The 112,117-nt window shown below is 37.7% G+C and overlaps 3 protein-coding genes across 21 annotated transcripts; 1 reads left to right on the forward strand and 2 right to left on the reverse strand.

Annotated features, from left to right (window-relative positions):
• Positions 1 to 9,256: 9,256 nt before the first annotated feature.
• Positions 9,257 to 80,313, forward strand: LOC111012217 (Cysteine proteinases superfamily protein). 11 transcript variants are annotated; one of them, XM_088122576.1, is made up of 19 exons: positions 9,257 to 9,487; positions 10,628 to 10,693; positions 10,954 to 11,025; positions 19,876 to 19,938; positions 20,209 to 20,271; positions 28,811 to 28,879; positions 29,060 to 29,142; positions 30,070 to 30,261; positions 30,337 to 30,412; positions 38,909 to 39,017; positions 39,568 to 39,642; positions 58,758 to 58,889; positions 59,653 to 59,853; positions 59,947 to 60,002; positions 60,086 to 60,179; positions 72,052 to 72,142; positions 72,968 to 73,087; positions 77,633 to 77,826; positions 79,414 to 79,552. In XM_088122576.1, exons 1-18 carry the CDS (start codon positions 9,298 to 9,300, stop codon positions 77,789 to 77,791), a joined length of 1,911 nt encoding a protein of 636 aa, XP_087978702.1. In that variant the 5' UTR covers positions 9,257 to 9,297; the 3' UTR covers positions 77,792 to 77,826; positions 79,414 to 79,552. The 11 variants fall into 11 exon arrangements, with proteins under 11 accessions (XP_087978702.1, XP_022141973.1, XP_087978693.1 ...); XM_022286281.2 differs by having other exon boundaries at positions 9,259 to 9,487; positions 77,452 to 77,826; positions 79,414 to 80,313; XM_088122567.1 differs by having other exon boundaries at positions 9,259 to 9,487; positions 59,710 to 59,853; positions 77,452 to 77,826; positions 79,414 to 80,313.
• A 3,461-nt stretch (positions 80,314 to 83,774) lies between these two features.
• On the reverse strand, positions 83,775 to 91,450 carry LOC111012194 (guanosine nucleotide diphosphate dissociation inhibitor At5g09550). Of its 3 annotated transcripts, none has more exons than XM_022286248.2 (14): positions 91,325 to 91,450; positions 88,008 to 88,096; positions 87,053 to 87,115; positions 86,864 to 86,947; positions 86,496 to 86,603; positions 86,146 to 86,318; positions 85,914 to 86,025; positions 85,689 to 85,769; positions 85,553 to 85,615; positions 84,947 to 85,048; positions 84,737 to 84,861; positions 84,434 to 84,644; positions 84,183 to 84,257; positions 83,775 to 83,992 (listed from the first exon to the last, which is right to left on the reverse strand). In XM_022286248.2, the coding sequence occupies exons 2-14, from the start codon at positions 88,092 to 88,094 to the stop codon at positions 83,939 to 83,941; spliced, it is 1,338 nt and encodes a 445-aa protein (XP_022141940.1). In that variant the 5' UTR covers positions 88,095 to 88,096; positions 91,325 to 91,450; the 3' UTR covers positions 83,775 to 83,938. The 3 variants fall into 3 exon arrangements, with proteins under 3 accessions (XP_022141940.1, XP_022141937.1, XP_087978792.1); XM_022286245.2 differs by lacking the exon at positions 91,325 to 91,450 and adding an exon at positions 89,009 to 89,235; XM_088122666.1 differs by lacking the exons at positions 88,008 to 88,096; positions 91,325 to 91,450 and adding an exon at positions 87,739 to 87,812.
• Positions 89,425 to 95,030, reverse strand: EIP9 (Chaperone DnaJ-domain superfamily protein). 7 transcript variants are annotated; one of them, XR_015790254.1, is made up of 4 exons: positions 93,191 to 95,030; positions 91,592 to 91,680; positions 91,325 to 91,450; positions 89,425 to 91,246 (listed from the first exon to the last, which is right to left on the reverse strand). XR_015790254.1 is itself a non-coding variant. In XM_022286250.2 (2 exons), the coding sequence occupies exon 1, from the start codon at positions 94,942 to 94,944 to the stop codon at positions 93,217 to 93,219; it is 1,728 nt and encodes a 575-aa protein (XP_022141942.2). In that variant the 5' UTR covers positions 94,945 to 95,030; the 3' UTR covers positions 91,278 to 91,680; positions 93,191 to 93,216. The 7 variants fall into 7 exon arrangements, 1 of the variants encoding a protein (XP_022141942.2); XR_015790256.1 differs by having other exon boundaries at positions 91,588 to 91,680; XR_015790253.1 differs by lacking the exon at positions 89,425 to 91,246 and having other exon boundaries at positions 91,278 to 91,450; positions 91,592 to 91,675.
• Positions 95,031 to 112,117: the final 17,087 nt, after the last annotated feature.

A 112,117-nucleotide genomic window follows, 5' to 3' on the forward strand; every position in this document is an offset into this window, starting at 1 on the left:
GGACCTCGGCCAGGTTCACCTCGGCCCTCATACTTAGCATCTGTCAACACTAGTGGTAGTGATCTCGGCCGTCCGAGCTGGGCATGACTCATGAGTCATTTTGGAGCACCAATAGGGGTCCTCCACGTGTCGAGGGTATTCTTTTCCCCAAACATTGGCCCTCTCTCTGTCTGGTCGGATCTCGACCTGGCAAAGAAGTTCATTCGACTTGTTTTGGACGCGTGGCGACTCCCTATTCGTGGGAAAACACAACCGTTGTCGGAATATTCAAATATTCCGACGCTTCGGATCTTCGGGAGGATCCTAGCCGCTCGTTGATTACACGTGTACGGTGGGGAAATTTTTCCGACAAGCTATAAGTACCCCCAATCCTTCAGGTCATACCTCACGTTTCCTGAATTCTTGGAGTTCGATCTGAAGGCAGCTCGAACCCTTGGTAGGTCGGTCTCTTCCCTCACTTTCTCTTTCGAACGTAGTTGCCATGTCGTCCTCTTTTAGCAGCGACTTAGGGTCCAATGAGGTTTTATCTCGTAGGTTAGAGTCCGAGCTTGAGGAGATAGAAAACTTTAGGTTCTCCGATGACGGGGAGGATAGTGATGCCTCCACCTCGGGTCAGGGTTTGGAATACCCTTCCAGGATACCTGAGCACTACCTCGGATCCCTTCGTAGGGGGTTCGCTATCCCTGAGAACATCCTCCTTAGGATTCCGGAGGAGGGGGAGAGAGCCGACAATCCTCCAGAGAGATGGGTCACTCTCTACTTCAAAATGTTTGAGTACGGCCTCAGACTTCCCCTTCACCCTTTTGTCCAAGAATTTCTCTTCCGAACTGGGTTGGCTCCGGCTCAAGTGGCCCCCAATGGGTGGGGTGTCATTTTCGCTTTGGCCATCCTTTTTTGGCTACGAGCTCGGGATAGTGAAGAGGCCGAGCTGTTGGACGTAGACCAGCTCCTCGCGTGCTTCGAAGCGAAAAGGATAGCTAAGAAGCCTGGTCGGTTCTATATGTGCGCAAGGAAAGGCGCAGGCGGTATAGTTAAGGGGCCGACCTCCATCAAGGGATGGATGGGGAAGTGGTTCTATGCTTCTGGGGAATGACTTGCAAAGGACGAGTCAGGTCGTTCCTTCTTTGATGTTCCCACTAGGTTTGAGAACCTAGGTACGGAGTAGTTCTTACTTTTTGTGATTTTCTTTCCTGTCATTCAGGTCTAACTCGGACTTCGTCTTTGTGCAGTATCAATCCGACCAGTCCCCGAGCTTACGCAAGCCTCCTTCGACACGTTGAAATATTACAAGGAGCATTTTCCGAGGGGTAGGAAGGTCGGAACCTTGGTGACCGACAAGCTGCTGCTTGAGTCCGGGCTGCTAGATTACAACCCTGCAGTTCGTCCTATTGAATCCTCAAGGCCGAACTCCGAACTTGGTATGCCGAGCTTGCTCCCCCCCTTTTTCCTCTAACTTTGTGTTGACTCCTGTTTTTGTTTTGCAGCCATGGTTTGCGGATTTGCAAGCAACGTGAAGCGCAAGTCCAAGGGCCGAGCCCATGCTCTTGAGGCCGCCCAGAGTTCGAAACCTGCCACTCCTGCTGTGGTAGGGCCAGCCTCGGAAGATCCAGCCCCAGTGATCGAGCTGGAGTCTTCTGGGGGTCCTTCGAGGGAGAAGCGCCCCAGGGATCAGACCGAGGCGGTGGACGTCTCGTCTTTGGTCGAGGAGGTGAGGGAGGAAGTCCCTCTGAAGCGAAGGAGGAAGAAGAAGAAGACCACCTCCCCCTTGGAGGTCGGAGCTCGTGGGGCCCTGCCTACGAGCTTCGCAGATCGGGTGGACGATCCTGAGGCCAGGATGGACGAGACGTCCGACGTGACAGCATGGTTCAGAGTCGAGCCGTCAAGTTCCGGGGTGAGGGAACAGGTGTCCCACATCTCGGCTGCAAGTTTGGACTGCTGCCTCAGAAGAGCGTCCAAATTTGTAAGTGACCCGGGGTCCGTCCTGCAGAGGACCATCGACTACGCCGCTGAGGTAAGATTGGTGTTTTTGCTCAATTTACCTAACAGGTAGCTCGGTCTAACTTTCTTCTTTGTACCTTTTCTCAAGCGTTTGTTGCTTCCATTCAATCGGCTCTTGCCGTGAAGGCCGAGCTGGATGGGAGGGAAGCTCTGGCAGCGAGGGAGAAAGAGGAGCTCTCTGCTGCCTTGGAGGCTGTTTCTTCCACCATGAAGGATGAGCTGCTGAAAGCTCACTCTGAGGTGGAAATTTTGAAGGCCGAGCTGCTGAAGAAAGAAGAGGACAGACGCAAGGTCCAACTTCGAGCTGCCCATGCTATCACCAAGGGCTTGGAGAAGGAGAAGTTTCAACTCCTCAAGGAGAAGGACGACATGCTCCAGGCGCTTGAAGCGAAGGAGGAGGAGCTGAAGCATGTGACTGCCGAGCTGGAGACGGTGAAGGAGCGTCTCAGCAATGGAGTCCTATTGGAGGAATCGTTTAGGCAACATCCTGACTTCGATGGATTTGCCAAAGACTTCTCTGACGCGGGCTTCAAGTTTCTCATGAAGGGCATTGCTTCCGACATGCCTGACCTTCAGATCGATCTCGGTGGTCTGAAGAAGAAGTATGCCGAGCAGTGGGCGTCTGGGCCTAGCGGCACCCCTGGCCTCCAAGCGTTGGTGGATAAGTATGTCAGAGATCTGGACTCTGACTACTCCGATCTCGAAGAGGACCAAGTCGGCACCACTCAGGAGGGCGCTCCTCAAGCAGGCTCTTAGGCGACCACCCTTCAAGAGGCTTTTCGCTGTCTTTCTTCTCTTCTCTTTTTTTGTTTGTAAGTGTCAGGCAGAGCTGCAAGGTCTATAAGCCTTGGCTCTACTCTCCATTTAATGAAGAAGCTTTGTTCGTTTTTACTTTGGTGTTGGCAACATCTTTCCTTTCTTTGCTTTTTTCTTTGAACCGTAGCCAATGTCACCTCGCACCTCTTACTTTTGAGGTCGCGCCTTCAATTAAAATAATTGAAAGTTTGAATTTGAATCTCTGTCTAGTGTTCAATGCATTGCACAAACTCTGGATTTTTAATATCGCACCCTTAACTTGAAAACGTTAAAAGGCTAAAATCCTAAGTCCGTAGCTGTTCTTCATATCGTACATCGTACCCTCAGGTTCAGAGGCTTGATCATTTTGAACTTTTCACATCGTCCCTTTACCTTGAAGGTTTGAATTTTAAGTTCGTCAGTGGTTTTGGCATCGCACCTCGTACCTTTAGGTTTTGGAGGATTGAATTTTAACCGACTGCTGGAATGTGATCGTGTGGGAGTCCGTGGCCCCCATTTAATTTCTGGTCGAACTCGGAATCATGAAATTAAATCATCACATTTATTCCCATCACAATCTCATTGAAACAGTTTTTACAGATCCATTGAAAACCATTTTGGCATTTCAAGGATAGCAACGCTTCAGGTGCTCCGCGTTTCATGGGTGCGCGAGGACGTCTCCTTTCAGATCGGCCAATATGTACGTCCCAGGTCGGACTATTCCCTTGACCTCAAACAGCCCCTCCCAGGTCGGGTCAAGGGCACCCACATGGGTTTGGACCTTCCTTAAGACCAGATGTCCGACTTGGAAGGTCAAAGGTCGAACGCGGGCGTTGTAGTGTCTGGCCATTCTGCCTTGATATTCTGCCAGGCGTAGCTGGACCATTGCTCTTCTTTCTTCCAACAAGTCGAGGTTGAGGAGCAGCTCTTCCTCATTTGTTGTAGGCTCGTAATGCTCTACTCTATCAGATGGCATTTCGATCTCAACCGGGACTACAGCTTCGGAGCCGAAGGCCATGGAGAACGGGGTTTCACCCGTCAATTCTCTTTGGGTGGTCCGGTACGACCATAGAACCTCTGGTAACTCCTCGACCCACCTGCCTTTCTTGGAGTCCAGTCTAAGTTTGATGCCTCGCTTGATGATCTTGTTGACTGCCTCCACCTGCCCGTTTACTTGCGGATGTGCGGGGGACGAGCTAAGGTGACTTATGCCAAGCTTGCTGCAAAAGTCTTTGAACTTGGCGTTGTCAAACTGCTTCCCATTGTCTGTCACAATGGCCTGCGGTATACCAAAGCGACATATGATATTTGTCCATATTAAGGATGTGACTCTGGATACCGTTATGTGGGAGAGCGCCTCGGCCTCGGTCCACTTTGTGAAGTAATCCACAGCCACTACAGCGAACTATGTCTGGCCTTTGCCCAGAGGGAAAGGACCAATAATATCTACCCCCCACTGCGCGAATGGCCATGGGGCCGTGATGGGGGTAAGCAGCTCGAGAGGTTGGTGGATTACGTTTCCGTAGCGTTGGCAATTGTCGCAAGTTCTAACGAACTTCTTGGTGTCCTGGCTGAGGGTCGGTCAATAGTATCCTTGTCGGATCACTTTGGCTGACAGCGACCGGGCGCCTGAGTGATTGCCGCACACTCCTTCGTGGATTTCTCTGAGGACGTATAGGCCCTCTTCAGGGGTTAGGCATCTCAATAGAGGCAGGGAAAAGCGGCGTCGGTACAATGCTCCACCTCGGACGACGAACCGAGCTGCTTGCCTTGCCAACTTTCTGCGCTTCTTGGGGTCTTGTGGTGAATTGCCCCTAATGAAGTCCACAATCGGGTCCATCCATGAGGGCTCTGGAGCGTCGACCTCCATCAGATCTGGCTCCGAGATCGAGGGATTACCTAAGATCTCGACGGGGACCGACCTGGCCAGGTCGGTCTTGTACGTTGATGCTAACTTGGCCAAGGCGTCGGCATTAGAATTTTCTGCTCGGGGAACCCGGCTTACATCGTAACTTCGAAACTGGGCGAGGTACGATCTGACCTTGCCCAAATACTTCTCCATTCGGGAGTCTTTGGCTTGGTACTCTTCCTTGATCTAGCTCACAACCAGCTGAGAGTCGCTGAAGACCTTAACACAAGAGGCCCCCAATGCTCTAGCGATTCGCAGACCGGCAATAAATGCTTCATACTCAGCCTCGTTGTTAGAAGTCCGGAAGCCGAACCGCAAGGCATACTCAAATCGCTCGCCTCCTGGTCCGAGCAAGAGGACCCCGACCCCGCACCCTTTCTCATTGGAGGATCCGTCGACATAGATTGTCCACGGTAGGTCGGACTCGCTCGGCTCGGAAGGTGGTGTGAGCTCGGCTATGAAATCTGCCGCTGCTTGTCCTTTCAACGCAGTTCTGGGTTCGAACTGGATGTCGTACTCACTTAGCTCCATTGCCCACTTCATCAGGCGTCCAGAAGCTTCTGGCTTATGGAAGATGTTTTTTAGGGGCAAGTTAGTGAGCACCACCACAGTATGGGCTTGGAAGTATGGTCTAAGCCGTCGGGCCGAGGTGACTAAAGCGAGAGCCAACTTTTCCATTTGAGGGTATCTGGTCTCGGCTTCGGTCATAGCCTTGCTTGTGTAGTAGACCGGGTTTTGCCGCGCTTCCTCTTGCCTGATTAGGGCCGAGCTGACGGCACTGTCAGACACTGCTAAGTACAACTGGAGCTTGTCCCCTAGCAGGGGCTTGGCGAGCAAAGGTGCCGAGCAGAGGTAGCTCTTCAATTGCTGAAATGCTTGCTCACACTCCGCTGTCCATTCAAACGGCCTTTTCTTTCGTACGACTTTGAAGAAAGGGAGGCACTTATCTGTCGATCTTGAAACAAACCGGTTCAGGGCTGCAATCCTGCCATTGAGGCACTAAAGCTGTCTCAGCGTTTTGGGTGCCTCCATCTCGAGCACGGCTTTAATCTTTTCGGGGTTGGCCTCGATCCCCCGGTGGTTCACCATGAAGCCAAGGAATTTTCCCGAAGAGACTCCAAAGGCACATTTAGCTGGGTTGAGCTTCATTTGATATGTCCTTAGAACCTCGAAGGCTTCGGTCAGATCGGAAAGATGCGACTTAGACTGCTTGCTCTTGACGAGCATGTCGTCCACATACACTTCCATATTCCGGCCGATCTGTTTGGCGAACATTTTGTTCACCATTCTCTGGTAGGTCGCTCCTGCGTTCTTTAAACCGAAGGGCATGACCTTGTAACAGTACAGACCTTGGTCTGTTATGAATGCGGTATGATCTTGATCCGGGACATGCATCTTGATTTGGTTGTACCCAGAGTAGGCATCCATGAAAGTGAGCAGTTCGTGCCCGGCTGTGGCGTCCACAAGCTGATCAATCCTCGGCAGTGGAAAGCAATCTTTCGGGCATGCCTTATTTAAGTTCGTAAAGTCTACGCACATTCTCCACTTTCCGTTAGATTTTTTAACTAATACAACATTGGAGAGCCACTCGGGATACAAAATTTCTCTTATGTATTCAGCTTTCAACAGTTTGCTAACTTCCTCAACAATTACATCACTCCTCTCCTTGTTTATAGGTCTTCTTTTTTGTTTTACAGGTCGGAATGACGGATCTATGCTGAGGCGATGCGTCATAATTTGCGGGTCAATGCCAGGCATGTCCTCATGGGACCACGCAAAGACGTCCGAGTTGGATCTAAGGAAGTGGATTAGCTCCTCTCTGTCGGTGGCCCCCAGCTTGGTTCCTATGCTTACTTGCTTCTCGGGACTAAGTAGAGGAACAAGCTTGAGCTCCTCAGTGGGTGCGGCAAACTCTCTCATCGGCAGGTCGGCCTCGAACTCGAGCGTCCCATCCCCACTGGCGAGAGTTTCGATGGCGGAGACCGATGAGCCTTTGAGCGCGGAGGCATAGCACTCCCTCGAAGCGGTCTGTTCTCCTCGGACCGTGCCCTCGCCATTGGGGGTGGAATACTTCAAAACTTGATGAAGTGTTGAGGGAATGGCCCGAAATGAGTGGATGATGGGTCTCCCAAAGATGGCGTTATAGGCCGATCTACCGTCAATTACCACGAACTCGGCCATTTGGGTGACCTGAGTTTGGTCCTGCCCAAGCGTGACCGGCAAGTCGATGCACCCCTCTGGGATGACCGATTCTCCAGAGAACCCAACCAGCGGTGTCGGGCTTTTCTTCAATTGCGACCTCGTCCATCCCAGGACGAGGTAGGTCGTTAAAGACAGGATGTTAGCAGATGCGCCTCCGTCTACCAGCACCCTCCTGACCACCACATGATCAATCAAGGGAGCGATCACAAGTGCGTCATTGTGGGGCAGGTGGACCTCCTCCAAGTATGCACTGTCGAAGGTGATTGGGCAGGTCGGCCTCTGCTCCCTGATGATGCACACCTCGTGCCTAGCTACACGAGCTAACTCCTTTCTTTTGTGTCCGGACTGACCCCCGCTTGGCCCTCCGAAAATGGTATTGATGACCGCAGGTCGGTCAGTGCGCCGGGGCGGCGTCCTCGAACGCTTACGCTCCTCTTTTTTCTCTGCCGAGCTGGTCCTGGGCTTTCCCATAAATTTCTTGAAGTAGCCATCTTGAATTAGATCCTCAATTTGGCGTTTCAACTCCCAGCAGTCTGACGTGTTGTGGCCGTGCTCCCGATGGAAGCGGCAATACTTGTCCTTACTGCGCCTTTCTGGGGCTCCCCGAAGCTTCTCAGGACGTTTGAGTAGTTTTTCCATTCCGGACTCCTCGATGTTCGTTAGGATCTCGGAAATTGGAATTGTGGTCGGGGTGAAGCGTTCGTAAGGTCGGCTCCTGGTGGGTCTGTTCACCGCCCTTCGAAACTCAGCTCGTCCACTGGAGAAAGATCCCTTGTCCTTGTACTTGGGATCCGCCTTTTCACCTTTTCCGCTTCTGTCTAGGCCGATCCTTCGTTCTGGTCGGCCGGTTTTGGTTCGGAGGAGCTCCTGCCCATCGATGACTTTCTTCGCCTTCTGCAGCACTTCGGCGAAGGTGGCCGGGGCCTCCTCTCCAAGCTTCACCGTGAGGGCTTCGTCGGCTAGGCCGGTGAGAAAGTAGCACATGGCCGAGTCATCAGAGCAGTGTGCGACCTTCAATTGTTCCTCCTGGAATCTGGTGACATATTCCCGCAGCGTCTCACCTTCTTTTTGTCTGATGGTGGCGAGATGGGTTGCTGTCTTTTTGTCATAGTGCCGAGAAGAGAACTGGGCAAGGAACTCCCTTCTCAGCTGAGCGTAGGTCGAGATCGACCTGGCTGGCAGTCTCCGATACCACAAATGCGCGCTGCCAGTAAGCGCGATCTGAAAGGCGTGACATTTGATTGCGTCTGATGTCGCTTGAAAATCCATGAGGCCCTCAAGGACCTCAACATAATCCTTAGGGTCCTTTGACCCATCATAAGGTTTCACAGTAGGAGCTTTGAACTTCGGAGGGATCGGTGCTTCCAAAACGTCCGAGGTGAATGACGATTCTCCCAGGTCGCCATCGTTCAGTGGACCTTCTTTCTGCTCACACTTGGCCTTTAAGGCCTTAACCTGAGCATCGTGCTTGCCCCTCAGCTGGTCGAACTCCGCCCTTGTGATCACCCCTGCGGGAGTTGTTGGGTTGTGAGAGGATTCAGCCTGCTGGTTGGAGCTCCGGTGTGAGCGGGATGGTGACTGTCCTTTTCGGAGAGATGAGCCTCTCTTTCTGTTGAGGTGTTCACGGAGGTCTCCTCTCTGGCGAGTGTGTCCCTCGCTCTCGTTGTCTTCGGGATGTTCCTCGTCGACTGGGCCGAGGTGGGAACGCCCTTGCTCGCGTATGCCAACGCGCGTCACTCGGTTCTCAGATCGGGACCCTGCACCGGCAGCTAATATCATTTCGTTATAGATTTCCTCCATGGACCGCATTTTCGTGCGCATTGCCTCCATTTCTCTCTGGAGTGCGTCCAAGTTCTCACTTGTCGGGGCCGGGTCTGGACCCCGGGCACCCTTCTTAGAGGTTCCACCTCGGCCACGGGTTGCCTTAGATGTCCTTGGGGGGTGCGCAGGTGGTAGAACAGGCGCGGTGATTCGTGCCGACCTGCGGAGGGGTTCTGTTGCTAGGCCATCGTGACCTTGCCCCTCTACCACTGCTGCTCTGACCTCCCTCTGGTGGGCATCGCTGGCAGCTAGGGTCCTTCGATCTGCCGTATTGGTCGAGTTTGCGGGTTGAACCATTTTCGCTTGCGTGTTGGTTTAAATGTAATGTGGCCACGTGTCATCTCCGGGAGAGAGTACACGTGCAAGACGGTTCACAAATGAGCTAGGAATTAAAAAAAAAGGTTTAGCCTTAAAATATTTTTAAAAACTAATTTTATTTTCAATAATATTAAAAAATATAAAAAAATCTCACACATTTGCAGGTATACCGTATACGTACATCATAGTATATTCTATATATGTCATTAGCGGCGCTTTTCTGACCGTTACAGGCCGCGTTCGGCATCAGAGCGATGAATCGTTCTTCAAAGCGATCTTCGTCGAGAAGTCGAAAGGGCGGAGGCGCAGGCGGAGACAAGAGATTCGACGTTTTCGATTTCAGCCAAGATGATCATCGCGTCGAGGAAGTCTCTCAAAGCTTGCTCGGCAAGTTTTCTACCGGCAGTTCCTCTGCTGTTACCAAGTATCAGTTCCTCCAATGCTGTGAGTACTTCCTTCCACTTATCTCTTTGATCGTCGTTGATATTTGGATGATTGTGGTACAGTTTTTGCTTGGCTGGCGTGAAATTTAATTTTGCGGAAATAAGAATTGTTTTCTTTTGGATTTTGATCATCTTGGTTCCGATAGACGAGCATTAATTAATTCAGATTGTAATCAGATGAGAAGGGAGGTTATGTTCTAAGATTTTGGACGGAGACGTTGTTATACTGTGTGGTGAAGTTATCTTCTGCAGAAGGATAGCTGGGATAAATAATCGAAATAATCCGTCTGCCGGTTTTGTTGTTTGCTAGCCTAGTAGAATAGAACGTAATTCGGTTGCTGGCAAATCTAGATCGTTTTTTATGGGGAGAGTAGTTGGAGTAGCGTGTAAATATTAGTGACGAAAAAGTTGTAGAAAGAATGGAAGCGAAGTAAGGTAATAATATAGGTAATGCATGTAGAGAGAGAGAGGGGGGATGGAAATATGCGTACAAATCTTTTAAACAAACATTTTGGATAAAAGCATGCATCGAGTAAACTCATGATGTGAAAAATGACAAGGGCACTCCGGTATGTGTTTCATATTTGAAGACTTGGTTCTAATGTTGTTGCAATACCGTGTGAATAGAAAACAAAACATACCGAATTTAGCAGACCACATTGATATTGAATTGTTTCTTTGGAATTGCTTTTACTATATGACGCTTCTTATTCATTAAATATATGTACATTATAGCAGGGCAATTTCATTTTTGTCATGTTGTGCTGCTTTGCAGGATATCCTTTAGACTGAAAAGATTATCTTAGCACAAACGACCACGCTTGATCGTATTGTAGTTACTAGACATCAAACGCTACAAATCTTACACATACATGATATCTCCAATAACTATTAGCTAAATTTTAACATTGCAATGAACTATATGGGTTGTGAATCATGTTCATAAATATTTTACAAGTATGTTATCATCCATGACAATGTATGCATGTATGCTGTGATTATTGATGGATGCGGTGTGTGACAAGTTTTATGATCACAATTTATTTAAAAGTTGGCTGAGTCTTTGTTCTGCATAATGTGTGTTGTCAAGAGTGGGGATCAAACTTTAGAATACAAACTATTTCTTTTGCCTTCAATCCAGTTGCAAAAGGTGCCGCAAGTTTAAGGGAAAATGTTAGCGTTGAATTCATTGATATTGATGCTGAAGGTAAGGTAATAATTTTTTTTGTTCATTTTCTTAGAGCATCACCTATTCTTTCGTTAATTTCATTTTATGGTTTTCTTATTGCTTTCATCAATCACCTATGGTCTTTTCCTTTTTCCTTATTTATAGATTGTGATGTGCATGTGTATCAGATCTTTTTCCCACCCTTCCTTTCCTTCTTATGGTTTTCTCCTTGGAAAGTGCTATTTACTATTATATGTATGGCACCTGAAATTTATTTTCCTCATTTACCTCTGATCCAGTTGAAAAAGGTGCCGACACTGATAGCTTATGTGAAGATGTTAGCTACGAAATTACTCATATCAATTCTAAAGGTAAGCATATATTCTGATTTTTTTCACTAGTTGCATGTGTATTTTAAAGTTTAAGAATAATCATTGATGGTAAGGTTTAAAAATTATTCAATTTCAAAAGTGAACATGGTTTTGGAATTGTATTAATAACTAAATTTTATAAATAATGACACTTGATTTAATCCTATTATATCTAAGTAAATACTAAGATAAAGCAAAACTTGGCCACATCATCAGCCTTATGTCAATTTTTTAAAATACCTCGACATTAATAGTATACAATCTAGAAGGGCAAGGTCGGGCCTCCTTTCCATGTGTGAGAAATGAGAACATTTGAAAAAATGTAGAGCTCTAGTTTGGTCCTGGATTCTTGAGCTTTATCCTTTCTGGTATGCTCTTCATTTCTTGGTCTTCCTTGAAATGAGTGGCATATCTCAACCCCCCAGCTGATGCAAGTTCTAAGATAAAAATTTCTCCTTCTTGCATCTAAGATGAAATGAAAAACGCTTTGTCAAGCTAGTGGGGAGAATTTGCTTCATATATTCTTCCAATGTCCTTATGCTCTGCATTGTTGGTTTTGTTATTCAAAGAATTCAACTTATATTGGGTTTTTAGTGGTTCAACAGTGGACAATGTTCAACAGTTATTTCTTAGATTGAATTTGCCCCCACAAGGTCGTTTGTTGTGGTTAAATGCAGTCAAAACTTAGCTCTATGAGCTTTGGTATGAAAGAAATCTCAGAATATTCGAGGATCGACGCAATCCTCCGCTTGATCGGTTTAGCCTAGCTAAATTTAAAGCTTCACAGTGGTGTTCCATGTCACCTCTTTTTGGAAATTATTCTCCTTCCCTTATCTGTTTTAATTGGAGAGCTTTTATTTTATCTCTTAATCTTTGAGGTTTATTTGTTTACTTGTATTTTGTTTTATTTCACCCTCTCGAGAGTTCATATTGTTGAACATTTACACTCCTTTTCATTATTTCAATGAGAAGTTCATTTCTTGTTAAAAAAAAAGGAAAAAAAAAGAATTTTCATCTCCCTCTAACCATTTGATTTCATATTTTTCTAAAATAACTCTTTCTAGATTTTCCTCTCTCCACTCTTTCCTCACTATTCAAGATCTGTATCCTCATTTTTAAAAAGAAATCTTCTATTTCTTTGTCTACACCTTCTTCCTTACTCATTTCTCTATGAAAAGATCTGTCCCGTTATTTTAATTTCTCTTTTAACGTCTCTGTTTTTTGGAAGAGCAGAACCAGAACCTCTAATCTCCTCCTCCTTCCAATTTTCTTCAATCACTTTGATCACTTCCTTTAATCCTGACCATCTATTAGAAAATCTGAAAGGTGCTGGTTCTCATTTTTAAACAATTCATTCTGATCTTTAGAAGCAAAAGAACTATCTAAAAGTGATAAGATTGGCCGTTCCCTTCCATTTGACCTAGTGAAATTACCATTTAATAATGACTATTTATGAGTTTCATCTCATATATCAACCTATTAACTTTAACCACACTTCTAGTTCTCGGCACTCTCCCACCATTAGATTTTTCCTTTTTACTTTTAACACATTGAAATCCCATCCAGCATTATGCATCTTCTCCATAAGCACTCAAAATTTGCCTTTCTCCCAGCAGAATCTTTTTCCTAGTAACAATTTGTCCCATAGACATTTGAAATCTAACAATTTTCTAAATTTAATGGATAAAGAATAACTACATTCCAAAACTTTTTTCTTTTGTTATAAGAACTTATAAAATGCATATATGGGGAATGAGTGATCTCCTTGCAACCACGAGATTACAAAAAGGCTTCCTAATTGACAAAGATATGCAACAAATCATAATTTCAAAAGAGCCTAGAGAGAAGGCACCAAGAAGAAACATGGAAACAAAAAGAATTCCGTCAGCTTGTTCTGGACTTCTAATCCCTAAAAAATTCATTGATTTCTTTTTGTCCATAGATACCAAATAGATGCTATCACTGAATTAGTCCAGAGAGTTCTAGAGTGACCCTTGAAGTTAGGGCCTAGAATGAGTTGGGAGATAGAGCAATCACGGTATTTGAGGGAGCACCAACTTAGTCCGAAGAATGAAACAAATTATTCTAGTAGGAAGAAGCAACTAGGTAGAGTAAGAAAGTGCGAGATTGACTTTCGGCATCAGCTTTGCAAAAGATGCACCACCATTGAGGGGATATGAAAAAAACTTGGCATTCTCTTCCGAAGCTTATCACTAGTGTTAAGCCTGCTTTGGATCATGATCCAAAGAAAACGTTTCACTCTCTTGGGGCTCTTCGTTTCCTTCTTAAGTTTCTCTCCCTTTTTCGTACCTCTTTGACGCATCAAATTTGATTTTTTTTAATGTTCCTCCCGAGAAACAATGTGTGGCTGATGATGGATGGCTCAAGGCTCAATGTTAGAATGTACTGGGCTCAAAACCATTTCTTTTCCTTTCCCTTTTTCACGTGAATGTCTAGGGGAATGGGCTAATGGAATTTGATTAATATCCATTGGGTTTAAGCTATGACCCTCATGGAAAGCTTTGACTGCCTGAGTTGTGAAGTTGCCATGGATTCCGACGGTCCTCTCTTCAAAGTTTCTTATGTCCGTCGCTATACAAACTTGTATCTTTAACTCTGTCCCTTGTGGAGAAGAAATGGGAATGAAAGCTGGGATGAATCCACAATAATTATCAGGAAGCTTCCATACAATTCAACAAATTAATGGTTTTGGGAAAGCATTGATTTTTTTAAATGAGAAACCAAACTTTTCATTTAGAAACTGAAAAAAATGGAATACACATGGACATGCAAAAGAAATGGAGGCCCACCTAAAGAAAGAGGCTCCAAGAAATTGTTGAAAGAGTAGTGAGTAAGCAGAGAAAGTTAATAATATGGATAATGCACTGTTCAATCCATGTTTGTCCCCTAAAGCCGGCCTATTGGGTGAATGGGGTCAAAGCTCTCATTTCGGAGCTTTGGTTTGTGAGAAACAAAAGAATTTTCGAGGAAAAATGAAGACCTTTGTTGGAGTGTTTCAGTTTGGCCAAGTTTAAAGCCTCTCAATGGTGCGCTCTATCCAATCTTTTGTTCAATACTCTCCTAGTATGATCTATTCTAATTGCTCTATCCAATCTTTTGTTCAATACTCTCCTAGTATGATCTATTCTAATTGGGGCTTTGCTTTTCCCTTTTTTAGATGTGTACAGGATGTCTACTTCTAGGATGTCTACTTCTAGTTTTTATTGGTGCTTTTGCTTGTATCTTTTTTTAGTTTTTTTGCTGTTTACTTTTATTCTTGAACATTTTTGTGAGGCCCCCCACAGTAAATACTTACACTAGGAAGGGCAAAGGGGTCGACCCCCCTAGGTAAAGTCAATGGGGTAGGTCTTTTGTAAGGTATCCTTTGTGAGGGTATTATTTATGCTTTTGGGTTTAGCTTGTTATGGCATGTTTTGTCTTTTGTAAGGTTTAGCCTTGGAAGGAGAGCTGTCAACCCTCCCCGACGGTTTCACAACGGAATTCCTCATCAGATTTTGGCATCACTTGAAGGAAGATTTTATTCACTTTTTCAAGTAATTTCACATTAACGGCCATATTAATGGGTGCCTCAAAGAAAAATTCATTTGCCTACTGCCCAAAAAAGTCGCAGCCTCAAGAATTCGCGACTTCAGGCCAATTAGTCTCTCTTCTTCAATTTACAAAGTGCTGGCCAAGGTGCTGATCGAGCGCCTTAAAAAGGTTATGCTTGATACTATCTCAGCCACTCAAAGTGCTTTCATTGAAGGCCGACATATATTGGATCCAATCTTGATTGCAAATGAAGCCGTGGAAGCCTATAAAGCTTCGGGATCGAGGTATCATTAGCCGAAGAAGACCTTGGCCAATCCACGTGACCCGCTCAAAGGCAAGGCGGGTGGTTGCTCAAGCTGGATCTCGAGATAGCCTTTGACAAGGTCGATTGGGCTTTTTTTGGAAGATGTCCTTCTTCAAAAGCGGTTCGGTAGAAAATGGTGCAAGTGGATCAACGATTGTGTAATAGGAACTAAGTACTCAATCTTTATTAATGGGAGGCCTAAAGGTCGCATCGTGGCTTTTAGGGGGCTAAGGCAAGGTGACCCACTTTCACCTTTTCTTTTTCTCCTAGTAGCAGATGTTTTCAGTAGCATGCTGGAGAATATTTATGAAAGGGGTTCTTATGAAGGATTCGTGCTTGGAGGTAAGAAAGTCCATATCTCTCATCTTCAATTTGCAAATGACACTTTTATTTTTTGCAAGGATGATGACATTATGTTGAGGAACCTCACTGAAGCTATTAAAGCTTACGAATGGCTTTCCGGATTTTCCGTTAATTGGGAGAAATCAAGCATCAGCGGTGTAAACATTCCGACACAAAGAGGTCTGCAAGTAGCATCTTCTTTGAACTGCCAGTTTGCTTCCTTTCCTATCATGTATCTCGGTTTACCTTTAGGGGGAATCTGAGATCCTCTGTTTTCTGGAGCCCTGTTTTGGAGAAAATAGAGAAGAAGCTGGATCGTTGGAGGCGTTATAATCTGTCCAGAGGAGGTAGATTGACCTTATGCAAATCAGTCCTATCTAGTATTCCACTTTACTACTTTTCTTTGTTTCAAGTACCTTCGGGGGTTTGCAAGCAAATCGAAAAAAAGTATGAGAACTTTCCTATGGAACAGTGGCCAGTCGGGGGTGCTGAATCATCTTGTACACTGGAATATCTCGTCCAAGCTCATGGAAGACGGTGGTCTGGGGGTTGGCGGAATTTCAAAAATGAACAGCACACTTTTAGCCAAATGGGGCTGGCATTTTGGCTCGGAAAACTCTGCCCTTTGGCGGCATGTCGTTGCAAGTTTGTACGGAGAGTTTGAATTCGGATGGTCTGCGGGTGAAAGAATTAATGCCTGCCTTAGGTGCCCATGGACTAGTATTTCTCAACATTGGAAGCAATTCAGTCAGTTTACATCTTTCAAATTGGGGTCGGGTTCCAATATTCTTTTTTGGAACCACATATGGATAGAGGACAAGCCTCTCTTGGTCAGATTTCCAAAAACTTACCGTTTATCCTTGTCCCTTTCAGGTTCACTTGCCGATTTTTGGGATCCACAGACGTTATTTTGGAAAATTACTTCTCGTCGGGCTTTGAAGGATGATGAGATTGAGGAATTTATTTATCTTCTATCACTTCTAAATATATATTCGTCTGTAAATGGAGCAGATAGAAGGATTTGGTCCTTGGACAAATCAGGTGTCTTCACAGTGGCTTCCCTCCATAAGTTGTCCTCAAATGTTCCTATGCCTCAAGATTTATTTAAAGCTATTTGGAAGACCAAAGTCCAAAGAAAGTGAGTTTTTTTCACTTGGATTCTCTTATTTGGAAGAGTCAACACAACATATGTATTACAAAAGAAACTGTCTAGTCATGTTCTCCTACCTTCAATATGCCCACTCTGCCTTTCCAGTGAAGAGAGCTTAGTTCACGTTTTTTTTCCTCTGCCCTTTTGCTCGTCAATGCTGGGATCTTCTCTTTGAAGCCTTTAATTTATCGTGGGTCTTTGGAAACGTTGCTGCTGATAATATCTCTCAGCTTCTTCTCGGGCCAAGCTTTAATTCTAAAGCCAACCTTCTTTCGCTTAATGCTACAAAGGCATTTCTCTACGAGCTGTGGTATGAAAGGAATCTCAGAATTTTTGAAGACAAGAACATTCTCCGGAGATGCGTTCCAATTTAGCTAAGTTTAAAGTCTTCTAATGCTCACTTTTATTTATTTTCTTTATCTTCACTCCTGAGTTTGTATCTTTGAACATTTCATTTATCAATGAAAAGTTCGTATCTTGTTAAAAAAAAAAAAGAAATTTAGCTAAGTTTAAAGTTTCTCAATGATGTTCCCTATCTTCTATTTTTAAAAGTTACACCCCTAGCTTGATTTGTTCTTTATTGTACCTTTTTAATTTTTGTTATTTCCTTTTTTCACTCTCTTGAGAGTTTGTATCTTTGAACATTTTGTTCATTTTCATTTCTTCAATGAGAAGTTGGTATCTTGTTCAAAAAAAAAAAAAAATTGGTATCAGAGCTATCTTTGTAGTGGTTGATCGGCTCAACAAGTATGGCCATTTTATTCCGGTTAGTCATCCTTTATCAGCTAAATCTATTGCTGCACTATTTATGAAGGAGATTGTCCACCTCCAACGGTTTTCCCCACTCAATGGATCGTTACAAAATATTCTTGAGCCATTTATGGATTGAGCTATTACACCTCCATGACACTTGACTACACCAGAGCACCGCTTACCATCTACAATGCGACGACCAAATGGAGATTGTTAACAAGTGCTTGGAGATGTATTTGTGCTGTTTCTGCAGCGAAAAATCGAGACAGTGGGGAGTAATTGGTTGGCTTGGGCTGAATATTGGTATAATACCACTTACCATATCTCCATCAACACTACTCCCTTCCATGTTGTCTATGGTCGGGCCCCTCCCCCTCTGGTTTTCTATGGCGATCAGAAAAATCTCCAACGCCAATTTGGATCAGCAGTTAGCCGATCGAGACCAAGCCCGGCCTAAAAACCCACTTGAATGATGCCCAAGACCGCTTGAAGAAGTTTTTCAATAAACGTCGCTGGATAGGTTGAATTTTCTGGAGGTGATTTAGTTTACTTAAAAATCAGACCCTACTACCAACTTTCCTTAGCCAAACATTGCTGTGAAAAACTGACCCTGAAATATTTTGGACCATACACCATTATGATGTGTGTAGGTTCGGTTGCTTACCGCCTTGATCTCCCACCCAAAGCCACCAGTCACCCCATTTTTTAGGTCTCCTAGCTAAATAAAGCCATCGGCCCCAACCACAACATTCAAACCCACCGTTGAACCTCTTAGAGGATTTTGAATGGGTAGTCGAGCCTGCTCATGTGATAGGTCTTTGAAAGAGCTCGTATACAGATGAATGGGAGCTTCTCATTAAGTGGCGTGACCTTCTTGAACATGAGGCAACATGGGAGAGCATCTCTACCATTTGTCGACAGTTTCCCCACGTCCACCTTGAGGACAAGGTGTCTTTCTCCCCTGGGGGTAATGTGAGGCCCCCCGTAGTAAATACGTACACTAGGATGGGCAAAGGGGTCAATTCCCCCTAGGTAAAGTCAATGGGGTAGGACTTTTGTAAGGTATTCTTTATGATGGTACTATTTATGCTTTTGGGTTAGCTTGTTATGACATGTTTTGTCTTTTATAAGGTTTAGCCTTGGAAGGAGAGCTCCCAACTCTCTCTAACGGTTGGGCACCTTTGTATGCTTTAGCACAGCATGCTTGAATATCAACGTGTATGGGAGATACCTTACAATTTTTTGTTTCTTTTCATTTATCACTGAAAAATTCGTTTCTTGTTCACAAGAATAATATGGATAATGCAAGGGATGAAAATATGCGTACAAATCTTTTAAACAAAAATTTTGGATTAAAGCATGCATCGAGTAAACTCATGATGTGAAAAATGAAAAAGGCAACTTCGATACGTATTTCAAGTTTCGAGGCTTGTTTATAATGCTGTTGCAATACTGTGTTAATAGAAAATAAAACATACCAATTTTATTATATCCCGTTGATATTGAATTGTTTCTCAGCATAAATGACCATGCTCGATGATATTGTAGTTAGAGTTACTAGACATCAAATATTCTATTGATCTTAAACATACATGATATCTCAAATAACTATTAGAATTTTAACATTGCAATGAAACTATATGGGTCGTGAATTATGTTCATTTAGTTTGGCAACTTCAAAACTAAAAAGTATTTTACAAGTAAGTTTCATCAATAATCACGATAATGTTTTTTTTTTTGGAGCAAGAAACAACTTTTCATTGATATATGGAAAGGAAAAATACAAAAAATGTTCAAGATACAAACCCCATAAGGGTGAAAGAAGAAAACAAATAGCCGAAATCCTTAGGGAAAGCTCAACATGAGCAATACAATCACAACAAAGATAAACAACATTTAGAACCAAGGGACAATGCAGAAGGAACTTTGCAAATGGCGTGCTACTAAGCATGGTAGAACCAAGGGACAGTGTTGAAGGAACTCTCATGACTAAGCATGGAGAACCGAAAGAAGATCAAAAGAAGATTCCACAAACACATCTTTAAAGGTCTGACTGAAGAAAGCTTGAGGGATAAAATCCTTAAAACAGATACTCCAAAGAGAATCAAGCAAAGAACAACCACTCTTGGAAGAAACCAACAAAAAACCTAAATACACCGGCGAACATAAATAAGGGGTATGCAAGCTCTGTTATTGGCTTCAAAACTTCAAAATCATTCGGATTACCCAACTTTTAACCGTTGAAGAGAGCAAAGAAACAAAGCTTCAAAATATCAGTGGTATAGAAAGAACAACAACCAGACTCTGGAGAAAGAAGAAGCAGGACATTGAAGCAATATAGGGACAACTACATAAACCTTTCACCACGACACCTTCTAAGCTTTCTTGAAAAATCATCTGACACGAGACCTTTCATGATATCTACCGCACACTGCATCATTTTTGGCCCTTCCATGGAAGTCTTGATCTTTAGCAATGTTTTTGATAACTCTCAAATAACCCCAAAAGATTAACCTCAAAATCACGACAATGTTGACACGCCGTGATTATTGATGGATGTGGTGTATGACAAGTTTTATGACCACAGTTTTTTTAGAGTTCGCTGAGAGCCTCTGCTTTGTGTAATATGTTGGTAAGAATAGGATCAAACTTCTCAATGCAACATGTGTATGCATAATTTTGGAATATATATCAGTCTCTACTATATTAAATGCGTTTGTCTGAACTATTTCTTGTGCCTTCAATCCAGTTGCAAAAGGTGCTGAAAGTTTGGGAAATGTTAGCATTGAACTCATTGATATTGATGCCGAAGGTAAGGTAATAATTTTTTTTGGTTCATTTTCTTAGAGCTGACTTATTGTTTCTTAATATTTCATTTTCTGTTTTCCTTGTTGATATCATCAATCACCTTTTGTCTTGTTCTTTTTCCTTTAATACATTTTGTATGTGCATGTGTATCAGATATTTTTCCGTCCCTTCCTTTCCTTCTTATGGTTTGACTCCATGGTTAGCGATATCTATTGTGATATGCATGGAATTTGAAATTTTTTTTCCTTCTTTACATCTGTTTCAATTGAAAAAGGTGCCGACACTGATAGTTCCTGTGAAAGTGCTAGCTACGAGATCACTCGCATCAATTCTAAAGGTTAGGATATGTTCTGAATTTTGTGTTGTTTTTTATTCTCACTAGTTAGTACTCACAATTGTTGCATGTGTATTTTAAAGTTTAATAATAACCATTCCTTGTTTTTTAATTAATACAATATTTTTATGAACCCTACCGTAATCCTGCCTTTGTCGTCGGCCAAACGAACCTTTACCCTATCTCTATCGCTGCTGTCCGCCTCCGCCTTTGCTGTACGTTGCGACCCTAACCCAAACACTACCTTTATCTTCGCCGTCCGTCCATCTTTGCCTCTTCCTGTCGTAACCCTAACCCGAAACCTAACTTTGCCTCTTCCAGTTGCAACCCTAACCTGAAACCTGAACCTATCTCCATTGCTGATGCTTCTTCGACTGTCGTCGTCTGACATCTTTCCTCCAACTTTAGCGTCTTCTTCGCCGTCAGGGGTAGTTTTGGATCAATTTGTCTTCCTCTTGGCTTTTTCGGTTTTGTTCTTCATCCTAGGGTTCTGTCTTCCTCTGTTGGACTATGTTTTTTCATTCAAGTTTGGATATAGACTTGAGAAGTTGTAGCGTAACAAACAATTACTATTGGAGTTGGTGTGATAATCATTGCTTTTTCATCAAAAACTCTATGAAGAATGTTCAAATTTCTCTTCAAGTTTCCAAGCTTCAATGGCTTGAGAAGGCTTTGGATGAGTTGCTATGCTTCCCACTTCATTTAAGGTTCCTTATGCAAGTTATGGGAATGGAACTTCTCGACTTCAGAAAAAGAGATTCTTGCATGGATGATTTTTGGAATGTGTCGTTTGGTTCCACATCGGGTGGACAAAATTCATATCAATGCCTTTTGGGTTTAGGAAAAAAGGTTGGGTAACTGATGTAGTTAGAAGTTCTGTTGTTTGTTTAGTTGGCTTGGTTAGTTATTTGTTATTCAGATTGGTTAGTTATGTTGTTTGTTTAGTTGGCTTGGTTAGTTATTTGTTATTCAGATTGGTTAGTTAGTTGGTTAGTCAGGTTGGTTAATTAAAACCTTCTCTGCTTCCTTGCTTATAAATAGCAAGTTTCCCCCTTAGTTTAGTATCTTATCACTCTTAATAAAATTCTCTCTTTGGAGTTACACCAGTAACTCTTCTGGGATATGCTAAAAGATTCCTTCATGGTGGGATATGCTAAAAGATTCCTTCATGATGCTACACCTATCGTAGAGGATGAGATTTACGAGGGAAATTGCTCTTTGGCCAAGCAGCGAAGCTTTGGCAAATGGAGCAACTCTTATTGGGTCCAAAAGGAATCCGAAGTTGTGGAAACGAATTAGGATAACGCCATGGTTATTTCAAGGTTTTGTGCTCAAGATATTTGGAAGGCAATTTCTGCTTTCCTCAAAAGTGTCTTCTCGGAAAATTGTCAAGTCAACCCCTTCTTGGCAAATACAACTTTGTTTAGATTCGGAGGTGGAAGACCTTTGAACTCTGATTGACTCAATGGTAAATGGTGCATGATGGATTTCATATGTGAAGTTGGAAAAATAGAATCTTAAAGAACATGGCAGGAAGGAAGTGATGGTTTGTTTTGGTGGGTGGGTGAAAATTTGTGACTTGTACCTTTAGAGCTCTGGAATTTGCGATGCTTTAAGGCCAGGCCATTGGAACTCATCTGGGAGGTTTGAAAAAAGTCTCTTCAACAACCCTAAACAACCTTAAATCTGTTAGATTGTTGAGCAGCTCTCATCCAAATCGAGAAGAATGTTTGTAGCTTTATTCTGGCTTCTATTGAGATAACTATGAAATGTGGAGTGTTTGAGGTACAAGTGGGGTTGCCATAAATGAGGCTACCAGGTTGTCTTCTTCCTCTGTCCAACTCTCCAAGACTACGTCGATTGCTGATTCCCCTAACTCGTTGGACTTTAAAAGACTGCAAGAAGTTTTGACAGATCAAGAGTTTTAGTTTGGCAAAGAGTTTATTAAGAAGGATAGCCTAGAAAAGCGGCTTACAATTGACCCTCGCGCTTCAGTTGCCTCTGATTTTGAAAAGTTTCTGGCAAGTCAGTTAAGTACTCCTCTGGCTAGAAAAGTCATGGAAATTGATAAAGAAAAAGACATTATTGGTCCTACTGATTTTCAAGAAATAAATGCAGAAGCTATTCTGAACCAAAAGTTAAAAGGCAACCCTTTTCCACGTGGTATGAAGAATACCGATTACCGAAAGATGATCCTTTGATGAAGATTTTCAGATTTTATTTAATGGGCAAAAAAAGATGAGAAGTTGGATCTTCCACAACAAACAACCATTCCTTTCTGTTTTGAAGGGAGGGGGATTACTCTTGTCCCATTTGAATCTGTCCACTGAGTTTTAAGTTGTTTAGAAAGCTAAAATGTTCTCTCTTATTAAGCCTTTTGCAATTTTCAAAGCTTTCAGTTTTAGTTTGGATGGTGAGGTTTTTAAATATTCTTTTCGGCGTGCCGGTTGGCATATGGTGGTTTATATTTGGAGGTTTTTTTGAAGACTAACATTGAGGCTTAGTTTTTGGTGATTACCCCTTGTTAGCATTTCGGTTGCGGTTTAGTTCTTGTGTACTAGCTTCTACTTGGTTCTTTTTGGAGTTTGGTCTTTGCTTTTGGTGCTAAGGAAAGTTTTTTCCCTCATGCGGTCGTTGGCTCTAGAATTCGTTTGGTTCTTCAAGCCAGTGTTTTCAAGGCGCAAGGCGCACTTCAAGGCGAGAGGCGATAAAAAGGCGAGGCCTGAGTGAAGCGAGGCACACTGAATAAAATATTTAATAAATAATATTTATTAATAATTTATATGTAAAATAAATAAATATTCAATAAAATGTGAAAATTAAAAAAAAAATATATATATATATATATTCAAATAAAAATTAATTTAAATAATTGAGAAAAATAAAAATATTCAAATTAAAGAAAAAAGAAGCAGAGAGAAAATTGTATTTAAAATAAATGGTAAAAAAATAGTTCAATAATGCTAAAGAATTAAATAGAAATAGTTGTATTTATGGAAACCGTATTTATAATAAATAGCTGTGTTTATGGGAAACACAAAAATACTATTTGACAGCTAGCAAGCACATAGAAAAATGTGTTGCCTTCAAACTTTTCTTTCTTTAGTACTGCCCTCAATTTTTTCTTCTCGTACTCTACAAAAAAAGAAAAGCTCTTCTCCTCCTCAAGCTTTTCTTCTTCAACATGCTCTACCTCAAATTTTCTTCTTCCTTCAACTCTACCATCTCTATTATCTCCCTTCTTATCTCCTACAGTTCTGGTTTTCTCCTCTCTTCATCTTCTTCTTTTTTAAACTCTTCGTTCTCTTTTTGTTTATTTTCGTTATGAGGTGGGTTTTTATTGAGTTAAATTGATTTAAAAAAAAAAAGTTTGATGTGCCCGCCTTCAACCAGGCGCTCGCCTCGCCATAAGGCGAGGGCGCGCCAAGGCGTAGTGAGGCGCACCAAGGCGAGCGCCCGGTTGAAGGCGGTCACCCTGGCACCACTCAAGGCGCACTCAGGCGAAATCGCCTCGCCCCTCGCCTTAGGCGCTCGCCTGGGTGCGCCTCGAAAACACTGCTTCAAGCTCTATAGAAAGCAGTTTTTCTGAGTTTTGGTTTAGAATGCTTTTTATCTTCTTCGAGCTTGTATTGCTCTTGTTGTGCTAATTCTTCGTTACTTTTCTCTTCTTCTCTCTCTTCTTTTTTCACACCTTTAAGGTTTGTATCTTGAACTTTTTCTTTTTCATATATCAATGAATAGTTGTTTCTGGTTGAAAAAATATACAATTTTTTTCTTTATCTAAAAAAATCATTGATGGTAAGGTGTAAAAATTATTCAGTATAAAATGAATATATGCTTTCGAAATTGTATTAAATAACTAAAATTTAAAATTTAATTATTGTTCTTATTTTGATTGTAATGCTCTCTGTTGAGCCTCTTTTCTACTCTTTTCTACTTTGGCCCGTTCTCTTTTTCTGTCACTCCTTTGGGAGTTTGTATCCTTGAAAATTTTCTTCTTTTCTATATGTTTGTTTCTTGTTAAAAAAAAACAAAAATCAAAGAAAAGATAAAATATAAAAATTAATGACACTTGATGTACTTCTATTATATCCAGGTAGATAACAAAATAAAGCAAAACTTGGCAACATCCTGCCTTATATCAATCAACTAAAATGCCCCTACATTAACATGACCTAGAGGGGCAAGGTCCATCGTTTCTATGAGTGAGAAATAAGAACATTTGGAAACAAATATGGAGCCCTAATTTGGTTCTCCATTGGTGAGCTTCATCATTTCTGGTATTTTCTTCATTTCTTGGTCTTCCTTGAAATGAGTGGCATATCCCCTCGAGCTAAGTTCTAAGATAAAATTTCTCCTTGCATTTAAGATCTTGGGAAAATTATGAAAGAACAAAAATTTCCATCTCCTCCTCTAACCCTTTGATTTCACAATATAAAAAAAAAAACTCTTTCTAGCTTTTCGTCTCTCCATTCTTTCATCACTATTCAAGATATTCATTCTCCTTTTTTAAAAAATTCTTCTATTTCTTTGTCTACAACTTCTTCCTTACTCATTTATCTGTGCAAAAATCTGTTCCATTTCTGTAATTTCTCTTTTGATATCTTTAATTTTTGGAAGAGTAGAACCAATCCATTAATAACCTCCTCCTCCTCCCAACTTTCTTCAACCACTTTGATCCCTTCCTTTAATCCTGACCATCTATTAGAAAATCTGAAAGGTGCTGGTTCTCATTTTTAAACAATTTATTCTATTTTGTAGAAGCAAAAAAACTATTTCTAAGTAGTAAGATTGGCTATTCCTTCCATTTGACCAAGTGAATTTACCATTTAATAACGAGTATATGTCGAGGTTCCTCTCTATTATCTCTCCTTGTTCCAAATGCCTAGAGGGGTTCGAAAGCAAGTTGAAAAAATGATGATAACTTTTTTATGGAATAGTGGATCCTCCGGAGCTCTAAATCATCTTGCTCACTAGAATATTTCGTCCAAACTTATGGAAAATGGAGGTTTGGGTGTTGGCGGGCTCTCAAGAATGAACAACGCTTTGTTAGCAAAGTGGGGCTGGCGGTTTGGTAGGGAAACAAATGCTCTCTGGCGTTAGGTGGTAGCAAGTCTTTACGGGGAAAAGGAGTTCGGTTGGTCGGCGGGGGAAAAGGTTAATAGCTGCCTCAGATGCCTTTGGACCAATATCTCTCGAAATTGGAAGCTATACAACCATTTTGCTGATTTTGGGATGCACAGACATTTTCTTGGAAAGTTCTTTCTCGTAGGGCGTTGAAAGATGACGAGATTGAGGAATTCACCTCATTCTATCACTGCTAAATTTATATTCTCCCAATACTAGCCCAGACAATAGGATATGGTCATTGGATCCATCGGGTTGCTTCACAATGGCATCAATTCCCAAGTCTCTCCCAGATATCTCTATGCCAACAGACCTATTTAAAGCTATTTGGAAAACTAAGAGCCCTAAGAAGGTTAGTTTCTTCATTTGGATTCTACTGTATGGAAAGGTGAATACCATCGATGTCCTTCGAAAGAAACTCTCTGGCCATACTCTCCTGCCTTCTATTTGTCCTCCTTGCCAAGACAATGAGGAATGCTCAATCCACATATTCTTCTTCTGCCCCTATGCTTGGCATTGCTGGGAATGTTTGTTCGAGGAGTTTAAGATGTCCTGGGTGTTTGGCAACACAGTAGCAAGGAATGTCCATCAGATAATGTTAGGGCTATCTCTAAGTCCTAAAGCTAATCTTCTGTGGCTGAATGCCGTAAAAGCTATTCTCTACGAGCTTTGGTTCGAAAGAAATCTCAGAGTGTTCGAAGGAAATAGCAGCCACTGGGACTCCGCTTCGGTCTAGCTAACTTCAAAGCTTCTCATTGGTGTTATTTATCATTTGCATTTAGGAATTATACTCCTAGTTTATACGTTTTAATTGGAAGGCTTTCACTATACCTTGTTAAGTTTATCTGTTTTATTTTCTGGTTTCTTTCTTTCACTCTTTCGAGAGTTTGTATCTTTGAACGTTATTGTTCCTTTTCATTATTTCAATGAGAAATTCGTATCTTGTTAAAAAAAAAAAGGAATTTGAATTCCCTTTCACAACAGTTTTGATAAAAATGCTGTTGATGATCTAGTTCTTCTGGGAGGGGACCTCATCTGCCCCCCTCCTTTTAGGCTCTTATTTCCTGTTTGAATAGACTCATGCTTCTTATTTAAAAAATACTATTGATGAGTATGGGGCCAGAAAAGCCCCATGGCTGGATGGGTTTGCGAGTTTTTAAAAAAGTCTTGGAACATCATCAAAGGGATGGTTCCAAGACATTTTTGAAAATGATGTCTTAAACTCTTGCGTTGATGAAACTTATCTCTGTTTGATTTCTTGATTCCTAAGAAGATGAGAGCTCACTTCCGCCCCATTAGTCTTGTCACAAGTATATTTTTCAATAGAAATGTATAATAGAGCGCTCGAAAGGGTTCGAACCTGTGCCCCCAAATACCACTCAGGCGCACAAATGCCACTAGGCCAAGGCCAACATTTTTCTTGTCACATGTATCTACAAGATTATTGCTAAAGTGTTGGCAGCTAGGCTAAAAAAGGTCCTCTCGCCACTAGGCCAAGGCCAACATTTTTCTTGTCACATGTATCTACAAGATTATTGCTAAAGTGTTGGCAGCTAGGCTAAAAAAGGTCCTCTCATTCACTGTATCTCAAAATCAAACAACCTTTGTAGTAAAAAGGCAAAGCTTGGACTTGAAATTGATTGGGAACGAGAGGTTGTGGATGAGTACCGGTGCACAAAGAACAAAGGGCGGATCATTAAGCTAGGCTTTGAGAAGGCTCATGATAGGTTGGAACGTTGTTGCCATTTGGTGGAAAATTGGTACAGAAGTTAGCTTGGTAGATGTGATAAGATTTTGTTTTGGGAAGGTCGTTGGATCGAGGATGTCTCTCTCAAAGATGCCTATCAAAGATTTTACAAAATGGCTAGCTCTAAGGGTTTTCGTGTAACAAATCTCAAACCAGTCATCATGAGAGTTCTGTTTGGTGATTACTATGGTCTCTTCCCATTATATGGTGTGAAGATAAGCTTTGATGTTTTTAATTAGAAACTAAGCTTTCATTGAGAAGAAATGAAAGAATATACAAGGGGCATAGGAAAAACAAGCCCGACAAAAAGGGATCCGCCTATAAGAATGGACTCCAATCCAAAAGAATAGCACTAAATGGTGATTATATGGAAGATATGGTCCATATAATAGTGGAATGTTCTCGGTTAAATCCTACATGGTTAACCTTTCACAAGAGGCCTCAAGGGCGAATTACTTTAAAGGAAACTTTATATGGAAGGTCGAGGTCCCTAAGAAGGTTAAGATTTGCTTGTGGTTGATGATGCATGAAAGGCTAAAAACCTGCTCTAGAATTCAAAAGGTGATGCCGAATATGTGCCTTTCCCCTAGCTGGTGTGTGTTGTGCAAGAATAGTGAAGAAGATCAATGGCACCTGCTCCTCAACTGCCCCTTTGCCTCAACTTGTTGGACAAACCTCTTCCAGACGTTTAACTTAAGCTGGTGCTTCCTAACAAGGCCGCCAATGGTATTCTACAGTTGTTTAAAGGAACGTTCTTTAAAGGAAAAGCAAATCTCCTTTGGTCGTTTGGTATTGCAGGGTTGGTTGGAAATTATGGTTCGAGAGGAATAGAAAAGATGCTTTTTGGGGCAGGAGACCGAGAGAAGGATTTTCTGGGAGAATGTTAGACTTTGTGTCTCTTTGTGGGCTGCTAGTCATAAAGCCTTTTGTAATTATGGTGTCTCTCAAATCTTTGCCAATTGGGATGTTTTTTTGTAATTCCTTGGCAAGCGGGGAATAGCTCATCTCCCCTTTTTTTGTAATTCTCTTGTAATGAAAGTCTAGTTTCTTATAAAAAAAATGCCTTAGAAACTGACACTCAGAGAGAGGTATTAAATCTAACCCGCTCCCAAATTTCCCCCAATACCTCTCAATTTTCCTAAAAATTCTACTGTTCCTCTTGATTCAAATACCCCACAAAATAGCAAAAGTAATTCTTTCTCAATATGACAACGCAGAGTAATTTTAACTTAAATTTTAGTCATTTTTGTACTTCATCATGGTGCTACTAACTGGGACTCTTTTTGTAAGTGTGCAGTTCTATGAAATTTAGTATCTTATGAAAGAAAAAAGTGGTTGCTAGAAGTGAACAAGAATGATTCTTTTGGATCGAAAGCCCTTTCTTTAGGCTCGCTTCCTTCTCGTGGGCTGTTTTTTTTGTATGCCCTTGTCGTTGTTTTTGTTTTCATTTGTCTCAATGAAAAGTTCGGTTTCTTAGAAAAAAACAAGAATGATACTCTCTTTTGTAACTACTCTTCTTCTACAATTCTAGCCAGTTAACTGCAAGCTTTTGGTGTTTAGTTTTTATGTGTGATGTCCAGTAGCACCTACGCTCCATGCATTCATATTACTTTTCTTTCTTTATTCTTAGATTTGTTTGTCTAATTGAAGTTCGAACATCCAATTCAGTTGCTAACTCTGCAAGTCATCAAATTAGCACTGGACCATCGGATCTTGCTTCTGAAGATACATGTGTAGGTAATCCCAATTTTATGTTCTTTTGACTTATTAAATTTATGTTATGTTTTATCCTCTCTCTCAATAGTTAAATTAGACAAGAAGAAAATATTCTAGAAAGATGCAGCACTGTGGGTTAATTGACGCTTTGGTTACAACATACATTTAATAAGGGAACATCTTTTGTTGCACTTGTTGTAGATCGGTCACCTGAAGATGGTCTTAAAGAGCGGGAGATTTTTGAGACTAGTGTGGTTTTGCTTTCTCGTGCTGCAAATAATGAGGTGGACACTCCAACTTATTGTGAAATTTGAAGTTTGCCTCGACTTTGTATAAATTTAATAATGTAACAAATATTTAATTTGTATAATCTTCATTTGGGTTGGACTTCCTATCTTTTCAGTCATTTTCTCTATATACAAGTAATTTAAGTTAATAACAGGTAAATTGTTGGACCAAATTTCTCTTTAGGCTAGCCTAGGTCTCCCAACTGTTTCTAAGTGGGGTGGTACTATTGGGAGTGTGGGGGAGAAGGTGTATTAGTGGGGGTGGTACTATTAGGAGGGGCTTTAGGGAGCTGAGGATTCTAAAGTATTTTATTAATTATGAGGGGAGGTGTGCTTCTGCAAGCTGGGGTCTCAACTATGACCCAATAAAAGTTGTGTCATGTAATGTTATAAGGGAAGGGTTAAGAGGAGACCAGTCAAGGAGTTTTTAGTTCAAGAGCACCTTAATATTGGGAGTGGTACTATTGGGAGTGGGGAGAAGGTGTATTAGTGGGGGTGGTACTATTAGGAGGGGCTTTAGGGAGCTGAGGATTCTAAAGTATTCTATTAATTATGAGGGGAGGTGTGCTTCTGCAAGCTGGGGTCTCAACTTATGACCCAATAAAAGTTGTGTCATGTAATCTTCTAAGGGAAGGGTTAAGAGGAGACTAGTCAAGGAGTTTTTAGTTCAAGAGCACCTTAATATTAGCGATCCTCTCTAATTGGGGTTTGAAATGGTGATGAGATAAAGAGGGTCCAGGAAAAGTATCCATTGCACATGGTGGTTCTCTGATTGAACCTGACATCAGAAGTTATGAAGAAAATGTGAAATTTTCTACTTTGGTCATTTCTTCTTTTTCATTTTGTGAATTGGCTTTTTACTATACTTCATTTCAATGAAGTGGATGCTTGTAATAACTTTTTTATTTTTATATTAATTTTCAGGATGATGTGATAGTTATTTTCCCAGATTTTGTCATCTATGAAGGTCAATGCTGTACAACAGCAAAGTTAATATTTTCTCGTAGCTGCATTAAACTTCAAGGTTCAGTTGTGAATGGTGGATGGCAAAGAACATTTGACTGTCAATGGGCTATCTCTGACATTGTTGGCATTGAATCAGAGTGGTGTAGAAGGGTATAATGTGTTTTTTCCCTTCCTTTTTTTCTCTGTTTCTGTGTAGATCTATTTGTAACTCTTTGTCGCATGTAGGTTGAAACTGCAATTGTGAATCTTCTTCTTAAAGGAAAGAATGCCACAAGGGCTGGAAATGCAAATGAAATTTCAGGTTATGTATGTTGGAATTCGATTTTTTGATGTGTAATTAGAATATTGAATGTGTTTAATATTAAAATTTATTTGGAGTACTCATCATTTTTTTTAACAAGATACAACTTCTAATTGATTAATGAAAAGGAACAAAATGTTCAAAAGATACAAACTCCCAAAGGGAGCGAAAAGAGAAAAAAGATGAGGCAAAATTGCTAACACATAAAATTACATAAAGACCAAAACAGACACTTTCAAATAGAGCCTCCCAAAAGCAATGAACCTCAAAAAGAAGCTTCAGGAACCTTTAACAACAATAACATTGACGAAGACATCCTTATCATTTGGAAATAACTCTTTAAACTTCTGGGAATATTTGGCCCGAATATTTTTAATACCTTCAGCAAGCTCTCTTTCCCGCTAAGCTTGAATCTCCATCTTTCTTATAGGGTGTGGTTCAAAAAAAGAGCCATTCCTTTGCGAATATTGACAAGCTCGGACTTAAGAAAGGATAAATAAGCATCCAATTGAGAGAGAGATAAGTTTGAGATGAACTTGAGGGAAGAAACGATGTCATCTTAAGAAACTTGCAAGGGAAGATCATGAGGCCAATGAGTCCTCAGGGGAAGATCATGAGGCCAATGAGGAGGACTCAGTACTCATCATTTACGAAGATCATGAGGCCAATGAGGAGGACTCAGTACTCATCATTTACAAATGTGTATTGAGTTTTTGGTCTTGTTTCTTAAACATCACTATAGGTTATCCATAAAAATATGTAATTGGCCTATTTAGCTTTGCTCGAATGCTATATACCTTTTTTGCAGTGTTTTCGAGGCACACCCGGGCGCTCGCCTCAGGCGAGAGCCCAAGCGAGCGTCTTCAATTGAGCGCTCGCCTTTGGGCGCCTTGGCGCGCCTGTCGCCTGAGGCAAGGCGATCTGTCCTTTTTTTTTAAAGGGTTTTCTTTTTTAGAAAACCTTCCCCTGCGCGCGACAAACCCTCTCTGCCTCCCCTCCCTCACGACATTCACCATTCACCTTCAGGCTTCATCAATCTCCGTCGGCCGTCGCCCGCTTCCCCGTCTCCGACCATCGCCGTCGCCACTGTCGTCAACCGGCGTTGCCGTCTGCTACCGTCGCAGCCGCCGCCTCCTCCTTCGTTGCCGCCGCCGCTCACTCCGATAGTCCAAATTTCGTAGGTTTTTTATTTTATTTTTATATATTTTTTTAATTCTTATATCTCATTTACTCCTTTTCGTTTCCTCTTTTATTTCACACAAAAGTTTTCTAAATCTTTGGCTTTGTTCACACTTCATAGTGACTCTTTCCTTTACATTTTTTTTTATCTTCCAAATTTGAATTATATTAGGATGGAAGAAGGTGGAAACAAACGCAAGAATCCCGGTTGGCAATACATCATATTGGATGATCCGAAAGATACAAACACGTGCAAATGCATGTTTTGTGGAAAAATTACCAAAGGTGGAGTCTGCCAATTGTCGAGCAACAAACCATTTGGTTGGGGGAAATCGAAATGTAAGGGCATGTTTGAAATGCCCAACTAATGTGAGAGAAGAATTGAAGGAGTATCAAACAAGAACAAAATTAAGAACGGAAGAGAGTAATGCCCTCCCAACGTATGAAGATTTAACTTTGATTGAAGAAGATGATAAAGATGAGATGGAAGTAGTTGGTGGTAGTGGTAGTGGATCAACATCAACCCCAATGAACAAGCGAACAAGAATAAACACAGGTGATAATTTGAGTAGTATAGGAGGGAGAGGGAGAGGGAGAGGGAGAGGGAGAGGAAGTGGAAGTGGAAGTGGAGGAGGAAGTGGTAACTCTTGTAGTAGATCAGTGTTAAAACCACCGCGACCAAAGGGGCCAATAGATAAATTTGTTTATCAACATCCTGGAAAAGTTGTTGATGATAGAAATCGATTGAAGAGGTTGAAGCAATCAACTATTACTGAAAAATATGATAAAGAAGGGAGAGATGCTACAGTGCAATTCATCACGCGTTGGATATATCAAGCAGGTATTCCTCTAAATACTATTCGCTTGAGAAGTTTTGAAGTGATGCTAGAAGCTGTGGGGCAATTTGCCCTGGTTTGATACCTCCTTCTTATCATGAAGCTCGTGTAACGTACTTGAAAAAAGAAGTACAGTACACAAAAAATATGATGGGCGATCATGAGGTAGAATGGAAGAGAAATGGTTGTTCGCTGATGTCAGATGGGTGGACTGATAGGAGGGATAGGACACTAATCAACTTTTTAGTTCATTCATCTGTTGGAACGTTGTTTATGGAATCCATCGATGCATCTTCATGCATCAAAACTGGAGAAAAGATTTTTCAACTCTTAGATGGGATGGTGGAGAAGATTGGAAAGTTAGCCATGAGAGTCCTTAGTCTAACGTGCAACGTTTCTGGCTTTGAGCGCAATTGGAGTGTTTTTGAACACGTAAGTGAGAATAATTTGGTTTTTCCATTGTTAATTGAAGATTGAAAAATCCACTTTTGTTTTGACTCTACATTCGTTAATAATTCTGTAGATTCATTCCAAGAAGAGGAACAGGTTAGAGCAAAAGCGTCTTAATGACTTGGTTTATATAAAATATAACCAAGCACTTAAAAGAGCGCTACACTCTACAAGACCAACTTGATCCAATTACTTTGGATCATATTGACGAAAGTAATGAATGGTTGATAGGAACACTCGAGAAGAAGATGGTCAAGAAGAAAATGAGTTGGTCTTTGATGATGACGGCCTCACATGGGGAGATGTAGCCGAGGCCAGTGGTGTTAGAGAGCCCATAAGGCAAACTAGAACATATGCAAGATCTAAAGGAAAGTCGCCTGCTACTCCCGCTCCCACAACTTCAAGAGTTCGAAAATCAGTGCAAGTGGTGGTTAGTGATGATGATGACGCCGAAGAAGAAGAATTGGAAAAGGAAGATTGTGAGGACGTCCAAGATGAAGAGAATTTAGATTTAGATGAAGATGATGATCTTTGATTACTTATATTTAATTTTTATTCTATTTCAAACACTAGAATTTCTTAATGTTGCTTGTCTTTATTTGGAACTAAACTTATAGGATTTGGTTGTTTTATGCATCTGGTTGACATTTACTATTTTGTTATTGATTTTTTTAAGGTAATTTATGCACTATATATATACTTTTTACTTATTTATTAAGGTGTGCCTCGCTTCAATCGGGCGTCGCCTTTGTATCGCCTCTTGCCTCAAGGCGATCAAAGGACTCGTCACCTTGTGGTGCGCCTTGCGCCTCGAAAATACTGCTTTCTTTTTTGGCAAAAAAACTGCGAAGCTTTTCACTAGGGAACTAAATAGTAGTATATAAAAGAATATACAAGGACTAAAAGGGAGGATTACTAAAAGGACTACTAGTTTGGTAAGTCGACAAAATAGAGGATAATTATAGAAATGCTCAGATAAAAGTAGAAAGACACCAGATAGGTAATATCCTCCCAAGATGGTCTTCCCTGGTGAAATTAAAATACAAATGCGATATAACTTGTTTCTTTTTTGATATTATATTTAAAATACAAATTTCTTATCTTGGAATCTTAGAGGGGTGATTATATGCTTGCATCTGGATGTATTCCAATCGGTCTAGTAGATAGATTTTGAAATAATATTTAGGAACGTATTCCTGTATTATACTGAATTAAAAATTAATATTTTTCACGGTTAGAGGAACCAACAGGACATGTCGGGGCTTGATTATTTTTGTGTTGCGTGCTCCCAGTCTATTAATATAATCATTGATGTTTTCCATGCTATATTAAACATTGTAAGTGTTCTTTTTTGACTGGACTTATGGCATAGTGATTTGGTTATCTGGAGCTGTTTTCCACACCTTTTTGCGGTGGTGCAGTTCCCCTCAAGCTCAGTTTGGGAAAATTGGGACTTTTCATCCTCCTCTTGGGACATTAAGTCTAGAAGAGGTCTTAAAGATTATGAGTTTGATGAACTTGTAGCTTTACTATCTCATTTGAGATCAATGTCCATTACTGTGGGGAAGATAAATTGCTTTGGAATCTTGAGGCCTCACAGAGTTTTTTAGTAAACTCCTTATATTATGATCTTGCAAAAGTGACCACCTTCAAAAGGCTTTATTTTCGGGTCTGGAAATCTTCTTGCCCAAAAAGGTTAATATTCTTTTTTGGATTCTCCTTAATGGGCATTTGAATACAGCAGAAACATTGCAAAGAAAGCTAGCCACTTTCCATTTACAGTCTTTGGTGCCTCTGTTATTCTAGTAGTGAGACGGAAGAACACATCTTCTTCCATTACTCTTTTGCATCAAGTTGCTTGTCGTCTCTACTCCAGCTGTTTAATGTCTTGGGTCTTCTCTGCTGACACCAAAAGCAACATTCAGCAACTATTCTTTTGTTCTTTCTCCCTCCCCAAGGTCCAATCTCTTTGGATTAATGCAATCAAAGTCATTATTTCGGAGTTATGGTTTGAAAGTAACCCATATATTTTCCATGACAAGAAGAAAGACCGTTCCGAATGTTTCGAACTTGCTAAATTTAAAGCTTCCCAATGGTGTTCCTTCTCGGATTTGTTCTCACACTATTCTTCCTCCATCATTTTCGACAATTGGGAAGCTTTTCTTCCTCTTTAGGCTCTGTATTTTACATTCTACTTTTTATCTCTTTTTCACTCTTTTTGGGGTTTGTATCTTTGAACATTGTATGATTTTTTCATTAATCAATGAAAATCTCGTTTCTTGTTAAAAAAGAACTTAAAAATGGTAATATCCAACTAAGGAGCACAGACATGGATACGACACGACGACATGTCAATTTAAAAAAAAAGTATGATATGACACGTTGGAGGCATGTTAATCTATATATATATATATATATATGTAAAAAGCTGTATATGTGCCCCTTCTACCCATAAGACCTTTCAATTAAAAAACAACTTTTTAGTTTTTATCCTCCCCTATGTGCTCCTCCTTCCCATGATAAAAATTGGGCCAGTCGACAACCCATTTCCCGTCTCCCAATTAAAAAGACAACTTTTTAGCCTCCCAATGTGCTCTATCCTATTCCTACCTCTAGTTTTAATTTTTCTCTCTCATAATAAAGGAAACCTCATTTTCATCTTGCCCTCCTCTCCTCCACTTAATGATCCTACTCTAGTTTTTATCTCTTTCATCACAACCCGCTACCTCCTCCTCATTCTCCTCGTGTCCTCTCCTCCTCCTTTCTCAACGCTTGTGCCTCTGCTTCCTTCTTCTTTATCTTCTTCTTAGTTGACCTATGTTATGTAACTTCGGGGGGCGTGAGTTTTGGGTTGATTTTTTGTGGGAGAAGAAAGAAAACCTGTAGGCCGTAGTGATGGTTGTTGGTCGATGGAGAAGAAATAAGAAATCGAGATAAAGAAAAAAAAAAGAGAACTTGGGAGTGGGAGGAGAAAGATTCAAAATAAAAAAAAGGTAAAATCCTAGTGTTTTTGGTGGGCTGGGCCTCATTTCATGAATGGCTATGAGGCTACAATTTAAAAATCTATTTAATTATGTGCTACTGGGCTAATTTTTATTTTTATTTTTATTTTTAGTTTCTTGTAACGTGTCTCAAATGTGTCGTCAGCATGTCAGATTTAGAAAAAAATTTAAGGACACGTGCTGGACGAGTGTCGGAGCGTGTCTGTGTTACCTAGATTTTCAGTTTTCAAACTGGATGAGGCAAGGGGAATTCTAGTGTACAAGAAATGCAACTGTGATCATGTTTGACAATGATTGTTCTTGATTTGTTTTATTGGAGGTACCAAAGATTAGAAATTCTTGGAAGATTTGAAACTTCAGGCATGTTCCTCATTCAGTTACAACACAGCGTAGGAAAATTGTTGAAACATGTTTGTTGGATTGAAATATTGAGTTATCTCTTTTGCCTCTTTATGAGCCAACAAGTTGAAAATATTAGTTGTTGATATTTTTATTTTATTTGGCTGTATTATTTATTTATTTATTTATTTTTCTTTCTCTTCCTAATAAGAAACATGTATATAACACCAGGAAGAAAGAAGGAACAAACTAAGGGCTGGGCAGAGAGGACCCCACCAAAAAAAACTAAACTAAACGAAGGCTTTCTAGTTGTTCATAAATATGGAAAGATTGTAGTTTCAAAAGAATTTCTTGTAGGCACCACCAAGAAGCTGTGTGGTGTGTACATCTACAAAAAATATTGAAAGTAGAGACACTGTCTTCAAAAATATGTTCTCTTAGGTTGCACGTATGATGTAACTAACCATGTATATTTTAGTTAGTCAGGTAGTTAGATCTTCTAGTTATTGTTGATTAGTTAGTTGGTTAGATTTGTTTAGTTATTTTGGTTAATAATCAATAACTAAACAATCCATAGCCTCCCTCCTAGTTATTGTTGATTAGTTAGTTGGTTAGATTTGTTTAGTTATTTTGGTTAATAATCAACAACTAAACAATCCATAGCCTCCCTCCTATAAAATGAGGTTGCTTTATTCTTTTGAAGGAATTAGTTGAAGTTAGTAAATTTTCTTTCTTTGGTTCACAGTTCACACAACCATTGATCACTGAATCTATCTTCTTCCAAAACCTTTCTGCTTAAGCACTTCTTCAAGAAAACCCCAATCCACACGATCAAATGATTTTTCAATGTCTAACTCGAGAAGCCACCCTTTCTCTCACGACTTTTATAATTTGCCACAGCTTCATTTGCAATTAAGACCAGGTTCAGAATTTGCCTACCTTCGATGGAGGCACTTTGAGATTCAAAAATAGTAGAAGGTAGGACTTTTTTAATGAGATTCGCTAAGACTTTGCTATTACTTTATATGGAGAAAGTAAAGGCTTATAGACATGAAGTCTTTTACTTTCGCCGAAACCCCTTTTTTAGGAATTAAACAAATTAAGTTTTCCTTGAGACACTTATTGATGTGGCTGTTTCTGTAAAACTCATCAAATAACCATGAAAGTCACCCTTTAGTTGCTGCCAATATTTCAGAATAAATTCAGAGGTGAACCCATCTAGGCGAGGAGCTTTATTCTTGCCAAGACTTTTCAAAGGCGACCATATTTCTTCGTCATCAAAAGGCCCTTCTAACCACAAGCAATCTTGGTTGGAAATAGAGCGCCAATCAATGTTTCTTGGCGAAAATCTCGTGGATTGTTCTTTTGTATACAACTTATCAAAGAAATTGATAATTTCAGCTTCTACCTCTCCTTGCGTGACTACGGAGTCCTTTTCATCCATTAATTCATAAAATCGTGGACTTCTGTTTCCTAGCTGCCAAATATTTGTGGAAGAAAGCAGTATTTCCATCCCCTTCTTTCAACCAATGGAGTTTGCTTTTTTGGATTAGATTCCTTCCTTCTACTATATATAGGCTTAAAAGATCAGTCTTTAAAGAACACCTCATCTCCCTTTCTACTGCTGAAATGCCAATAGACTCCTCCAAATTATCAATAGTGAGAATGTCTTCAAGAATCTTCCTTTCGCTCGCCTTCTTCTTTTTCTCCTATTGCGCATGCCACTGTTTGAGGAGTGCCTTTAGGTTCCTAAGCTTGGAAGCTAAGGTGAAGCCGGCCCAACCATATGATACATTGGTTGCTAGGTGAGTTTGAATAAAATTGATACACCTTTTGTCACGCAACCAAGAATTGAAGAATCAAAAGGGACTAGGTCCCCACGAGAACTCCCCTGCCTCTAATAAGACTGAAAAGTGATCAGAAGTAATTCTGCTCTAGAGGCTCTTGAGTTGACAAAAAAGTGTATTCCACATCATTGACACCAAAAAACGGTGTAAAAGAGAACAATTGAACGGAACTCAAGGTTGTTCGAAGGCAAGCAAAGGTCGTATGTTGAAAGTTTCTACTCAGCTATGTACAAAGCTTCACATTGGTGTTCTCTTGTTGATTCTTTTTTGCACTATTTTGCCTCTCTTATTAATGCTAACTGAGGAGAGTTTATTAATTCCTTGAAATTCTGTTTTGGTATTTTCCTTTTTTCATTCTTTTTTCACTCTTTCGAGAGTTTGTATCCTTGAACACTTGTATTATCCTTTCATTATTTCAATTAGAAGTTTTTTTGTTCAGAAAAATGGAGAACACGCCCATTTTGGTCCAAGTAAATCTGTCCTTTCACAAGGGAATCTCCAACAAATCCAACTCTTCAGTGATGTTGTTGAAGTTTCTCAGGTCTCTAGTAATTCTTCCTCCTTCCTCCTGAGGATCTCTCTTATTATATGATGTTATAATCGCCACCAAGACACCAAGCATAGTTACAATAGTAGGATAAGTCACGAACTTCAGACCATAGATATTTTCTTTCACGATAATCTGTTGGTCCATGGATAGTTCTATTTCTAGATGTTTTTTGCACGTGTGTTCTTTGTGTGTTCTCTATGTCAGGGTATGTGTTATCTGATGTTTTGACTTTAAAAATGGCCTATATGTTTTGAGGTGACATTGTTTCTCTGACTTTCTTAACATATGTGCAGGCATAGAGCCAGTGAAGTTTTCTATTTGCGACCCTCTTTGGTCTGAAAGGGAAAAAGCAATCAGATCATTGAATCTCAAATACAATGACTTGTGGAATGCAAACTATGAGTGAGTTTTTCTTCTTCTTTTGAGTCTAGCTTGTAATCTTTTTGGACATCGTTTTTCTTATTTCTTGAATGTAATATCAAAAAACTGCTTAAACAATTGGATTCACCTAATTTAATGGCTTAATACAATGGGATATCGGAATAGAAAATTCTGAATATTAGATTTCGGCATTGACTTTCCAACTTATTATTATTATTATTATTATTATTATTATTATTATTATTATTATTATTTCTATATCATTTCTAAATCATATTGAGAGCTTGGTTTCTCATAAAAAAATATCATATTGAGTTGATGAAAGTTAGGAGAGTGTGAATACATTGAATACTACTTATCTAACAACTTAGAATTCTAGCATTGGTGGTAGTTCAATGTATAGAATGGTTTGATTTATTAATATTACATATACATATATATAATAATTTGGCTTTTCTCACAACGGAGATTTTGTGTCAGAATTGAATTAGTTAATCTGAGAGGGAGCTTCTTGTTTCAAAGTTTAGATCATTATAAAAAGTAATTATTTTTTTATTTTACATTATGACAGTGACAAGATCGACTGGGAAGAAATTGTTTCTCGGAGACAGAGTGACGTATTTTCCCCAAAGCATTGTTTTTTTGAGTGAGTAGAATCACTCGCTTCTACATTTTTTCTTCCCTTTTTTCCAAGATTCTTCCATCGGCTTTAATCATGTTTTATTTTCACATTATTACATCATACACAGTCGTGGTTTCTATCATTCATTTTTTCTTTTGTCAGTCATTTTGTAGCGTTTTATGATGTAAATGTGCTAAAATAGGTCCTACCTAACCCACATGCATAATAACCTATCTATTGAGATATTACCTATTTCACAACTTGATATATATTGCACCAAGTTCCACAATATCTTTATTTATTATTTTTTTTCTTCTTTTAAGTTTTTATTGTTATTTTTTTTTATTTTATTTAACAAGAAACGAACTTTTCATTGATAGATGAAAATGAACATAAAATGTTCAAAGATACAAACTTCCAAGGGAGTGAAAAAACATAAAATAAAAAGATACAATCCAGAATAGCAAAAATAAAAAGACAGAGTATCATCCTGTGTATGTCTAACTAGGGAAAATGAAAGCCCCCCAATTAACATATATCATGTTTGGAGAATAATTAGCAAAAATATTGGATAGAGCACACCATTGAGATGCTTTAAACTTAGACAAGCTGAAGCACTCCACCGAAGGTCTTCTTTTTTCCTCAAAAATCCTTTGGTTTCTCTCAAACCAAATCTCCGAGATGATAGCTTTGACACCATTTACCTGAAGAAGGCTCGCTTTAGGAGGTAAAAAAGGACCGAACATCAGCTGGGTAACAATCTTTGAAACATCTGCATCCATTACCCAAGAGATATTGAACATATGGAGCAAGGAGAGCCAACAATCTGCTGCATATGGACAAGAAAAGAAGGTGTGCACCTGAAACTCATAATTTGCCATGCACAGCACACAAATGGATGGTTGCAAATGCATATGTGGTAATTGTTTTTGAAGAACTTCTACTGTGTTGACTTTTCCATTAATAAGAATTCAAGAAAGGATATAAACCCTGTGTTGACTTTTCCATTAATAAGAATTCAAGAAAGGATATTAACCCTTTTTGGGCAACCCGTCCGCCATAGCCTATAGCATTGATCATTGGTCATCAAGAAAGAAGCGTTTCTAGGCTTGCATAAAGAAGCAACCGAAAAAGACCCCGAAGGTTCCAAACTCTACGTCAACTAATCTTCCTCCTCTTGCAAGATAATTGAATTTAAACTTGATAAGAGTATTAAATAATCATCAAATTCTTCATCTTTAAGATTTCTTCTTGTTTCAATTCTCCAAGAAGAAGAGCATGAATCCCAAGCCTCACGGACGGAGATAAAAGGGGCAAAGAAATTCGAAATAAAACAGGAAACCGTTCTTTTAGTATTGAGTCCCCTAACCATCGATGGTGCCAAAAAATAATACGCTCACCATTTCTAACTTTGAAGATACAATGTTTCTCCACTAGGCGCCACTGTTTTTGAATTGTAAACCAAGGGCTACGATTGCTTCCAGTCTTGTTCCCAAAAGCGAACCAACCAAAATTGTCGGTTCCATATATACTGGCCACTACTTGTCTCCATAAGGCAGAGGGCTCCACATTGAATCTCCAACCCCATTTAGCCAACAAAGCATTATTCCTTGAAGTAAGGTTGCCAATACCCAATCCACCATCTTCTTGATTTAAAGATGCAATATTCCACCTTACAAGATGATTCACAGGACCTTTTTCAATATCCCCCCAGAAGAAATTCCTCATGCATTTCTCCAATTTCTTACATATCATTTTCGGCATTTGGAACAATGAAAAGTAATACAAAGGGATACTTCCAAGGACTGATGTACAAAGAGAGTCTACCGCCCCTTGAAAGTTGATACCTTTTCCATCTTGCAAGCTTCTTCATGACTTTCTCCATTATAGGGTTCCAAAAAGCTACAGATTTTGGATTACCACCAAGAGGCATTCCAAGATATAAAATAGGCAAGGATTCAGCTTTACAATTTAATTTTGCAGCCATCAAAGCAACTTTTTGGGAGTCTATATTGACCCCGCTCAAGGAGGATTTGTCCCAATTCACCTTTAAACCCGAAAGCCACTCGAAGACTTTAATCGTATCGAAGAGGGTTTCTAACATTCCATCATTTTTCTTACAAAACAACAAAGTGTCATCCGCGAACTGTAGGTGAGAAACATGAAAACCCGCCCTGCCCATTGTGAAACCTTCAAAGATGCCCTTGTCATGAATGTTCTCCAGTAAACCGCTTAGCACATCACTGACTATTAGGAAAAGAAAAGGTGAAAGAGGGTCACCTTGTCTAAGTCCACGAGTAGCATGGATTCTTCCTCTCGGCCTCCCATTAATAAATACTGAAAATTTATTTCCTCGGGTGCAACCATTTATCCATTTGATCCACTTACCTCCAAATCCCTTCATGTGTACTACAACATCAAGAAAATCCCAATCCACCCTATCAAAAGCTTTCTCAATATCTAGTTTGAGGATCCAACCACACTTCTTCTGGGTTCTATAAAAATCTACTAATTCATTTGCAATTAGCACCAGATCTAGAATTTGCCTTCCTTCAATGAAAGCACTTTTTGATTTAAGGAGATAGTTTTGGGCATTACATGCTTTAATCTCACTGTAAGAGCTTTTGCTAGGATTTTGTATGTAGTAGTGTGACTAATGGGTCTGAAGTCCTTGACTTTCTCCACATTTTCCTTTTTGGGAATGAGACAAATAAAATTTTCTTTAATGCAAGCATTTATACGCCCACTTCTATAGAATTCCTCAAAGAATCTCATAAAATCTCCTTTCAATTGTTGCCAAAAACGTATGAAGAATTCGACCGTGTAGCCATCCGACCCTGGAACCTTATTTCTCCCAAGATTCTTTACAGCTCTCAAAATCTCTGCTTCTTCGAAAGGTCTCTCTAACCACCTACTGTTTTGGATAGGAATTGGTCTCCAGTTAATACCCTTCAAGGAAAATCGTTGACTCCCCTCACTACTGTATAAATTCTAAAAAAAACTCATGATTTCAGTTTCAATTTCCCTTTGATTTACTAGCGAGGCATTCCGCTCATCTTTAATTTCACAAATCTGTGCTTTTCTTTTACGGGCAGCCAAGTATCTATGAAAGAACTTACTGTTTTCATCACCTTCTTTAAGCCAATGGAGTTTACATTTTTGCAGCAACACTCGTTCTTCCGACAAATACAAACTCAGCAAGTCATGCTTCAATGAGCACCTCTTGTCAACTTCTATTGGAGAGAGTCCAAGTAACTCATCTTTGGCATCGATGATGTTGATCTCAGACACAATCTTCTCTTCTTTTTCCTTATGAATCTTGTCATTTTGAGTATTCCACTCTTTAAGCACAGGTTTCAGATTCCTTAGCTTTGTTGATATCACAAAACCGGCCCATCCATAAGAACGATCCTCCGAAAGTTTGGATTCAATTAGGCGAACGCACTCTTTATTCTCTAGCCAAGAGTTGAAAAAACGAAACAGGGAAGGGCGCCAAGTGCAGTCCCCTGCATCAAGGATAATAGGAAAGTGGTCTGATGTTACTCTTTCCACTTTACTTACTCGTGAGTTGTTAAACAAGTTATCCCATTCTTTGGATATGAAAAATCTGTCCAAAAGTGAATGTATAGAGTCGTTTCCCATTCTTGACCATGTGAATTTGCCATTAGATAAGGGAACCTCCAAAAGGTCAAGCTCTTCAATGATACAATTAAATTTTCTCATGCTCCTGGTAATACGTCCCCCTGAAGATCTGTCCGAAGGCCATCTTGTAACGTTAAAATCACCACCCAAGCACCAAAATTTTTCACTGAAGCCTGAGATGTCCCTGGACCGTAATCGCTTTCTATCTCTGTAATCTGTTGGGCCATAAACATTTGTTATCACCACATTATTCAAATTGGAAAGAGAGACTGTTATACTGATTGAGCAAGTGCCTTCTAGAACTTCAGATACTGTGATTCTGCTTTCATCCCATAAAGATAAAATACCTCCTGATTTACCTTCCGAGTTCAAACATGCCCAACCTACATCCTTGGAGCTCCAAAGTGATTTGATGATTATCCGATCAATTTGTTGATGTTTGGTTTCCTGCAATAATACCACATCTGGATTGGATTTCATAATAGTCTTCTTGACTTTTAGTCTCTTCTTATAATCATTTATTCCGCGGGCGTTCCAGGAAAGTATTGTCATGCTTTTGATCTAACAGGGGACAAGGAGATCCCTACAGCCGCAAAATAAGGGGGAATCTGCACACCAGAAGAAGATTTTGTATTATCTCCCTTGAAATCTGCTGGAACAGAGTGATCCATCATTATTTCAGGGTTATTAACGGCATTACCCTCTGTGATACCGAAAAGATTATTGAATTCTTTTCCAAAAGAATAATTAGAAAAGTCAAAAGTACTCGTATCTTGGACATCCGGTCCATTAGTAGAATCTGGACTACTAATGCTTCCATTAAAACCATCCTCGTCATCAGATAATATACCATCTGCATTTTGATTTCTTAGCTGTACGTTTGTAGAATTAATGCAGCCCAATGTAAGAGATGAGTTAGCCTTCAATGATTCTTTCCTTGTGGCTGTGAGATCATTATTTTTCTAAATGAAATAAGACTTTTCAGTATTGAGAGGGCAAAACTCCTTAATTCTAGGAGAAATATATTTTTTTGACGAATCAATTTCCTCTAATTGATTACATTCTCTTTCATCAATAAAAGCATATTCCAAGTTTAGCCTTAAAGGAGCAATCCCAATACTGTTTAGAGAATCCATGCCCTTGTTTAACCTTGCAGAAGATTTTCTTCTCGAAAAATGAAAGGGTAAAGCTGGAATAAATTTCCTTGGCGGCAAAGTCACTGTATCTGAACTTGGGCAGAGAGAATTTTCCTTAACGGCTGCTAGAGAATCTGATTTTCTTTCCTCCTTATCGTTTGGTAAAATCCCCGTGATCCCCTCCCTATAATCACGCCCGTTAGTTGGCAATTTTCCAATTAAACGCTCATTAATTGGGGAAATCGTGTGAATATAAGAAGGCATTTGCACTTCAATAGCTGTTTCTATTTCTTCAATGAAAACCCCTTCATCTTCTGAATTTATTATTCCAGCTGTCTGATTAATATTTCCCTCAGAAGCAATTCTTCGTATCCCTACATTTAATGAGTCTTTAAAATTCTCAATCACAACTTCCTCAGCCAAATCCTCTTGTGCCACCTCATCTTGCTTTGTTCTCTCTTCAATACTAATAATCTCTTTATTAGAATCGTGAAGATTCTCTTCAGGCGTTTCAAAATCTCTCCTTCCTGATTTGGAATATCAAATGATGCCTCCCTAATAAGGTTAACACCTTCCTTAAATAACGTCAAATTTTCACCTGCACAATTTAATTCCCCTACTTCGGGAACAAAAATAGGCACCACAATTTCTGCTTCTGTTTCCATATTTAAGATTGCTTCTTTCTCTCGAGACCCTTCATCTTCCAATTCAAAACTTAGAGCATCTGTCTGTTCATCTTCAAAAATTCTTCTGAAGCGATCAATGTCCAAAGTGTTTGTTAAAGATTTGTAATCCAAGCTTGCATCTACAGAAGCCATTGGAGGTGAAAGACGATTACCAGAAATCCTAATTTCGAATGATCCATATTTTTCATCAGCAATAGTCACGGTGGTTGGGATAAAACCGCAAAAGTTAGGTTTAACTTCGATAAAAGCATCTGAAGCGTTCAACATATTCAGAGTCTTTGAAGAAATTTCCAGCAACCCACCACAATTTTGTCCAATGGCTTCAAAGGTTGAACGAGTCCAGTAGTACAAAGGTAGGTCTTTAATGGTTAACCAACCTCTATATCCATGAATAAACTCGCTTCTGTTATGAAAATAAGGGCTCCACTTTTCTAATTTTAAATGAAAATTTCCTATCTTCCTCCATTTTCCAGGAAGCTCACAAGGCTTGAGAAACCTATCACCTGTAAATCTCAGGAGACCCTTATCAACCATAATGGGATTTATCACACAATCAAGTGTGTATTTTTCTCTTAAGGTTCTAGTAATCGCCTTCCAATTGTCATGTGCACAGGCCTTAGAGACCACCATTAGGCGATTCCAATCTAATTCTAACGCCTCTGTTTTTTTTAACCCAATGGCCTTGGGTATGGGCTGTCATAATCGTCCTAGGATCTTCTGAAATTCTTCAAATGCTGCCTAGGGGCTTGTCAAGTACAATTACTTCTTTTCCAGCTACCACCTCCGCATAAGTCCTTTCAGTTATTGCAGGCATCTTTTGTAGCATCATTTCCTTTACTTTGGTAGTCTCTGGAATTATCAGCTTCCCCTCTAAATCTACGTTCTTTCCGAGAGTAGAATAAACAGTCTTCACCATCGTTTGAGCTTCTGTTAATCTGGCAGAGAATGTCTTCAACATCCTCCAGAATACTAACCAGCCATCCTTATTAGAACCAGCAGGGACAACAACACTCTTTCGACCACCTGTAGAAGGCCATATCACCCATTACAAGAACCAATTCCCATTATATCTAAATTTCTGCATACGACACTGACCAATATTGTCACGAAGCTGAAAAAATAATGATGCAGAGATTGGTTGCTGAGTAACTTCCATCATGTGCTTTTCAAACCATAAGAATTGTGAAGGATGCAAAGTCATCAACACGTTTCTTTCCACGTCTTCTAGCATAAACATGTCATTTTCAATCCAAATGGAAAAAAAGGACCCATTGATACGACAACTGCTAATTTCCATTATGAATGAAACCGTGTATCGTGCAATGAGACTGAGGACAGACTAGCTAATCTGAAAGCTTCACCAGTGAAGAATCTGAAGGGAGAAAGGAGAGGAAGAGAGAGGAGAGAGGATAGAGCATACTTACCTGTTTTGTTGGAACTTGGAAAGTATTATTATTTTTTTTATAAGAATCACTTTCATCGAGAAGAATGACCATACCAAAAAGAAGCTGCTAATGTGGTGATGGCTCTCTCTTTCTCCCCTTTCCACCATCGATCATCCATCCCCTCTTCCTTCTATCACTCCTTTTGACCATATTTCGATTGACCCTCCCCTTCCTCTGTTTCTTCCCAATGCACGTGAGGAAGCTTTTTGTAAAAGCGAAAACAAGATGTATGGTCGTGGCTTTGTCTCCAATAAGCATGGAAGAGTCATCAAAATCATCTCTATATAGAGGAGGTTATAGTAGTTTGGATAACAGATAACCTCCAAGACCTCCTCCTGTCCCCCAAAACCTAAAAGTTTTTTGGAAGGTCGAAAGCAATGGGGGCTTCATATGGCTTCATATGGCTCCAAAAAATTACAAATAGAAGGGGAAGATTCATTGAGATTACAAAGGTAAATGATGTAGCTAATAAGTAGTTAGCTTTACTTAAGCTAGTTGTATTTTTAAGTTAGGTTGTTATCTCCCATTTCCGTGGCTTCCTCTATGAATAAGGGGCTATTTGTATCTTTTGGGATCATCTAATACAATTCATATTTCCTTCCTAAGTGGTTACACCAGTAAATGCTATCAGAGAAAAGGAATTTGGTGATACCTTCCAACAACAACTTCAAAGGTTGATCTGTGTTGGAATATATGACATTCTAATGCACTGGCGGGCCCCCAGTAAGTGTGAAAAAGCTAGTGTTGGTCCTGGAAGTGGCAAGACTCATCTGGTTGCCAAGTTTAGTCATTGCTTGCTCGGATCTATTGGTACACCCGGTTTGCGTTTTAAGCTGGTTCTGACCCCTAACCATCCCGGTAAGGTCTTGGCTTAGTGCAAGAGCGGAACGGCCTAGTGGCCGAGAATCAAGATTATTGGAATCGAGTTGCGACATTGAGTTCAGAGGACTTTGGCCTAGTGCTGAGGCAAGGTTGAGCTGTGGGACTTTGACTTAGAGTAGGGCAAGCCGGCTAGAGTTGCAAAAGAGTTGAGATGCACGTATAGGCGATATGCATTGTTGAGACAAGCAAAGTTCTGCATGCGGTGAAGTTCGGTCTAGGAAGAAAGAACCCTGCTGAAAGTTCGACGAAGCCACAAAGAGCGCGAAAAGTATGTTGAGGCTAGAGTTTCTCGTAAGTGATGTAGCCATTAATCACCTTTGGGTAGCTTATTAAGATTTAAACTTAAAGCTTAGCCTATAGTTGTAATTCTTTTAAAAGAACCTTTTTACTGTGTAGTAGCTTCAAGTTACCATTAGTTTGTTAGTTTGTTAGTTTGGATCTCTCTATAAATAGAGATCCTCTTCATTTAATAAAGGTAATTGAGATATTCTTATATGATCGTGCTTGGATTGTAGTGTCATACGGTTGGAAAAAGTACGACTGTGACACTTGGTGATCAACAATGGGCTTTTTAGCAAGAAGAGCCATATTCAACCGCCAAGATGAAAAATTAGAATGCCTGACGAAGATTCTCTTGATCAAAGTAAGAAAATCTCAATCTGCCTTTATTAATTGAAGAATTATATAGGGACTACAACTAACAAAACTTAACAAACAATAGTAACCTATAGTTACCACACGGTAAAAGGATTTAAAACCTACAACTAAGCTTATATCATTAAAGCTTTGTTTTTAAACTACCCAAAGCCATAAACGGCTACATCAATTTCCCCCACCTAATAAAAAAACTCGTCCTCGAGTTAAGCCGCTAAATCAAACTCATCAGGGGGTGGAATGGGTGAATATCCGCTACATTGAAGACCAGATTGATATTATAATTGCTTGGGAGGCTAATTTTGTAAGCATTCTCCCCAAACCTTTCAAGTACAGCAAAAGGTCCTATCTTCCTTTTCTTCAGCAAAAGGTCCTATCGCTGCTTCTTATCCGCAACAGCCTTGTAGTTAGCATTTGATATCTCCAATTGCTGTCGAACTTCCTCATGTAGTTGAGTAATTCAGGCTGCCATTTCCTCCACCTCCACACTAAGATCAACAGAAAAAGGAATATTAGCGAGATCAACAGTTAACCTAGGGAGTTTAGTATATACAACCTCAAATGGGCACTTCCCTGTTGTTCGGTTGCTCATATTGTTGAAAGCAAACTCTGCCTGTGCAAGTGCCATGTCCCACTACTTTGGACGATCCCCACTAATGCATCGAAGGAGGTTGCCCAACGAACGATTAGTTACTTCTGTTTGCCCATCTGTTTGTGGGTGGCTCGTAGTGCTAAATTTTAGTGTAGTATCAAACTTTTTCCATAAAGTCCGCCAAAAGTGACTAAGGAACTTTACGTCCCGATCAGATACAATGGATTTTGGTATACCGTGTAGGCGCACAATTTCACGAAAGAACAAGGTAGCAATGGAAACTGCATCCGAAGTTTTTCGGCAAGCTATAAAATGGGCCATTTTACTGAACCTATCCACAACAACCATTATAGAATCGAAACCCCTTTGGGTTTTAGGAAGACCAAGTACAAAATCCATTCATAGATCTTCCCATATATTTTTCAGGAATAGGTAAGGGTGTGTATAACCCCGTATTTTGAGATGTCCTTTTGTAGGATTGGCAAATATAGCATTTGTGAACAAAATTAGTAACATCATTTCTAAGTTGGGGCCAGAAAAACTGAGACATAACAATTGTGATTGTCTTGTCTCGACCTAAATGGCCTGCTAACCCGCCCGAATGTATATCTTTAACAATAGCTTCCCGAAGGGATGTATGAGGAATACATAGGGTATTTCCTTTGAATAAATAACCATTGAAAATATGATAATCAGGCAAAGCTATATGTTGAGTACAATTATGCCAAATATCTCGAAAGTCCACATCAGTAGCATAAGTATCCGGAAGATGGTCAAAAGCGATGATTTCACTTTTGAGTAATGTAAGGAAGCTATGCTTCCTACTCAAAGCCTCGGCCGCTTTGTTGCTACTTCCCGAAGTATGTTTTATGACAAAGTCAAATCTCTGTAAAAATGATAGCCACCGTGCATGCATTCTACTAATAGATTTTTGGGTATGCAAAAATTTTAATGAAAAATGATTGGTGAGAAGGACAAATTCTTTCCCTAGAAGGTAGTGTTCCCATTGTTTTAAAGCCCTAACCAGAGCATAGAGCTCTTGTTCACATGTACTCCATTTTTGTCTTGAAGGACTTTAACTTTTCACTAAAATATTCCACAGGGTGATTGCTTTGTGAGAGAACAGCCCCTACCCCAATACCCGAGGCATCCACGGATACCTCAAACGGTTGGTCAAAGTTCGGTAATGTAAGGACGGGACTACTGCTTAATCTGGCTTTTAAGATGGTAAAGCTGTCGGTTTGGGTTGGTCCCCACAGAAATGGTCCCTTTTTTAGACAATTAGTCAAGGGGGCAGCTAGGGAACTAAAGTTGCGAATGAATTTTCGGTAGAAGGAAGCAAGGCCAATAAAACTTTGGACATCTTTTAGAGTTTTTGGTTCTGGCCATTCAACTATAGCTTTAATTTTTTGCTGGTCCATTTTTACAGTATTGTGTCCTATAAGGAAACCAAGAAAGGATATCTCAGATGTGACAAAAAGACACTTTTTAAGGTTTATGACTAGCTTATTAGTGGCCAATACCGAAAAGACTTGATGTAGGTGTGTGATATGGTTAGACATAGATGGGCTATATATAAGTATGTCATCAAAATAGACTACCACAAATTTATTAATAAAAGGAAGTAATACCTGGTTCATAAGGCGCATAAAAGTACTTGGTGCGTTGGAGAGGCCAAATGGCATGACAAGCCATTCAAAGAGACCTTCATTTGTCTTGAACGCGGTCTTCCATTCATCCCCCGGCCGTAGGCGAATTTGATGGTATCCACTCCGAAGATCTATTTTTGAGAATGTTGTAGCGCCACTAAGTTGATCCAAGAGGTCACTGATGCGGGGAATATGAAAGCGGTATTTTATAGTTATTCTATTAATGGCTCTACTATCCACACACAATCGCCTTGTGCCATCCTTCTTAGGAGTAAGCAAAGCAGACACAACATAAGGGCTTAAACTAGGTTGGATGTATCCTTTATCAAGGAGCTCTTGGACTTGATCGTGTAAAATTTTGTATTCCTGTGGATTCATTCGATAATGGGCTAGGTTAGGCAAGGTAGCCCTGAGAAAGAATTCAATATTGTGTTGGATATCTCTTAAGGGGGGTAAATCCTTAGGAGCTTCTGTAATGGTCTTAAATTCAAGGAGTAATTGTTCCACCTCGGTTGGAATAGAGTATGGTTGTTCGATAATTCCAAAACTTTTGGCTACAAGACCAAGAACAGACATTTCTTTCTGTAATAATAGTTGTTTTTCCGAGGACAGTGTGAATAAAGTACCGGTTTTTGACATACCGTCTGTTGAAGGTGTAGGTTTAGATGGAGGGATAGGTAATAATACCACCCTTTTTCCCATCTAACAAAATTCATACGTGTTATCGCGTCCCCTATGGACTGCTTGTATATCATATTGCCATGGTCTGCCAAGTAGAATATGGCAAACGTCCATATCCAAAACATCACACACAATTTGGTCCTTGTAACTAGCTCCAATGGACAAAGGTACCGTACATGTGATGTAGCCGTGTGGCCTTGGGTAACTTGTTTAGTCTTTTAAGTTTAGCTTATATTTGTAGTTCTTTTAAAGGACCCTTTTACTGTTTAGTAACTTCAAGTTACTATTGTTTGTTAGCTATTGTTAGTTACTTTAGTTGCTGTTAGTTGTAACCCCTATATATATAGGGTACTGTTTCAATTAATAAAAACAGATTGAGATTTTCTCTTACTTCTTGAGTGAGTCTCCATCAAATTGGTATCTGAGCAGAAAATTTCTGGGCAATCTGATGGCAGGAAAGAAACCTACAGCGGGAGAATTTTCTTCCATAACCAGCAAAGAAACGGAACATTGGTCCGTTCTCTCACCACGAACGATGACCACACGCTTGCAGTTGGTCGAAACTGAAGTTAAAGAGTTACGGAGCGATGTAGGTGAGATTAAACAGATTTTGGGATTAATTCATCAGCAGCTGGAAACATTGAATGTAAACCAAGAAACAGTAAGGAATAATCAATTCCTGCATCCAAGAACCAGTCAAGATGTTCGGATTGGGGATCGGCAGGGGATCCAAGTTCAAGAAAGACCAGTCCCACCTCCAAGATGTCATCAAGAACGAGGTTATGAAGCCAATGGGGGTCCAAGATTACATCAAGATCCTCCCCAACAGCAAGATGTTAATCATAATCCCCTGTTTCGAGGTGGCCAAGACCCTTTTTTGGATTTTTCCAGCGATGAGGAAGATGATTTTATAGCAATGGAAACCAATCAGCGGGGTTTTCAAAGAAGACCGTTTAGACAACAAGACACACCAGATTTCAAAATGAAGGTGGATTTACCTACATTCAGCGGAAAAATGGAGATCGAGGGCTTCTTGGAATGGATCCGCAATGTCGAAAACTTCTTCTCTTACCTTAATACACCAGAGGATAAAAAGTTACGTCTTGTTGCTCTCAAACTTAAAGGAGGCGCCTCTGCGTGGTGGGATCAATTAGAGCTTAATTGCCAAAGGTATGGTCGGCGCCCTATTCGAAGCTGGGAGCGAATGAAGAAGTTAATGCGTGAACGATTCCTTCCCATCAATTTTGAACAGATTCTTTATAATCAGTATCAAAATTGCCGTCAAGGAACCCGCTCTATTGCTGATTACACCAAAGAATTCCATCGGCTAGGTGCAAGAACCAATCTTTTGGAAAGCCAGCAATATTTAGTAGCCCGATTCATTGGAGGGTTGCGAGCTGACATTAAAGAACAGATTTCTGTTCATCCTATTGGTTACCTCAACGAAGCCATATCTACTGCCACAACAATTGAGGAAAATATAAAAAATAGGTACAAGAAGACGTATGCTCGTCGGACTGTGTGGGATCAAGGTGGAATCTCCAAACGGAATACATCCGCCTTGGATAAATCTTCTATACAACCAGCTGACAGTTCTTCTAAAGGCAAGCAAATAGCGAAGGACACTCCTATAGAAGATAAAGGTAATGATACAACTATGGGAAAAAAGATAACTAACACCTATAATCGCCCTACTTTGGGCAAGTGCTTTCGTTGTGGGCAGGTAGGACATCTCTCCAATGAATGCCCCCAAAGAAAGGCGATTGCGTTTGTCGAAGTGGATGATCAATTGGAGTGTAGCGAGGAAGATCTCCAAGACGATGAAGTGAGCTACCTCGGTCCTGATGAAGGTGATCCGATTAATTGTGTCATCCAACGCCTTCTAATCACCCCAAAGGTTGAAACTGTCCACCAACGACATGCTTTATTCAAGTCTCGATGCACCATTCAAGGTAAAGTTTGTAATATCATCATTGATAGTGGGAGTACCGAAAATGTTGTGGCCAGTAAATTTGTTACAGCCCTACAGTTGCCATTAACACCTCACCCGAATCCTTACAAAGTTTCCTGGATCAAAAAGGGGGGGAAGTTCAGCTAACACATACTGGTACGGTACCCTTGTCTATTGGGACAAGTTACAAGGATCAAATTATATGTGATGTGTTGGATATGGATGTTTGCCACATCCTGTTGGGCCGACCATGGCAATATGATACCCAAACGATCCATAACGGACGCAGTAATACCTATGAATTCCTTTGGATGGGAAAAAAAGGTCGTTTTACTTCCTATCCCTCCTTTATCTCAGCAGCCTTCTAAAGAGGGTCTGCACAAAACTGGCACTTTGTTTACTCTGTCTTCTGCCAAACAACTTCTCCTACATAAAGATATGCCTATTCTGGGGTTGGTGGTTAAAAGCTTTGGCACATCAAACCAAACATACTCCATCCCTCCTGAGGTGGAACATTTGTTAGGTGACTTCAAAACTATCCTGGACTTTCCCACCGACCTACCACCTTTAAGGGATATTCAACACAATATTGAGTTCTTTCCTGGAGCAACCTTACCAAACCTTGCTCATTATCGGATGAACCCATCTGAATATAAAATTCTTCATGACCAAGTCCAAGAGTTACTTGATAAAGGCCACATACAACCTAGCTTGAGTCCTTGTGCTGTACCTGCCCTCCTTACACCAAAAAAGGATGGTACATGGCGCATGTGTGTGGATAGTCGTGCTATAAACAAAATAACTATAAAATACCGATTTCCTATTCCACGAATTAATGACCTGATGGATCAACTTAGCGGCACCACCATATTTTCTAAGATAGATCTTAAGAGTGGATACCACCAAATCCGCATTCGGCCGGGGGATGAGTGGAAAACGGCGTTCAAGACAAATGAAGGCTTATTTGAGTGGCTTGTTATGCCATTCGGCCTATCCAATGCCCCTAGCACCTTTATGCGACTCATGAACCAGGTATTACTCCCTTTTATTAACAAATTCGTCGTGGTTTACTTTGATGATATACTGATATATAGCCACGGCATGTCCGAACATATACCACACCTCCAGCGGGTTTTTTCCGTCTTAGCCTCTAATCAGTTAGTCATAAACCTTAAGAAATGCATTTTTCTAGCCTCTGAAATATCCTTCCTTGGCTTCTTAATAGGACATAACATAGTAAAGATGGATCCCCAAAAAACCCAAGCCATAGTTGAATGGCCAGAACCTAAAACAATTAAAGAAGTCCAAAGTTTCTTAGGGCTAGCTTCCTTTTACCGAAAATTCATCCGAAACTTTATTTCCCTGGTAGCACCATTAACAAACTGCCTTAAAAAGGGACCATTTGTGTGGGGACACCAACAAACAGAAAGCTTCAAACTCATAAAACTAAAATTAAGCAATAGCCCCATTCTTACCTTACCAAATTTTGACCAACCGTTTGAAGTCTCTGTTGATGCTTCGGGTATTGGCATAGGAGCCGTCCTTGCCCAACATAATCACCCTATAGAATATTTTAGTGAAAAATTGAGCCCATCAAGACAAAAATGGAGTACATATGAACAAGAACTTTATGCTTTAGTAAGAGCCTTAAAGCAATGGGAACATTATCTTCTCGGGAAAGAATTTGTCCTTCTTACCGACCACTTCTCCCTCAAATTCTTGCATACTCAAAAGTCCATCAGTCGTATGCATGCCCGTTGGTTATCATTTTTACAAAGATTCGACTTTGTCATTAAACACACTTCGGGAGAAAGTAATAAGGTTGCCGATGCTTTAAGTCGAAAGCATAACCTCCTTGTGTTACTTAAAGGAGAAATCGTGGCCTTTGATCATGTACCCGACATTTATGCAACCGATCAGGACTTTAAAGACATTTAGCATCGCTGTACAAGCCACTTACCTACAGAGGACTACCACATCCTTAATGGTTACTTGTTTATAGGCAATACATTATGCATCCCTCACACTTCCCTTCGTGAATCTATTATTAAAGATGTGCATGGGGGGGGGGGGGTTAGCAGGCCATTTAGGCCGAGATAAAACCCTCACCCTTGTTAATACACGTTTTTTTTGGCCACAACTCCGAAAAGATGTTGCAAACTTTGTTCACAGATGTTATATTTGTCAGTCGTATAAGGGCTCCTCCCAAAATACAGGGCTCTACATTCCCCTACCAATACCACAAAATATTTGGGAGGACCTATCTATGGACTTTATATTGGGTCTTCCCAAAACACAACGGGGTTTTGACTCCATTATGGTGGTGGTGGATAGATTCAGTAAAATGGCTCATTTCGTAGCTTGTAAAAAAACATCCGATGCAGTTTCTATTGCTACATTATTTTTTCGAGAGATTGTACGTCTCCATGGTATCCCAAAATCCATAGTATCCGATCGAGATGTCAAGTTCCTTAGCCATTTTTGGCGAACCTTGTGGAAAAAGTTTGATACCACACTAAAATTCAGCACTACTAGCCATCCGTTGGGCAAACTGAGGTTACAAATCGTTCCTTAGGAAATTTGCTGCGATGCCTTAGCGGAGATCGTCCAAAACAGTGGGATATGACACTTGCTCAAGCCGAATTTGCATTTAACCACATGAAGAATCGAACAACAGGGAAGTCCCCCTTTGAGGTTGTATACACTAAACTTCCTCGGATCACTATTGACCTATCTAATCTACCTGTTAATTTTCATATTAGTGTGGAGGCGGAGGAAATGGCAACTCGGATTACACAACTCCATGAAGAAGTTCGTCGACATTTGGAGCTGTCAAATGCTAAGTACAAGGTAGCGGCAGACAAGAAGAAACGATTCAAGGAATATAAGATTGGGGATCTTGTAATGATACACCTACGAAAGAATCGATTCCCTGTTGGAACTTATAATAAATTGAAGAAACGGAAGCTTGGTCCTTTTGCTGTACTTGCGCGTTTTGGGGAGAATGCTTATAAGATAGACCTCCCACTGGATTACAACATCAGCCCCGTTTTCAATATAGCAGATATTCATCCCTTCTATCCCCCTGATGAGTTTTTGTTAGCTGATTGAAACTCGAGGACGAGTTTTTTTTAGGTGGGGGAAAATTGATGTAGCTGTGTGGCCTTGGGTAACTTGTTTAGTCTTTTAAGTATAGCTTATATTTGTAGTTCTTTTAAAGGACCCTTTTACTGTTTAGTAACTTCAAGTTACTATTGTTTGTTAGCTATTGTTAGTTACTTTAGTTGCTGTTAGTTGTAACCCCTATATATATAGGGTACTGTTTCAATAAATAAAAACAGATTGAGATTTTCTCTTACTTCTTGAGTGAGTCTCCATCAACATGTGTGTGTGACTTAAGCCTCCCCACCTTTTTTTATCCAAGAGACTTTATATGGAGTTGGATGGGGATGTAACGTCAAATTTAATGCTGAAACTAGTTTACTAGCCACAATGCTTTCAGTGCTACCACTATCAATGATTAAGTTACAAACTTTACCATTGATAGTGCAATGAGATTCGAATAAGCATGTCGTTGGTAAGCTGGTTCGACTTTTGGAGTGAGGAGGAGGCGTTGGACAACGCAATTGATGGTCTCACCTTCGTCAGGACCTATGTAATCAATGTCCTCTTCCGGAGTTTCTTCCTCACTATAATCCGGTTGGTCCTCTTCTTCAATGAAAGTAACAGCTTTTCGTTGTGGGCATTCATTCGAAAGATGTCCCACCTGCCCACATCGAAAACATTTGCCCAAGGTTGGGCGGTTATAAGTATTACTTACTTTGTTTCCAGCAGTAGGGTCCGTGGTTTTGGTAGCCGAAGAAGTGTCGTTGGCTATTTGTTTTCCTTTGGACGACGTGCTCATAGGTGGCGCGGTAGGTGTGTTCTCAGAGATAGCATTTCTTTTTGAAGAAGCCCCTAGATCCCAAGTGGTTCGCCGTGCATATGTTTTCTTATTCCGGTTGTTAATTTGTACTTCAATAGTTGTGGCAGTAGATATAGCTTCATTGAGGTACCCAAGAGGCTGCAATGCAATCTGTTCTTTAATATTTGCCCGCAAGCCGCCAACAAACCGTGCGACCAAATACTGCTGGCTTTCCAAAAGATTTGTTCTTGCACCCGGGCGATGGAACTCCTCCGTGTATTCAGCTATGGAACGAGTTCTTTGTTGACAATTTTGATACTGATTATATAAAATCTGCTCAAAATTGATGGGAAGGAACCGTTCCCTCATTAGCTTTTTCATACGTTCCCATGTCCGAATAGGGCGCTTACCATATCGTTGTCGATTGACCTCTAACTGATCCCACCACGCTGATGCTCCACTTTTGAGTTTAAAAGCAACAAGCCGCACCTTTTTCTCCTCCGGGGTGTTCATGTAAGAAAAAAGATTTTCCACGTTCCGAACCCACTCCAAGAATCCCTCAATTTCCATCTTGCCGCTGAAGGATGGGAGGTCGATCTTCATCTTAAAATCAGGCGCGTCATGGTGCCTAACCTGTCGCTGTTGAAAACCCCGTTGGTTGTCCTCCGTCTCTAAGTAATCATCTTCTTCATCACTAGAAAAATCCAAGTAAAAGTCGTGGCGTCTTTGGAACAGCGGGTTGAGGTTAACTTCTTGGTGATGCTACCGGCTTTTCTTGAATACGAATACCTTGTCTATCATCCTTCCGAACATCTTGACTGAATCTTGGAGGCAAAGGTTGGTCGTTCTTTGCAGAATTCTGGCTCACATTCAGCGTCTCCAATTACTGATGAATCATCCCCAGTATTTGCTTAATCTCACCCACATCACTTTGTGGATTCTTGATCTCTCCGTCAACCAACTGCAAGCGTTTGGTGACTGTCCGTGGTGAGAGAACGGCTGGTTGATCCGTTTCTTTACTTGTTATGGAAGAGTTGTCTCCCATCGTCGGTTTCTTTCCTGCCATCGAGTGCCCAGCAAAATTTGGGAGCTCTGATACCAATTTGACGAATATTCTCTTGATCAAAGTAAGAAAATCTCAATCTGCCTTTATTAATTGAAGAATACTCCTTTATATAGGGACTACAACTAACAAAACTTAACAAACAATAATAACCTATGGTTACCACACGGTAAAAGGATTTAAAACCTACAACTAAGCTGATATCATTAAAGCTTTGTTTTTAAACTACCCAAAGCCATAAACGGCTACATCAATGCCATAGAAACAAATTAGAATACCATAGAAAGGTGACTGTTCGATGGAGTCCATATTTGGCTAAACCATCCGTTGACATGCTGCAGCAGGGCCAAGGTGACTGTTCGAAGGAAAGGGATGGAGGAGAAATCTAGGGTTGTCCTTCCAATATCAAATAACCAGTTCGATTCATTCCCTAGGGTTGAGATTTCACTCACCACCAAGGAGCCATATTTTAAATCCTTCGTATAGACTTTGAATGGCTTTTTGCTTGTCTTTATCTCCAATAGTAAACCATGCTTCCAAACTAATTATCTAAATCCACATTCCCCTTTTCATTCTTTCTTCCTTCTGTAATCTGTAATCGGTGGGCTAATAGATTGTTGGCTTGGAATTATCATATTATTTAATGTGGGAAATTATGGAATGGGGTTGTTATTTGTTCTTAGATCTTGGATAAATGGAAATTTTATTGATAATACCTTTTTCAATTGATAATGTTCTGGTTCTTTTGGCTTTATATTTTTCATTTGCTTCAACAAAATCACTAATTTCATATAGTTTAATGAGATATTCCAGTGTATACTCTAGTATTTTACTAATTTAACTGGAGTATTCAGATTTATTGAGCCTTTTGAAGAGGTCATCTATCCAAAGGGAGATGCTGATGCTGTCACCATTAATAAGAGAGACCTTGAGCTTCTTAAGCCAGGGGCATTTATTAATGATACTATCATTGACTTTTATATTAAGTGAGTTTCAGCTTTTGTTGTCTCTAGGTACTTGCTTGTTTTTATCTCATATACTACTTTTTGTGTATGTTTTTTCATTGTAATCCCCTTAAAAAGTTTTTATTATGAATTAATATGACTGTTGCAAAAATACTTTTTTTTGTATATTGAGAATATTTTTGGCTGACATCGTGCAAAAGTTTTAGTATACCATCAAAGCAGGAAAGAGAAAAAACTCCAAACCATAACCAGATCGAGCTACAATTTTAAAAGTTCTTCAGTTTCTTAGGAATTTAATACTTTTGAATCTGCCAGTCCTTCGACCCATCAGAACTATAGATGAATATTTAGAGCTACACGTGAAGTTTGTTTTTGTAGTATCATCATTTCTCCTAGAGTTGCATTTTTTCCTTCTTTATTCTGCGTCATATAGTTACTATAAATGTTCTTCTTTATAAGTTGCTCTATTATTCTGACTTTCAATAATTGATGCAACCTCTAGCATTTTAGAGCCACTCCAAGAATACTCAACTAGAATTCTTTATTATTTAAATAGTAAGAATACTAATGAGTATAAAAGATTCTACCCTATTTATAGAACTATTGACTAAATTTCTCACAAGATAACTAACAAACTAAAGCAGTATGATTGTGTATTTGCTTATTTTATTTCAATTAGACACTTATTTCTTAGGTTTCTATCATCATGTCGTTTGAAATCTAGATGGTTTATTTTTTTTTACCTTTTTGGCAAACTGAAAATTAAGACATGAATTGGTTGTAGATATTTGAAGAATAAATTTCAACTCGAGAAAAACAATCGGTTCTACTTCTTCAACAGTTTTTTCTTTCGAAAGCTTGTGGATCTAGACAAGGATTTATCAAGTGCTTGTGGAGGAAGGGCTGCATTTCAGCGTGTTCACAAATGGACGAAGAAAGTAAACCTTTTTGAAAAGGATTATATCTTCATTCCTATTAATTACAGGTTATAAATGATTCATTAAGCACCATACTGTAGTCGACTATTCTTTCTTAAATGCTATTTTCTAATTCGAATATCGTTAAGTCTTGATGACAGTCTCCACTGGAGTTTGGTTGTCATCTGCCATCCTGGTGAAGTGGGAAATTTGAAAGGCAAGATGTGAAGTGATTGTTAAACTTATCTTTGTTACTCAGATTATATTTTTTTTTTATGTATTTTTCATAATATCTTGCAGATAAAAAATGTGATAACTTATCCAAGGTACCGTGCATCTTGCATTTGGATTCTATCAAAGGGAGCCATAGAGGCCTAATGAATCTCTTCCAAAAGTAATATGCTCATATTTCTATTTGATTGGTTCTAAATCGATTTTTATATTTATTTACCTTTGATGACGTAAAGGTTGTTGTGTGTGTTTATGTTATATGTTTTCACAATTTATCGCTAAGAATTCCATGTTTCTTCTATCATGTGTACTTTAATATGTGTTCGTGAATGCCCTTGTAATTTTTTTCATTTCTTTCAATAAAAGCTCGGTTTTTTATAATAATAATAATATATATATATATATAGATACATGCATGCATACATATATATAATATATATGTATGCATGCATGATCTATGTTTTTTGATTTAATACATGACAAATCCCTATGATTGAGGTTCAAGATGTAGTACGTTAATCTTTTACTGTTCTTTAAGTGATGAATTTTCTTGAGAGATAAATGTTAATGCTGATAACTTTTCTAAATTGACCATTTTACCTTTATCATATGGGCGTGTTTACATATAATTTTTCCTTTTAAGTGGTTTGCATATGGAAGTATATTAAAAAGAATTTACCTCTTTAAAAAAATTTTGGATAGTGTTATTGGTGGTTTCTAGAAAGTTGGGGTTGGTGTGGTCGAAGAATGACAATGGGCCCCTCCATTTTGTCTCTAATTCTCTCTCTTCCCTACAGCTTCTCAACTTTAGTTGGTGGGTTAGAAGGTAAGAATGCTCTCTTCTCTCTCCTCAGGCTCTCAATCTGTTCGGATCTTGTTCATCAAGAAATCTGTATTTTGGTAATTAAATTTGTTCTTAGTCCTTCTACCTTTTACTAAGCTCTCCTTCTACAATAGTGCTCAGTTCATCATTTGTACGCTGACAGATTCATTTTCACGATTTTTGAATCATGGTTTCAAGGAGTTGTCGAGTTGCAAACGACTAATTCTTCATTCAATATTTGCCGAATGGTTTTTTCAAGTTGGAAGAGAGTTTTGATAATTATCAGTTTCATATTTCATTCTGCAAGAAGCAGTTAATTTAGCTCGAAAAGGTTACTGTGGATTTTGTTTCTTCAGATTTTTCTTTGACTAAGTAGGGATTGGAGTTTGTTGAGGAATAATCTTTGATTGGCCAGGCCCGTATTTTGGTGTTCTGAGCTACGGACCTATGGTGCAACTGCTTGTGGGTCTTTTCGTTGTTGGTTCTTTGCTTTCTTCGTATTCATTCTTAAATAGTCTGATTGTATTGCTACTTTGTTGAACTTGTTTTGTCTTTTTTCTTCTTCCTCGCTCCCTCACGGAAAAGATAGTGCCCAAGCAAAGATCTTTTTATTTCGAATTTTGCTGGAAGAAATCCACAAATATTTTGTTGGACCTCAATGCAAACAGAGCTGCAATTCAACATGTTTAAGGTCTGAGAGGAACCATTAGCAAAACCACCAACAAATAACTTCCTAATGTTTTAGAAACCACTTCCAAAAAACTAGCGTAGGAAGGAAATCACAGCTTTTACAATTATGTACAAATCACATATGGAAGGCATAAGTGAGACACAATTAAAACTATATCATTAAAGCAATTGGATGGGATCCCCTCCTTAATAAATAAGGGAAAAAGAAAAGACTGCCAATTGGAAAAAGCTTTAGAAAATCTTCAACTCCTATTTCCTTAATAATTATCATGCAGAAACAATAGTTTTTTTTAGATAAGAAACTTGTATATTCCGAAAGGAAGACAAAAGGAACAACCTAAGGGCTGGGTAGAGGAAACCCCACCAAAAAGAACTAAACAACCGCTTTCCAATTGTACATAAGCATTGAAAGGTCGTAGTTACAAAAGAATTTGCTATAGTTGATGCACCACCAAGAGGCGGTGTGCTGTACTTTTCTACAAAAAATCTCAAAAGAAGAAGACTTATCTTCGAAGACCCGAAGGTTCCTTTCCAACCAAAGGTGCCAAAGGAGAGCTCTCGAAGCACATTTCTGCCACCCTCGAGCCGCAAATGTACAGTGAATGTAGATATGATCTATTGATTCAGTGTTGGCCATACATAAACAACAAACAGAAGGGGAGAGCACCCAATTGCTGCATTTCTCTTGAAGCTTCTCATGAGTGTTCAAGCTTCTGTGTGCTAAGTGTCACAATCGCACCTTTTCAAAACAGCTCGAGCGATTGTGCAGCACTTGCTCTAGCTCAAACGAGCAAGTCAGCCGGGAAAAACTGTAAGTTGCGGACAATCACGGTCGTGGGTCTAGCCTCCGCTCACGTTTTAGGAGAAAATTGGTTTTAGAAAACGTGAGAGAGAAAAACAGTTGAAAACATCTTTAAAACAAGCATGGTAGACATTGGATGCAAGAAAGCTTTGATTGCAAGAAAGTATACAACACTTGGTCGGGGGAGGTTTGATGACTACTTGGTCCCCCCTAAGGTACATTATAAGGCATTTTCGGTGTGGCAGGTGTAGACGTCCTAAGTGGCGAGGAGTCACTCGGTGGCCTACAGGGCCCGTGTGAACTCCGATTGGCTTGAAATTTGGCGTGCTTACATGAAAGGAAAGCCGCTCGGCCAAATTCCACCTACAACCCCAAAAACCCGATACAAGAAAATTACACTAGAAAGCTTTAAAGACATGAAAGGAAAGCGAGTGGTGAGGATGGTTTGGACATGCGGCCATGGGTAACACACCCTGGACAAGCATGCCCATAACATTCTCCCCAACTTAAACGGTTGACGTCCCTGTCAACTGCTGCAGCTTGAAGTCCTCGATCTTCGTCTTCCAGGCTTCAAGGTCTTCTTCTCGTTCCCAGCTGGTCTTTGCATCAGGTAGGTCCTTCTATTTGACGAGGAATTCTCGAACTTTTCGAACGGGTCTCCCCACCTTTCTGGTTCTCTCTGCAAGGATCTCTTCTGTTTCTTTGTCTTCCTTCCGTTTGAAGTCGATGGCGGGCCGCACAACAGCATTGCGTTCGTCATCCTCAAGGTCGGGGTGATAAGGTTTTAAATTGCTCACATGGATTACCGGGTGGATCTTCATCCAAGCTGGTAACACCACCTTATACGAGACACTCCCCACCTTCTTAACGACTTCTACGGGTCCCTCGTACTTTCTCACGAGTCTCTGGTCTTTGCGTCCTCGGAAACTAATCTGTTCTGGCCTCAGCTTGATAAGAACTTTGTCGCCTACTCGAAATCCGAGAGGGCGTCTCTTGTGGTCGGCCCATTTCTTCATATGCTTGGAAGCTTTTTCCAAATATGCTCGAGCAATTTATGTCGTCTGTTTCTATTCCTTTGTGAAGTTGTGGGCTTGAGGACTTTTCCCCGCATACGGGTGGTCAAGAATATGTGGCATAGACGGCTGTCTTCCGCACACAATCTCAAAGGGGCTCTTTCCTGTTGAAGAACTTGTCTGGCCGTTAAAACAGAATTGAGCCACATCTAACAGCTGGACCCAGTTCTTTTGTCTGGCATCGATGAAGTGACGCAGGTATTCCTCAAGCATGCTGTTGAATCTCTCTGTCTGACCATCGGTCTGTGGGTGATAGCTCGAGGAAATGTTCAAGCTTGAACCCAGAATAGAAAAAAGTTCCGTCCAGAAGGTTCCTGTAAATCGGCCATCCCTGTCGATGCTCGTCGGAACTCTATGTTTAAAGAACAACTGCGCCGTCAGCTCGGCGGAACACATCTTGGGAGTCGGAATGAAAGTTGCATATTTGGAAAATCGATCGATAACGACAAGAATGGCTTCATGTTCTCCTACCTTGGGCAAGTGAGAGATGAAGTCGAGCGACACACTCTCCCATGGTCTCGTAGGAGTTGGTAGGGGTTCAAGCAACCCTGCTATTTTAGTCCTTTCTACCTTATCTTGCTGACAGATAAGACAGGTCCTCGTGTATTGCATCACATCTTCCCGCATATTTGGCCAAAAGTACCCCTTTTTCAGCAAGGCGTAAGTCCATTGCCACCCCGGGTGACCAACCCATAGAGTATCGTGACACTCATGTAGGAGCTTCTTTCTCAGGTCTCCCATTCTTGGCACGTACAGTCTGTTTCCTCTTGTAAATAATAGGTCCCCTTCAACCCAGAACTGGCGGGTCTTCCCAGTCTTAGCCAGCTCGACCACAGTTCGGGCGGAGGGGTCTCTTTGAAGATATACTCTGATGAGGTCACGGACCGACCCGTCCACTTTGCTGGCGTGAATGTGGGCTAACATGCACAGGGCCGCATGTTCGCCTTTACGGCTAAGAGCGTCGGCAGCTTGGTTGGACTTTCCTGCCTTGTGTTCAAACTTAAAATCAAACTCGGCTAACAATTCCTGCCACCTGGCCTGTTTGGATGTTAGCTTAGGCTGATTGAAGAAGTGGAAAATTGCACTGTTGTCCGTCTTTACCACAAAATATGAGCCCAACAAGTACTGCCTCCAAGACCTGAGGCAGTGAATGACTGCTAGCATTTCTTTCTTTGATACGGTATAGCGTCGTTCCGCATTATTCAGGTTGCGACTTTCGTAAGCGATCGGGTGACCGTCTTGGAGGACACCACCTAGAGCGTAGTCGGAAGCATCCGTTTCTACTTCAAACGGCTTCGTCACGTCGGCTAGCCCAAGTACTGGGCCCTTCATCATGGCCGCCTTTAGATCTTCGAAGGCGTCCTGACTTTCCTTTGACCACATCCAGGTCATTCCTTTCTTCAGTAATTCTGTCATTGGGGTGGCTCTCCTTGAGAATCCTTCGATAAATCGTCGGTAGTAGTTGGCCAACCCCAAAAAGGAGCGCAACTCGGTCACAGAGGTAAGGACTCTCCATTCTTGGATCGCCTTTACCTTATCTGTGTCCATACTGATTTGCCCCTGTTCGATCACGTGGCCAAGGAACGTGATCTGCTTTTGTGCGAACGCACACTTTTCCTTCTTTACGTATAACTGATTCTGCCTTAGTTTGTCGAAGACCAACCTGAGATGGATCTGGTGTTCTTTCAGCGTCGGACTGTATACCACTATATCGTCTAGATAGACTACCACAAACTGATCGAAATATTCGTGAAAGACCTGATTCATCATAGTACAGAACGTGGCAGGGGCATTCGTTAATCCAAAAGGCATCACGAGGAATTCAAAAGCCCCATACCTCGTCACACAAGTAGTTTTAGGCTCGTCACCTTCTGCAATACGCACTTGGTAGTAGCCCGACCTGAGATCCAATTTCGTGAAGTATTTAGCTCCATGTAATTGATCAAACAGGTCGGTTATGATTGGGAGGGGATACTTGTTGCGAACCGTGACTTTGTTGAGGGCTCTATAGTCAATGCACAGACGCAACGTCCCATCCTTCTTTTTCTGAAACAGCACAGGGGCTCCGAAGGGAGATTTAGCTGGACGGATGAACCCAGTGTTTAACAACTCATTTAGCTGCTTTCGGAGTTCGGCTAACTCCGGTGGAGCCATCCGGTAAGCATTCTTTGCCGGAGGTTTAGCTCCTGGAATGAGCTCGATTTCGTGGTCAATCCCTCGTCGAGAGGGTAAGGTCTTCGGTAAACTATCTGGCATTATGTCAACATACTCCCTCATGACAACTTGAATTTCAGGTGGGACATCTCTTGTCTCCACCGGCTGTTCGACCATCAGAATGGCCATAAAGGTAGGTTCCTCCCGATTGAGGCCTTTCTTCAACTGTAACGCGGATATCATCCTTATGCCACCAGGTTGTTTGATGCTAGCTGTGACCACAGTGGGACTATTACTAGTGACAATCATACACTTGACCAGAGGCATCGGTATGACTTTATGCTCGATGAGGAACTCCATCCCCAGTACAACGTCGAAGTCGTCCATTCGAACTACTACGAAATCGACACTGCCTGTCCACGTCCCCAATTTCAACATCACTCCTTTAGAAACTCCCACAATGGGTAGAGCTTCGGAGTTGACGGCCTTCATCTTACCCGTATCCTTCTCAATAGTCAATTTCAATCGGCGGGCTTCCTGTTCTGATATGAAGTTGTGGGTTGCACCCGAATCCACCATGGTGCTCTTTGCAGGGTTACAATTGATCGTAGCATCTACGAACATAAGCTCCTTTTCGGACGTTCCTTTGGGTCCATTGACCCTCTTTTGAATGGCAGATAGGAATTTTAACGCCCCCATTCTAGGTGTTTCTTCGTCTTCTTCCTTCTCATAATCCGTTTCAACTTCAGGTTCATTGCACGACTGAACGGATGCTTGAAGGGCAGTAAGGGCAGCTCGGTGCGGGCATTCAGCTACCCGGTGGGGACCCTTGCACAAGAAGCATGATATCGGCCTTTGAGCGTTTTGACTTTGTGGATAGGGTCCTCGGGAAGGACCGGGATTCGGGCCTTGAGGTCTCTTGTCAGCTCCCCCACTCTTTGGGGTAAAGGGTTTGAACGTCTTGTTTCCCCCAGTGGGGTTTGTAGCATTCTTTTTCGGGTGGGATGGCTCACTGCTATAGTCTAGCAATCTTTCGGCAGCGGCCATGGCGGTGGCAAGGTCTTGTACTCTTTGTTCATACAGCTTGGTTCTGGCCCATGGTTTCAATCCTTCGATAAAGACGAACACCTTGTCTTTCTCTGACATGTCGCGAATATCCAGCATCACGGCAGAGAATTGTTTCACGTAGTCCCGGATTGTTCCAGTGTGTCGGAGTTCACGTAGCTTCCTTCTAGCCATGAACTCGACATTGTCGGGGAAGAACTGACCCCTCAATTCTTTCTTCAGATCATCCCAGCTATTGATCGTGCATCGACCATTCTGAATGTCGTTGACTTTAGATCTCCACCACAGCTTTGCATCATCAGTAAGATGCATGGTGGCCAAAGTCACTTTCATCTCTTCTGACGTTGTCCCTGTAGCCTTGAAGTACTGTTCTACGTCGAACATGAAGTTCTCGAGATCTTTTGCGTCTCTATTGCCATTAAATGGTTTGGGCTCTGGGACCTTCAACTTGTTGAACCCCATGTTCGCTTGGTTGGGAGTCTGATTTCCCACGGCTCGTATGGTTAGGTTCACTCTAGTGCTTATTTCAGTCATCTCAGCTCGGAAGGTGTCGATGGTTACTTTGAAGTCTTCTGTCATTTCGTTAAACAATTGCATCATTGCCGAATGCGAGTTGTTTAACTCACCCATACGTACTTCTATCTGTGTGTTTGGGTTCGTGGAACTATCTCCACGTTCGAAGCTACCAGGACGCGTAGCTTTGCTTTCTAGGGTCTCAACCCTCATGGCTATATCTTGTATCGGCAACCCGTCTACACAGGCATTCACTGCGTCTATTTCTCCAAACTTCTCGGAGAATTCATCAACTCGCGCCTCCAGCAGATGGAGGGAATCTGGGACTTCTCTTAGGTAGAGAAGTTGTTCTTCTATCTCTACCAGTCGGTCGACGTGCGACTTGCTCAGTTGTTTTGTCGCCGACATGGTTCCGAACTTTTTCGGGTCGAGGAGCTAACTAAGCTCTGATACCACTTGTCACAATCGCACCTTTTCAAAGCAGCTCGAGCGATTGTGCGGCACTTGTTCTAGCTCAAACGAGCAAGTCAGTCGAGAAAAACTGTAAGTTGCGGACAATCTCGGTCGTGGGTCTAGCCTCCGCTCACGTTTTAGGAGAAAATTGATTTTAGAAAACGTGAGAGAGAAAAACAGTTGAAAACATCTTTAAAACAAGCATTGTAGACATTGGATGCAAGAAAGCTTTGATTGCAAGAAAGTATACAACACTTGGTCGGGGGGAGGTTTGATGACTACTTGGTCCCCCTAAGGTACATTATAAGGCATTTTTGGTGTGGCAGGTGTAGACGTCCTAAGTGGCGAGGAGTCACTCGGTGGCCTACAGGGCCCGTGTGAACTCCGATTCGCTTGAAATTTGGCGTGCTTACATATCTTACTAATACACACCTAGTTCCAAAGCCGCTCGGCCAAATTCCACCTACAACCCCAAAAACCCGATACAAGAAAATTACACTAGGAAGCTTTAAAGACATGAAAGGAAAGCGAGTGGTGAGGATGGTTTGGACATGCGGCCATGGGTAACACATCCTGGACAAGCATGCCCACAACACTAAGGACCACAGGAACACCTTGACCTTTCTTGGAGAGGCAAACATCCAAATAGCTTGAATGAGAGAATATTTCACCCGGTCTTCCCCTTCCCCTAGGCGCACTGTGTCGATGGCATGGATCAGACCCATCCAACTTTCTATTTCCCAGTCAAAGAGGCCTCTTCTGAAGCCAAAATCCCAATCGTTCTCAGAATTATTCCAGCAATCGGCAATGGCAATAGAAGCCCCCTTTTTTTGTGGAGATATTAAACAAGTTGGGAAAGGAGCTTTGGAGGGTGTTTTGTCCTGTCCACTTGTCTGTCCAAAACTTGATATGATTCCCTTTTCTCGCTTTGAACTCCAAGAACTTAGAGAAAAAACTACAATTCTTCATTATATCGAACCACGGTCTCCCTTTCGCTCTACCTTTGGGAGGAAGAGTGGCCCAACCATGAGCCTCCTCCCCATAGATGCTCACTATAACCTTTCTCCATAAAGCTTCAGGCTCTTGAGTGAACCTCCATAACCATTTTAAAAGCAAACTGTTGTTCTTTTGCTGAAGAGCTCCTATTCCAAGACCACCATAATGTATGGGGAGTCCCGTCTTACCCCAATTTACTAGATGGTTACACGAGCCTTTCGAAACTCCGCCATTCCAAAAGTAGTTCCTAGTCAACTGCTCAAGGTCTTTTATAACCCCCAAGAGCTTTTAGAAGGGGAGGCTAGTAATGATCGATTGAGCAAGCGTTAATCGAACCCTTTAGAAAGAGTCAAGTTTCTCCACTTATTCAATCTTCATTCTAACTTTGTCAATAATCGGAGCCCAGAAGGATTTTTTCTTGTAATTACCTCCTAAAGGTCTGCCAAGGTAGGAGAAGGGAAGCCTGTCTACCTTACACCCGAAGACAGCCGCTTTAGCTTGCAGTTGACATTCTTCTACATTTATCCCAATGAGAGCTGTTTTCCCAAGATTCAGAGAAAGACCTGAGGCTTCAAGAAATATATCTATTATCCTCCACCAATTGTCAAGTATCTTAGACTGATTTGGGCAAAAAATAATTGTGTCATCAGCCTACTGTAAATGGGAAATCTCCCCTTTCTGGTGGCCTACCTCAAAGCCTTTAAGAATCCTTGTTGGCTGCAATAATGAACTAGACGGCTGAAGGAATCACCCATCAAAGTAAACAGAAAGGGAGACAACGGGTCTCCTTGACGAAGGCCTCTCTTAGCCATAATCTTACCTCTAGGTCTACCATTGATAAGGATGGAGAAATTTACTGAGTGAAGACACCCTTTCATCCAACCCCTCCATCTGTTCCCGAAGCCCTTTTGCTCTAGCACCGAATCGAGGTAAGTCCAATCAACTTTATCATAAGCTTTTTCATAATCCAACTTTAGAATAAAGCCAGACTCTTTCCTCGCTTCCAAGTCTCCAACAGCTTCTGAAGCTATCAAAATAGTGTCAATGATCTGTCTCCCCTCCACAAATGCTGATTGGGCATTACTTATAACTTAGGGCAGCACTTTTTTAAGTCTGTCAGCTAGCACTTTCGAAATAATCTTGTACAAAGATGTAACAAGGCTGATCGGTCTAAATTCCCCCATTTTCATTGCCTTAGACTTCTTCGGAATCAAGCAAATGTATGTTTCATTAGTGCTACGATTAATAATGCCAGTTCTGAAAAAATCTTGGAACATTCCTAACAGATCATGTTTGAGAATGTTCCAAAACTTTTTGAAAAATTCATTTGTAATACCATCGGGGCTCAGGGACTTTAAATTACCCAGATTGAAAACAGCTCGTTGGATCTCTTCCATCTCAAAAGGATGTTCAAGCCATTATCTCCAATAGTCCTCCAACTTGTCTCATTGCACCCCTTCAATCAGAAAACGTGTGCCCTTCGGCTCACCATATAAATTCTCATAAAAGCCAATTATTTCATTCACAATCTCCTCCTTAGGGGTTAGTAACTCCCCATTTTCTTTCTCTAGCATTGAGATAAGCGTTTTGGATTTCCTAGCTGAAGCCCATATGTGGAAGAAGTTTGAGTTTTCATCCCCCACTTTAATCCATTGTAGCTTGCATTTCTGTACCCACTTCCTTTGCTCTCTCATTGTTAAGTCCAAGTAAGACTTTTTGATATCTATTCTCTCTTTCCTTTCTTCTTCGAAAAGGAGACCTGCCTCCTCAATCACTTCCTTTGCTCTCTCATTGTTAAGTCCAAGTAAGACTTTTTGATATCTATTCTCTCTTTCCTTTCTTCTTCGAAAAGGAGACCTGCCTCCTCAATCTTATCAATAGCTTCCAGTCTTTCCTCACACTTTTTCAACGAGTTTTCGACTACCCCGAAGGTTTCTTTGTTTAAGATCTTAACATACATTTGAGGCCTTTTAGTTTGGACATAAAAGCAAAGCCCGGCCAGCCCTCGGAGGGCAGAGCATTCCACCATAACTCTACACTCGCCTTAAAGGACGGATGATCTAACCACATGTTTTCGAAACGAAAAGGAGCCGGAACCCATTTCTGATTACCGAGATTCAACTGAAGAGGAAAGTGATCTGAAGTAGTTCGCGCGAGACGGACAAGCTCAATCTCACTGAAGGCCTCCACCCATCCTTTGGAAAGAAGGAACCTATCAAAGCGGGTGGCCGAAGGTCTTTCTCTAAAGTCGGACCAAGTGAAAGCCCCATTCTTCATAGGAACATCGAAGAGACTTAACTCATCAATCAGAGTATTGAAAAGCTTCATGCTTCTAGTTACCCTGCCCTCGTTAGACTTCTCTTCAATTCTTCTGACTACGTTAAAGTCCCCCCCTACACAGCAACAAGCTCTTGCCATAAAGCCTCTCTACCCTTGTGCCTTGCTGGGCCGTAAATGCCTGTGATCCAACCGCTGAGGCTGTCTTTGTAGCTAAATAAAATAGAGACCGAAAAAAGACCTACCACTGTCACTGAGTTCTGGTTCCACATAATAACTACGCACCCGAAGAGCCCACAGCCTCCAACTCAACCCAACCAATATGTCTGGAGCTCCAAATAGACTTCACCAGCCTTCTGTCTATGTTCTAAAGTTTGGATGCAGAAACAATAGTTGCATGAGCAAATTCCATAATTCGGCCCTTCAGATTCTCTCCAAGTCATAAAAACCGAAACTAAGAAGACCACGAAGGAAATTACTGAAATTATGAAGCCCACATTCCAAAAGGGGTTCAGTGCTACTTAAATGTGAGATTATTTAGAATCAAATTATAAAAAAAAATTCAAATTTATGCTCTACATAAACAACTATTGCTACTAATTTTATATAAAAGACACTCAAAGTGACTAGAACCTGAGTATCTCTTAAAATTCAACAAAAGCAAAAGGTTTAAAGTCCTCTTTTGCAATTATGTGGACTCCTAATACACTTCAATTGGTAGCTCGTAAATGAAGTTAAAACTGGGTATATCAATGAAAAATTGTTTCTTAAAAAAAAAAGGAAAATACTAATAAGAATGTCTTTTTCTTTGGATGATATTAGGGGACCTCTAAATAAACAAAATACGTTCAATTAATATGTTTCAGGCCTTTAAAACCCACCGGAAATAATTCTTGGACTTTGGTTTTGCATTTTCCGAATTGATATTGTCTTGTTTCTGGTCACCAAGTGTTTCACCAAGGATCTTATTTCTGGTATTTGAGGTTGTATTCATGATCTTTTTATGCAGTATTGTTCTCCTTTGTTCCTGTTGTTTCCCCGATTTGTTATTTCTTAATTTATCTAATTATTATGGATTTCTTGTTATCTTAGCTTAGAAGCCTATATTTCATGGTATTCCTCGTACTTTCAGATTCTATTCTGATGTGAAGATTTATCGCATTATCATTTATTTATCATATGGTGACAGTTATTTATGTGAGGAGTGGAAAGAGAGGCATGGTGATGGAGATGTCGGGATTTCTGCAAAGTTCTTAGCCTTGCAATTTGTCCCCCTTGAGGTATTGGCCTTTTCTAAAATCTTAATCCTTGGATACTAAAATTTTGATTGTATGTTGTCATTGATAAGATTGACCCCTCTCCCCATAAAATCAATTTGTAGTTGTTTTTTAATTCCTGATATGATTCTGATATTGTACAATCCCATGTAATCTTTTTCTTTCCATTTTTCTTGTATTAATTATTATCTATCAAGAAAAAGCGTTTGCACATGTTGGTGATAAATGTGATAATAGAGTATTGTAAATCGTATTAAAGTTTTTATTCTAAGTTGGGAAGTTGCTTTTGGAAGTTCAGTGAATGGCTCCGATGGGATAGGAAATGTCCCCAATTTGAAGTATTGGTTAATTTGTGGATATAGAGCCAGACATCATTCTCTTAGGCTGTATTGTTTTTCTGAAAAGCACTGTTTGACTTAGGTCTTCAGGTACCTTATTAAGCAATTAAATGTCTAACTAAGCCTACTGTTGGCTGAATCTTGAGGACATAGTCTCTCACTGCCTACTCGCTGCTAGCCTGAGAATGTGATAAATATTACTTGCAATCATCCACCTTGGTGTCTGTAAATTGGTCTAGACACCACAGACATCAAGAAAACTTTGATTATTTTGGATGCTATGTTGGAAAAGCTCCTTTAGGTGGAGAGCTTAATAAATGAAAACCCTTGATGTCTCGTTAGTGCTGGTCGTTGTGGGTGTCCTCGTGTAGTAAATGAGATGGAGCCTAGTGCCACAATAACCAAAGAAAGGAAATGTTACTTTTGTGACCACCTGAAATGTTTCATTTTTTGTTTCCATGTCTTACCTTGACTTTTGCTTTTTGTTCAGTTACCACAGCAGGAAAATTCATTCGACTGTGGTCTCTTCTTACTTCATTATGTGGAGCGTTTTTTGGAGGGTGCACCAGTTAACTTCAGCCCATTCAAAATCTCGAGGTTCTCAAACTTTGTAGGTCATCTGTCCTTCTCTTTGATCAAATTACAAATCTTCTTTATGCACATTATTGGATCCGTATAGATATTTTTGTTAATGTGAGACCAAATATGGGAGAATAACTTGTCTCATTTTATACACTAGACTTAAATATATATATAGGCATGCATGGAAGCCCTAAACTAATAAGTGTAAAATTACAATAAAGGACAAAAGTATGTATAACAACTTTAACTACATACTTCCTTTCACCTTTTCCGAGAAATTATTATTTGGCAAAATTTTCACACATAATGTGATACAACCAAACCTATTCACTATTACGCTGTTGGCTAGACTGAAATTAACCCCTTGGCTTAGCCTAAAATTGATATTTCGGGAAAAGTGGAATCCAGTATCCATGGATTAAAGATTTGGTTTAGGAGAAAAATGATTGGTCTATTTCTAGTCATTTGTCCTTGGGTTTTTTGAAACCTATGGTTCTGGAGAAAGGTTTTTGAAAGTTAACATAATGAACACAAACCATTGCACTGTACATTTCTCGTGATCTGAACTTGATAATAAATGCCCCCTTAAGTATCTAGGTTTTGGTATTTGATATAGTTTTGAAAGAGATGGAGAAAATAAGGAAATGATATTTTTCAAAGAAAGAAAAAATGGAAGAATGCTACTTTTTAAAAGGGAATATTCTCACAATCCTTGTATAGGTGCTTTCAAGCACGCCTACTTTTGTTTTTGTCCATCTTTAAAATGCGCCCCAATGTGATTAAAAGTCTTGAATATAATGAGAAACTTTCTGTGGTGAGGCTCATGAAGGGAGGGATTGATTCTGGTAGATTGGTTGTTTAGGTGTTGGAAAGCCAAAAAAAATTGGCTGTATGAACTTTGGAGGTTTCTTCATGAAATGTGATCTTTGTGGCATTTTATGGTCTCTAACTGATATGGTCTGGATGAGAATAGAACAAGGAAGGATTTGTTCCTAGAATTCTGAGACAAATTATAAAAGATATAAGGACTTCCTTACCATTTAAATTTGTTATCGGAGAAGTACTAGTTTATAAAACACTTGCTGGCCACTGATAAACCTCTAACTTGACTTTCTCTAGATAATACCAGAGTTCGTGTTAAGAAAATGTGGATGTTGGAGATATTTTGGACAAAGAGCGAACTCGTGGAAGTTATTTATTTGGAGAACCGTACATGATAGTGAGGTTGGGGAGTTGACGTTCTCCTTTTTGACAACTAGAAACTGAACAACATTGTTCTTTCATGGACGCTAGACCATTTTGGAATTTACACCTGCAACTCCCCATCGACCTTCTTTACTTAATGGAGTTCATGTTATGGAAAATATTCTTTGGACAAGCAAGAATGAAGTTATGATGTACAAAAAGACCAAGGAATTATATGAAAGCCTTTTAGTGTATAGTGTATATGATGGGGAACCACATCATGACAAACACATTCAATCATTTTTCTTTTTATTGGGAGGCCCAAATATAGTGTATATGACTAGTACATATTAGCTTATTTGATCTTGAATGTACTTCAAATCTCTTACTAGGGTAAGCATTATTTATTTTTTTATTTTTATTTTTTTTGACAAGAAACAAACTTTTCCTTATAAATATGAAAAGGAAGAAAAAAGTTCAAGGATACAAACTTCCTTAAACTTCCAAAAAGAAGCAAAGAGAAGAAAAAGTGACCAAGTAACAGAGATTCAAGGACCAAAGTCACAGACAGAAGCTAGAGGAAGAACCAAAAAAAAATGAAAACATAGGCTTGAAAAACAACTTAGAATACAAAAACGAAGAACGCCTACTGAAAATAACCCAAAACCAACACCCACCTGGAGATTGAAAAGCTGAAGAGAACATTGAACCAGAATCTCTGGAAGTTGAAGAATAAAACTTGGTAAAAGCCTTATCAAGCCAATAGAAACAATGATTACCAAAGACCAAGCCTCACATAAACCAACACCAACAAAGCTTCGATACCATTGCACCAAACAAAAATTTCTCGAGGACAAGCTCAAACGAAATTCAAATCTTCCTCTCTTGAATATCACAGGTAACTCTTTGAAAATACCTTCCATCAAGGGCCAAGGGAACGCTATGCGAATCTAATGGGTGTTATTAAAAAGGGATCCTAAAACTAGAACTTAAGTTCACAAAAACCGGACCTCTCCTTTACCAGAATAGAAAAGCTTCAAAAATTTGGTAATATTGGATCTAAAGTGATTCCAACAGCTTAAAAAAAAGCCATAACCTCTTGATCTTTAGAACTCAAAGCTTCCTCCTTGTCAATCAAACCATCTTCTTTTGGGGCCATTTTCTTTTTGATGTTGCAATCAGCACCTTTAAAGAGGGAGATGGGCCTTCATTGAAGAGAGAATTAAAATCCTTTGCAAAAGAAAATTCCAAAAAATCCTCCTGAATACAGTCCTGAATTTCTGAAAATGATGGAGAATCTTGACTACTTATGTTGAGATTTAAATCTTCCTCATCATCCAAATTATTAGAATTCATGAATCTTTTCTTTGCCACATCATTAGTTGAGTTAATAATTCCGATAATAAGTGGTGGCTGGATTTGAAGAGACTCATTTGCAGAAATCGAAGATTTGCCATTAGGAGTCACAGATTGCGTGATATTATTGCCATTTCGATGTCTTTCTCTTTCTTCATTAAAGTTGATTTCCAAACTGGTTTTAAGGGGTGACTGAATTTGAAGGGGCATCTTTGTAGAATTCAAAAACTTTCCAACCGAAGGGGACTCATTTGACGCTAGACTTTTCCTATTCGGATGCTTTTCTCTTTCTTCATTAAAGACTTTTTCCAAATTGGTTGTAAATATGCCAGCAGTCTTTGAAGATTTGAAATCCATAGGAAATCTCGAGGTAGATTTCTTTCCGAAATAAAAGAAGGATAGAGGAGGAATAAGGTTTCTGCGTGACATCTTTCAGGATCAAAATTAGGGCTACATTCCCACTGAGTCTTAGGGCTACAATCCACCGTCACAATTAAACTGCAGAAGCTGCCGTTGGTTTTAAAGGCCTCCTTATCTAACAAAGACTCTTCATCTACCAAAACTCTTTAGTATCTTTGAATATTCGATGGATTTGAAGAGTCTGCGATCGAGTGTGAATGCAAATCCAAGTCGCTTTCTACCTTAATCGAATCAAGCACACAAATTGAATAGGAACCCAAAGGAGGAGAAGTAATCTTGATCGAAGCAGGTAAAAACCGACAAAAGTTGTCTTCTACTTGAATCCAAGCTTTTGAGCAATCCAATAAATTAAGGGTTTTAGACGCAATACTCTTCAGACCTACGAGATGAGTTCCAATAGCCTTGAAACACTGCTTATTGAATTCTAGAGGTAAGTCACAAACTCTCACCCAACCTCCATGTCTAGGACTACCCATTCTTGCTATTTGAAGTGGGTTTTCATCATTTTGTGAATGCGTTTCTCTAAATGTGTCTTCAAAACACACATTTGTCGAATTTAACCAGAGTCGATCCCGTTAACTAGAATGCATCTCTTCAAGAGAAGAGATGCACTCTTTATCAAGCCTTTGACTTGAGAATGTGTCTCTTGAGGAGATGCATTCTTCACATGAAACCTACTAGAGATGTTAGCTCCACTTGTGTCGTTGATGGTTAGGAAGTGTTAGCAATAGATCCAAAACAAGAGAAAACATAGCTGCAGGACATTGGGGCTAGGAGGGCTGTGGCTACAGCGCCATGACACTACCTTAGGGCGCTGCGGCGTACATCTCAGAAGTGCTGCAGGAATTGTCGAGATAGAAGCTGAAACGAAAGGGGAAGCCCCTCCTCATTCGGTGTTTTAGATCCTCGTATTAGATTTGAGGGATTCTATTTCCCTCGCTCTGCTACTGACGAGCAAAGATGAGAGACGAGGGAGATGGCAGCGCTGGAAAAGGTTGTCGGAGAAGGAGAAAAAAGAAGGAAGAAGAGAAGAAAAGAGTGCCACATCACATGTCTAATCACCAAAAAGTACATACTAATACCACGTCATTTTTTTCGTGAATCAACAAACGGTCAAATGAGCTTAGAGACCATTTAGAACTATTTTTCAAACTTTAGGAACTAAATGTCTCTCTTTTGAAACTTCAGGACCAAATAGGCACTAAGTTCAAATTTCAAGGACAAAAAGTGTATTTTGCCAAAAATAATATTATACATGTTTTAGCATTATAAACAAATGTTTGAATATTTATTTATCATTTGTGCACTTGTAGAATTTTTATTTGTACAGTACACTAATTGATGAAATACTAAACCTTTATGCTCTTGGAACCTTATTTTACATTAGTAACAATATTTGTCTAAGTTTCTGCTGTGTAATATGATCTCCAGCTAAACCAGGATTGGTTCCCTCCTATTGAGGCTTCTCTAAAACGTGCACATATCCTACAGTTAATTTATGATATCATGGTCAATGATCATGGAAAAGAATTTTCTGGTAGTATTGGTAAATATCCTTCTTCCATTGTCGGTCACTCAGACAGTGATTTATCTCGACATGTGTATCTTGAAGAGGTGCATACTTCCACAACAACCTGTTCTGACAAGTTCACAAGTGGTGAAAAGGAGAAGGAAAATGAAATGTCCACACTATTGGCTTGTCCTCCGAAAAGATTCAGAGAACTTGGATTGGTGTCTAAAGTATCATCTGATACAAATTATCAACAGATAGGAGGACAATCAAGGAGTGTTATGTCACCCATTGAGGTAATTTACTGTTTTCTTTCACATGATGACTAGACTTCTCGTTTACACTTTGATATTATACCTAGCGTTACTAGTTTAATTTAGCTACTCTACCAGCATAACATGTGGTCTTCAATTTTTGGGATTAAGTGGAGAATTGGTGCAAAACAGCCTACGTGCCAACGCTAGATTCTTTATCTTTATGTTTCTTCTGGCATTATTTTTAATCAGTGTGGGTTATGGGGTAAGAAGAGTGATGGTTGTGGTGGTGAAGATATATGGGATGAGCTTGACAGTCATCTCGGTCCTAGACTAGTTTTTGCTTGCATTTTTTAATTTTTTTGTTTCTTGAGTTCAACAATACGAGGGATAGGGATTCAAGCTTCTGACCTTTTGGACATTTTATAGTTTAATAAACTGTGAAACTGAAATTGATTTCCGAAATATTATTGCATTCTATGAAGCCATATGTCAGGAGAGGGTTGAGAGAAAAACACCCGTACTCCTCTCCAGTCACTAATATTATATATATGTATATCTAGGTGGCATACAAAGGTGTCATAAAATAGTACATGTAAAATAAAAATATAAGGTAATATAATTAATGGACTTATAACTAACTCATTTAATATAAATATATTTTAATATACGTGGTACAACAACACTTGAGCTGAAGCATATCGATTAGTCATGGCTAGCATGTTACAAAGATAATTTGAACATTCTCCCCTTCAATTTGGGGGAGTAGAAAATAGATCAATAGAAGGCACCTTATGACTTGGAGAACCAACAGCATAGACTCATCTTAATGTTTCTCCTAGCTCCCATAGATGGTGAGGAAAAGAAAAAAGTATAGCACCAGTCCTGTAGTGCTCCTCTTGGTATGGGCGGTAACGACGACGAATTTTTATCCCAAAAGGTGACTCATACCTCAAATCTTATAACTCACTAGAAACAAAACCCTACCTAGAAAAACGATACACTGATACTATCTGGTAAATAGAATTTCGGGGCACAAGTCTTATATACTTTCATTGTTCACTAGAATCACATACCGATGTATGAAGAATGACAATAAAGGGCAAGACTTATAATTGAGTACAACAAGGATGAGAATATGTCTTAACCAGTTGAGCTATGCTCATATTGGTAAGACATAGACTTGTAATTCAACTATTTACAATTCAGCTATTTACAACAATGCATCACGACGGTATAACAAAAAGTATAAAACTTCTTATGTTTCATGCACATGGAGGCCACCTCTATAAGAGTAATATTTTTACAATGCACCTTTTACTAATGAACATCAAACAAAATCTATGCCCGTGATGTTCTCAATAATAGTTGCCATGTTTTCCAATGGGGAAAAAGCCAATAAATTTCATTATAATTAGTTCATTCATGAAATATCATATTGGAGGCTATGTGGAGCATCTTGGCCATTACATCATAGTTTGGTTGGAATATGATATTATAACCAATCTCAGTCGATAGCTGATGTATTCACATAGCTGCATGTGAATTATGCCTATTTCCATATTATATTATCTAAAACATGACGTAAATTTGCATTTGTTATCTTCTTGTTTTTTTCCCGAGGTGCAGGAAGATGAAAATGGTGAAATTTCTGATTCACCTCAGTGTTTGGAAGATCGTAACCATGCTTCTGCTATTGTTTCTGAATGTTCATCAGCATCCAGTTTTGGCCAACAATTTAGAGAATTAGAAATATCTACTGAGGGGAGATTTTCTAGAAATGCCAAAGATAAAGATAGAAGACCGTCATCTCAGCCATCTCTTGGTGAGTCTCATACCATATCGGTATCGGGAAGGGATTACTCACCTCAAGCAAACAAGAGACTGGACCATCCAACTGAAGCAGATGAACCAGAGACCTTAACCACCTCAAGTGAAGAACTTGCCACTTGTGTAGTAGAGGATTCAGAGGAGGAGTATATAGTTGAAGATTCAGAGGAGGCTGATGAAATGTACAATGGAATCGAAGTGGTACAATCGGGAAATTCTATGCATGATAGTAAGGAAATCGAGATTTCCTCTTCCTTAAAAAACGACTCTTTCCTATCAAGGGAAGCGGGTGAATCTAGTGCAGACTTCAACGATAATAGACAACATGATCTGATAGTGAGCAATGTACATACAGCATATGGTTCTAGCAAACAACATTCTGCTAAAAGGCCTAGAGTTGACGGTTCGGGGGAGATAAATTTGACTCCATAAGAAGCCGTACTGAAACAACTGAAATTGACATTGCCTGATTTTGAATGAGTTTAAATAGGTTGTATATTTATGTAGGTAAATGAACCTCATTACCTGCCTCTGTAAAGCTCTGCTTTTGTCTGTGAATATAGGAACTTACTGGCTCGTACTATTCTCCAGAATGGACTCATACTATTCTACAGCCTATCTTTCATTACTTGGCTAAATGATTTTGATAATATGTGAATAGCTTGCTTTGGAGATTACAGTATTCTGATATTCAATGCATCTCAATTCTCTTTTATTTTTAATATGTATAATAGAGAATAGAATCATAAAAAGTAAGAATAAAGAAGAAACTGGTAAAGCCGAAGTCCTAGATAAGTTTAAAACTTGGAGAGAAAGGTCGGAGTACAATCTAATGGAAAAATGAAAATACTTAAAACTGATAATGGTCTCGAATACCTGAATTGTGTAAGGAAAATGGCGCGACTAGTAGTAATATTCAAAAGGGTTAATGAGTGATAATTTTAGAGGGTTAAATGCATGCTTTCTTATGCTAAGTTACTTTAGAGGTTTTCTTATGCTAAATTACCAAAAAAAAAGGTTATGATAACAGATCTAGTGCAACTAATGAACTTGTTTTTCTGAAGCATTTTCAGTTGTTACTTTTGGCCACAAATGAGAAGGTAAATTGGAAGGTATCATGAGGGAGTTAGATGGCTAATGAAGGATGTAACCTTTAGGAGATCAATATTGTTTATGAATAGTTATAACCTTCTACTTCAGTGTCTTGGAACACAAGATATTGATTTAATGCAAATAAAGTCGACTCATTAAACTTCTTATTCTTAATGCCAATGAACAAATAGTGGTCAGAGAATTATGTAATCTAATAGAGCAAGAAGAGCTCCAATCTTACTAGCTAACAAGAGATGGAGGGAAATTAGACCTAGGGCTGAATAAAAGAGATTGAAAAACTTAACCGACCAACTAAAACTAACTAAATTGACGTCGGTCGATCAGTTTAATAAAAAAGTTGGTTGGAGTCGATTTGAAAAAATTAAAAACCGATCGTCGATCAGTTGCCAGTGGTTCCTTGGGAAAACTGGTGCCACTAGTTGGTTTTCCCAAGTGAAATATAATTTAATTTGGGGTGAAGGAAAAATGATGTGGCAATTAACAAGTGATTGGATATTTATAAATGGCTTTTTTTTCATGATTTGTAGAAAAATATTAACTTTTTACATAATTTTGTGATGTGAGGTGACATTTTTTAATTAATTTTTTAATTCTTTTGGTCTCTTCATCTCCTTGCTACCATCATTGTTGTCCACCATCGTTGTCGCCAGCCGTCATCGTCTACTATTATTGTCACCCACTGTCGTGCCGCGATTGCTGCTCACGGGAGAGAGAGGGAAAGCTCCTCCTTTCCCCGTTGTAGATTTGAAACGAGGGAACCAAATCTGGAACGGGGGAGATGGAGAGCTCTTCCCTCTCTTTGGTGGACAGCAACGACGGGTGACAGCAATTGACGGCGACAGTGGATGGTACAAGAAGATGAATGGATCAAAAGAAGAGAAAGAATAAAAAAATCATAAAATTGTTTAAAAATTAATAATTTTTTACAACTCATTAAAAAAGCAAATTAGAAAAGTTTAGTCACCTTTTAATTGCCACGTCATTTAGTCACCTACTCCAATCTCAGGTTAATTTTGAAACTTCAATTACAACATTTACCCCCAACCCATGACAAAAATTGTATTTTTTTTCCCTATTTTCTTTATTTTCCTGCACTTTTTCTTTCTATTCCCTAGCTTCTTCGATTCTTCCTTCTCCCATCTTCATCTTCCCCTCTCCTCTCTTCTCTTTTCCCAACTTTTCCCATATTTATCTTCTCCTCTCCTTCCTTCTCTTTTTTTAACTTTTATTTGTTAATGTATTTTTTTAGTGTGAAAAGGTATGTCTTCTTCCTCTCTCTTCTCTCCCGTTTTTCCTCTTTTTCTTCTTTTTTCTCCCATTCTCTCTTCTTCTCCCACCTCTCCATCTCATCTTCATCTTATATAACCTTTTGAAACCGATGAACTCCAACTGACGAATCGCAGCAGGGCCACCCACCAACCGAATCGACTGTTTAATCGGTTGAAAAGCGGCAAAAATGGTTGGTTGGTTTTCATTTTCGAAAACCGACATAATCGACATTGGTTTGGACCTAAAAACCGACCCAACCGATCGATGTACGCACTTAATTAGACCCTTTGAAAAAGGGATCAATACACTACTAGACCATACGGGATTCAATTTACATAAATGAATTCAGGTTTAAATTTTACACTTTTATCTTAAAATAACCAGTATAGGACGAAGTCCCTTTGGAATTTTGCAAAGTAATGACTAAATAGAGAGGAGGAGTACATGAATGAACCGATACCACGTTCGAATGAGAGGGATCCTAGGATCATGGAAGAATAGACAATAAAAGACTTAAAAGAATTGATACTCACTACCTATACTAACAAAGTATACGTTCCTTTTCGGAAGCTCAATCGTAAGAGCTCTAGTTGCATTATTAGGTTAAACGTGCTTGACTTGGAACAATCGGCTGGTGACCTCCTAGTTGCATGTGAGTGAGGACAAAACATTGTCGTATGGAAAATTCAAATTTGGAAATATTTAAATAAAAACACAAATCTTATTAAATATAAAAGCAATGGTCATCTTAGTATTAAAAAAAATTAATCTTGAAATCTAAATATATAAAATATGAAAATACAACTCATTCGTGAAAAATAATTTTCAAAACGATCCACGTAAAACAATTCTGAAAATTGAGAGGTATGGTTATTTATTTTTCACAACGATCCACATAAAACAATTCTGAATTAATTCTGAAAATTGAGAGGTATGGTTATATTAACCTAACGACATAAGGCTTTTACAAGAGCACTGGGCCATGAAGACTAAATTATAGATTTGGTCTTCAAACTTGTAATGTTGTGTCAAATAGATTATTCTTAAATTTTAAAAATTGTCTAATAAATCTTTCAACTTTTAATGTTGGATGAATTTTCAATGTCGTGTCCAATAGGTCTTTACTTATTACACATTTCTAATAGATTTTTAGTATATCTTATTATTTTACGACTAATAATAAATAATTATTTTACAACTAATAATACAAATGGGATAAATACAAGAAAGAGTAGAGGTTAACAAATGAAACTAACCTAATCTGGAAAGAGATTAACCTAATCGTGTACAAATCTATAACTATCCTTAAAAACTATTTACAAGGATGCTCTAACTTTGGCACTAATTTTCAACATTCTCGTCAAAATGAGCTCTATATAAACCTAACTTGTTATAACTTTTCGAGCTATTTGTTGCTCGGTAGATATATAGTTGAGTTGAACCACTTCATTATCGATATTTCCCGTCAATCAATTTTATATCTCCCTTGTATTAACGAGTGATCCAATTACCATTGTATCCCTCCCCTTGTCGAATTCCTTTTGAGTGATCAAATCAGTATTTATATACATACTATTTCTTTTATATACATCATATCATTCTTATCCCTTTCGGTATTCACAGCATTTCACTTTTACCCTTTAATTGGTTTGTTCTCATTTGCATTTCCCAACAATATAAGAGTAAAAAACAGGAAACAAACCCCCAGAACTTTAACAAAACAATTGAGGCTGAGAATTTCATGTGCAAAATTAAGGAAGAAATAAAGTAGAGTAACGTATTTGAATCTGGGTATATATTGGAAGTCCCTTTAAAATGAGCAACGACACATTCGGATGCAGAAGTACTTATAGAAAAAGGAAAAAAAAAATTAATTAGAAACAAACAAACAAACAAAAATGTTACTTTTTTTTTTTCTCTCAAGAATTAGCACTACTGTTTCTCATTCTTCAGCAGCAGCACTTGCAGCACTGAGATCCACAGAAAGATCAAGTTCCTGAAACCATAAATGATGCAATTTTACAGAAAGTTGTTCAGATATTGTTCAAAAGGTTCAGTTCAAACATTGAAGCCGCAAATAGTAGATAGATCATTTTTTTCAAAATTTTGTACACGATCGAAATGATCTTATAAGTTTCTAGTCAAAATTTGGGTAAATTTTCATAAATATTTGAAAACTGGTGTACCTTTCCAGTGATCTTGCTGTACATGTCAAGCACGTCTGTTACTGTAGACTCAAAATGGGTGCTTCCATCATAACTCTGCAGTGAAACCAGTATTCAAACTCAAGAACAAAATAAGAAGCTTTCATTCTGTGGTGATAACAAAAAAAGAAAATAAAAAGATTTGGTTTTGGGTCAGAGAACTTCTGCTTTTATTTCTCTCCAATTAACACAACAGGAACATAAAAATTCAAGAAATACATTTGTGAGCATACCGTGGATATGAAGCAATTGTCAGTGTCATGGTTATTTGTGGGAACAAATCTGTCATAAGTTTCATAGAATATCTCATCAACAGGTCCGAGGAGGTCAATCCCAGGCTTCAATTCTACCTCAGGATTATCGGTCTCTGCTTCTGTGGAAACGAAAGCAATAAATTTTCCTTTTGGAGCAACGTTGTGTGCATATGAGCAACAGAAGAGGTACCTGCAACAAAATTAAAGGAAAACAGCTAATTACTTTTGCAGATTATGAAGAACTCCATGTAATTTGTTGTAATTCTTTGGCATAGCACTTACATATCTGATTTACGACCAAGTTGCTTTTGCGGCAGAATAACCTGAGCCGAATGAGAATCATGGGTATCTGGGATTGGATGGCTCATTATACAAATTGCTCGAGCTACTTTTCCAACCTTTCGAACCTGTTGAATCAATCAACCAATGAGTTTGATTTAGCAAGAGAAACCATAAGCTCAATAGTCAATACTTTTTGGATGTTGAGAGTACCTTATCTGGCAGATACGATGGGTCACAAACAATTTTTTTGCATCGGGCAGTTTCTCCTTCGGAAGTCACACCATAAGCTTTCCCATCACCATCAAACTCTACCTGTTATCCAAAAATCAATTAATCTCGAAAGAATCAAATGCTGAATATTCAAATAGAGAAATAGAGAAGGCATTCATTGGCATAAAAATTCAATTAAAAAAAAAACGTAAGATCAAGAAAGTAGTATAGCTAAACATTTTTATGTACAACATGAAAGTAATTCCCCGCTTATTATCACATCGTTGCAGATACCGGTATTGCAGGTGTTAGATGACCTCATTTTATGTTAAACTATCACTAGACTCAAAAGCTTAAAAAGTTAGGATCCAATTCACTCTTCAACAGATCAAATATCACTGCTGCCTGCTAAAAACTAGTCAAGAAATAATGGGAATTCGGAGATGCATCTATCGCTAAGCTGTTACTTCTTACCTTTTTCCCTCGGAAAGCAGTTAGTTTTAGCTTTAAAGTTACGTAGTTAATGATTGATGACGAACATGGGGATGAAGAAATTTACAGAGCTTAGGCTACAATCCAATTGTTAGCAATGTAAACTGAGTTTACCTTACATTCTGGCTTGTTGAGCATGTATGTTCCACCATAAACGGCACTTAAACGAGCAAATGCCTGCCAAAAATTTAAAAATAATAAGATAAGAGAACTTACATTTCCTTGCATGATATTAAACTTTTAAACATACCTGAGGTAACTCTCCAAGTCCGTAGAGTGGATAGATATAGGGAGAACCTCCTTGGAAGCGTGCCAAAGACTCTGCGTAAAGCTATATAAAACAAGTGTCAATTCCTTTGAAGACAAACAGCTTACCATTCTAATATAACGCAGTGCAAAATTTTTCAATTTTCCTTTTCAATTTTAGAACATATGCACAGACGAATGTAGAGAGTAAAGCATAACACAGTTTTACCTTCATTCTCTTCACAAAATCCAAGGCTGGCCCATTCAAATAACTGTCGTCGAAATGTAGTGCCAGAGCATGCCCAATAAAGTCAATTGTATCATCTTCTAGCCCATACTTCCTGCAATACCAAATGCGCGAGAATGAAATGGACAGATTTCTTTCAATCAAAATAAAAGTCGCCTTAAGTCCAGTTTATAAACTTGTATAACCAAAAAGATGGAAAGGGGGGCATCCTCACGTGATGAGTTCTCTAGCTGTAACTTTGTTCAAATCTAAACCTTCATGAGATTTTGGATCAGACTCTTCGTAATCTTGAACATAAATGAAGAACTTTCGAGCACGACGCTTCTCGAAAAGTCCCATCAGTGGTGATTTTAGAGCTTCAACATCAGTAGCTGGAACTTTGTAAATCTAAAAAAATATAAAGCAGAAAAAAAAAAGGCAGCAATTTGTTTAGAGTAAGCTCTGTTCACAAGTGAGTTGATCAGATACACTAACAGCCTAACACTTTTCCTTCTTTCTTTCTTCATAATTATTATAAGAAAGAGAGAAAAATAGGGCCAAACTTTCTATAAGCATTCGGTTTACCTTCCCCTTGTTGTACACAAAACTACCATCCACAGCCTTGAAGTGTAGGTATTTGGTAACATCTGTGTGGATAAGCACTCGTACCAAACCACCATTGGCCATCGTGAACTATGCAAGAAAAAATGGACAGAAGCTCTCAGATCAACCAAAACACCTACAGCCCTTGGACAACAATTTGTTTTTAGCTCTGTTTTTAGGAAATAAGTCTGTTTATTAGAAATTTATTTTATTTTGCAATGTACTTTCTAAATTATTTTTTTCTAAGATAATAACCAAGATTTGAAAATGAAAAATAACAGTTATCAAATGGGACCTTGATTACTGGGTTTCACACTAAGAAGCACGACAATTGAGCAATCTGAACCTACCTTAGGTATCATATCAACATTGTACTCCTTGCTCAAGCCCAACTGTTCAGGAGGCTTATCATTCCCCCTGAAACGCTTCCAAATCTACAGGGGGAAGAGAAAAGTATTAGAACATAAAAATCAGCCATGGAGGGAATAGGAATTTTAAACAAGTGAAAACAGGAAACCATGAATTTGATTATAATAAACCTGTATGAGATTAAGAGAGGTTGATGCTCCTCCGTAGTAGTCATTTCTATCCATATGAAGTACCTGTTCAAGAAGATTACTGGTTTAATCCCTAAATCAAGAGGGGAAGAATAAATGTTTCCAAGTTTAAGATCAGATCAGACAAAGAACAGGAAACTAGAAAAGTTATAGACAAGGGAATTTCACAAAAATAGAGTTGTAAGATACTTGAGGGTTATTTGAAGGTTGTTCTTAAAAACAAAACAAGTAACTTGTAAAGTAGAGATTATATGCACTCAAAACCACCGTTTATAATCTCGTCAATTTAGAAGAAAAATAACTTCAGTTATTCATAAAGAGAGGTGGTTCTCAGAAACAATTATCTAAAGCAGAAAAATGTTTACCAAAACACTTCCAATCCAAATAGTCCAAATGCATACTTCCAAAATATCAGCATCTCAAAAGGAAAAATTCGGGCATTAATAGAATATTATATATTCTCAAATTTCTAACTGAGATAAAAGAAAATTGAAACTACAAAATACAACGAAATTTGTTCCTTGAAAAGCTTCGAAACAGACTGATGGTGATTCCTGTAGTTATTTAGCCAAAACTCATCCGTGATTGAAAAAATTTAATAACACTAGAAGCACTGACGAAAAAAAAAGGCATTGGCGAGAAGTGAAAGAATATTCATCCGTGATTACATTTACAAGATACACCTAATCCGAAGCGTCAGGAGCTCAAGAACTTCCGCTACACCAAAGGAGCAAGTATTTATAACCAGATTTCCAAATTCCGAATTCATACACAGATCATATTTTCCGCAGATCTATCAAACAAATTCAAAACAGAAGAAAATGATCGATGATGATAACGTCAATACTTGGACCTTCCTACTTCCTAAACCATGGATTTAACAGGCAATTGAAAAGAAACGCGACGATTTCACTATCGGAAAATAGCTAGAGAATACCTTGAGGCCATCGACGGAGAGAAGGCCACTGAGAATGCACTCTTTGAGGCCAGTTCCGAGAACGATGACGTCGTACTCTTCATCCATGGCTGCAAGAAAGTGAGACGGAGAAAATTTCAGAGAGAGAGAGAGGAGGAGGAAGAGGAGAGGAGGAGAATGGTGAAATAGAAGAGAATCGCGTTTTTGAAGCGCGAGATCTGGAACAAGTCTTTAGCGGGAGGGAACCAACGACACTAACTGAAATCAAAACCAGCGCTACTTTCACGCAGAGCAAAGCGCGTGTACACCACGCCACACATCTAATCTTTTCTTAAATAAATTTAGAAATATTGCCATAGTTAGTAAATTCAATCATTTTCTCCCGAAATTCCAATGTCATTGTAATAATAAGAACGTTTTTTCCTACATGAAAGGTCTGAATTGGGTAAAAAAATATAAAGAGATGCAATGAGTGAGTTAGATTTTTATTTGAAGGGAAACATTATTATTAAGGAGTTAGATCGATTTTGAAAATTATGATTTTTATAAAAAACCAAACCAAGGAATTGAGGGGTGTCTGTTTTCTATTGTCTCGACTTTTGAAATTTGGCCCGAGTCTATCTCACGACCCTCTCTTGTAATAAAGTTAGATTTTGTGCATAAATTGTTTTTTTAAAGAAAATCTCTTGAATCGTGTTTTAATTCAGGATGACTAGTACGAATATATACCTTTTTCATAAGATATGCTAATTCTTTACTTATAGTTTAAGTAGCTTTAGAGATTTAGTTTGAATGAGAAGCAAAATATAAAGTTGCTCAATGTAACTCCGTATAGGAAATGGATCAATTATATCAAATTTTGTACAGAAAATGAATGGGTTTTGTTGATTTTTGTAACTCTGCAAATCATCCCAAATCGTTCTTTTTAAAAAAAAAAAAAACTATAATTCTTAATTATTTTTTTTAAGTACCATGTGAGAATGGAGATTCAAACTCTCAACCTCATAGTTGGATACATGTACCTTATTGTGTTGGGGTATACTTTAATTGGCAAGTTCATTCCTTAAACTTGTTTAATTCCTGTTGAAGCTTATACTCAAGCTTATACTCAAGGGTGAGTGCAAGACAGACAATGGAGATTGCCACGCTTTCGTGATCTACTATCGTTCCTTCCAATTCAACGAGCATTCTCACCATTATGCATGCCTTAAAAATGACTCGAACCTCCACACTATTTAACATGAGATTTTGAGTCTTGCGTGTCTACCATTTCACCATCAAGGCATCTTGAGAGTGAATGCCCACTCGTCATGAAACCATGTCCGCTCCGACGTGAAGTCGCAACTCTTCTTATAGAAACCTCCTTCAATTGATTCAGTCAGCAAGAAAGTAAGATGCATTTCATGCACGTCAGAACATTTCTTTTGTCTCGATGCGATTCTCTACAAAAGAGTGAGCAGGCTACCCCTTTTTCTTTTATTAGTAAGATAGATTGTGAAATCTAAAGTGTACATCTTTATCTTTATGTTGGGTGTTCTTTTGTCGTGCGACCTTATGACTTATGTGCGACTTGTGATTCACACCTCCTTCACTCCACGAGTCTTGTCTTCCCTCCAACGACTAGCTTCCTTCCCTTTCTTGTTCATTCGACAACGAAAACAATGCCCTGTCCTTCTCCTGTCGTGAGTCTTGTCTTCCCTCCAATTCCTTTCCAATTCCTTTCTTGTTCATCCGACAACGAAAACATTGCCCTATCCTTCTCCTGCCGTGGAAGCACTTCAACTTGTAGCGTGGTCCAACCCATGGGTAGAATCACCCTCATCCCCCGTTGCTCAATGCACCCTGCTACTTCACAAGATTTTACCCATCCCCAACATGGACAGACTTCTATAAGAAAATGAGAAGCTCTAAACACAAGAAAATGTGAACCGCACTATTTATCTCTCTTTATCCCAATTTTTTTTTTTTTTTTGATGATTCCTTCATTGCCTCTCACTTTTTACTATATTCAAAATTTTCGAGCAATCCTTTGTTATTGACACGTCACTTAATCAAAACACCTTAACTTATCGCCCCATATCATATAAAAGAAAGGGACCATGTAAGAACTTGTTACAAATATTGTAACGATATACATGTCTTTAAAGATTTAATCAAAGCCAAACTGACCAAAATATACCAAATTTCAAATTCTAATCTGACCATGTTAAATGTCAATAACCTATTTAGCATATGAACGGTCAAATATAAGTTATTTACCAAGTTAACCAAAATTTCAATCATTGATTGAGTTGACTAAATGCCAATTGTTCAATTATTTAATCAATTGTCAATTATTGTAAGCCATTTCTGGCCCTTTCCTTTTTAATAGGCTTCCTATTATTTAATTTTAAGTTTTAAATTACAACCACACTTTTATATTTGGGATTATTTAGAACAATTAGAAATTTTGTTATTTGGAGCTTAAATATATAATTTAATCTAATCTAGATCAGTTAATTTTTCATTAATCCTAGTAGATGACATTTATTACTTTCCTTTGGATTTAAGCCAAAAAAAGAAAGGATATTGATAATTTTTTATTTTGATCTGTTAACTTATCACTTACCCATTTTTTTCGTAGATTTGTTTCTCAATTAAATATTTTATTGAATTTTAACTTGAGAATTTAGACATCACAAATTTAAATTTATTAAAAAAAAGACTAAATTTAGTTATTAGAGTCCAAATAAATTTACGAAACTCACCTTATCCAATATTATTAAGGCTCCAAAATTTTTAGAAAACCCACCTCAATCAAAGCCCCAAAGCCAAACTTGACTTAAAAATACGAAGAGGCTTTAAAAATATATTTCATAAATTAATTAAATATTTAAAAAATAAATCTTGATAAATTAGTTACAAGAATAAACCATAAACGAAAACATTACCAGACATGCCCTAGTTTAATCCAATTCATTCTGGAAACATCCAACAATTTTCCCAAACTTCTTGGAATTATCAGATGACTTTCATCCAAAAGTAAAAAACTAATGCAGCTGATCCCACTTTTAAAGCTTGAAAACTAATTTAGAATTTTAGGAAATCTTTTGGAGCTATTTTTAAAAATTAAAAATATATATATACTGTTTTCAACCTTTTCAGAATGGAAATTGTTCTTTCTACAAAAATCTAACTATAAAAAAAAGGAAAAAAAGGTGTTTTAAAGAGAGTCCCAAACAAGTGAACAATGAACAGTGACTAACCACATTTCCTCCCACCTGTTAAATATCAGCAGCTGAACTCAGATGATGAAAAAAAAAAATCCAAAACAAAACATCATTAATTTCAGCCAATACCTGGGATCTTACACCATCATTTACAATGATGTTCTTCTTCACCTGACCTGTCTTGAGCGCTTTCGGAACATCCATGAATTTCACAATGAAATTCCACAGAAATTTGCAGCAACTCAGAAGTAGAGACTATATTATGCCACAGCAGAAGAACTTATAAGCCAGGAAATAATGAGCCAAAGTTCCACCGCCAAACACAGATTTTCTAATAGCAGGAACACATAAATGGAGAGAGCATTACAAAATGCCTGCAAAGTGAAACATACTTGCCTATGGAACGCTAAGCCCGCTCGCTTAACAAGTGTTTACCAGTGGGTGCAGCGGTCATGCTCATAACCGTCTTCGATCTGGAACCTGCACTGTAAGAAAAGCTTGAGATATCATTTGTATTGATCCTCAATATACAAGGGGGATTCTTTTGCTAATCGTAAGAAATTTCAAACAGATGGCACAAAATATGTTGCAGAATCAAAGTTTGTCACTAAACAGTAAATATCGACTACGAACATGCTCTCGTCCTGACAAGCAATTATCTCAAGGAAATGACAGTCCGCAAGGATTGAGATAATGTGAGAGTAAACATGAGGAAGCAAAGTTATATGCTGGCAATTTCTCTGTGTTCGCGATAGAATCGCTGGTTATTTCTTACCCCTCTCCTGCCTCCACCACCTTCTTCCTAAAAAGATCTCTTGATTATTTCTTTCCAAATTGGGAAGGTCAGCCTCCTAGAACGTATTAAAATTCAATTCTCCAGATCTAAGCACATCTAAGGAAGGGACAAAACATAAAGCCATGAAAGAAGAAACTTATCCAAAAGAGTTGCAAGCATGTTATACCATAGCATGTCCTGAAGGATTTCATTAGAAACAATCCACATATTCAATTCTCGAGATGTAAGCACATCTAACGGCAACTGGGCTTGTAAAAATACCCATAATTGACCATTAACGATGAAGGCGAAGAATCTACCAAAGACCATCTGGTGAGCTTCAACTGAAAGCAGAACCCCCCCCCCCCCCCCCCCTCCCCCCCACTCAAATTCATGTTATAAAACAGCATGGTCGGTCATAAACCATGTTTATCAGAGAACTAATTAACTAATTTACAAGATGAAGAGTAGAACTGAAATTTCCTCACAAATAAGGCATGGTAATAAAAAGGCAGAAGATGTCATATTCTATAACTATTCGCGTGTCGAGAATTATTACAAATATTACCAGACCAACTAGAGAAAGGCCATGAAAGATTAAGAATTTCCTAAATCCAACTGCTAGCTAGTTACACTATTAAAGATGTCAACAAGTATCATGCTCAATGCATCTCAATTGCAGAACAAGAACACCGGAAGCTTTATCCCAAATGGTATGTTAGGCATAAAAAATCTCCAAAAATAACAAATACAAATCATTGCCGTACTAGAGAATATCATAAGAACGTAGAGAAAATATCCTAATGAATATCTGGTATGCACGAGGGTATAGTTGAGAATTGGGAGCCCTCAATTCCTCTTTGAAGAATCCAGGAAGTAACAAAATGCAAGTTTTACAATGTCAACGATCATATAGAGATAGATATTTGAGAGTAAATACAAAAAAATATGAAAACTCGATTGCCAACAGACATAATTGTGTCTGCACAGTGCACAATTTCACAGTATTTAAATTTGCTAAGTTTCAGTTCTCGCAAGTTAGTGTAAGATCTTGACCGAGAAAGAAAACCCATAAGAATAGTTCAGGCAACGCATATTTCAGAGTTATGTGAATGGCAGTGTAAGAACAGGAACCACTGGGCAAAATGCATTGCAGCTTCAAATTATTTTTATACTACAATAACAAAATACAACATCCACAACAAAAGGAAGAGTCTTACTTTAAGAATAACATCCAAGAGCCTTACTAACTAGCTTTGACCTTATCATCAGCCACGGCATTAAGTATCGGCAGACTACTCAAAAATTCATCAAGGCCCTCAAAGAACCCAATTCCAATGTTATCCTCCCCATGCCCTTCACTTACGCCTGTGGCAGGCTCTTCCACCTCATTGCTGAACTCCACATTCAAATCCAACTTTCCTAGCTCCTTTGCCCCTTTCCCTCTATGCTTCTTCCCAGTACCCCCCATCGCTGCCACAGCCTTCTTGCTGGACTCGCCCTTTGTGGAGTTTGACAAACCAAACCGCCCCGAACCATTCTGTTCTTCGAACTGCCCATTCATATTCTCAACTTCATCTGTATTTCCATTCCCCACATTTCCTTGGCTCCCTTTCGTTAAGCTCTCAGAAGGTTGTCTCTTGTCACTTCTACTGGCCAAACCCCTCTTAGGCTTCCTCTTCTTACTCACTCTCCCCCATTCTTCATCAGAACTGTCACTTGTTTCCGAAATCTCCACATATATGTCATCCTCTTCACAGAAGAATTTTGGTGCAGATTTCTTGACGGGTTTAACATTTCTAGTTTTCCCCAATTTTGTTGCCCCTTGAGCAGGCAAAGGACAGGCAAACATGGCCGAAAAAGGCGACCAGGCGGCAGACCCCATTGTTCCTTTGGCCTTCATAGAAACCCCTAGTGGGAAAAATCCCCAGCAACAAAAGGTAGAAGCATTATCAGCCACCGGTGGCGACGGAATGACCAAGGCTTGAAATGCCTTTGCACAATTCTGGCACCTAAGTACACAATCCTCGTAACCCTTAGGGTACTCGTAGAGATTGTAACAGTAAGGGCAAGCCGTCCAGAAACTCGGAATGCTCGACTCAGTCGGCAGAGTAGGCTCAGCCTCCCGTGCGGGACGATTGGAATCAATGTGCTGCTGAGTAGTTTCCTGAGTTGACTCGGGCACATCACTGACATTTGGCCTCTCTTCCTCTTCCGTTACTTTAGCATTCATCGATTTGGGGCTTTTTCTAATAAATTGCTGCTGCGGCTGCGGGTCCTCCAGCTGCTGCTGCTGCTGCCGCTGTGGAGATGGTTGAGGGGGTTGTACCGGTGGCGGTGGCGGTGGCGGTGGCGGTGGCGGTGGCGGTGGCTGTGGCTGTGGCGGTTGTGGCCGTTCCTGAACCGGCGGTTGTGGCCGTTCCTGCTGCTGCGGCTCCTCTACTGTCATCCTACTCTCCTTCCTCGGACTGCTTCTAACCGGCTGCGGAAATTGTGGCTGATGCTGCGGAGACTTCGGTTTCTGACTCGACCCAGTCGTCCCGGGGCTAAACTTCGAACACATAAGATAATCATTATCGTACAACGCTTTTCTCAAAGGATTCGAAAGCACACACCATGCATCAGACACAAGCCTAAAAGCGTGATCCGCAAACGCGACTCTGTTCGCCTCCGGGTGGAGCAGCAGCGCCAGCCGCCTGTACTGAGTCGCGATGAGCTCAATGCTCTGAGTCGGCTGCGAAATTTGCAAGATGGCGTACCAGTCGTACTGATTGTTGATCCGCGACTCCGCCGCCAGCAGCGTATCGGCGACGGCGATTACACGGTCCGCCGCCTCCAGCACTATCGGGTCGGATTCTCTCGCCCGGATCGCAAAGCTCCGGGTTCCATAGAAGTCACGCGCCGCCAGAAGCTTCTCCGCTATGCTCAGCCACCGCAGCGCCTCCGCCCTGTTTCCGCCGCCGTTGTGCTCCATTCTCCGACGTCTCTCACTCTCTCCCTTCTTTCTCTCTCTTCTAGCTCCGGCCCCCCTCTCTCTTCCCACTGATCTACTCCTCTGTTCTCCACTGTAATCATCAATACAAAAGAGCTAAGGGCTTGGATTTCTTGAATTTACCACAAAACCCAGGAATCTCCCGTAAATTACCAACCCTCTGCACCGCTTCTGGTAGGATTGGAAGGGCATTTCAGTCTTTTCACAAAACATCAGAAAATAATTTCTTCCTTCCCCGTTTGTCATCCTCACAGTTTTTGAGATGAAAATGTCTGGTCCAGTAATGAAGATTAAAAACAGACGACTTTTCCAACTTGTTTCACCGCGGTAATTGTGTTTTTTTTTTTTTTTTAATGTACGTGGAGAAAGTTACCGCGGGGTAAATTTCACTTTTTTTTGTTTTCTTTTTTTTTCCTCTCTCTCGAGAAATGAAGTCAGAGTAATTTCAGAGATTGAAGAAAAGAAAAGTAAATTTCCATTTGATTATTTGCGATGTAACTTCATTTTACCACGTGTCGGATAACAGTAAGCTTACATCACGTGTCACGTGATCTGCCCTCCACGTGCTCCACGATTTTACAACGTTCATAAATTTGCTTTTCAAGGGAAAAAGGGGAGGGGCGAGGGGATTTTCCATTTTCTTTTTAATAAATATTGTATTTCTGACATTATTTGAAAGGATGTAGATAGTTTGAAACTTTATTTTTAAAATACTAAAGTTTATAATTCATTTTCAAAAACAAGGTTATGAAATTGTTTTAGAAAATTTAGTGAAAACTGAAGAAATATATTTGTTTAAATTATCAATTTTGTTTTTATGATTTTAAAAATTTTAATTTGGTCTCCATGATTCAATATTGCCTATAATTTTAACTATGTAAATTGTCGCAATTTGTTCCATATTATAACAATGTTTTCATTTACGATAATGAAATTAAATATTATTTTCTATCTAGAAAAAAAAATTATGTTAGAGGAGTTTAGAATTAAAGAAAACAAAATGTACTATCTTTTAATGGAGTAAAGAGGAGAGAAAAATGTATGAGTTTTAAAACACGTGCTTGTTTCTACAATTTTTGAGTTTTAATCACATCATAAAAATCAAAAGGGAACATTTTAAATCATTGAGACCAAACTAAAATTAAGTACATAGTATAGGGGTTGGGAGGAAGAATTACAAAAAAAGTCACACGAGAATAGCTAATCATGAGCGACTTTATAGTGTCGACCTACAAAGCTCGGTACCACCTATTTAGAACCTCACACAAGTAAAGGATCCTTAATTCATCTCGTCTGAGCTAAGAATCGACAGTTTTTTCATACAGAGATGAGAACAGTTCAACAACCTTAGTAACAAACTAACGGAGCATCAGCGTCAGGTATGCAATTTTGTCTGAAACCGACCTTGATATTCAAACTTTAGACTGACTTGAGTATCAAAGTGTTTGTTCTTTTTCGTGTAAATCTTTTTGTTCAGCTCACTCCATTTAACTCATTTAGTCAGCTCACGCGAATCTCACTTTACAAAATTCCACTCAAACAACAGTGATTAAATTAAAATGAGCTGATTTTTTTAAAAGAAAAAATGAGCTAAATTGACCTTTAAATTAGTAAATTAGTATTCTATAATTTATCTTCATGTTGGTTGTTTTGTTACTGTCATTGTTTTTACAGCATATCAAACAATACCAACTAAAATCTAACATGGACGTTGAATTCTTCAACTTACAAAAATTATGCTAAAAATTTTTGGCTACTATCAAAACTTATAATGTTCAAAAGAAATCTACAATTTTTATGAATGGGTTACCCTGATTAATTTTTGGCTACTATCAACCCCATATTAATATCGAGTTATGGAAAGTAAAAAATAATTGACATCGAAATCATTTTATTGCACATCGAATTGATGGATGATAACTAATAAAACTGAAAAAACCGTGATTAAGTTAATTAAAATCAAACTAAATCAATCCAAATCAACAAAAAATAATCCAAATCTAGTAAATAAAGTGAGACTAAACCAATAACCGAAATCAACAAAATCTAGTCCAAATCTAGTGAATTGAACAATGATCCTTCGTTCGGATCTAAATTAATGAGATTTAAGTATATTATATTTTCAATTTCGTTCAAATTCAATAAATGTTCCAAACTACTTTATTTTCCATTGATCTTTGCACCATATGAATTCCTTTTTTACACCAAATAATAAAATATTATTTTGTCCTCCTACTTTCAACTTTGGATTATTTTAGTTTCTGTATTTTTCAGTTTTGTTCATTTTAGTCGTTGTACTTTTAATCCCTGTAGTTTAAAACTGTTCATTGTGATATTTGTACTTTTAAAAAGTGATAATTTTATTCTCCCTTCAAAATTTTAATACAAATTTTACACATAACAGAAACTCCTTAGTATAAAGTAATGTTTATATTTTAAGAAATATATTGATTGTAATGTCGCGTTGAAATTGTAATAGAAAAAATGTGATAAAAATAAAATGAATGGACCAAAATGATAATCTTTTAAAAATAAAAAGATCAAAATGAACATTTTCGAGGTAGAATGACTAAAATGAGCCAATGTTGAAATTACTGAGACTATAGCCAATATTTTTTTAGAGTACTGGGACAAAAATTGACCAAAGGTGAAAGTAAAACGACTAAATTAGTATTTTAATTTAAAAAAAAATATTATTATTATTATTATTATTAATAAAATGAAACGTTTTGAAGTAGAAAAGTCTAAGGCGTCAGCACTGAATAAATGCCTGACGCTTTATATCGTCCGGAAAGGGCAAAAAAAGAAAGAAAGAATTAATTAATAATTAATAATGTTGGGCTTTTGGATGGGCTTTTCAGGCACGATTTAATTGCGTCAGAAAAAAGGAGAAATCTTTTTTTATCCAATTCCCCATTCTTTTCAATTTCCCTCGTGCTAATTTTAAATAAGGTAAAAAAAGAAAAAAAAACTTTTTATTCACGTACTTTAATGGAATGAAATTCACCATGTATTTTAGTTTATAATGATTTAATATTTGTATTTTTAAATTAATAACAATTTAGTTTTTCAACTACTGTATATAACAATATGGAATAAATCGTTGCACATTTCAAACTATATTGATTAAATTGTTAGATATTAAAGTCTATAAACTAAATTGTTACTAATCTAAAAATAGTGTAACTAAAGTAAAATTCAAAAAGTATTTTTAAATGGATATCATTTTTCTTTTTATTTTAGTTTCTAAGACCATATTTTTTTAATAAAGAGTTTCAAACGCCATTGTCTCCATTATTGGATTGTATTTAATTATTTAGGGCTGTTTGTTTTGGAATAATTTCAGATTTTTATGAGGTGGGTATCTAAATTATTATATTTGTTTTGTCTGAATGTAAGATATTCAATCCCCTTGTGATATTTGAATTTTATTATTTAGGTATAGTTTGCTTTTCGATATTCAATCTATTTTTGAATTTTATTTTTTTAAAAGCCCCCTTGGGATTACATTTGTTTTATTTCGTGGATACCAATGTAAAATACCTTAAATTTAAATATTTAATATTAACTGTTTAGTTGACATCAACGTTCAACGATGTTGATGGAAATGTCCAGGTCTCGATTTTACAAACATGTCGATGTCGATAGATATTTCTAGAAAAATTACGAAAATAGTGGATATTGATGCAAAATTTTTAAATTAGTAAATAAAACTTTAATTGTAGCTTAATTAAGCTATATTAATCACTTTTTAACCATTATATCTAAATATATAAATAATATACTTATGAAAATGTCGAAATAAAATCATGTATATATATGAAAATTATTTGAATTAGTAAATTAAAGTTTAATGTTACTTTTTATTGATAATTTCTAATCCAATCTAGTTACATACGTATGTGAAATTTAGATATATATAAAGTATGAAATAATTTTTAAAAAATTAGATTTAATTTAAAATTTAAATGTTTAATAATAATGATTTAAATTGATTTTTTTTATTTGTTTGTTTTAAAATTTGGTTGGGTAAATTTAATTTAAAATTTGTTTTTTCTTTTAAATCAATTACTTTTAACGTTTTGTTATATTTTTTAGTTAAATTTAATTTTTTAAAATCCATTATCCATTTTGTTAGATTTTTTCAAATTAAATTAAATTAAATTTGATTTTCTTTTATTTGTTTGTTTTAAAATTTGGTTAGTTAAATTTAATTTAAAATTATTTTTCTTTTAAATCAATTACTTTAAGATTTTGTTAGATTTTTTTTAGTTAATTAAGTTTTTTATAAATATAATCTATTTCTTTTAAGATTTTGTTAGATTTTTATAGTTAAATTAATTTAACGTTTGTTCATTTTTTTTTTCTTTTTTGAACCAAAAGGATAAGAGTGTAACTTTATTTTCTTCAAAAGAAAAATAGAAAACGCTCGTATAATCTTTTACTATTATTTTCGATTTTTCTTGTTGCTCTTCCACAAGTTTTGAATTTACAGAAATTTGAAAAAATGTTTTAAACAGAAATCTTCTTTTCTTAAGGTTTAGAACTAAAATTTTAATCTAGATTTTTTCTTGAAAGACAACATATTTTGCTCTTAGTCTCTACTAACTAAAAGGCCACCATAGATCCAGATTTTCTCAATCGTTTACAATTACGGATTCAATGCAAAAAAAAAATGGACATTTGGTCGACATAAAATGGACATTTGGTCGACATGTCGACATGCATGCGGATGACATTAGGGGAAAAATGAACATGTTGACGTGTTGAACAAAATTTTGAATAACTCAACTTACTCGCTATTGAGAGATATATTTTCACTAAAAAATGTGGATTCAAATTTTCAATCTATGTTTTTGTTGTAATGTGACTCAAGCATATCTCATGGGTTATTAAGAAGTTGGGTTGGACCGTTAGTTCTTGTTTAAATCCAATTATGTGGCTACTGCAACCCTAATTTGGAACTATTCTTCTTGCCATGAGATTGAGAAAAAGAGGCAGAATTTTGTTACACTTTTTTTCTTATCATAGCAGCCAAAGGTGGAAAAAACTGAAAAAGGGTTTGTTTCTTTCTTCTTGTATTTTGTCCATTGTTTTCATCTTCTTCGTGGGTTGTTCTACTTAGAGCTTGAGTTTGTTATTCTCTCTCGTTCCATTTGTATTGAAGCTAATATAAGTTTGCTCTCACCTTGCACAGTGGATGTAGACCACATTGGTCAAACCACTATAAATTTTGGTGTCGTTTTCTTTTTCCTTATCTATTTAGTGTTAATATTGTTTGGTAGATTTATTTAGATTAATAATTAATATTGTTTGATAAAAGAAGCCAGGGTTATTGGTATATTTTGCACCATAGTTTTTTATTTTTTATTTTATGAATACTCCCCCAACTCCCACCCATGTTGATTTATTAAAAAAAAAATTTGAGGCTAAAAATAGAAATATTTTAGATAAAACTTATCACATGAGCTACATTAAAGAGAGAATCTTCTCCCAAGTAAATCAGGAAGCCACGTGGAAAATCATTAGAAATCCAGATTTGAGTAGATGGTGAACGAACAACGACACTCTAAGAATAAAAAAGTCTACGATTCAATTGCTTACAACATGGAGAGAGTCAAAATCAACAACAATCTTAGAATAGTTGATAGATTTTTGCAAATATTGCCAAAATATCTTAAACCATTTAACGAAAGGCGTAAAATAGTAATCTCAACCTCGATTGACTGATTGAGTTTAAATACAATAGAGTGAAACAATAACAAAAAAATTATTTACAATAATAAATTCGAGAAATAATTGTTGCTAACTAACACATATAACATCCCCTCAAACGCAAGCCTAAGATGACATGAGTTTGGATAAAGCAATCTCCAGGAGTGGCTTTGTTAGTAAATTTGCAAGTTGAGAGGCAGTAGGAAACATATTGAAGAGAAAGATCTTTGCGAACAACCCATTCTGGAATGAGATGAAAATCAATTTCAATATGTTTAGTACGTCCGTGGAATGTCTGAGTTATGGGCCAACTAAATAGCTGATTGGTTATCATACCGAATCCACGACGATCGGGAAAGAAAAAGACCAAGATCTCGAAGTAGTTGGCGAAGCCTAAACAATTCAGCTGCGGTACTCAGTTTCTGTGGAGCTTGTTGAAACCGTGGCTTGTTTCTTGGCTGACCAAGAAATTGGATTGGGACCAAGAAAGACAATGAAGCCAATAATGGACCATTTATCATCAAGGTCACCGTCCAGTCAGAATCTAAAAAGGTCGTAAGACATAAAAGGTGCAGAAACGTCATGCATGAAAAGCAAGCCAGAAGAAATGGTGCATGCAATATAGCGCAAGACACATTTGGCAGCAGTCAAGTGAGACATTGATGGATAATGCATAAATTGAGATGATTTGCTCACCGAGAAAACAATATTCGGTCTAGAAAATGAAAGATACTGCAAAGCTCCCATAATAGCTCGATATGCTTGAACATCAATAGAAGAACAAGGTTGTAAAGTATCAAAGGCAGTTTTAATAGAGAGTATGTGGTGTCTGACAAAGTTTAGCAGTAAGCATGTCAAACCAAGAAATAAGATCTCTAGCATATTTTGCCTGCGAAACATGAATGCCATTAGTAGAACGAGTAACTCCTAAACCAAGAAATTATTTGACACCACCAAGGTCAGTTATATCAAAACGTAACCGTAGTTGAGATACAAGATCATCAATAAATGAAGGAATTGTTACGGGGTCAGTTATATCAAAACGTAACCGTAGTTGAGATACAAGATCATCAATAAATGAAGGATTATTTCCCGTAACAATGATATCATCAACGCAGAGGAGAAGATAAGTAAAAGAACTAGCTGAATTATGAGTAAATAATGATGAATCAGCTGTACAAGCAGTAAATCCCAACATGAATAGATAAGAAGTAAAACACTCAACCCATGTGCAAGGGATTGTTTCAAACTATACAAAGATTTGAAAAGTTTGCGACATGATTAGGAAAGGAAGGACCAACAAAGCGTTGAGGCGTAAAATAATAATCTCAATATTATTGATATACTGATTGAGTTTAAGTACAACAAAGTGAAACAATAACAAAAAGGTTATTTACAATAACAAACTTAAGAGAAATAATTGTGGTAGCTACTAAGCCCTTACAACTTGATGACCATTCCAAGACTAATTTCTAAACTAAATATCAATTTTTATTTTACAGGTCTTGTTTATGAAATTATATTTATTTAATCAATTAATTTGTATAATTAAGCGTATATACAAATAAATTTGTATAATTAAGCGTATATGTATATGTATATGTATATATATATGTGTGTGTGTATATATATATATATATATATATATATATATATATATATATCGAACTCACAACATTTTGTTTGGAGATATATGTCAATTACCGCTGAACTATGCTTGTTTTGTTTGGAGATATATACCAATTACCGCTGAGCTATGCTTGGTTTTACAAATATATATATTTCGAGGAAGTATATTAAAAGAGAATAAATAAATGTTACACAAATATTTGATATCATTCATAAATAAAACTTAATATTATTTAATGATATATTATTATATAAATTAATCAATCAATTAATAAAGAAATTAAATAGATAGATTTATTGAGTTGAGACATTAATTAAATGTAACACGTAATACTAATATTAATGAGTAAGAAATAATTAAATGTATAAATTAATTTTATAAAAAAATGTATACATTAATTAGATGATTAAACTACTAATAAAAATTTATATTATATAAAATATTAATTATAAATGTGTGCTCTAGAATGTTGGTAAGTAGCAAGGAGCTTGACATCCCGAGTCCTCTCATGTCATTTCTAGGAATCGAAAGTTCAATTCTCCATCTCCACATCTGCATGACATAATTATTAGGAGACACCTACGTGCATTTGTGGTTATAGGAATTATTACAAGTATTTTTTTTAGATGCATAATCTAAATATTTAACTATCTTGGGATGTCTTCTGTTATTATAACTTAATGATGTTACTTGTATTTGCATCAATCCTGAATTTCCATGAAATGGACACTAAAATTCCTCTACTTGTTTGTCAAGAATGTAAAATATTTTCATAAGTTGTAAGTTCATAAAATATCTCTTGTTTGCTCGTAAATTACTTGGAATTAATTAGGGTATGTTTAGGGGTGATTTTGACATGTCTAAAATCACTTTTGGCAGTGTTAAAAATCACTTTCCTTTAAAATGATGAATTAATTCTAATTAATTTCTTTTTTCAAAATAGCATTCTACTCTATGAAACATTATTAGAGTAATTTTGGTACTAACAAAAGTAATTTAGTCGGGTTAAAATTACTTTCAAACATGATTTAATATTTTTCAATGACATATAAGTGGTTTTAAAAAATGGCAAATATAATTTTGACTTCATGCTGTAAGTTTTTGTTTTTTTGTTTTTTTAATGAAACAGTCAAACTTATGCTTGACTTTGGATAAATATCGTAGGAAATGTGGCTAAAACGAGATAAATTGGATTAGGTGCATAGACCTCGGCCAAAGAATAATGGCCATAGATAATCCATATTGGACCATAATATAGTAGTGATTTTTTTTTTCTCAAATAGCCATTATTTGTGATGTCACTTAAAACAGTAGCCTCACTTTTATTTAAAAAATTATAAAAACTCTAGAGCGATTTTTTTTTTTAAATACATTAGAGAGAAAAGAACTAGAGAAAGAACAGAACAACCAAGTCATAATGAGATTAAAAAGCTCTTTAACTGAAGAAAAGGTATGAGAAAGAAATTTCCTTAAGATAAAATACGGTGAAGTAGATATTTTTTTTAATTTAAAATAATAGCTATTTTAAAAATTAATTTCTCCTTAATAACTCGATAGAAATAGGGTCATGTCACAAACCAGTTAAAATGATTTTAAATTTTTCTATAATTATTTATACAGGATTGCGAAACATCACTATTTTATATTTTATAGTTAATGACAAAAATAATTTTGGCATAGTTTTATACTCTTTTCAATAAATATTAGAGGAAAAGTGGCACAAACATTGGATTAGGTGCATAGACCTTGACATAGGATAATCTAATTTGGGCCTGGGCTTGGGCTATAGTAGTCCATAGATATTTCATATTGGAATTATTTAAGTTGAAGACTCGATTGTGCACGTAGACTCGATCCAACGTGTACTATGAAACCAAAAAATATAGGTCTATCATGAAAAAGACATATATGGTAGAATCAATAAAACAAAAACAGAAAGGTAAGAAAATAAATAAATAATGTGACATAAAAGTTTCTAACTTTCTTAACCACGATACGCCCTATCACATGAGTTAATATGAAAATAGATTGATTCCGCCATTGGTATCCAAGAAAAGTTCATAGTACTACGAGAATAGTTTCTCACGATCTTCACAATATAACTTTTTGTATATAAATAATTATTTAATGTTGGTGAACTCCACGTCAATCTCTAATTATGTTGACATGACTGATAATGAATATGAGTAGTATCCATACTCCCATAGTCTTATAAATTCTCCTCTTGATATGCTTCGAGAAGTGAATACAACAAAGGGTCAGCGACACGTGTCCCTTGCTTTTAATATCATTCATTTAAATTTCCCAAGTTAGTAGCAAACCAAAATCTCTCAGTATTGTAACTAGTTCAATAACTTCTATAAGTCAACTCTTCAAACTTGGGCCTGAAACTCGACAAGCCTTCATTTCGTTGATTGTGGGCCATTGGGATTACCGGCCAATACGGATCTGGGGGTGATCAGGCCCAATAAGAAATAGTCCGGAAAAAAGCCCAAACGGAAAAAGGAAGTGAGAGCAGGAGGAGACAATGAAAAAAAAGGATGATTGGTATTTATTTAGGACTAACTACAGGAATGGCAAAATATATATATATATATAGTTTGAAAAATAGTTAAAAGGTATTAGATATTATAGAAATGACCCACTTATTTTTATTTTTATTTTGTTAAATCTATCATTTTATTTATGACAAATTTACCTCTTAACATAATAGTTATACATATGCTTTGTAAGGAGATGAACCATATAAACCATATAAATAATAGCTTTATTTGATTCGATATTTTGTAATTTCAAATGAAAAAAATCATTAAACGTCTTTTTCAGTCTAAAAACTACCTGCCTTGAGAATGTGGTTTGATGTTTTTTAAAACCACTAAAATTTGAGTTAATGAAGTTGTAAATGATCGTATTGGAATTCGAAGGGCTAAAAGCTAAGTTGACCTACCAAATGAATCAACGAGCTTCTCATTCACTTCTTCACGTGAGTACTCTATCGAACACTACCAAGGATCAATAGCACGGTTGCAAGCCAAAATGGTGCAAGACTCATTCAACATAAACAAGTTAAAAACTTGTGGTAGAGACTCAGAGTCGAGTATATCACGTAAGAAAAGAGCATGGGAAAGGATTCAAAGGTACCATCTTCACGTGTTTTTATAAAAACATATTATTTAAAAAGTTTCAAGCCTCTTTCTGATTTATATGGGAGTTTTGTTAAAAATTTCGAGTTATATGGAAAAAAAAAGAAAGAAATGGAAAAGACATCTAGGACCCATGGTTACAAAATGTCACAATTTTGTATTCTTTAGGTTTTATGTATTTTTGTTGATCTTATTCTTGTAGTAGAAAATTGTTTGAAAAATCTCTAATTCATTTCTAGGAAATGTAGGACCCATGGTTAAAAATGTATGATTTTGTTTTGCTTAGGTTTTATATCATTTTTGGTTTCTAAATATCATGTATATTTAAATAAATGTATGTTAAATCATATTTCCAATTAGTTAAACATATAACTTTAGATTTATTTATTTATTTTCTTTGATAGTCGAATTTCACATTCGCATATGGTAAAAATCAAAATCGAACGATGAAAGAGAAACCCTAAATTATGTCATCTTAGAACTTTTTGTTTTAAGTGCTACCTTAGCTTTTTGACCTCTTTCAGATTTTGATTTCAAACATCTTTTTAATTTTTTTAGTTAGTTCTTATTTTTTAGATATCTTGTATTTAAATGTTAGATTCATAATTAGACAGAGGTATTGCAAAATATTGAAATAACTCGTTCCGATAATAATTACATATACAAGAATCTTAAAACGAAAGTCACATTAGACAAAAGTAAGTAAAATGGTAACCAAAAAATTAAACCACTGGTAAGGTTAAAAAAAAAGAAGCATATATAATAGCAACATATAAAATTAGAATTAATAGATATGTTATTTATAAATCAGTATACACAAAGGAATAAAGTAAACAGACATAGACGAATAGAATGTAGGATAAAGTATTAAAAGAGAATAAGATTGAGGCATCAATTAATTAATTGTATATGATAAAAATACTTAATAAATAAAAACTTTAAAGTTGTGAAAATAATTTATGTTATAATAGAGGTAAATATGCAATAAACATATTAAAAATTAAACAAATAAACAACCTACAATACCTACCTACTAGAGAAATATATAATACCTCATATATGGTTGAAAAAAGAATGTGCAAACTCAACATTTTAAAAACAAGTAGAAAATATCTTAAACTAAGTATAAAGGACCAAAGCGAACATAGCTCGTAATTGACATATCGTACAAAAAGATTAAGTATGAGATGAAAAAAATGAAAAAACAAAAAATTAATGAAAAATTTAAGATAAAAAATGAATTGAAATACTATTTATTAGTTTATTTTAGTCCAGCATTTTTAAAATATTTATTTTTGTCAATATAATTTAATATTTTGTTCATTTTAACCCTTATAATTTCAAAATATTCATTTGGGTCCTTTTACTTTTAAAAAGAGACTATTTTGGTCCCTATTTACAAAATTTTAAAACAAATTTTACACATAACGGAAACTAACGATACAATTATCTAAAAGAACATTTCAAAAGTATAGGGAAATTGAGATTTTTGTCCATTTTCTTAATTCAATTCGGACTTTTGACCATTTTTCTAGATCTCCTATTCATGACCATCTCTTCTAATTTTTTACCTACTTTCATTTTTTGATTTTGCAAAATTACCCAAATATCCTCATTACTCACCATCTTTATTCCCTTCACCAATATGTCCACAAATTTCTTCGATTTGAATCTAATACAAAAAATTACAAATCCAAAATTTTTTTTTTTTAAACTTGAAAAATCAATTATGAATCTAATATGAAAAAAATATATTAAAAAAAAAAGGTTGAAATCGAATATTAAATAGTTAATTGTTTAAAATGAAAAATAGAATTTACATAATTACAAAGAAAGTCAAGATTCCATAAATCTCGGGTCAGCTAAGATTTAATTGACAAAGGCCAACAATCAATGAAAAATAAAATAAAAAGGAACTGCGTAGATCCTGATTCGGTTATGCAATCCCGGGCCGGGATAAACACCATTCTAGTATTTTTTTTTCTTTCTTTCCTTCTTCCTTTCAAGCCATTTATTCCATGATGTTTTATTATTATTATTATTATTATTATTATTTTTGTGTATGAACGCTAATAATCCACCAAAATTTAGTTATGGGAGAGTTTAGGTAAATTAGGTTTACTTATTGGAGAATTTGTGTGGATTTAGATTCAAATTTAAGAAAATTGTGAGGTTTGAAGGGAGAGATTGATAGAGGAAATCAAGATAGGAGAATTTTACTTTAAAAAGAATATGAATATTTTAATAATTTTACAAAGATAAAAAAGTGAAAAAGGTTTACAAATTAGAATGGGAGGGTCACAAATTAGTTTTTTTTAGAGAAATGAATTATAGAATGGATAAAAACTCCAATTTTCTAAAAATATAAGAAGTAAAATGACCAAAAACTCAAAATATAGAGATCAATATAGTATTTTTAACCCGAGAATAAATTTCAAGAAATTTGAATATAACAATAAAGGGTAAAAATGAATAAAAGAAATAGAGAAAAATCAATCAAAAAACTCGATAACCATTATAAAAAATATAAATATAAGAATTCGAATTTATGATATTTTGGGTTAATACAAAGTAAGCTGAATTTGACATTGAGCCGATGAATTTGCGATTTATTTAGAAATTGATTTAATTAAAATAATGGCACGATTGACGAGAAAATGAGTCAGACGTGGCGACATGACGGGTACGAGGGTACAACGTTGTGACAGCGATGCAACGGGCTCCACGTGTACGGAATCCCACACCCAAAAAATAATAAAATATTAAAATGTCCCAAAATAATGGGATTTGACGTTTTTCTCCTTTGAAAATTTATTAGTCTTTATTAATTAAATAATTGGTAATTTGCAAAGTGACTTGACCGCAGCGCACAGTTGTCAAGGCGCAGTCTGAACTTCCCAAGTTTATTTTTGGAAAGCCCATAGATCTTCTCAGTTTTCCCCCCTTTTGTGTTTCTAATTTTATTTTATCATTATTATAATTATATCTCACTCGATTATTAATTATTAATCTATTCCAAAGTGAACATGATTTCACTTTTTCTTTTCTTTTGCCATTTAAGTCTATAGTTTAAAATTATTGATGAAAATATTATTTTAACTTCGGTGATTTTGGTTCATTTGAATTCTTGTATAATTTCAATCATGTTAATTGTTAGGGAGGAGATAGAATAAAGAAAATAACTAATAGGATTTTATCGATTACCTCGTATGCAAACACAATAACATATTTATATTAATATAATCCCTAATCATAATTCAAATAGAAAATTTAATTTAGATAATATAATCTAAATTATATCTATAAGTCAAATAATATAACCTTAAAATAAATGTAATTGAATTAACATAATTTAATAATATAATCTAACATTCCCTCCCAAACTCACCACTAAATAATATCAATTCTAAAATTAAGTCTAAACCAAAATAGGAAAAGAATCCCAATTCTAGAACTAAAACTAGTCAAAACTAAAACAAAGAATAACATAGGTGCATGATGCAAATTTGAACAACCAATATCAATGCAAATGCAAATTCCAACTACCAATGTTAATGCTAATGCAAAACCAATATTGGTGGAAGCGAATTCAAATGAAGTTTAAACCTAATTTTATATTTTTAAAAATAAATATTAAAATTTTTGTGTAATTATTTGTTTGAATAGAATAATTTTATAAGATAATTTCATTACTTTTAAAAAATAGTTGTAGTTTTTTTTCCAGGGTTAATATTCTCTCAATTAACTATCTATTTATAACTATAAATTAAGTATTACTTTATTTAAATGTCTTATATATTTCAAAATTAATACATAAAAAGGAAGTAAAAAATAATAACAAAATTAGTGTTTCAAATAAAATTTAAATTAGTGTTTCAAATAAAATTTGAAACACTAATTTCAGTTAATAACATAAATTTGGAAATAAAATGATTTGATTTCTCCCTTTTTAAGCAAAATAATAATAATTATTATAACAAAGTGCCAATAATAACAACAAAGAAAACTAATTTAAAAGAATGATTTAATCATTCCCCTTCCTAACTTTAGAAAAAGGAACGAAATAAATAAAAGAAAAACCTTCCATTTTTGTGGTGCAAAAGCAAACTACGTTGCACAATTCAAAAGAGAAATGGTGAAGAGGAATGAAGCGTGAAAGACATGATAGAAAATGACGAAAGGACGAAAATGAAATGACGAAATAGTTAAAAAGAAAAAAGTAGACCAATTAATAAAAACATTATAATAGGGGACCGATAATTGACCCATAGTCGAGTAAAATTTTTTTTATCAAGTATATCATTTTTAAGGATGGTTTAAATTATTTTTAAAAATATATTTACTTTTTTTCAAAATTATTTTAAGAACAGTAACATATTATTTTATAAATATAAAGATGGGAGTTATTATGTACTCAATTATACTATTTACTAATAAAAACATTAAATCGTTATTTTGAGAATATAGATCATCTATCCCTAACAAAAAAATATGAAAAATGGTTTAAATGTATTTTCACTAAACTATTGGAATAATAACAAAAAGATATGGTTACTTTTTCTATTAATTTTGTGGGAAATTAAATTTCAAGTCATCCAATTTATTTTGTAAGAAAAATAAATTAGAAAGTGTTTTGGAAAATAGTTTAATATTTAGGAAGTTTCGAAAACAATTCCCCAATAAAAGTAATTATACAATTAAAGAATCTCTGTGGGATGTCAGAGTTCTGGCAAAGCAGAGGATAACTTTTTTTTTTTTTCTTGGAGTTTGTACTTGAGCACTAATTTCACTCGTGTTTTGTAAAATTATTTTCACAGAAACTGTTCTGCATTGGTTATAATCAAAGCAAAGTGATACTCAATTGTACTGTGGTTTTAAAATTTTAAAATCAGTTCTCTCTTCGTTTTTTGATTAATTAAAAAATTAATTTTAGTAAAATTTGAAATCTATTTTTAAGTATCATTTAAATAAAGGATAATTTTGAAAAATAAATTATATTTAAATCTATTTTTTCTAAATCACTCCATTTTCTCATCCATTCCAAACACACATTTTGATAACTTTTTCAAAATCAATTGTGAATAAATATTTTTAATATTTTTAAAATAAAATGAGACAAATCAACATTTCTATAGCTTCTTAGAATTTTGGAGAATGATTTTTAGAGTTTTAATTAATTTTTTAAGGTTGTTTCCTTATATCTTATTTTTTTTGGTTTTATATCTCTTGTTGTATTAGAATTGGGTTTGGTAATATTTTTTGTTTTCTTTGTTTATTTTTTAATTAAAAAAGAAACATACAATTTCTGGTTCTCTAAACCTTTAAATTTAAAAAAAAATAAAAGTTTTTAAGAAAAAATTAAATTTCAAATTAATTATTAAAAAATTTTATGTTATATTTATTTTATACTTAAAAAATTGGTAAAATAATGCTTTTATATATATTATGGAAAAATTTGGAAAAAAAATTAAAAAACTTTGATTCTGTCGTTTCCAAAATTTCAACACAATTTTAGAAACGTTTTTTTAAAGAGAGAAATGAGAGGCATGAACGGTTAAAAAATGATTACTTTTTTCAAAAATTGAAAATGAGAAACAGAAATAAATGAAAAATGAAAACGTTACTAACAAGCTCGCTTAGGCGAACTCATCAAGATCATGTAGGCTTATCAAAATCAACTGATTTTAACATTTACTAAAAAGGTATTCAAAATGTAAAAAATTAAATTGAAACTTTTTTTTAAGTACAACTAAATTAATTTGAAACTTTTTAAAAATATAGGCTAAATTAAAAAAAATGTCTATTATTTTTCATTTCGCATTTTCTATTTTTCTATTCTTGAAGAAAGAAAAATAAAGTACATATAGTAATTGTTTTTGTTCTTTGCTCTTTCATTTTAATTAAAATAAAACGAAAATACATTTAGTGACTGTTTCCTTATTTATTTTTCTCTCAAAGACTTTGGAAACAAAACAAAGAAGTGAGAAACAACAATATATTATTAAGTAACCCCCAAGGGAACATTATTCTCATTTTTTGTTCTGTTATATATATATTTTGTAATTATTTTCTATTCATAGTTTTTGACTATTTGAATATGAAATGTACGAGGAAAAAAAATGAAATTGAAAATAGCAATTTATGAACTTCAAGAAAAAGTAAAAATAAGAAACATAAAACAAACACAAATTTTTCCTGTTGAAATAATGTGTTAATAAAAAATAAGAAACAAGGAGCAAAAGTGAGCATAGCTCAGCGATAATTGACATATACTTCATCGTCCCCACATGTTATTGACATGTATCTCCAAACCGCACGAGTATTTTCTACAAATCTGAGTTAAAAAAAATTAGATTGCTTAAAAGAACAAATAGTTTTTTTTTTCTATATAATTTTTTCTATCTATCTATCTAGAGATTCCACTATAAAGTAGAGAGAAATACAATGAAGATTTTATAATAGACACCCTAGATCTCGTGCCCCACATTTAATTAAGAACCAACATGTAAGAGATTTTTTATTATTTTTCTACCCATAAATCACCCCAATAGATTGTGATCTCCTGATTTTTTAGTATGAGCCTCGAGATTTGAACTTTTCACTTAAATTAGAAATAATTAATATGTTTTTACTGTTGAACTATGCTCACGTTGGATTTATACTATTT

Source organism: Momordica charantia, assembly GCF_013281855.1.
Source record: "Momordica charantia cultivar OHB3-1 chromosome 4 unlocalized genomic scaffold, Mcharantia_2.0 BLBB01000004.1, whole genome shotgun sequence".
Taxonomy (NCBI): Eukaryota; Viridiplantae; Streptophyta; class Magnoliopsida; order Cucurbitales; family Cucurbitaceae; genus Momordica; species Momordica charantia.

What these genes read in the sequence shown, in the direction of transcription:
- LOC111012217 (XM_022286281.2), top strand. Translation starts at nt 9,298, where the DNA reads ATGAATCGTTCTTCAAAGCGATCTTCGTCGAGAAGTCGAAAGGGCGGA. An exon ending in TTCTGAAGATACATGTGTAG is followed by an intron (nt 28,880 to 29,059) that starts GTAATCCCAATT and finishes CACTTGTTGTAG; the next exon opens with ATCGGTCACCTGAAGATGGT. An exon ending in CTCGTGCTGCAAATAATGAG is followed by an intron (nt 29,143 to 30,069) that starts GTGGACACTCCA and finishes ATTAATTTTCAG; the next exon opens with GATGATGTGATAGTTATTTT.
- LOC111012194 (XM_022286248.2), bottom strand. Translation starts at nt 88,094, where the DNA reads ATGGATGAAGAGTACGACGTCATCGTTCTCGGAACTGGCCTCAAAGAG. An exon ending in CATCGTATCTGCCAGATAAG is followed by an intron (nt 84,862 to 84,946) that starts GTACTCTCAACA and finishes TTGATTCAACAG; the next exon opens with GTTCGAAAGGTTGGAAAAGT. An exon ending in CTTGGTCGTAAATCAGATAT is followed by an intron (nt 84,645 to 84,736) that starts GTAAGTGCTATG and finishes ATTTTGTTGCAG; the next exon opens with GTACCTCTTCTGTTGCTCAT.
- EIP9 (XM_022286250.2), bottom strand. Translation starts at nt 94,944, where the DNA reads ATGGAGCACAACGGCGGCGGAAACAGGGCGGAGGCGCTGCGGTGGCTG.